This window comes from Oncorhynchus mykiss, chromosome 1, assembly GCF_013265735.2.
Source record: "Oncorhynchus mykiss isolate Arlee chromosome 1, USDA_OmykA_1.1, whole genome shotgun sequence".
NCBI lineage: Eukaryota > Metazoa > Chordata > Actinopteri > Salmoniformes > Salmonidae > Oncorhynchus > Oncorhynchus mykiss.
Window position 1 is genome coordinate 58,161,118 of NC_048565.1, and position 131,373 is coordinate 58,292,490.

Sequence of the window (131,373 nt, forward strand, 5' to 3'; positions counted from 1 at the left end):
CTTTTGCCACATTTCAGGCTTCAAACATAAAGATATAAAACTGTATTTTTTTGTGAAGAATCAACAACAAGTGGGACACAATCATGAAGTGGAACGACATTTATTGGATATTTCAAACTTTTTAACAAATCAAAAACTGAAAAATTGGGCGTGCAAAATTATTCAGCCCCTTTACTTTCAGTGCAGCAAACTCTCTCCAGAAGTTCAGTGAGGATCTCTGAATGATCCAATGTTGACCTAAATGACTAATGATGATAAATACAATCCACCTGTGTGTAATCAAGTCTCCGTATAAATGCACCTGCACTGTGATAGTCTCAGAGGTCCGTTAAAAGCGTAGAGAGCATCATGAAGAACAAGGAACACACCAGGCAGGTCCGAGATACTGTTGTGAAGAAGTTTAAAGCCGGATTTGGATACAAAAAGATTTCCCAAGCTTTAAACATCCCAAGGAGCACTGTGCAAGCGATAATATTGAAATGGAAGGAGTATCAGACCACTGCAAATCTACCAAGACCTGGCCGTCCCTCTAAACTTTCAGCTCATACAAGGAGAAGACTGATCAGAGCTGCAGCCAAGAGGCCCATGATCACTCTGGATGAACTGCAGAGATCTACAGCTGAGGTGGGAGACTCTGTCCATAGGACAACAATCAGTCGTATATTGCACAAATCTGGCCTTTATGGAAGAGTGGCAAGAAGAAAGCCATTTCTTAAAGATATCCATAAAAAAGTGTTGTTTAAAGTTTGCCACAAGCCACCTGGGAGACACACCAAACATGTGGAAGAAGGTGCTCTGGTCAGATGAAACCAAAATTGAACTTTTTGGCAACAATGCAAAACGTTATGTTTGGCGTAAAAGCAACACAGCTGAACACACCATCCCCACTGTCAAACATGGTGGTGGCAGCATCATGGTTTGGGCCTGCTTTTCTTCAGCAGGGACAGGGAAGATGGTTAAAATTGATGGGAAGATGGATGGAGCCAAATACAGGACCATTCTGGAAGAAAACCTGATGGAGTCTGCAAAAGACCTGAGACTGGGACGGAGATTTGTCTTCCAACAAGACAATGATCCAAAACATAAAGCAAAATCTACAATGGAATGGTTCAAAAATAAACATATCCAGGTGTTAGAATATCCAAGTCAAAGTCCAGACCTGAATCCAATCGAGAATCTGTGGAAAGAACTGAAAACTGCTGTTCACAAATGCTCTCCATCCAACCTCACTGAGCTCGAGCTGTTTTGAAGGAGGAATGGAAAAAAAATTCAGTCTCTCGATGTGCAAAACTGATAGAGACATACCCCAAGCGACTTACAGCTGTAATCGCAGCAAAAGGTGGCGCTACAAAGTATTAACTTAAGGGGGCTGAATAATTTTGCACGCCCAATTTTTCAGTTTTTGATTTGTTAAAAAAGTTTGAAATATCCAATAAATGTCGTTCCACTTCATGATTGTGTCCCACTTGTTGTTGATTCTTAACAAAAAAATACAGTTTTATATCTTTATGTTTGAAGCCTGAAATGTGGCAAAAGGTCGCAAAGTTCAAGGGGGCCGAATACTTTCGCAAGGCACTGTATATTGTCAGTTTGAACATGCTCTTCTGCAAGTTGACCGTGTCCATTGCCAATGTATATCCATAAGGACTTCCCATTACAAAATGGACATGCAGAATCAACATCAACGAGAAATTCTTACTTCTTCTGACTTCCTATGATCAAACATGACAAATAGACCTTCTAGGTTGATTCAGGGCTTATCATAGTGATATACATCATTTGGTCAGTATATATGCCATTTGGACATGGTTCACTGACATGTGGGTTCGGAAGCCGACTTCCTATGATCATATATGGCAAATGGACAAAACATAGGCCTTATGGACAAAATCAATAAAATAAGACAAATGTTCATATGGTTACTACATATGCATAATTGACAAAAAAAAAATTGAATTTTTTTTAAAGAACGGTCCAAAAAGCACTTTTTATGAGGTTTTAAAATGTGTACTTTTTTTTTTATTTTTTAGATTTTCTAAATTTCACCCTTGGGATCTGCCTTTGTGATCATTTCCCATATGAAAATCTACAGTGGGGCACACTCATCCCCTATTGGATTTTTGGTTTACTTGCAATGTTCCGGTTGCAATATGGTTTTGATGAACTGTCGTCCATTTGAGTGGTATTTGCGATTGTGTATATGGTTCACCCAATGCCAATAAATTGCCTTTAATTTTTGTACTTTTCATGGGGGTCTTCCCTTACCACCTGGGGGTGGCCCGTCAGAAGTCCAGGATCTAGTTGCTTGTAAGGATGCTCTCGAGCGGCTAGATGTTCTTTACCATTCGGCCATCAGATTTGCCACCAATGCTCCTTATAGGACACATCACTGCACTCTATACTCCTCTGTAAACTGGTCATCTCTGTATACCCGTCGCAAGACCCACTGGTTGATGCTTATTTATAAAACCCTCTTAGGCCTCACTCCCCCCCTATCTGAGATATCTACTGCAGCCCTCATCCTCCACATACAACACCTGTTCTGCCAGTCACATTCTGTTAAAGGTCCCCAAAGCAAACACATCCCTGGGTCACTCGTCTTTTCAGTTCGCTGCGGCTGTTGCCTGTAATCCATGGCTTCTGGTTGGGGTATGTACGTATGGTCACTGTGGGGATGACGTCATCGATGCACTTATTGATGAAGCCAGTGACTAATGTGGTGTACTCCTCAATGCCATCAGAAGAATCCCAGAACATATTCCAGTCTGTGCTAGCAAAACAGTCCTGTAGCTTAGCATTTTCTTCATCTGACAACTATCTTATTGAACAAGGTTTACAACATCTCTAAGTCCTATCATGCAATCATCCCTGGGGAGCAGTTTAATAAAACAATATATGAATACCTCAGCAAGATAATACATATATATCAATAACTTCACTGAATTAATGTTCGGTGAGAGTGATTAGCAGAAATTATTTTAGAAATACAAAACTATAACTTCGTAGTTTATATGATGAAAGGAATCTCAGGAGAATGAAGCAGAATATATTGGGCATGTCTGTATGTGCTGTATCAGTATTTGTGACCTAAATTAACAACTTTGTTAAATCTGTCACTCTTTTCTTGAAATGTTTTTTCCATTGCATTAGTGGTTGCTGCGAACTTGTCATAATCAGTGACTGTTTGCCTAAACTTGCCTCAGCATTGGAGGAAAACATAGCATATACAGTGTTGAGAACAAGTATTTGATAAACTGCCGATTTTGCAGGTTTTCCTACTTACAAAGCATGTAGAGGTCTGTAATTTTTATCACAGGTACACTTCAACTGTGAGAGACAAAAATCCAGAAAATCACATTGAATGATTTTTAAGTAATTAATTTGCATTTTATTGCATGACATAAGTATTTGATCACCAAACCAGTAAGAATTCCAGCTCTCACAGACCTTAGTTTTTCTTTAAGAAGCCCTCCTGTTCTCCACTCATTACCTGTATTAACTGCAACTGTTTGAACTCGTTACCTGTATAAAAGACACCTGTCCACACACTCAATCAAACAGACTCCAACCTCTCCACAATGGCCAAGACCAGAAGGCTGTGTAAGGACATCAGGGTTAAAATTGTAGACCTGCACAAGGCTGAGATGATCTACAGGACAATAGGCAAACAGCTTGGTGAGAAAGGTGACAACTGTTGGCGCAATTATTAGAAAATGGAAGACGTTCAAGATGACGGTCAATCACCCTCGGTCTGTGGCTCCATGCAAGATCACCTCGTGGGGCATCAATGATCATGAGGAAGGTGAGGGATCAGCCCAGAACTACACGGCAGGACCTGGTCAATGACCTGAAGAAAGCTGGGACCACATACTCAAAGAAAACCATTAGCGCATGTCCAGGCCCGTCTGAAGTTTGCCAATGACCATATGGATGATCCAGAGAAGGAATGGGAGAAGGTCTGGTCTGATGAGTCAAAAATAGAGCTTTTTGGTCTAAACTCCACTCGCCGTGTTTGGAGGAAGAAGGATGAGTACAACCCCAAGAACACCATTCCAACCGTGAAGCATGGAGGTGGAAACATCATTCTTTGGGGATGCTTTTCTGCAAAGGGGACAGGACGACTGCACCGTATTGAGGGGAGGATGGATGGGGCCATGTATCGCGAGATCTTGGCTAACAACCTCCTTCCCTCAGTAAGAGCATTGAAGATGGGTCGTGGCTGGGTCTTCCAGCATGACAACGACCCGAAACACATAGCCAGGGCAACTAAGGAGTGGCTCCGTTAGAAGCATCTCAAGGTCCTGGAGTGGCCTAGCCAGTCTCCAGACCTGAACCCAATAGAAAATCTTTGGAGGGAGCTGAAAGTCCGTATTGCCCAGCGACAGCCCCGAAACTTGAAGGATCTGGAGAAGGTCTGTATGGAGGAGTGGGCCAAAATCCCTGCTGCATTGTGTGCAAACCTGGTCAAGAACTACAGGAAACGTATGATCTCTGTAATTGCAAACAAACGTTTCTGTACCAAATATTAAGTTCTGCTTTTCTGGTGTATCAAATACTTATGTCATGCAATAAAATCCAAATTAATTACTTAAAAATCATAATGTGATTTTCTGGATTTTTGTTTTAGATTCCGTCTAAAACAAAAACAGGTCAACAGGTCAACGCCTGGTAATTGAGGGTGAGGAATCAAGATTTACTCAAAAAAATGGAACTGTAAATGTCTGCTCTTAACATCACCGGCCTTAAAACTTGACTGATTTGACTTATGGCTCTATTCAATCTCTAATGCTGAAGCATGACAGATTGTGCTATAGATAAAGGTAATTTCCGATTGAGCAGACATACGCAGCATTTACTGTGAATGCAGTCTCCGCTAACGTGGGAAAATTGTCTTTAAATTGAATAGAGCCCTTATTATTTTTAGCTCCTACTGGAGCAAAAGGCCTCAACAGTGCATCTCCAGCGAACCCTGTTCTGGTCAGTTTTCCTAACTTTATTCCAGGCCCTAAAACTAGACACATCATTCCCCCACCTTCCTATAGACTGACTGGCAAATACAACATGCATTTAAAGCTTTAACCCATGCATTCATCTGTTACAATTAATTTGGCTAAACTTTCATCAACTCTAATGTATTTTTTATGAAATGCCAGTGTCTTGCTGTATGTTGCTATTAACGTTATTGCTTTGCTTATATGAATAAAGCACCATTAACCTCTAACACAGCCTTTATCAATCACAGTTGATGATAAACACTGATTACCTACATGTTTACATAAATCAATATTTCACTCTGCTAAACTAATTCGGATCTGAACAAAATCCATCAAAGAATCAGCCAACACCAAAACAAAACGGACAATAGTCTGATATTCTAATATAGCCAGTCTCAGACCTCTCTCAAGGACATGAACATATTTTTGAGTGAATAGTCAACACAGACACTTGTTTTTCTATCTTTTATTTTTCAAATGTGACAAGAACACTTGCAAAAAAAACATCTTAAACTTGGTCCACTAGAAGAAAAAAACACAAATGATTTAATACTTTTGTTTTTCAGCTTTGAATCCTCTAGTGTTAATCTTTAAGCCTAAATGAAGTAACAGATTGCTAGTGGGTAGTTTTCAATCATATACAGTGCATTCGGAAAGTATTCAGACCTTCACTTTTTACACATTTTATTACGTTAGACCTATTTTTAAATGGATTAAATCGCCCCCCATCAATCTACACAGAATACCCCATAATTACAAAGCAAAAACAGGTTTTGAATTTTTTTTGCAAATGTATTAAAAATTTAAAACGGAAGTATCTCATTTACATAAGTATCCAGACCCTTTACTTGGTACTTTGTTGAAGCCCCTTTGGCAGCAATTACAGCCTTGAGTCTTTTTGGGTATGACGCCACAAGCTTGGCACATCTGTATTTGGGGAGTTTCTCCCATTCTTCTCTGCAGATCCTCTTAAGCTCTGTCAGGTTGGATGGGGAGCATCGGTGCACAGCTATTTTCAGGTCTCTCCAGAGACGTTCGATCGGGTTCAAGGCTGGGCTCTGGCTGGGCCACTAAAGGACATTCAGAGACTTGTCCCGAAGCCACTCCTGCATTGTCTTGGCTGTGTGCTTAGGGTCGTTGTCCTGTTAGAAAGAGAACCTTCGCCCCAGTCTGAGGTCCTGAGCATTCTGGAGCAGGTTGTCATCAATCAGGTTGTCATCTGTACTTTGCTCCGTTCATCTTTGCCTCGATCCTGAATAGTCTCCCAGTCCATGACGCTGAAAAAAATCCCCACTGCATGATGCTGCCACCACCATGCTTCACTGTAAGGAGGTGTCAGGTTTCCTCCAGACGTGAGGCTTGGCATTCAGGCCAAAGAGTTCAATCTTGGTTTCATTAGACCAGAGAATCTTGTTTCTCATGGTCTGAGTGTCCTTTAGGTGCTTCTTGGCAAACTCCAAGCGGGCTGTCATGTGTCTTTTACTGAGGAGTGGCTTCTGTCTGGCCACTCTACCATAAAGGCCTGATTGGTAGAGTGCTGCAGAGATGGTTGTCCTTCTGGAAGGTTCTCCCATCTCCTCAGGGACTCTAGAGCTCTTTCAGAGTGACCATCGGGTTCTTGGTCACCACCCTGACCAAGGCCCTTTTCTCCTGATTGCTCAGTTTGGCAGGGCGGCCAGTTCTAGGAAGAGTCTTGGTGGTTTCAAACCTCTTTCATTTAAGAATGATGGAGGCCACTGTGTTCTTGGGGACCTTCAATGCTGCAGAATGTTTTTATACCCTTCACCAGATCTGTGCTTGACACAATCCTGTCTCGGAGCTCTACGGACAATTGCATCAACCTCATGGCTTGGTTTGTGCTCTGACATGCACTGTTCACTGTGGGACCTTATATAGACAGGTGTGTGCCTTTACAAATCATGTCCAATCAATTAAATGCACCACAGGTGGACTCCAATCAAGTTGTAGAAACATCAAGGATGATCAATGGAAACAGGATGCACCTGAGCTCAATTTCGAGTCTCATTGCAAAGGGTTTGAATACTTATGTAAAAATATCTATTTTTTTTTTTTTTATACATTTGCAAAAATGTCCAAAAACCTGTTTTAACTTTGTCATTATCGGTAATGTGTGTAGATTGATGAGGATAATGATTTATTTAATACATTTTAGAATAAGGCTGTAACGTAACAAAATGTGAAAAAAGTGAAGGGGTCTGAAGACTTTCTGAATGTACTGTAAATATCCAGAAATCTCATTCCATTTGCAAACCTAAGAAAGAGTCAAATGACTGGATAGAAACTGCATCATCTACATAAGAAAGGGATTAGCAAACTATAAAATGTACAGTATTTAAATTGTAACTTAATATTCACATTTATATATAAAATGTACGAAACCAGGATCTTTTTAACACCCACTACCAAAAATAGCTTTATTTCTGTTACCTCTGAAAGATACTTTTAAATGACCATAATAAAAATAATGAATTATTTATTCTTTGTTATCAGCATCATTAATAGCATTAATTCTTTCTTACTATTTTTGTTCTTTTTTCAACTTTTTGATTTCATAAAAAAAGTAAATAAATTAACATGCTATCTCTTTCCCTGAAAGCCAATAATACTCCACTGTGTCATTGAGTGAGAGCGAGACAGGTGTTTGTGTGTGTGTGTGTGTGTGTGTGTGTGTGTGTGTGTGTGTGTGTGTGTGTGTGTGTGTGTGTGTACACGTGTGCATGCTTGTGTTTGTGTCTTTAAAAGAACACAAGAGAACAGAAACATAACCTGGGTGATGACACACCTGTCTCAAACCCAAAGAGGGAGGATGGGAGAGGGGGGAATTATTCTGGAGTCAATACAAAAAATAATTAACTGTAAATATATACTATTTATATATTTATACATATTTGAATATATTTACAATTTTACTCAGCACTATATTTATGCATTATTTTTTCGCCATAATAATAATATGTGTGTGGGATTATCAAGAGAAGGTAAAAAGAAACAAGACAATATTACAAAAATATAAACAAGAGGCCGTGTCTGTAAGCGCTCTTCTCCTATTTAACCGTTTTTGTTAGTTGATGCCTTCTTTCACTCCCCTTCCTATTTTGCTGTCCTCTTTTTGAGTTCCTTGTTTTTTCAGTTCATTAAGGTCCATATTTTCCCTCTGGGCACAAACTAAAGTCTTAGAATGGCAGTCAGCGGAATGGAATCATGGAAGGCACAAGTTGTAAATTCCAAACTCTTGTGGAAGACAACCGAACAAATAACAAAACGGCAAGAAAGGGGGTCCCTGTCCTCTCCTTAAGACCTTGAACATGGGTATGAACGTGGGTGAATGTGTTCAGTTCTAACGGCAGCGCTGCCACCGGCCCAGTCTCATCCAGTCCGTTAGTCCTTTGCACACTCTGTCTTTGCACACACTGTACATAGATTTTTTTCTACTGTGTTATTGACTGTACGTTTGTTTATGTGTAACTCTGTGTAGTTTGTTTTTTGTCGCACTGCTTTGCTTCATCTTGGCCAGGTCGCAGTTGTAAATGAGAACTTGTTCTCAACTGGCCTACCTGGTTGAATAAAGGTGAAATAAAAAATAAAAAAATAAAGTCCATTGGGAGCCAGAGGGGGGTTGGGGGGGCAGGAGGTTTGTGGTTTGAGGGGGTTAGTTGTGGGGGTATATCTCAGTTTCTCTCTATGGAAGATGTCTCTTTTGGGGGGGGGGGGGGGGGGGGGGGGGTTAGGGTGAGGGGCAGGTCAGGCTCGATGGAGGGATTGAGGAGGGGAGGCCTCATGTTTTGACGCCCCCATTGATGTGCTGGTACTTTGAGAGGCAGGGCTCTTCTGGTAAGGGGTCATGGGAGAACACAGAGTCGTCACCGGAGGAACAGGAACTGCGTGTGTCCTGGAAGCTGGGAGAATACTGCTCCGCTGGGGCACACAGGTCCAGATACTCCTACAGGACACATAGACAGGGTAAGAGGAAAGAAGGGGGTAAGACAACTATAACACTCACAGGTTTAGAGAGGAGAGATAGAGAGAAAGAGAAGAGAAAGTGAGAGAACTATAAACTATTATGTAAACTATAAACTATTCCTAAATCACGTTGGACAGATTCATAAAAAAATTTGCGGCACCAGGAGAGAAAATAATCTTAAATCGGATCCGTATAAGAATATTTGCACAAATAATACTTAATAAATGGTGCGTGCTGGAGCGAGGGGAACTTTCCAGCACGGTTCACATCGAACAATGCTGACCCGGTTGCTGCTAGTCTCAGTATAAAGTGGTTCAACGTGTCTGGGCGGGCAAGGCAGAGCACCCAGAGAGAGAGAGAAGGAACAAAAGAGTGAGAGAGAACAAGAGAGAGAGGGAGCGAGGGAAAGAGCAAGAGGGGAGACCAGTGAGAGAGAGAAACCAAAGAGAGGGAGAGAGAGAAAGAGACCAGAGAGAGAGTTCAAACTAAGAGAGGAGGGGCAAGAAATAGAGAGAGAGAGAGAGCGAGGGAGTGAGTGAAAGACAGACCAGAGAGAGAGAGAGAGAGAGACCGATCAAACTAAAAGAGAGGGCTACATTTATACCGCTCCGCTTAACGTCACTCCCCAGCACAATCCAAACAAACCTGACATCTGAAATTGGAATGTGGCTGAACGTAGTCTGGCAACCTTCAGCGCTCACCCAAAAAACGAGGAAAATATAAAAAACAAAAATATTTTTTCTGTATTCATTTTGGGGCTTTTTCGACTTAAACCAGTCATTTTGTCTTTAGCCCTGCACCCTCCTCTCTCCTTAGAAGTGTTCTTGGGGTTTGAGCTTTCTTCATAAAAAGAGTGCTGGCTTCCATTTTCTCAGCTCAACACAAGGCATCTCACATTACTAAAGAGCTCCACATATGCCAGTGGTTTGGGGAGGGGAAAAAGGGGCGCTTTATTACATTTCAAAAGTTCAAACTGAAACCTTGAAGTTGGGGCTTTTGGCATTATCTATGGAGTCCCGGTCTGAGGCCAGATGAGCCCTGACAGATTTCCATCCACAGCCCCTTTTCAGACCAGTGTACGGATATCACACACGACAGGAGGGGAACGGAGAGAAACACAAACCATTATTCCGAGGCGAGGAATAGCTCGGAGTAGCTCTCTATGATTGGGCAACATCAGTGGCCATGGCCTGGTTTGCATCAACCAGCCATTTTCTGGTCACTGTAAAGGTCATGTGTCAGCCAACGCAGGTTCCTTCTAATGCTTTTTGAACATTCTTGTTAAAAAAAAGTGTTGTTCAACTTTGCTTGCCCCCAATTGGAGTGTCTGTGCGCCTGTATCGTGTTCATCTTTTTCCAAGCTTTTGGAGAAGCCTGACATGCTTTTACGTCATACTTCTCAGTGCCCGAGCACTTCCAAGGATACGAGGTCAGCAGGGTTGGGGTCAATTCCATTTAAATTCTGTCAATTCAGGAAGTAAACTTAAATTCCAATTCCATTTTTTCCTCAATGCTTATATTTATTGGAATTTCTGTTTACTTCCTGAATTGAAAGGGAATTGACCCCAACCCTGTACGTACATTGCCTTCGGAAAGTATTCCAACTTTTTGTTATGTTACAGCCTTATCCTAAAATGGATTAAATTGTTTTTCCCTCTCATCAATCTACACACAATAGCCCATAATGACAAAGAAAAACAAACGGTAATATCACATTTACATAAGTCTTCAAGAGGTTGGGCCATCCTATAAATGTTTTAATATTTATAAGGCCTTTATTAAGCGGTGCTAATACCACCCTTTATAAAGCACAGGTTTATGTCATACAGTGCAATCGGGAAAGTATTCTGACCCGTGCACTTTTTCCACATTTTATTACGTTACAGCCTTATTCAAAAATGTATTACATTTGTTTTTCTCCTCATCAATCTACACATAATACCCCATAATGACAAAGCATAAAAAAGCATTAAAACAAATTTTGGGACATTTTTGCAAATGTAGAAAACTGAAATATCACATAAGTATTCAGACCCTTTACTTCTGTCTGGCCACTCTACCATAAAGGCCTGATTGGTGGAGTGCTGCAAAGATGGTTGTCCTTCTGGAAGGTTCTCCCATCTTCACAGAGGAACTCTAGAGCTCTGTCAGTGTGACCACCGTCACCTCCCTGACCAAGGCCCTTCCACCACGATTGCTTAGTTTGTTTTAGAGAAGATAGTTCTAGGAAGAGTCTTGGTGGTTCCAAACTTCCATTTAAGAATGATGAATGCCACTGTGTTCTTGGGGACATTCAATGCTGCAGACATTTTTTGATACGCTTCCCTAGATCTGTTCCTCAACACAATCCTGTCTCAGAGCTCTACGGGAAATTCCTTTGACCTCATGGCTTGGGTTTTGCTCTGACATGCACTGTAAACTGTGTAATATAGACCTTATATAGACAGGTGTGTGCCGTTCCAAATCATATCCAATCAATTGAATTTTCCACAGGTGCACTCCAATCAAGTTGTAGAAACATCTCAAGGATGATCAATGGAAACATGAGGCACCTTAGCTCAATTTCAAGGCTCATAGCAAAGGGTCCGAATACTTATGTAAATAAAGTATCCGTTTTTTTATACATTTGCAAAAATTTATAAAAACCTGTTTTCGCTTGATCATTATGTGGTAGATTATGTGTAGATTTTAAAAAAATGTTTGAATAAGGCTGTAACGTAACAAAATGTGGAAAAAGCCTGAATACTTTCTAAAGGCACTGCAAGTGAATTTCTCAGACTTCAGATTGTAGGTGACTGTGAACTCGGGCTGTTACGGTGACAGCATTACCGCCACACCGGCAGTCACTTGTCATGACAGCAGTCAAATTCCACTTGACAGTCACGGTAACTAGACTTCTCAAAAACTGCTCTCTGATGCCGCTGATGGTCATTAGTAGCCTATCAAATTTGCTAAGGGTCAGTCGCTTATGGTCAGTACTCAGCGCTCTATTGTTCCACTAATCATTCTAACATCAATGCAAATGCAATAGAAAATCAAATAAAACACTTCTGAGAGCTCTGGCATTCAGAATTAGAGCAAAATAGGAGAGCCAGCTTCTCATAGCTGGTTGATGCATGGAATGAAATAAGTGTTCCTATAAGCCCATGTTGCGCAACATTTCTATAGGCTATGCAACAGTTGTGATGGCCTCTATTAAAAAGACGAGGCTCCCATCAGGTTTCCATAGATTAGGCCTACTATATTTTTTTCTCAACTTTTCTAATATTAAGCACCTTGCGTTGCTTTAAAACTGGAGTAGCCTACCTGGCTGGTATGAAAATTAATTGCAGCAAAAGAGTCCTCCATCTGCTATTCAAGTGCATAGAATTTACCCTACCCCGAAAGCAGTACGATAGCCGGAGATGCTAAATGTGTTCATGTTCATTAACTTCTTATGGCTGCAGGGGAACTATTGAGTAGCTTGGATGAAAGGTGCCCAGAGATGCCCAGAGTAAACGGCCTGCTCCTCAGTCGCAGTTGCTAATATATGCATATTACTATTAGTATTGGATAGAAGTGTTTGAATGATGTCTGTGAGTATAACAGAACTCATATGGCAGGCAAAAACCTGAGAAGAAATCCAAACAGGAAGTGAGAAATCTGAGGTTGGTATATTTTCAACCCATTCCCTATTGATATCACATTGGGATATGAATGAAGATTCACTTCCTAGGGCTTCCACTAGATGTCAACCGTCTATAGAAATTTGAATGAGGCTTCTACTGTGTTGTGGGACTGAATAAGAGGGGAATGAGTCAGCTTACTGGCAGAGAGACATTTCCCGGTCACGCGCATACCACATGATATCTTCCTGCGTTCCGTTGCTCCTCAAGACACAGAGGAATTGTCCGGTTGGAACTTTATTGAAGATTTATGATAAAAACATCCTAATGATTGATTCTGTGCTTAGTTTGAAATGTTTCTTCGACCTGTAATATACATTTTAGAAGTTTTTGTCCGAAGAAATGGTCGACCAGCACTAGCGTTTGGATAGGTGTACCAAACGCGCGAACAAAAGTAGCTAATTGGACATAAATAACGGACATTATCGAACAAATTAAGCATTTCTTGTGGACCTGGGATTCCTGGGAGTGCATTCTGATGAAGATCATCAAATGTAAGGGAATATTTATCATGTAATTTCTGTTGACTCCAAAATGGCGGCTAATTGTATTATATTTCTGAGCGACATCACAGATTATTGCATGGTTTGCTTTTTTCGTAACGTTTTTTTAAAATCTGACACAGCGGTTGCATATCTATAATTCCATGTGTATAACTTGTATTATCATCTACATTTATGATGAGTATTTCTGTTGAATCAATGTGTCTATGCAAAATCACTGGATATTTTTGGAACTAGTGAACGTAACGCGCCAATGTAAACTCAGATTTTTTGATATAAATATGAATGTTATCAAACAGAACACACATGTATTGTGTAACATGAAGTCCTATGAGTGTCATCTGATGAAGATCATCAAAGGTTAGTGATTCATTTTCTCTCTATTTGTGCTTTTTGTGACTCCTCTCTTTGGCTGGAAAAATGGCTGTATTTATTGTGGCTTGGTGGTGACCTAACATAATCGTTTGTGGTGCTTTCGCTGAAGAACATATTTGAAATTCGACACTGTGGTGGGATTAACAACAAGATTACCTTTAAAATGGTATAAGATACATGTATGTTTGAGGAATTTTAATTATGAGATTTCTGTTGTTTTGAATTTGGCGCCCTGAACTTTCACTGGCTGTTGTCATATAATCCCGGGATTGCAGCCCAAAGAGGTTTAACAGTCAATTACCATGAGACCGGCTGACAAAATTTCATGACCGCCACAGCCCTAGTGTGAACAGGTGTGATGGTTAAGCGGAATGACTCTGGTTTGTGCCCTCACCTCATTGGTGACCAGGGTCAGGATACGGTCTAGATCCTCCACCAACTGCTTGAAGGTGGGCCGATGGGAGGAAATGGCATGCCAACAGTCTTTCATCATCATGTACCTGAGAGAGAGAGAGAGAGAGAGAGAGAGAGAGGTTAACAAAAGTCCTGTATTATATATTTCCAAAGTACATTCCTTGTCACCCATTAAACAGACTGCTGTTCTTCTCTAAAACACTGTCAAAGTGGGTGAGATGATTAAGACTGATTTCTCTGAGCCTAAGTGTCCAGGTATGAACCAGACAATCCAAACACAGAGCTATGCAGGTTCTATTTCTCTGTACTCTTTAACGTTCAAGACTGATGGACGCCAATGCCAATCCTATCCTATCCTAGGTCTGTCTGTCTGTCTCCACTGTGGACTTCACTGTTTCCAGTACAGTGTGAGAACATTAGGCCCTACAGTACCGGTGTAGGCCGCAACATTGTTTTCTGTGTGACTGGACAGGCCCCATTGTGAATGAGGACATTGATACAGACCCAGGCCAGATGTGTAGGGTCATTGATCTGATGGAGATGGGGTGAGGGTGGGGACTCCAATAAGTTTACGTGTGTTTGTGTGCGTGTGTGCCTGCCTGCGTGAATGCACACATTCGTGCTTGTGCTCCTGCCTGCGTGCATGCATATGTGTGTGTTTGAGATTTAAAAAAAGATAAAGATGGTAGCATACAGCTCGTTGGTGCAGTTGCCAGGCTTGTCCATGCGATGGCCCTCTTTCAGCAGCTTGAAGAGCTCTTCTACGGGGATGCCGGGGTACGGAGAACCCCCCAGGGTGAAGATCTCCCACATTAGCACCCCAAATGACCAGCTGGGAAGAAAAACACATACACACCAGAGTTCTCAATTTCAGCCCGAACCTGATGGGGCCCGACGGGTTCGGGCCGGGGCCTGTGTTTTCAATAATTTTTTCATGGCCTATATATATATATTTTTTAAAGTGCGTGCCTGTGTGAATGGCACACCCTCTCTCTCTCTCTCCTCCGTCAGCTGCAGGAGAAAGTACAAGATGTATTGTGCTATCCGTTGGGCTGAAGCTGCTATCTAATTAGTTATTCATTTGTTTCTTGCTTGTTTCTCTGACTGAAAAGTTATGTTACCGAAATCCCTCATTTGTTGAGACTGCAAAAACATTCCCTATTGGCTAAATGTGCCTTCCCTGCTATGCTGTTAGGCCAATAGCTAATAATATCCAGAACATTTATTTACAGTGCCTTGCGAAAGTATTCGGCCCCCTTGAACTTTGCGACCTTTTGCCACATTTCAGGCTTCAAACATAAATATATAAAACTGTATTTTTTTGTGAAGAATCAACAACAAGTGGGACACAATCATGAAGTGGAACGACATTTATTGGATATTTCAAACCTTTTTAACAAATCAAAAACTGAAAAATTGGGCGTGCAAAATTATTCAGCCCCTTTACTTTCAGTGCAGCAAACTCTCTCCAGAAGTTCAGTGAGGATCTCTGAATGATCCAATGTTGACCTAAATGACTAATGATGATAAATACAATCCACCTGTGTGTAATCAAGTCTCCGTATAAATGAACCTGCACTGTGATAGTCTCAGAGGTCCGTTAAAAGTGCAGAGAGCATCATGAAGAACAAGGAACACACCAGGCAGGTCCGAGATACTGTTGTGAAGAAGTTTAAAGCCGGATTTGGATACAAAAATATTTCCCAAGCTTTAAACATCCCAAGGAGCACTGTGCAAGCGATAATATTGAAATGGAAGGAGTATCAGACCACTGCAAATCAAAATTGAACTTTTTGGCAACAATGCAAAACGTTATGTTTGGCGTAAAAGCAACACAGCTGAACACACCATCCCCACTGTCAAACATGGTGGTGGCAGCATCATGGTTTGGGCCTGCTTTTCTTCAGCAGGGACAGGGAAGATGGTTAAAATTGATGGGAAGATGGATGGAGCCAAATACAGGACCATTCTGGAAGAAAACCTGATGGAGTCTGCAAAAGACCTGAGACTGGGACGGAGATTTGTCTTCCAACAAGACAATGATCCAAAACAAAGCAAAATCTACAATGGAATGGTTCAAAAATAAACATATCCAGGTGTTAGAATGGCCAAGTCAATGTCCAGACCTGAATCCAATCGAGAATCTGTGGAAAGAACTGAAAACTGCTGTTCACAAATGCTCTCCATCCAACCTCACTGAGCTCGAGCTGTTTTGCAAGGAGGAATGGGAAAAAATGTCAGTCTCTCGATGTGCAAAACTGATAGAGACATACCCCAAGCAACTTACAGCTGTAATCGCAGGAAAAGGTGGCGCTACAAAGTATTAACTTAAGGGGACTGAATAATTTTGCACTCCCAATTTTTCAGTTTTTGATTTGTTAAAAAAGTTTGAAATATCCAATAAATGTCGTTCCACTTCATGATTATGTCCCACTTGTTGTTGATTCTTCACAAAAAAATACAGTTTTATATCTTTATGTTTGAAGCCTGAAATGTGGCAAAAGGTCGCAAAGTTCAAAGGGGCCGAATACTTTCGCAAGGCACTGTATTTATTATTTCATTATTGTTGTCTTAATACACAGGCCATAGCCTAATTATCCAGAACATTTCATTTTAAAAATAAAAAACTTGAGTGTATTTAAAGGCATGACTGAATGACTCATACTTATATAGGCTACTATAGTACTTAATAATAATAACAATTATAATAATCTTAAGAAGAAGACGAAGAAGGAGAAAGTGGGTAAACCGAGCGCTGTGTGTGTGCCACTGCCAAACAGGTGTTAGATTCAAAAGTTTGTGTTTTCTGACTGTTTGGAACAGTGTAAACAGCACCTAACAAATTATAAGAAATCCCAGAGTCGGTTCTAATGAATAAAAGGTTTTATTAGACTACAAAGATTAAACACAGTCGCATTCCTACAATTGCTGACGTTGCAGTTTACCTGTTGAATTATTCTACGCTCCCTTTGTTATTTCATTTTAAAACTAAGCCTACTGATGATGATATTAGCATACGTATTATTATAATGATGATGATAATAAGAAGAAGAAAGCGATCAAGAAGACAGAGAGCGGTGAGCACTGCGTGACCCATGTGTGTAAAAGCCTATTATAAAAACAAAAAAATATGTTTGTTTGGAACAGCGTAAAACAATGCTGAATAATTTGTTGTTTTTAAATCACAGAATCTATTCTAATGAAAACAATCTAAAATTTAAAATACTAAAATCTTTACTACAACATGGCAACGTGTAAAAACAGTGGAATTCGTGAAATTGCTTTATTCAACATACATTTTATTCAAACATCTCATTCCAAAATCATGAGCATTAATATGGAGTTGGTCCCTCCTTTGCTTCTATAACAGCTTCCACTCTTCTGGGAAAGCTTTCCACTACACGTTGCTGTGGGGACTTGCTGTGTGGACTTGCTTCCATTCAACCACAAAAGCATTAGTCAGGTTGGGCGATTAGGCCTGGCTCACAGTCAGCGTTCCAATTCATCCCAAATTCATCCCATTGTCATGCTGAAACAGGAAAGGGCCTTCTCCAAACTGTTTCCACAAAGTTGGAAGCACAGAAACGTCTAGAATGTCATTGTATGTGGTAGTGTTTTGAATTCCCTTCATTGGAACTAAACGGCCTAGGCCCAAATCATGAAAAACAGCCACAGACCATTATTCCTCATCCACCAAACTTTACAGGTGGCACTACGCATTCGGGCAGGTAGCGTTCTCCTGGCATCCACCAAACTCAGATTCCTCCGCTGGACAGCCAGATGGTGAAGCGTGATTCACCACTTTAGAGAACGCATTTCCACTGCTCCAGAGTCCAATGGCAGGGAGCTTTACACCACTCCAGCCATCACTTGGCATTGCACATAGTGATCTAAGGCTTGTGTGCGGCTGCTCGGCCATGGAAATCCATTACATGACGCTCCCGACGAACGGTTCTTTGATGACGTTGCTTGTGCTGACGTGTCCACATGCGTTTGTATATATAGTGTAGCTTACATGTTGTGGTTGTCTGAGGCAGTTGGAGCTCACAGAATCAAACAAACACTTAACCAGGCAACAGAAGCAGCATCTGTCTAATTTCTGAAAATATATATGGATGTTTTATAAACTCTGAGTCTACATATAACAGTTGATTATACTCAATTTGGGTTTCCCCCTCTCCTAACTTTTCTTAGACAAGGCAAGGGATTTTCCCCCTCTCCTCACTCCGCTTGATGATGTCTCTGCCACTTTGTTGTCAACACCAGTGTAAGTGAATAACCTTCTGGTTAACTTTAGCAAAATAGCAACTTGGTCTATAAATCTGGCATTACATTTCTTGCCTGGGCTCGGGCTTCAGCTCATCGGGTCTGGGTCAGACCAGGCTTCAATTTTCAGGCCAGATGAGAACTCTAATACACACATTCAACATGGTTGATTTCATCACTATTATCTTGTTATACATCCATTGATACATATATACATATATACATACATACATACATACAAGTGATAAATTGATAGCGATGAAAGTATGAGACGTATAATATATTTTTTCCTCACAAGATTTCCACAAGTACTGCTAAGAGAACCAAAGGGTTGAAGGGTAACTGTTTAAAGAACCCACAGCTGCTGTCATTCCATTGATTCCATTAATTAAAATGCTAAACATCATCTATTAAAGTTCTCCCCTAGCATTAATTTGATTTAGGTACTCAGTTTGACAAACTGATGTTTTGTGTAGAGGTGGTGGGGAACAAATCAAATGTAATTGTATTGGACACATGCACCGAATACAACTTTACTGTGAAATGCTTGCTTACGAGCCCTTCACAATGATGCAGACTTAAAAATAAGAAAATAGGAAACATACAAATAGTATCACAAGAGGAACTATATACAGGGAGTAACAGTACCGTATCACTGTGCAGGGATTCAAGATATTTGAGGTAGATATGTAGATAAAGCCAGGGTTATGTGACTAGGCATCAGGATAGATAATAATAAGAGAAGAATAAAGAACAGAGTAGCAGCAGCATACGATGATTGTGAATGTATGTGTGTGTGTGACATTGGTATATATGCGTGTTATGTTTGTGCATATATGTGTGTTATGTTTGTGCGTATGTAGTGTATGTGAATGTGTTATGGGTTTGTGTGAGAGTGTCAATGTAATATGTGTGAGTGAGTGTATATAAAATGTATACAGTGCATTCGGAAAGTAGTCACTCCCTTGACTTTTTCCACATTTTGTTACGTTTCAGCCTTATTCTAAAATGTATTAAAGTGTTATTTTCCCCTCATCAATCTACACACAATACCCCATAAAGACAAAGCAAAAACATTTTGGGGGAAATTTCTGCTAATGTATATACAGTTCCAGTCAAACGTTTGGACACACCTACACATGCATGGGATTTTCTTTCTTTTTACTATTTTCTACATTGTATAATAATAGTGAAGTGACATCAAAACTATGGAATAACACATATGGAATCATGTAGTAACCAAAAAATTGTTAACTTCTTGACGCTACCCAGCCCGGTACAGGGATAATTGTCATCAGCAACCGCTGAATAGCATAGCGCAACAGTCAAATAATATTACTAAAAAATATTCATATTCATGAAATCACAAGTGCAATATTGCAAAACACAGCTTAGTCTTTTGTTAATCCACCTGTCGTCTCAGATTTTGAAATTATGCTTTACAGCGAAAGCAATCCAAGCGTTTGTGTAAGTTTATCGATAGCATAACATAACATTATGTACACTAAGCATTAAGTAGCTAGGTCACGAATATCAGAAAAGCAATCAAAAAAATAATTTACCTTTGATGATCTTCGGATGTTTTCACTCACGAGACTCCCAGTTACACAACAAATGTTCCTTTTGTTCCATAAAGATTATTTTTATACCCAAAATACAGACGTTTGTTTGTCGCGTTATGTTCAGAAATCCACAGGAAAGAGCGGTCACGACAACGCAGACGTATATTCCAAATAATATCCATAATGTCCACAGAAACATGTCAAACGTTTATAATCAATCCTCAAGTTGTTTTTTAAATATATATTAGATCATTTATCAACCGAGTGTGTAGCTTTTTCAATAACAGTGGGAGAAACAATGTCCGCTTTACGCAGTTGCGCAAAACTCACTCTGAGAGCCCCTACCTATCCACTTACGCAATGTGATCCTTCACGCTCATTTTTCAAACAAAAGCCTGAAACTATGTCTAAAGACTGACATCTTAGGGAAGCCATAGAAAAAGGAATCTGGTTGATATCCCTTTAAATGGAAGATAGGCATGCATAGGAACACAGAGGTTTCAAAAGGCTTTCGCCTGCAATATCAGTTCTGTTATACTCAAAGACAATATTTTTACAGTTTTGGAAACTTTAGAGTGTTTTCCATCCTAATCTGACAAGTATATGCATATTCTAGTTTCTGGGGCAGTTTCAAATACTGCCCCCTACACGCAAAAGGTTAAACAAATCAAAATATATGTTATCTTTGAGATTCTTCAAAGTAGCCACCCTTTGCCTTGATGACAGCTTTGCACACTCGTGGCATTCTCTCAAACAGCTTCAAATTCAAAAACATTACAATACATTCACAGATTTCACAACACACTGTGCGCCCTCAAGCCCCTACTCCACCACTACCACATATCTACAATACAACATTTGAATTTGTACTTGCGTATGTTATCGTGTTTGTGTGTATGGATGTGTCTGTGCCTACCTGTGTTGCTTCAAAGTCCCGCTCTTCCATAAGCTGTATTTTTATCAGTTTTTTTTTTAATCTAATTTTACTGCATGCATCAGTTACTTGATGTGGAATATAGTTCCACATAGACATGGCTCTATGTAGTACTGTGCTGCTCCCATAGTCTGTTCTGGACTTGGGGAATGTGAAGAGACCTCTTGTGGCATGTCTTCTGGGGTACGCATGGGTGTCCGAGCTGTGCGCCAGTAGTTCAAACAGATAGCTTGGTGAATTCAACATACCTCTCATAAATACAAGTAGTGATGAAGTAAATATCTCCTCTACTTTAAGCCAGAAGAGATTGACATGCATATTATTAATGTTAGCTCTCTGTGTGCATCCAAGGGCTAGCCGTGCTGGCCTGTTCTGAGCCAATTGCAATTTTCCTAAGTCCCTTTTTGTGGCAACTGACCACACGACTGAATAGTAGTTCGGGTGCGACAAATCTAGGGCCTGTAGGGGAAGATGAGGAGCGGCGCCATGTGAGGACGTACTTTTCTGAGCTCCTCATCAGAACATTTAAATATTTGAATAGTTTGTTCCAACACATATGGGCAGATTGTAATGTTGATCAAAATACCACTCTACAATCTGAGACTCAATTTTAAGGCTTACTGTCATGTTTTTGTCATTTTTGTCAACGATGCCAGGCACCAACCGCAAGAATCAGCCTAAGGCTAATGCTAACAGACCAGCTAGCCTAGCCAAGGACCATGAGACTACCCCAACGGCTGAACAATGCACAGTCGAGGCGACTGGACAAGAAGCTATTCTACAGGCAATAACTGAAATGAAGCAGAAATGAATTGACAAAATGGACGAAAAAGGCAGAGATGCAGTCGGCAGAGCTACGAAACCAGGTTAGCCAGCTGAGAGAGGAGCTGAAAACTGCCCTTAGAACTGGCTAGATCCAACCACGAGGCACTGGACATCCGCATGACCAGCCTGGAGACCGCGGCTAATGGCCACTCTGACTCAATCACCACACTGGAAAGAAATGTTCTCCAAATGAAAAAGGAAATCATGGAACTTAAAGAGAAAAACTAAAATTTGGAGGCTAGATCCCGTCATTCGAATTTACGTGTCACGGGTGTGAGAGTAAGACAAGAGGATGGCAAGTGCCCTTACAGAGTTCATGGCACAGATGCTATAACAGGCACTCGGCCTGGGCAAACCCACACTGCTTGACAGCGCACATCGCATTTTACGAGATAGACGAGAGGATGACCAGCCACCACGAGCATTCATGATAAGATGCCACTACTGCCAAGAGAAAGAAGCAATCCTCCGCAAAGCAGCCGAGGTCAAACAAGTGATATTCACACTTGGAGACCAGATCCGAATCTATCCTGACTACACTCAGGCGGTTACCAAGCAGAGGACTGCCTTCAGGGAGGTGAGGGCTATGCTCAGGGGCTGTGAGGGAATCCGTTATGGCCTGTGATATCCTGCGAATTTGAGGATAGCAACCCCAGACGGCTTTGGAAAAGCTTCTCAGAACCAGCGCTAGCTAAGGATTTCATTCTGAAGAATTTGACACGGAAGTGATGATCAAACACAACAGTAAATCAGTTCTCTCTTTCCAACTTTGGGTGAAATTCTAGCCTAACAAACCAAGCTAGGAAGCAACAGGCTATTTAGCTATATGGGGGCAAGTTATACTAGCCAGTATAAGGACTGAACCGGGCAATCCAGCTGCATGGGTCATTACTGTTAGTGATCTGTTAACGGACTGGTTACCTGTGCTGCAAGGGACTGTAACTCCACCTGGAGAAGATGGGTATAACATTATGTGAATTTCTCCAGTAATCAGCATTTTTTATTATGATGGCACATGTTAATGCCAGATTAGCTAGTTAGCTAACATTTACATTACAGATCGGACCTCTTTAGCTAACATTAGCTGACATCACTTGTTATCAATCTCAGCTAATTTGGACTAGAGCATTAATATTCATGATGCTTAGACCAATACTAAAGTATTATTTAAGTTATCTTGTTATTTTGCTTAGATGGCTACCTTGAAAAACATATATTGCAAGGATTTCACTAGTTTGTTTAGCTCTCATATTTTGAGGCAACCATCAGTTTACTTATAATGTTGGTTTAATGCTCCTCTTTTGCTTCTGTTTGAGCTAACCTTGTAGCTAACCCATGTCGCTAATCCATGCTACAAGCGCAACACACAGCCATAGCTGTTATCTTTCCCCTCCATAGTTTGGAATTTCCCATCTAAGCTATCATTATAGATTGTGGGTTCGTCTCTACTTTCATTGGTTTAGTTTGAGTTCGTAATTCCCCTCCGTTATTACATAGCTCAGTGTAGCCGGGATCCATGAAACATTAATTAAAATGTACAAATTACATGTCATACCAACTAAATCCACTAGAGGGCATACAAGTTAACGGTATGATTATTTACCTGCATAGCCCTGCTATTTTAGCAATAAGAGCGGGTTGAACTGGGTGATTTGAAAGGGAATATTGTGTGTTGCGGCACATTACAATACACAAAAAATCTGTTTGTTATTGTTATATTTTTAAGGGAGTTTTGCTTCCTCTCCTTTTGATAGCCTGCTGACTGAGTAATTTGAGGTCATCTTAAATTAACAAACATAATTGAAGTGTTACAGAACACAAAAGTAACAGGGTAACCACACTGATATATTTACTCTCAGACTCAGATACTATAAGTTACAAAAAAATGTACATTGAAAGTTTGCATGTGATGCCATATGGCAAGGAATTCCCGGAGTCACATATTTAATGAAGCTGCCAGTTGAGGACTTGTGTGGTGTCTGTTTCGCAAACTAGACCCTAATGTATGTGTCCTCTTGCTCAGTTGTGTACCGGGGCCTCCCACTCCTCTTTCTGTTCTGGTTAGGGCCAGTTTGAGCTGTTCTGTGAAGGGAGTAGTACACAGCGCTGTACGAGATCTTCAGTTTCTTGGCAATTTCTCGCATGGAATAGCCTTCATTTCTCCGAACAGGAATAGACTGACGAGTTTCAGAAAAAAGGTATTTGTTTCTGGCCATTTTGAGCCTGTAATCAAACTCAACAAATGCTGATGCTCCAGATACTCAACTAGTCCAAAGAAGGCCAGTTTTATTGCTTATTTAAATCAGAACAACAGTTTTCAGCTGTGCTAACGTAATTGCAAAAGGGTTTTCTAATGATCAATTAGCCTTTTAAAATTATACATTTGGATTAGCTAACACAACGTGCCATTGGAACACAGGAGTGATGGTTGCTAATAATGAGCCTCTGTACGCCTATGTAGATATTCCATAAAAAAATCTGCCGTTTCCAGCTACAATAGTCATTTACAACATTAACAATGTCTACACTGATCAATTTGATATTATTTTAATGGACATTTTTTTGTGCTTTTCTTTAAAAAACAAGAACATTTCTAAGTGACCCCAAACTTTTGAACGGCAGTGTACATTTTTCCCGCGGCAGACTATGATCGATAATGTCAAAAGCCGAACTGAAGTCTAACAAAACAGCCCCCAATCTTTTTATCATAAATTTCTCTCAGCCAATCACCAGTCATTTGTCTAAGTTCTATGCTTGTTGAATGTCCTTTCCTATAAGCGTGCTGAAAGTCTGTTGTCAATTTGTTAACTGTACAATAGCATTGTATCTTGTCAAACACCATTTTTTCCAAAAGTTTACTAAGGGTTGGTAACAGGCTGATTGGTTGGCTTTTTGAGCCAGTAAAGGGGGCTTTGCTATTCTTAGGTAGCATAATTACTTATGCTTCCCTCCAGGCCTGTAGGCACACACTTTCTAGTAGGCTTAAATGTAAAAAAATACAAATAGGAGTGGCAACATTATCCGCTATCATCCTCAGTAATTTTCCACCCAAGTTGTCAGACCATGTGGCTTGTCATTGTTGATAGACAACAATAATTATTTCACCTCTTCCACACTCACTTTACAGAATTCAAAATTACAATGCTTGTCTTTCATAATTTGGTCAGATATATTTGGATGTGTAGTGTCAGCATTTGTTGCTGGCACGTCATGCCTATGTTTGATAATCTTGGCAATGAAAAAATGATTAAAATAGTTGGCAATATCAGTGGGTTTGTGATAAATGAGCCATCTGATTCAATGAATGATGGAGCCGAGTTTGCCTTTTTTCCCAAAATGTAATTTAAGGTCCACCAAAGCCTTTTACGATCATTCTTTATGTCACTTAACTTTGTTTCATCGTGTAGTCTCTTCTTCTTTTTATTGAGTTTAGTCACATGATTTCTTAATTTGCAATACGTTTGCCAATCGGTTGTGCAGCTTGACTTATTTGCCATTCCTTTTGCCTCATCCTTCTCAACCATACAATTTTTACAATTCCTCATCACTCCACAGGGATTTAACAGTTTTTACAGTCATTTTCTTAATGGGTGCATGTTTATTAGTAACTGGAATAAGCAATTTCATAAATGTGTCAAGTGCGGCATCTGTTTGCTCCTCATTACACACCATGGACCAAATATTCTTTACATCAACAACATAGGAATAACTACAAACCTTCTTGTATGACCTCTTATACACTATATTAGGACCAGCCTTGGGAACTTTGGTTTTCCTAGATATGGCTATTATATTGTGATCACTACATCCGATGGATCTGGATACTGGTTTCAAGCTAATTTCTGCAACATTAGTAAAGATGTGATCAATACATGTTGATGATTTCATTCCTGTGCTGTTTGTAACTAACCTGACTGATAACATGAACCAGGTTGCAGGCACCGGTTACAGTTTGAAGCTTTTTCTTGAGTAGACAGCTTGATGAAAGCCAGTCAATATTTAAATCACCCAGAAAATATACCTCATTTACCTACATTTTCAAGCAATTCACACATATTATCCAGATACTGACTGTTAGCACATGGTGGTCTATAGCAGCTTCCCACAAGAATGGGTTTTAGGTGAGGCAGATGAACCTGTAGCCATATTACTTCAACAGTATTTAACATGAGATCCTCTCTAAGCTTTACAGGAATGTGGTTCTGAATATAAACAGCAACACATCCACCATTGGCATTTCTGCCTTTTCTGTAAATGTTATAACCTTGTATTGCTACCACTGTATCATCAACAGTATTATCTAAGTGACTTTCAGAGATATGAATGTCATCAGTTACTAGCAAATCATTGATTTCATGAACCTTGTTTCTTAAGATACATATGTTAATGTGGGCTCCCGAGTGGCGCAGTGGTCTAAGGCACTGCATCTCAGTGCTAGAGGCGTCACTACAGACCCTGGTTTGATTCCAGGCTGTATCAAAACTGGCCGTGATTGGGAGCCCCATAGGGCGCAATTTGGGTGGATCCTATCCTCCTTATAAAACGTGTTTGTTTCAAAAAGGTATCGAAATTGTCAACAAAAGTTACACAAATTGAGCTGCAATCACGTAGCCAGTTGTGAAGAGAAAGAAAAGTGATGAAGGTGCAGCAAAATCAGGATCCAAGACGGCAAAATTATTAGTTGTTTGTATCCGCTCCAGGCCTCTCGTTGGGAGTGTAGACTGCTTTGCGGTTGGCTACTGTCTTCAGCTTCAACGGCTCGTGACATGCGACCATCGTTGATTGCCATGCTCCTCTTGGTGTGCTCCTTCGACTCCGCTATCAGATGGGATCTCCGGGCAACAACGGCCAGTCGGATAACGACAAACGACAAGGCAGAGATTCATCCAACAAGCGCGAACGCCGTCCAGCCACCGGCGTAGAAGAGGTTAACATTCCACTCTGTGCTTTCTCCAGTTTCTTACGTAGGCTGGCGATCTGAGTAATCAAGGAAGCCACCTCAAGCCTATAATCCTCTGCAAGCAAACAATTGCCGCATTGGAACTCCGAGTGATCCGGTTTGTACCGAAACAAAGCGTAGTAGATACAGCTCCTACAGTGCTGGAACCGTTCATTTATTTCTCCAGACAAAAGGGCTCCATTGCAAAACTCATCTGGGACTAACTTTGTTAGCTTGATGGCTAGCAGCTCTGTCAAACAGGCTATTAAGTGGGATTCCGGGACAAGAAATAGCAGGACTAGCTGTTAAAAGCAAACAGCATCGTGGAATCCATGCAAAAACAAGTTCAGTATTTATATTGAACAAATATTGGTTAACAAATTGAGTGTTTCCAGCATGCAGTGTTCAGCTGCGCACATTGAATATTTCACTGTGTGATGACGTGGCCAAGCAAGCTGTCATGTGCCTTTTACTGAGGAGTGGCTTCCGTCTGGCCACTCTACCATAAAGGCCTGATTGGTGGAGTGCTGCAGAGATGGTTGTCCTTCTGAAAGATTCTCCCATCTCGACAGACAAACTCTGGAGCTCAGTCAGGATGACCATAGAGTTCTTGGTCACCTCCCTGACCAAGGCCCCTGTGTGCTTGGGGACCTTCAATGCTGCATAAATGTTTTGGTACCCCTTCACCAGATCTGTGCCTTGACACAATCCTGTCTCCGAGCTCTACTGACAATTCCTTTGACCTCATGGCTTGGTTTTTGCTCTAACATGCACTGTTATCTGTGGGACCTTATATAGACAGGTGTGTGCCTTTCCAAATCTTGTCCAATCAATTGAATTTACCAAAGGTGGACTCCAATCAAGCTGTAGCAACATCTCAAGAATGACCAATGGAAACAGGATGCACCTGAGCTCAAGTTCGAGTCTCATAGCAAAGGGTCTGAATAATGTTTTTACATTTTAATACATTTACAAACATTTCGAAAAAACTGTTTTTGTTTTGCCATTATGGGGTATTGTGTGTAGATTGATGAGGAAAATGTTTTATTGAATACATAAAAAATATGGAAAAAGGGAATGGGACTGAATACTTTCCGAATGCACTGTATATAGTCTTGTGAGTGTGCAGAGAGTCAGTGCAAGATATGGCCAATGCAGATAGTCCGGGTAACTATTTAATTAACTATTTATCAGTGTTATGGCTTGGCGGTAGAAGCTGTCTCGGAGCCTGTTGGTCCGAGAACTGATGCTCTTCTGGTACCGCTTGCCGGACGGTAGCAGAGTGAACAATCTATGGCTTGGTTGGCTGGTGAAATCTTTTGGGCCTTCCTCTGACATCGCCTGATATAGAGGTCCTGGGTGGCAGGGTGCTCGGCCACAGTGATGTACTGGGACGTCCGCACCACCCTCTGTAGAGCTTTGCGGTCGAGAGCGGTTCATTTGTCATACCAAGCTGTGATGCAGCCAGTCAAGATGCTCTCAATGGTGCAGCTGTAGAACTTTTTGAGAATCGGGAGGGCCCATACCAAACGTTTTCAGCCTCTTGAGGGGTAAGACGCGCTGTCGTGCCCTCTTCACGACTGTGCGGGTGTGTGTGGAGCATGTGATGTAGATGCCAAGGAACTTGAAGCTCTTGACCCGCTCCACTACAGCCCTGTCGATGTGGATGGGGACGTACTTTCCCCTCTTTTTCTTGTAGTTCACGATTAGCTCCTTGGTCTTACTGACGTTGAGGGACTGTTGTCCTGGCACCACACTGCCAAGTCTCTGATCTCTTCCCTGTACGCGGTCTCATCGCCGTCGTTGATCAGGCCCACTACTTTCGTGTCGTCAGCAAACTTGATGATGGTGTTGGAGTCGTGCATGGCCTCGCAGTCATGGTTGAACAGGGAGTACAGGGGAGGACTAAAGGTGTCAGCATGCTTGCATACTCCCTTAACCTCATGAAACTCTGGGGGCAGTATTTCATTTTTGGATGAAAAACGTTCCCGTTTTAAACAAGATATTTTGTCACGAAAAGATGCTCGACTATGCATATAATTGACAGCTTTGGAAAGAAAACACTCTGACGTTTCCAAAACTGCAAAGATATTGTCTGTGAGTGCCACAGAACTAATGATACAGGCGAAACCAAGATGAAATTTCATACAGGAAGTGAGACAGATTTTTTAGGCGCTGTGTACCAATGTCTCCTTATATGGCTGTGAATGCGCAAGGAGAGAGCCTACACTTTCTGTCGTTTCCCCAAGGTGTTTGCAGCATTGTGACGTATTTGTAGGCATATCATTGGAAAATTGACCATAAGAGACTACATTTACCAGGTGTCCGCTGGGTGTCCTCCGTCGAAACTATTGCGCAATCTCCAGGTGCGCGCATTTTTCCATTTTGAAGAGAGGAGAAACCAAACTGCCAGGAGTGGCTTATCATCGAATAGATATGTGAAAAACACCTTGAGGATTGATTCTAAACAACGTTTGCCATGTTTCTGTCGATATTATGGAGTTAATTTGGAAAAAAGTTTGCGTTGTTATGACTGAATTTTCTGTTTTTTTTCTCAGCCAAACGTGAAGAACAAAACGGACCGATTTCTCCTACACAAATAATATTTTTGGAAAAACTGAACATTTGCTATCTAACTGAGAGTCTCCTCATTGAAAACATCTGAAGTTCTTCAAAGGTAAATGATTTTATTTTAATGCTTTTCTTGTTTTTGTGAAAATGTTGCATGCTGAATGCCAGGCTTAATGGTATGCTAGCTATTAATACCCTTACACAAATGCTTGTTTAGCTATGGTTCAAAAGCATATTTTGAAAATCTGAGATGACAGTGTTGTTAACAAAAGGCTAAGCTTGAGAGCTAATATATTTATTTCATTTCATTTGCTATTTTCATGAATAGTTAACGTTGCGTTATGCTAATGAGCTTGCGGGGATAATTACACTCCTGGATACAGGTTTTTTTCGTAGCCAAACGTGACGAACAAAACGGAGCGATTTGTCCTACACAAATAATCTTTTTGGAAAAACTGAACATTTGCTATCTAACTGAGAGTCTCCTCATTGAAAACATCCGAAGTTCTTCAACGGTAAATGATTTTATTTGAATGCTTTTCTTGTTTTTGTGAAAATGTTGCACGCTGAATGCTACGCTAAATGCTACACTAGGTATCAAAACTCTTACACAAATGCTTGTTTTGCTATGGTTGAAAAGCATATTTTGAAAATCTGAGATGACAGTGTTGTTAACAAAAGGCTAAGCTTGAGAGCTAGCATATTTATTTCATTTCATTTGTGATTTTCATGAATAGTTAACGTTGCGTTATGGTAATGAGCTTGAGGCTATAAATAGGATCCCGGATCCGGGTTTGCTCGTCGCAACTGGTTAAAATACCTTTGGTCGAACAACAAGAAAAACGCGGCATTAGTACGGTTTGTCTATTTTGAGATGCCGTAGCCAATATTCACTTCCTCAAAATAGTCAGAATTAATCTAAGATCATTAATTTTGACATTTTTGAAGAGGAGATCTTAGTTGCACAATTTCACATTTAAATAAGATGTTTGGTGCAGTATTTCTCAATGAAAAAATGTGCATGAAAACAAGTTGTCTCTTGTTGAATGACAACAAAGACGTTATTGAAAAAGATCTACTGTTGACCAATTACCAACGAAGGGGCTTAGACTTTGGCTCCGAGCTTTGGCTTGCCACCGAAGACAAACAAAATGTTGTCATAATATATGCACAAACTCTTCTGAACTGCACACACCCTTGAAAGGCTCCCGTGTTGATGGTCACCGTGGCAGAGGTGTTGTTACCTACCCACACCAACTGGGGCAGCACATCAGGAAGTCCAGGATCCAGTTGCAGAGAGGTTTTGGTGATGAGCTTGGATGAGCTGTAGCAGGGTGTAGCTATCAATGCCCTCTTTCTGACCTCCCTCCGGTAGCCCGCACCACCCCGCGGCACCGACCCACTCCTACAGCTGGTGGGTAGTGCCATGCTGGCATCAAAGATGCCCTTTGTCCCAATACTGGACAGTCACAATGTCACACTGGCCCCCATTGTCCAGGCACTAGTCAGAGTGACACACCAAAACAAACAGTGAACTGGACCACCCACTCAGAGATAACAAGGCTAACAGTATAGATTACTATTTTTGTAATGGATGACTGTGTTAATAGCTAGCTCACTTCTACTGTACATTGTCACTGTACTGTACAGTGTCCGGTCATTATTACAACACTCATTTAAAGCATCAATAATACCCTGATATTGACATTCATCAATAGCATGCTGTATCTACATACAGTGATACACAAGATCAATGTTTCCCCTAAATTAATTTAACAGCGGGAAAGATCCTAGGGGAAATATTCAATGGAAGTGTTGTCTGTTTTCAGTGTATGGCATATCTCAACAAAACAATCATTCATCATGGCAGTGTGTGTGTTTGGAGCAACAAAGAGTGTATTATAGCACACGCAAGGAAATGTGGCACACACACACACACACATACATACATACATACACAGAGCTACAAGCCTACGTTAATGACCCAAAGAGGACATGACATGACACAGACACACCTTTCTTTTATTTAGTCCTGCGGGTATTTCTCCATCCATCTGTTAACATAACTGGCCCTGAATTTGTTCTCTCCTATCTCCCACCATATCTTTCTGTTTGTTTACATACTCCTCTGCTCCATTCAATGGCACTTCGTATCCATCGCTCACCTCTCATCATTCCATTGGCCCATGTAGGTATACACACAAGCTCTCTCTCTGTCTCTCTCACACACACACTAAGGTAGCATACAACAGGGGAATGGGGGGTGAGACTGGTCTGCTAACTAGCCTAAATAAATTAAGCTTATGCAGAATAGCATACTTCTGTGGCTCAAATCAGTCCACACTGTTAGCTGGTTGGGCATTTCACTCTAACATTTTCCTTGACAAACAACAACATGTATATGAATTGTAAAAAGCAGATCAAAACACATACATCAGACCATGGGGGTATGCGGGTATTACTTAATCCAAAAGAGACATCATATACTCATTTCATCTGATGTCATGCTATGGATCAGTTTTTGCCTAAAGTGTGATTCAGATGGGGGACTTGGCTACTCTTTTGTTCTTCGGTTTCCTTTTTTTAGAGCAAGTAGTCCTTGAAAGAGATGAGGAAAGGAGGAAAGACGGGTCTGCTGCCATTCACTTTCGAGATGAATGAAAATAAAAACAAATAGGGATTATTTTGTTCATGGAAAAGGCCGCCGAAAAAGATGAGCCACATGTTCAAAGAATGAAGACTCAAGACTGAGAGACGAGTGTGTGCAGAATGGGTAGAGAGAGGTGAGAGAGGAGGCCTAATTTGAAGGTTGGGGGAGAGGTGGCATTGTTGCATTCAGTTATGTGTGAAAGACTTGAAGGGGGTCTACGGGAGACTTCCGAGCAGGGCAGGGCAGGGCAGGGGGTGGGCTCTGGCCCCTTCCAGAGGCTTTGAAGACAGGCAGATTAGTAACACAGCATTGGCTGCAAGTCTAGCGTGAAACTTTCACTTTTGCCACAGACCGGCCGGTACACAACCCACCCCCCCAAAAAATACCACCCCCCACCCACTAACTCCACCACAATCAAAATACCTCACTGACCTCCTGTACCCGAGCCCCCACCACCATCCCACCCTCTTACCCCCTCGGTCTTGCTGCAAAACAATTTGCATCACAGAGCTACAGCCAGTGAGTGTATAGGCCAGGGTTGTGTTAATTAGGGCACACAATGACAAATGTTTTAAAGTGTTTTGCAACTGAAAACGAATATAAAAGTTTTTTTATTGTACAGGTCTAGCTAGTCCCTCCCTGTTTTAATTGTTTTTCTTGCCTTAATGAACACAGTCTAGGCTGAGTTCCTGCTTTTAATAAAATTATGTTAACCCAATGTGGAATAGACGTTGAATTGACATCTGTGCCCAGTGGACTGCATGGGTGTGAGAGAGAGTAAAAACAAGTTACAGTACTTACACATCGCTCTGGTGAGTGTACACACGGTCGAAGAGAGCCTCAGGAGCCATCCACTTCACCGGGAGACGACCCTGAGGACAAACCCACACAGGTGAGAGGTCAATAGGTCACAGGGTTGAAAAAGTTATCTATGCGCAAATAGACATCCTCTGGGGTATTTTATGACCAATATTTATTCACCAATCATGCAGTTCTTCCAGGTTCTTGGTATTCCCAGGAATATCATTAGATCTGGGAATTTTATTTTTTATTTAGGATCCCCATTAGCTGACGCTATAACGTCAGATGATCTTCCTGGGGTTCAACACTATAAAGACATTAGAAACAATTACCTTTTACCTTAAGACATTACAAACACTTAACAAGTAGACATTAAAGAGCATTAAAATACCTTAGAGGTAATACATCTAACATTCAGTGGGATTAGTATCTGTCCAGTCATGTGGTCGATCGCAGTAGATGTTCTTTAATTGTTTTCTTGAAGTTGGATTTACTTTTTGTCTGTGACTTTGTAAAGAATTCCATTCGGTGATGGCTCTGAATATTACTCTAGATTTGAGATTTGTCCTTGGTCTGGGGGGTATAAGGTTAACTTGCCCGTCTGGTTTGGTGGTGGTTATGTTCGTTACTTGTATACACTAGTTGGGCAGAAAAAAATGTTGGTTTCTTGAATATTACTACACCCCCCTTCCCCCAAAAAAACAGGAAGCCATGAGAGATTAAGATGCATTCGGTAGACATTCATACGGTTAGCGCAATGAAGAGCTAATTAGGCAGCACTGTTTTGAGCTAGTTTTTTTGCAGCAGATGACCATATGACTGGACAGTACTCTAGGTGTGATAGAACCAAAGCTAGAATTCCCTGATTAAGAGTGCTGGATGTTACATACTCAGAACATTTTCTTGTTATAGCAGTGCCCCTACCTATTTCGATTACAAGGTTAACTATATGTTCAAACCAGGATAAAGCTGCGTCCAATGTGACACCAAGTAGTTTGGTCTTATGACCTGGTTCCACAGGCTACCCATCCATCAACAAGTTTAATTGAGGGTCACCAGCAAGCATTTATCTTGTACCAAATAAAACACATTTTGTTTTAGAAATAGTCAACACCAATTTGTTAACGTTAACCCACTCAGACACTGTCCTTAGTTCTTTGTTCAGTACATTTGGGAACTCATTATACGCTGATGCAGCGCTATACATTGTAGAGTCATCAGGATACATAACCACTCTTGCTTTATTCATTACTGAGGGTACAGTAAATCATTAGTAAAGAAGTGGGTCTAGGCAGCTAACTTGAGGAACACCATAGCGTAAATCTTTACTGTTCGAAGCTACCACTAAATAATACTTTTTGCCTTCTCCTGGATAGATAGCTTACCATCCAGAATAGAGCAGCATCACATTTGAGTTTACCTAGCAACAGTTCATGATCCATTACATCAAAAGCAGCACTAAAGTCTAACAACACTGCACCCACAAACTTCCTGTCATCCATACTTTTTAGCAAATCTGTCAGAGCCCTCCCACTCACTGCAGCGCTAGATAGAACTTTGTAGAATAACACCCATCTACGAAAAATATAACAGAAAAAATACTCAATTCTATGTGATCAATTTGGGTCGCGAGTTCACAATTGGACCTTTTTTGAGATTTCTGCCAAGCCAGGAGGAAAGGAGCCGACCTAATCCGTTGGACATAATTTCACCTGCCAATCAACAGTGTCCATCTTCCCCCTCTGACTGTAGGCTACATCCCTTGTTGCATGTTGCCAGATGATTACGGCAAAATATATCTACTAAAATGAGAGGGACAGACTAGTGAGTGCGCAACATAACGTCCACTTCATAGGATGACACATATGGGCTGAAAGGATCCTGTTTAATGTAACAAATGTTTCATTAGATTGTAACTGCCACGTGTGCTCCCTCTCCGGCCTCTAGGTACCAGGCAGCTCGTTATGGCGTACACCTCTTGCCATCGTTACGCGCACCTGTGCATCAGCGGGGGTGACCGGTCCGCATCAGTGGGGGTGACCGGTCTGCTCCTGATCCCTGGGATCTTCCCTTGGGTTGGCGTCCTGCGGCTGGAGCCGACAGCGCTGGGGAGAGGGTACCGTCAGATATGCTCCTCTCCAGCGCTCTAGGTCGCCATGCTCCTGCGTCTCAGCCGGATTGGCTGCGCCTCTGCAGAGGTGACCGGTCCGCACCTGTTCCCTGGGATCGTCATTTTTGTCGGCGTCCTGCAGCTGGAGCCACGCGTCAGGGAAGGGGGTGCAGTCAAGTGTGCTCCCTCTCTGGCCTCTAGGTAACCAGGCTGCTCGTTATGGCGCACACCTGTTACCATCGTTACGCGCACCTGCGCGTCATCAGACTCACCTGGACTCACCTGCCCTATATATATATATGTCACTCCCTTTGGTTCCTTCCTTCTTGGCTCTCAGCGCACATCGCTACAATAACTTTCCTACAGTAGCCAGCTGCCAGTGAACATATCCTTGTAAATACATTTCTGCTGCTGATATCATCAGCCTAGGTACTGATGCTTGCATCTATCGAAATGGTAACTGTGGTAAATACTTCCCAAAGTTGTGTCAAGTTGGCTGGATGTCCTTTGGGAAGTGGACCATTCTCGATACCGGTCCATCTGGCACCTCCTAAAATGTACCATACCCGGCTCAAAGGAACTTAAATATTTTGTCTTGCCCATTCAATACATGTCTCACTTGTCTCTAGACAACAAAACAAATCCTTTCACCTCTCTCATCTCCTCCATCTACATTTTAGTTGATTTAACAAGTGAAATCAATAAAGGATCATAGCTTTCACCTGGATTCCCCTGGTCAGTCTGTTATGGAAAGAGCAGGTGTTCTTAATGTTTTGTACACTCAGTGTATAATCCATGTATTGAGATTTTTGCATCCTCAAATGAGTCTCTGAGGGGGGCTGAGATTACTAACCCAAAGGTGTATTTCTGTCACTCCTCATAGGCCCTTGGGAGAAGGGTGAACAATCAGTTTGTCATAGGCTATGTCCCCACATTCTCCCGCAGCATTCATAGCTGGCATGAGTTATTCTCTTCTTTGGTGGACTGCCTCAGAGAAATCCTCATTGATGAAGATGCTGGACCCTTTAAGGGTTTTCGCTCTTTCAAGAACCTCAAGCTTGTCCTTGAACCTGAAGGACTTCACTACAATCGTGCTTCATTCTATAGACAGAGGACTCCTGATATCTCCAGGAGTGATATGTATATATTTTTGTTTCTTTATCTGTTGTGGTCTAGTTTTTGCTAGCTAGTAGTATTTTTGCTAGCGAGGGCCATCTACTTTAAGTGCTGCCTGTCTTTCCAGTGGCCTACTTGGTGTGTGAACTGCTGACTGATCATCATTTTCAGATAGTTGTTGACACATCAGCCAGGATCAAGGGGCAGGAACTGTGTGACTTTCTTTGGTAATCAGTGGCTGTATAGGTGGGGGAGTGGTTTCACTTCTCCTAGACAATCAGTGTTAGCGCTTCAGTCGCCCCTGGTTTCTCAGTCGCAGCTGTAAGCGGCGGTCAGGTCAGTTTTGTCACAAAACAAAGACAGTCGGCAAAACAAAAACAGTTCTGCCGAGTTGTTCGAGGAAGGCGCCACACAACTCTCACTTGAGTATCTTACCTAGATTTTCTAATGTTGCTCTTTTGTAGCTTTGTCAACTATGTGTGTGTTTTCTATTCCTGTTTTGCACCTCTCTCGGCAGGCTTTACAGACACTCCCCACCCCCTGGCTGCAAACCCTTCTAATTTAGTGTACCCTGCATGCACAACCCATGTGCAATTCCGGGTCTCTGTTAGCATTTGGACAGCCAATTTGCAGTCAAGAACGCAGAGTTCATCTCAGGCTATACTTTTCTAGAGGCTGCTGGACCTACTAATCTCACTGCAACCCCCCCACCCCTTCCAGGACTCTGATCACTACTTAGTTTCCTGTTCTATCTCCCTTTCCACCAACCCTAACCACTCAGCTCCTACCCAGATGGTCATGTGCCGTCACAATCTTTGCTCTCTCTCTCCCACTACACTCTCCTCTTCTATCCTATCGCTCCCTTCTGCTACATCCTTCTCCCTCTTGTCTCCTGATTCTGCCTCTTTGACCCTACTCTCCTCCATTCCCGCATCCTATGACTCGCCCTGTCTCCTTTCCGCTCGGCCCTCACCTCCTACTCCGTGGCTGAGTGACTCATTGCAAGCTTACAGAACAGGGCTACGGGCAGCTGAGCGAAAATGAAACTTCCGGAGGACCTATCGTCCTTTCACTCCCTCCTTTCTACCTTCTCTTACTCTATCTGCTGCTAAAGCCACTTTCTACCACTCTAAATTTAAAAGCTTTACCTCTAACCCTAGGAAACTCTCCCCCTCGTCCCTCTGTGGACGACTTTGTCAACCACTGACAAAAAGGTTGATGACATCCGCTACTCATTCACTAAGCCTATTGAGTCCACTAGTCTCAAACACACAGAACTACCCTACGTCTTGACCTCTTTCTCCCCTCTCTCACCAGATGACATCCTGCAACTAGTGAGGTCTGGCCACCCAGCCCCATCCCCTCCTCCCTTCTCCAGACCATCTCTGGAGACCTTCTCCCATTCCTCCCTTCCCTCATCAACTCATCCCTGACCACCGGCTGCATCCCCTCTGGCCCGAGTTTCTCCCCTTTTCAAGAAACCAACACTCGACTCATCTCACATCTTTTCTGTCCAAAACACTTGAGTGTGCTGTCTCTGATCAACTTTCTCATTATCGCTCTCAGAATGATCTTCTTGACCCTAACCAGTCAGGCTTAAAGACTGGTCAATCAACCAAGACTGCTCTTCTCTGTGTCATGGAGGCTCTCCGCACGGCTAAAGCTGACTCTCTCCTCTGTTCTCATCCTCCTAGAGCTAACCGCTAGATCTAACAATCAGATCATTTTCTCCACCCTCTCAGTGGTGGAGAAGTCTATGCACCTACCAGGTGACGTGAGGAGGATCTGTGTTTGCACCATGTACTCTCACTACTGGTGTCCCCCAGGGCTCGGTTCTAGGGCCTCTCCTCTTCTGTCTATACAACAAGTCACTCGGCTCCATCATATCCTCACATGGTCTCTCCTATCTCTGCTATCACCCCCCTCCCTCTCCCCCAGATATCTCAACTTGGATTTTGGCCCACCACCTCAAGCTCAACAAGATGGAACTGCTCTTCCTTCTGGTGAAGGCCTGTCCGCTCAAAGACCTCTCCATCACGGCTGACAACTACAGTGTTGCCCTCCCAAAGTGCAAAGAACCTTAGCGTGACCCAGGACAAAACCCTGTCATTCTCTACAAACATCAAAGCAGTGACTCACACAGGACACGGAGCAGGTCCTAATACAGGCACTTGCCCCCTCCCGTCTGGACATCTGCAACTTGCTGTTGGCTGGGCTCCCTGCTTGTGCCATCAAACCCCTGCAACTTATTTTCAACCTTCCCAAGTCCTCTCATGTCACCCCGCTCCTCCGCACACTGCACTGGTTTCCAGTCGAAGCTCGCATCCACTACAAGGCCATGGCGCTTACCTACGGAACAGCAAGAGGAACTGCCCATCCCTACCTTCAGGCGATGCTCAAACTCAACTCAAGCACTCAGTTCTGCCACCTCAGGTCTCTTGGCCCTCCAAAGCTCTACTGTCCTGGCAGCCCAATGGTGGAACCAGCTTTCCCCTGAAGCTAGGACAGCAGAGTCCCTGCCCATCTTTCGAAAACTTCTGAAACGCTACCTCTTCAAACAGTATTTTAAATAATCCTCCTCTTCACCTCGCAAGTTATGAACTTTGTCTCTGATTCTGGCCATATTTCACTTTGACTTTCCTGGATACCATCTATTACAATATTATTTTGCCTTGATTGACCTGCAAGGTAATCAGCTTTCCCAGATAGGGTTAGGAGGCCCTCATAGATGGTGATGATATCCGTCCTCATAGAGGAACCGTCATGATGATTAACATTATATCTGCCCCTACCTTTTTAATACACCTTCTGAAATAAGTCTCTTTTCTCCTAGACTACATCCTCACCATCACCCACTGTCTATGGCCCATGCTGTTGTGGGTGGTTGTTTTCAACTAGGCTAGGTTCTCTGCATTATAGTATGTGTAATGAAAAAGCAGCGGGCTGTGCTATGCTCTACAGTGGGAATGGGATGAATGCTACTGGGGGTCTACTATGAAGATGACAAGCACTCTGCTCTCCATCTCTTTCAGTATCTGTCTCTCTCTCGGGCTGTTTGGACAAGTGGCTATGGAAGTGAAGGAACAAGAGAGGCACAGAGCCACTCTATAAGCACTGCATTTACTGATGGTCTGGGAACCTCCAATCTCTGCCAAGACTGAGAAGGGAGGGAGGGAAGTGTTAACTCGAAATGACACAACTGGGTTCCAGTTTAACAACGTTTACTTTGGTGTTGCACGGTACACCGACCCTTCTGTACTTATTAAATACTAGAACACGAATAACGGTTCGGAACTAGACGTTCTGTTACTTTCGGTACTTCAGTCAAATCTGTCTCACGTCATAGACTCGATCCATCAATCTGTATGTCTAGTAATTTGTCTGAATCTTAAGGGAGCCGTAGTAAGCCAGCCATGCTTGCACTTGCAGCTGACAGTGCAAGCCACTTTTGAGGAGCAAGCGAGAGGAGAGAGAATGCAGACAACATGGCTTCTTCTAAAGAAGATATCATACCTCCATGCCCGTAGCTTGTTGACAAAACTGTCTCCAGAAGCGAACTATGGGAATAATTTGCTTACAGAGCAGATGAGGGCCAGCCCACTGAAACAACTGAGCAAAAGGTGTTACAAAGCAGTGCAGTGCAAGGGAGGTGTATAATGTATAAAACATTTTTTTTTTTTACATGACATTCGCATTGTAACATTCTACTAGCAACTACATTTTAATTATTTGTAAGTGTCAATGACATGAATATATGAATACAAAAATATTTAACACCATGCATTTACAAAAATGTCTAAACCTGTTTTTGCTTTGTCATTATGGGGTATTGTGTGTAGATTGAGGGGGAAAAAACTATTTAATCCATTTTAGAATAAGGCTGTAACGTAACAAAATGTGGAAAAAGTCAAGGTCTGAATAGTTTCCAAATGCACTATATATAATAAATGCACTTAGTCCAATTTGTCATACCCCATCAGAACCCTAAAAATATGCTTGTTCTACTCAATTGTTTCTAAACAATGTAATTTTAAACAGATACCGTTTAACCTGTGAATATGGATAACATTTACATTTTGTATCCATAGCTCACCGATTTTTTCAATTGTAATTTTTTTTGTTTGTTTGTTTTTTTGAGTGGTTACATTTCTCCACATCCAATTCCTCAGCTTTTGAACAAAACAGTGGTTCCGTTCTAAATCTTCATCATGCTTCATATTTCGTAGGACTTGCGATGCAAAAGTCCCGGGTTTAACTCGTCATCATACCTCTGACTTTTTAATATTTAGCACGTAACTCTTACACTGTTTAAGCTAGAAATGCTGTTGCAACTTTAAGGTACAGTGGGGCAAAAAAGTATTTAGTCAGCCACCAATTGTGCAAGTTCTCCCACTTAAAAGATGAGAGATTCCTGTAATTTTCATCATAGGTATACGTCAACTATGACAGACAAAATGAGAAGAAAAAAATCCAGAAAATCACATTGTAGGATTCTTAATGAATTTATTTGCAAATTATGGTGGAAAATAACAAAAGTTTATCTCAATACTTTGTTGTATACCCTTTGTTGGCAATGACAGAGGTCAAACGTTTTCTGTAAGTCTTCACAAGGTTTTCACACACTGTTGCTGGTATTTTGGCCCATTCCTCCATGCAGATCTCCTCTAGAGCAGTGATGTTTTGGGGCTGTTGCTGGGCAACACGGACTTTCAACTCCCTCCAAAGATTTTCTATGGGGTTGAGATCTGGAGACTGGCTAGACCACTCCAGGACCTTGAAATGCTTCTTACGAAGCCACTCCTTCGTTGCCCGAGTGGTGTGTTTGGGATCATTGTCATGCTGAAAGACCCAGCCATGTTTCATCTTCAATGCCCTTGCTGATGGAAGGAGGTTTTCACTCAAAATCTCACGATACATGGCCCCATTCATTCTTTCCTTTACACGGACCAGTCGTCCTGGTCCCTTTGCAGAAAAACAGCCACAGTAGTAGGTATGGTGTTCTTTGGATGCAACTCAGCATTCTTTGTCCTCCAAACACAACGAGTTGAGTTTTTACCAAAAAGTTATATTTTGGTTTCATCTGACCATATGACATTCTCCCAATCTTTTTCAGGATCATCCAAATGCTCTCTAGCAAACTTCAGACGGGCCTGGACATGTACTGGCTTAAGCAGGGGGACACGTCTGGCACTGCAGGATTTGAGTCCCTGGCGGCGTAGTGTGTTACTGATGGTAGGCTTTGTTACTTTGGTCCCAGCTCTCTGCAGGCCATTCACTAGGTCCCCACGTGTGGTTCTGGGATTTTTTCTCACCGTTCTTGCGATCATTTTTGAACCCACGGGGAGAGATCTTGCGTGGAGCCCCAGATCGGGGGAGATTATCAGTGGTCTTGTATGTCTTCCATTTCCTAATAATTGCTCCCACAGTTGATTTCTTCAAACCAAGCTGCTTACCTATTGCAGATTCAGTCTTCCTAGCCTGGTGCTACAATTTTGTTTCTGGTGTCCTTTGACAGCTCTTTGGTCTTGGCCATAGTGGAGTTTGGAGTGTGACTGTTTGAGGTTGTGGACAGGTGTCTATTATACTGATAACAAGTTCAAACAGGTGCCATTAATACAGGTAACGAGTGGAGGACAGAGGAGCCTCTTAAAGAAGAAGTTACAGGTCTGTGAGAGCCAGAAATCTTGCTTGTTTGTAGGGGACCAAATACTTATTTTCCACCATAATTGGCAAATAAATTCATAAAAAAATCCTACAATGTGATTTTCTGGATTTTTTTCCCCTCATTTTGTCTGTCATAGTTGAAGTGTACCTATGATGAAAATTACAGGCTTCTCTCATCTTTTTAAGTGGGAGAACTTGCACAATTGGTGGCTGACTAAATACTTTTTTGCCCCACTGTGTGTAGACTAGCGATGACCAGTGTGATTACATAACTTTTTTATATAATGTATACATTTTAATTCATAAGTCTAAGCCAGGGTAGTTTAGCTTTTTGATTTTAAATTGTAAGACGCCTTGAAGTATAAAAATATATATTGTATGGAGAAAAGAAATTGGCCTTACTGCTATTAGCCCAAACAAACATATTGAATAACAAATTCACTGAGATTTAAGAAAGATCAGGAAACACATTTGTATGTATTTAACCCTTTTTTTTAAACAAATCTTATTTTGATAAAGTTACAGCTGTTTTAGCAACCACAACATTTTCTGTAACTTTCAATAAACAGCTGAAATTTTGAACACTTCCAACGTTTTGTCTAACTTGTTGGAGAGGGTGCGACACCTTCACCTCCTTCTCCGCTATTCAAATCTGTTCACGGAACAAAAATATCCCCTACGGATCTCATGAAACAGCAGTTTCAGTAACTGCATTAACACATTTTTCCCCCATCTGTTTCCAAACAACTGTCGTTTTGACCACTCCCCCCGAACAAGTCAGACAAAAACAGTGTATAAAATCTTTCTTTGCTTTTCAAAACTGAAAAAAATATTAGGAATAGCTTTGACCAATCAATAGATAATGCTGTTTTAGTAACACACCAACTGATCTCTCTCTAGATGCAGTAGGTCATGTCAGAAGCTAGCAGATTCATTATTTACCAACAACAGCTGCTAATTCCAATAAAATGACATCAGGTTTTGAAGTTCACTTTCCTTGCTTTGTCTAACAACACTATCATGAATCTAGCAAATACGTTTTGTTGGTCAGATTTTAAAAAGTATAATAAATCCATTTATTTTAGGCAGGTCTAAAGAAACATGATATGTATTTCAGAAGAACAGTATGCGTTGGCCTACTGTATGTTATCTGACTATGTGCCATGGCATAAGCTGTTGGCTTGTTCATTTAGCAGACAAGATATGCTTAAGTCCAATGCCATTATTTTACATGATATGATTTTATAGTAAGAAGAATATAATTGAACTTGAAGCTGAATAAAATAGAAAGGATATTTTTTACATTCTGGAGCGAGTGGGCATATGAAGTGGCTATGTTGAGTGTAAAAGTGATCATTTGAAACAGGTCCTATACGCTAGATTTAGAGTTATTTGGCAACTTTGGTTGCGAATGACACAAACCTTAATGTCTTTTAGAAATCAAAACATATATGGGCTGCATGATGCGACCATAGACTATCAATGATTTGAGAAAGTCGCAAAAAGTTGTGCGCTCTGTTCCTTGCCTCAGGTTGCACACGCTGTTCTCTCATCAAGTGTTATATATTTTCCCCAACAGACTTCTGTTTCGATTTAGAATGGCCCATTATCAAATGGGCAGGGGGTAAAGCCATGTCATCCGTGTGTACTCAAATAGCGACTAGAGCCCTCTTTTCAATCATGCGGGTAGGCTACTCTGGTTATTTCACTCCATGCATCAACCACTGTTTGAGGAGCATGCAGCCTCTCGCTGCGCGACAAGTGACGTTACGCCCAAACTCTGTATGCCATGGGCTCTCCAACCCTGTTCCTGCAACTACCCAGTCCCTAATTTGGGAAACCAAGTGAAATCTGTTTGGGATTTTTTTTTTAATGTATTTTTAATTTGAACCTTTATCTATCTAGGCAAGTCAATTAAGAAAATATTATTTACAATGACTGCCTACCACGGACAACGCTGGGCCAATTGTGCGCCGCCCTATGGGACTCCCAATCACGGCTGGATGTGATGCAGTGAAGTCAAATAAAATGTTTTCACAACAAAACATATTTAATTTAACTGTTGACAGCCCCATCACTGTGCACTCAGGAAAGGAATGGAGGAAAGAGAGGAGATGGAAATGTTGGTGAGATATTCTGTAGCTAAAGGTAATGTGTCAAATAAACATGTAGGCTAGCTCCGTAAACTGCCCTGCACACTCAATGAACCAACAGCATCACCTAGGCCTATATGTTCTCTCCCAGACTCATGGATATTAAGTTTGGAGCACAGCATAAGGAAACCAGTCCATCCAGTATGCATTATAATACACACTCAAATGCGATTACTATAATTAATAAAACCAATTATGACCCAAAGACTCCTTAAATCAGTTTTTTTTTCTGCTGTGTGTAACATGCGGTAGGCTATGTATTGTATAACAATCATTTTAATTCGGGGTATTTTTTGGGCTTGGGCTATAATATGTGTATGGGTGTTGAATGAATCACCTTAGAAAGCGCTGTCCATTTCGTTGTTCAGCTTTGAAACAACATCCACAAAGGCCAGGTTTCCACTCAGTTTCGACCTGTTGTTGAACTTCTTTCTTCAAATTGATAAATCACCATGAGGCGAGTCAACATAAAAAAAGCAAGATCGCTGCAACTCCCCAATGGGCTTGGGAGGCGAAGGTCGAGTCATGCGTCCTCCGAAACATGATCTGCCAAATCGTGCTTCTTAACACCCGCCTGCTTAACCCAGAAGCACCAATGTGTCGGAGTAAACACCGTTCACCTGACGATCGAGGTCAGCCTGCAGGCGCCCGGCCCGCAACAAGGAGTCGCTAGAGCGCGATTAGCCAAGTAAAGCCCCTCCGGCCAAACCCTCACCAAACTCGGACGATGCTGGGCCAGTTGTGCGCCAACCTATAGGACTCCCGATCATGGCCGGTTGTGATACATTGCATTAAAGTCAGAGTGGTTAGAGACAAGAGCCCTGTGTGACCTGATGGTCGTTAGCCATGTCCAGGGTGCGGTCACGTGGAATTTGACTGCGGTCATGACTGCCGGTGTGGCGGTAATAAGGTCACCGCAACAGCCCTAGTTAAAGTGCAGTACTTATTTAGTTTAAAAGCACAAATGTACTGTATATGTTAGCATGTCTTTTACACTGGCTTTAGCCATAGAGGGAGCAGGCCAGCCAAGGCAACTGTTGCGTAGCAACAACTACTGACCACAAACCCACAATTACTTACTACAACTACTGGCCAAAACCACACAACTACTGGTCACAACCACTGACCACAACAACTCCTGAGAAGAACTACTGAACACAACTCCTGACCACAACTACAGAACCACACAACTACTGACCACATCCACACAACTACTGACCACAATCAGGTGCGGCAGGTAGCCTAGTGGTTAAAGTGTTGGGCCAGTAACCGAAAGGCTGCTGGATCGAATCCCTGAGCTGACAAGGTAAAAATCTGTAGTTTCGCCCCTGAACAAGGCAGTTAACCTACTGTTCCCTGGTAGGCCGTCATTGTAAATAAGAATTTGTTCCTAACTGACTTGCCTAGTTAAATAAATAATAAAACAGACAACTACTGAACAACACAACTAATGACCAACCACACAAATACTAACCAGTTTAAGAAGACTAGGGATCTCCACGACAAAAAAAACATTGGTCGACCTAAAGCCGTTTGTTCTTTAGACATATCAATTGGTCCCATTATTTAAAAGTGTATTTTTTAAAATATAGATACACCCTAAGTGCATTGTGCTGTCATTGTAAATAAGAATGTGTTCTTAATTGACTTGCCTAGTTAAATAAAGGATAAATAAAAAATAAAACATTTGGGAGGAGCATGGCGATGTGGTACAGAGCTCGCTTTGGCCTCTGCATGCCTCTGGAGGCTCTGACCACATTTTCAGATCAAGCATAAATTGGCTTTTAGCCTAGGCCTCCGCAATGGATTTGTTTACTGAGATGGGCACAAATATATATATTTGTTCCTGCTCAACTAAAACATTCAAGGTCGACCAACAGCCTAACGACCAAACAATAGAACAGTTGACTAATTGGGGTCAGAATACATTAGCATACATTAGCATAACATCACCAAACCCACTTTCTCATGTTCAGGCTATCCTAAATAAAAAATATTTTAACATTTTAGGAACTGTAATAATACACATTTCCATTGAATAACTCCACAACATTAACTATTGAACCGTTCAAGCTAGAGGCACCAAACCAACTCTCACATGTTTAAGCTATTCTAACTTCAAATTCGTTAACTTTTATGAACTACAATTATATACATTTGCATAACAAATACAATTAAAACAATTTTAATCCCACTTCATAACACAACAAAATGTGGAAAAAGTCAAGGGTGTGAATATTTCCTGAAGTCACGTTAGCTAAATAAATTAGCTAGATTTTGTTTGTGTATTGCCATATGTTAATAACATAGCTATGTTTGTCACTGGTATGGGCTATTAAATATCCTAAAACAACCTAAAACTGGGGAGAAGGAAGAGAGAATTCCATTTCTGTTCCATCTGCTGCTTGCTTGCTAATGTTCACTCATATGTATTTCCACATGTAATTACATGTGTATTCTATAAAGATTGTTGTGGCTATTGTAGAAAAATCCTCACAGTTGTTGTTTATAGTAAACGGTGAAGTGCCATTTACAGCTTACTGTGTACAGTAGGCTACAGGCAATACATGTATGTTCCTCCACCATGTGAGTTTACAAAAATTACAATCTTGTGTTCGTTCAGGGCTTTCCGGCAGTCTTCGTGGATTTTATATGCAGGGAGCATAGATTGTACAATATATTAGTTCATATACAGCACCAACTACATACATATCTGTTACGGTCCATTATCGACTACCTGGACTTTTAACAGAATTTAAATGGAATTGACCCCAAACTCTGTCACATACACCCCCTCACAACACCACAGAACACTAACTTACACACAGAATAGCATGTGCCCCCCCCAAAAATACTCACGTTAGTTGTCTTTTTATAGTAATCAATGTTGTGGACGTCTCTGGCCAGGCCAAAGTCTGCAATCTTCATAAAGTTGCTTTCTGTGACCAGGACATTCCTCGCTGCTAGATCTCTATGTATACACTGGATGGAGAGAAGGAGATAAAATAGGAGAAGGGGAGAAAAGATAACAGTGGTAATTGTGAAAGGGCAGGGGTGGATGGAGAGGAGAGAAAAAGGTTAGAAAAGCAGAAGAGGGTAGAAGAAGAGAGGAAAACCAGTGGAAAGATTGGGAAAAGGAGAAGAGAACATGATACAGTTACTTCATTGTGCAAATAAATACATATGCAAATGCTAAAATACAAACAAGCGATGCTAATAAATGCTTTTATACTTTATACGTGTAGTAACCCAAAAACACACATTCAACTAACCACATACTACCTAATATACCATGACGACATTGCACATGCATGAGAAACAAGCCTGAATCTGAAAACTATTTTTGACATACATAAGTTGTTTTGTGTGCCTAGGTGTGCATGTGTGTCTCTGTGCATGACTGCGTGCCAGAGTGTGTGTGTGTGTGTGTGTGTATGTATGTATGTGTGTGTCTTAACATACTCTGTGATTGTATGCTCTAGCCTCTGACAGATTCCTCTAGTGAGAGGGAGCATGATGGAGTGTTGGGCTATGTGCCCATTCCCTGTTGTGAAAAATATATTCTTCAGTTGTCTGCACAGAAAGGCTTTGTGTGATAGCGAGAGACAATGCTGGGATTTGGACAGAGGGCTAGAGATGTGTTTTTAGGAGACAATATTCCCACAATGATAAACACACACTTTTTACACAACCACCTTTAGCTATAAAGCCCTATCACAAAGGTCCAGTGCAATGTCATGGAAGTCTGTCTACCAAGCAGAATGGTGAGAATGAACATGGTGTGTTTGTGTGTGGTGTGTGCACCTTCTGCGAGGCCAGATATTCCATGCCCCGTGCCACCTGGTAGGTACAGGAGACCAGGTCCTTGAAGGCGAGCTGTTCGTCTGAGCAGCGGTTAATATCGTAGGAGTACTCCATGCCAGGGGGCCTGCGGGCACGTAGGTACTCCCTCAGGTTCCCTTTAGAGGCATACTCCACTATCACATACAGAGGGCCTGACACACACACACACACACACACAGAGAGAGAGAGAGAGAAAGAGAGACACACTCATTTGGGACTCAACCACACTGACTGACCACTGCTTTCCAAAGTGGGGAGGAGAGAAGTAACCGAGTCAAGCAGGGATTTTGGGCATCAGGATTTAAATGTTGACTGAAACAATTTGTGGGGGACAGTGGCAAACATGGACTAATGACAAATATATGGGAGGGTAGAGTTCTGTTCAACACTATATTCATTGTAGGTGTGTGGGAGAGAACTTGGCAACTCTACTCTAGCAATACATTTCGGTGTGTGAGAATGCGCGTGCTTTCTTGTTTCTCATTTCACCACAATGGAACCAAAGGACGTATTTGGGTGTTTTGGGAGCATTGTTCATGTTTATTAATGGCCACCAAATGATTTGATATTGAGATAAAAAATGGCTGCATTGGACCATTAAAGGAGTAGTTCACTTCCTTATTGTAAGTGATGCAATTCCAAACTTTATCCACAGCGTTATATTTCATTTTGTTGGACTCAAGCGATACATTTTCTTGTAAGAGCATGTACGTGCTTTCTCGTTCTAATTGTGGTGATATGAGAAACCGGAGAACGAGGAATGAGGAAGTCTATTGCGGGTGGGGTCATTTTTTCAAAACCAAGTGAAATCGTCCCCCAAAAAGTCTGTAACCTTCTATAACATGCCCTTTACATCAAAAAAGTGAACCAGTCCTTTAACCTTTTTGGGATAAGGGGCAGCATTTTCACTTTTGGATGAATAGCATGCCCAGAGTGAACTGCCTCCTACTCTATCCCAGATGCTAATATTTGCATATTATTATTAGTATTGGATAGAAAACACTCTGAAATTTCTAAAACTGTTTGAATGATGTCTATGAGTACCAACTAGGAAGTGGGAAATCTGAGGTTTGTAGTTTTTCAACTCGGCCCCCATTGAAGATACAGGGTGAAATTAGATATGTTTCACTTCCCAAGGCTTCCACTAGATGTCAACAGTATTTAGAACCTGTTTTGAGGATTATACTCTAAAGGAGGGGCTCATAAGGGCTCTTTGAGTGAGTGGTCTGGCAGAGTGCCACAGCCTCGGTCTGGCGCGCTCACGTGAAAGGTAGCTACGTTCCACTTCATTTGTACAGACAAAGGAATTGTCCGGTTGGAACATTAATGACGTTTTATGTTAAAAACATCCTAAAGATTGATTCCATACTAAGGTTGGCATGTTTCTATGGGCTGTAACGGAACTTTTTGAACTTTTTGTCCGACGTTCGGCACGACCTGAACGCGCTTTTGGATTTGTTTACCAAACGCCCTAACAAAAGAGGATATTCGGACATAACTGATGGACATTATCAAACAAATCAAAACATTTATGGTGGAACTGGGATTCCTGGGAGTGCATTCAAAGATCATCAAAGGTAAGTGAATATTTAAAATGCTATTTCTGAGTAATGTTGACTACCCAATATGGCGGGTATCTTTTTGGCTGCTTTGTTGTCTAAAGGCTGTACTCAGATTATTGCATGGTTTGCTTTCTCCGTAAAGTTTTTTTGAAATGTGGTTGCATTAAGGAGAAGTGTATCTAAAGTTCCATGTATAATAGTCATATCATTATCAATGTTTATTATGAGTATTTCTGTAAATTGATATGGCTCTCTGCAATATCACCGCATGTTTTAGAACTACTGAACGTAACGCGCCAATGTAAACTCAGATTTTCTTATATTAACTTTATCAAACAAAACATACATGTATTGTGTAACATGAAGTCCTATGAGTGTCATCTGATGAAGATCATCAAAGGTTAGAATGAATCACTATCTCTATTTCTGATTTTTGTGACTCCTCTCTTTGGCCGGAAAAAATGGCTGTGTTTTTCTGTGGCTTGGTGGTGACCTAACATAATCGTTTGTGGTGCTTTCGCTGTACATCCTTTTTGAAATCAGACACTGTGGCTGAATTAACGAGAATTTTAGATTTAAAATGGTGTAAAATACTTGTATGCTTGAGGAATTTTAATTATGTGATTTTTGTTGTTTTGAATTTGGCACCCTGCACTTTCACTGGCTGTGGTTCCGACTAGACAGGTTAAAGGGATAATCCACCTCAGAAATACATTTAATTCATTGCCATTTACTCAGCTGGGCCAGGGGCGCTTTAATTAGGTCAGGTGGAAATGTCCGACAGATCTCAACTCCATAAAAGGAGGAAATTGCCATCGCCTGATCTCGCTGCTTTCTCTTCCTTAACTCCATCTGATCCACAAGTTCTGTGCGTCCATGAATCCACGTAAGTCCACCGACTATGTTACCTTTCATCTGAATTATCTGTGGCGATCGGGAGAGTGGGCCATTCAGTTACTGTTAATAGTTATTACCGCGGAGCGCGGCTTGGAGCGCAGCTTCAAACATATTGTAATGTGAATTGTCAATGATCACGGCCCTACGGATCCTCATAGGCCAATTATGCAATCGACATGGTTCATGTGTTTCGAAATTAATTATATGTACACATGAAGACAATTGAAAGAGTGAAATGAGAAACGTCATTGTTGCTAACTGATTGACTTTGATAATGGGGATTATAGACTGTATAACCATTCACTGTTTGTAATTCTTTCATAATTTATGATAAATAGTTACGAGCCTAAATGACTCGCGGATGATTACTATTGACTTCTTAATGAACTGGACTGTTGAATTCCCTAAATTATGTTAATAATGAATGATATGATTTGATCTTTGATTATGAATTTGATTGGATACATGTTATTTGTTTCCTTTGTGATGCAGCACAGACTACTCAGTAAATATGCCACTTTATGGTTAAAGGAATTCCTGCCTCAGTCTCATCCATTCCTCTGTCACCTGACACGTGACCACCTGTTCACCTTCACTGTCAGTCATCCTACCTGTCCAGCTACCCACACAGATTCCACTAATCATCATGAAACTTATAATTTGGTGAAAGCCTATGTTCTATCAGTGGTTAAAATAACAACTTCCCCCATGATTTAACTTCTAAGTGGTCTGTCTATGAAATCATGAAATCGTGTAGGAACGCGTCATAGCTACATGGTTCTTGTCAGTGGAGATAGGGATAACACACTATCACATTTCATAATACTTTTAAAACAGTCCAGTCCAGATTGCCAATAGACGGTAAGGGCATACTTGTCTTGAATACGTGCATCTGTTTATTATCATAACAAAGTATACATTTCACTTATATGTGCTCAATCTAAACAGTGTACCTAATTTTCCCAACTCAGTTTCTCCTTAAAGTTACATCTTGCAATGCACCCTGTGTGTTTGTGGGAAATGCGGGACAGGGCCATTGTTGACATAGCAACAAACTCTGCACTCGCTCTGGGGCAGAGACAAACTGCAAGTTGAACTCGTTGAGAGACTCCTACCCTTACAAAAATGTACCATGGTAGTACAATGAAAAAAATTCAAATGGCATGGTACTATAATGTTTTTTTGGTCACTACCATGGCAGGAAAATACCATGGTACTGTTACAATACAATGGTATTTTGCTGCCTGGTAGTGAACCAAAAAACATTATAGTATCATGCTATTTTATTCATTGTAATACCATGGCAGGAAAATATCATGGTATTTGTACCAATACCATTGTATTTTCCTGCCATGGTAGTGACCACAAAAACATTCTATATTTTTCAAAAAATACCAATGTTTTGTACTAGCAGCATGTAGTGAAACACGAAAGCATGGTAGTTGTTTACAATGCATTATGATGGTCTGTGTCCCAACGTTTTTCAGGTAAAGTGACCAAAAACATCGTAATTTATGGTACTCACAAAATGCAACATTTACTACTCACTCTGCAATGGCAAAGCGTAGGCCTAGTACCCTCTTAAACCCCTTTAGCTCAATGTGAAAAACCACAACATATTGTCTGGTAGTGTAGTGTACCCTCTTAAACCTTGGGACCTGAATAAGGTATGGTGAGAAGAATGAAGGGAGTCTGAAACCTTAGATTTTTTCGATAGTTAATCTGGTGCTTCTCTCTTCAATACAGTTTTCAGTTGACTCTTCATCAATCAACTGACTTGACTACTCTTATACAGTTCTAAATAGCCAATATACTAAAAAAATATGTGTAAAAAGGTATTATCACCTTATCACATAGATACATTTTCAAAATCTAAATCTCAACATATCCCTAAAAACAGTAAGTTACAATGTTTCCCTTTGATTACACGTTCGTTGGTCCTGTTGACATGACTACGACAGGCTAGCTTGACTGGCGCTAACTTTACCATCTATGCTAATGGGTTTTAGAAATTAATTAAACCATGAAAACATCATCCAAAAATAACAACTTATCATTTCACTCGCTTAATTACACAGGATTTGAAACGTCAAGTTAATCACATGCTTTATAACTCGCTAACTATAATGATAACGTTTAAAATATTTAGTTTATATTTAGTTTATATGGTGCTTCTCTCTTCAGTTGGCTCTCTCGTTCAACTGACTTACTAACTAGGCATATACAGAAAGTACTACCCCTTTTTCACACTAACTATTTCCCTTTTTCTTTTGATGTTACAGACAAACTAGGACCAACAATAGTAGCCTGACTTTATCAGAAACTTGTCCACACTGGTATATAAATTAATCAATATAATACCAAACAACCTCTTTTTACCTTGGGAGGTTTATTTATTTAATGCATTATACTGCCACAATTAATAAAGATGGTACCTTATGATAATTATTGTTACCATTTATCATAATTGTGCGTTATGGTATAATGTATAATGCAGGGTAAAACCATGGTATTTCAATGATCCACATTTACCATGGTATAAATTATGCAATACCATGGTATTACTTAGGTGCATGGCAGTACCATAATACTTCAAATCTAAAACCGTGGTACATTTCCATGATTCAGATTTATACCATGGTACTATTTAGGTACAATGGCAATACCATAGTAGTACCATCATACTTCAAAGCCAAAACCATGGTACATTTCCATGATTCAGACTATGGGATGGTATAAGTGAAAGTATCATAGTAGTACCAGGATATGAATGAAAGTATCCATAGTAGTATCATAGAAAAATATACCAAGGGTAAATTGATCGTCCAGTTTGTTGATGCCATTTTACAGCTAGCTAGCTCCACATGCTGATATTGACTTTGGTATTATTGTGTGTAGCTATGTTTGCTAGCTAGCTAGCTAGCCAGCCGGCCCAGAGAGAGCATTGCACTGTGGGTTTTGTAGTCGACTTGAGCTGGAACAGATTAACACAATGATTTTCACATTTTGCTAACAACGTTGTTATAACGGCAAAAGGAAAGATTAGTTCACAAAAAATATTTGTTTTCGCACTGTTAATCATACGAATTTGTGGTTTTGGGTTGATTGTCCCTTTAAGGTAAAGCCCCTCATACTCACCATCTTGTGTACAGGCCCCTAGTAGGTTGATGATGTTCTTGTGTTTCCCAATCATCTTCATCATCTCCATCTCTGACACAAGGTCAGACAGGTCTTTCTCTGTAGCATCGTCTGGAGGGGGAAACAAGGCATCAATATACTGTATAGGACAAAACAGACACACATAAAAAAAAAAAATCACACACACAAATGTATTCATGCATAGAGACAAGTGCACGCACACACACTACCCACATCTCTCCCCATAACCCATAACCCAGGACGCCCCAGCCCGTCTGTCCTACAGTCCAAGCAGACAAGCTTAATCTGTGCCGTTATTAAGCATGCTTCACTGACAGCGGTGGTCTAGATTACATTATAGCAGTTTGACAACTAAACACAGGCCTCTATTCTTTCAGCAGCCAGGGAATTAAAAGACATTCAGTCAATCTGAAGTTATTGTCTCCAGCAGCACATGAGTCTCTGTTTCATGGGTCTGATCGAGGCGACCAGTCAGTCAGACACAATGGCATTGGATTTATTCCGCTGTCAGCACCATTACCTGGGCCCCCAAGCCCCACCTCGACAACCCCTACATACAGGTACACACACACGTATGCACATATATCCAGTGTATGTAGTGTACATAAGACGTAAATAAGTAAACACACCCATGTACACACCCCAGCCACAACATACACCCCAACCCACACACTCACACGTACCTTTCAGCATCTTCACGGCCACTGTGATGGCCTCCTTCGGCTTGTCCTTATCGATGCCTAACGCTTCAGCCATCACCACCTGGCCAAAGCAGCCCTCGCCCAACGGCTTGCCCAGAGTCAACCTGTAGAGGAGAAAAGGGGAAACGTTAGAGAAACAGTTCATGTTCAAACACCTGAGTCATATTCGAGAGAGAAAAGAGAGTGAAGGAGAGAGAACAAGAGAGCGAGATTGAGAAAGCAATTGCAAGACGGAGATAAGGAGAACGAGAAAGAGAGGTAAACAGAGAGCGAACAGGCACTAGGCCAGCGTTTTCCACGCTCCTCTCTCTCTCGCTCTCTCTGCCACTTCCTCTCCATTTCAATCAGGTTGTGTGAGTGCTTAATTGGCTCGATGTGGTGGCAGTGGACTGTGCCAGGGTGGTAGGGACATAATGCCCTGATACAGGATTGATCTGATAACATCAGATTCATTAATAAGTGCATCGATGACCACATCTTCATAGTGACCGTACGTATCCCAAGCAGAAGCCATGGATTACTCGCAACATCCATACTGAGCTAAAGGCTAGAGCTGCCGCTTTCAAGGAGGGACATTAATCCGGACGTCTATGTGAACCCCACTATGACCTCTGACGAAACATCAAACAGGCAAAGCATCAATACTAGACTAAGAACGAATCCTACTATGCCGGTTCTGACACTCAACGGATGTGGCAGGGCTTGCAAACTATCACGGATTACAAAGGGAAACCCAGCGGCGAGATGCCCAGTGACACGAGCCTACCAGACTTCTATTGAGTTTATTTACATTTTTTTTAGAGGGACAGTGCATATTTTTCAATGTTTCAGCCAGGTTTTAGCCAGCCAGCAGATTTTCAACCCCAGTCCCTGGGCAGGTTATTAAAAACAATTACAATAACAATCCAGACAATCAGCAGTGAGCACATTCAGAGCAACATAGGACAAGCGACACGTAGCATCCAGACAGAGCAATAGCACAAAATGCAACAAAACAAAATACATAAAAGCAACAGTGTTTCCACACCTAACAAGCTGTGCTCGCTTTGAGGTAAGCAATACTGAACCATGTATGAGAGCACCAGCTGCTCCGGATGACAGTGTGATCTCGCTTTCCGATGTAATACCTTTAAACAGGTTAACAATCACAAGGTTAACAACCTCTCTCTGACCCAGTCGGTAATACCAACTTGTTTCATGCATACCACCATAGTCCACGTGCCCAAGAACGCCAAGGTAACCTGCCTAAATGACTAGCACTAACATCTATAGCCAAGGAATTTGCTGAAAGACTGGTCATGGCTCACATCAGCACCATCCTCCCAGACACCCACTACAATTCGAAAACCGCCCCAACAGATCCACAGATGACGCAATCTCTATTTCACTCCACACTGCCCTCTCCCACCTGGACAAAAGGAATACCTATGTGAGAATGCTGTTCATTGACTACAGCTCATTCAACACCATAGTCCCCTCCAAACTCATCACCAAGCTCAGGTTCCTGGGACCAAACACCTCCCTCTACAACTGAATCCTGGACTTCCTGACAGGCCTCCCCAGGTGGTGAGGGTAGGCAACAGCCTATCCGACATGCTGACCATCAACATGGAGGCCCCTCAGGGATGGGTGTTTAGCCCCGTCCTCTACTCCCTGTTCACCCATGACTGCGTTGCCACGCACGACTCCAACACCATCAAGTTTTCTGACGACTTGACGGTGGTAGGACTGATCACCAATGACAATGAGGCAGCCTATAGGTAGGAGGTCAGAGACCTGACAGTGTGCCAGGACAACAATCTCTCCCTCAATGTGAGCAAGACAAAGGAGCTAATCGTGGACTACAGGAAAAGAGGTGCGACAATGCCTCCATCCACATCGATGGGGCTGTAGTGGAGCGGATCAAGAGCCTCAAGTTCCGCCGTGTCCACATCACTAAGGAATTAACATGTTTCACACTAGGGCTGTGACAATCATGGAATTACAGGTGTCAGTGACTGGCGTGGCATATGTACACAGTCATTGACCTAACTGACAGCCAACAGGGGGCACACAACATTAGTGCATATAGACAATGGAAAAACATTAGCGCATATAGGCCTAACTGTCTTGCTCATAGACTCAGGTTTTGGGAAGCAAGTTTTCACCATAAAAAATATAAAGCATTCCATGCATCATCACATTTGCAGGCTTATGTAAGATCACACTAGAAATAGTCAGCTGAGTAAATTGGATAGTCATAACTTAGGCTAATAACTCAATCGCGAAAAATTCAATCACCAATCAATACTGTTCGCTCAATTAAGTTGAGAATTTAGATAACGAAAAGACTAGTGTTTTAATTGTCTTCTCCTTACATCAATAGCCAATTGCTATCCAAACTAAGTTTTCCCGCGATTGTATTTTGAAATATTGCGATATGCCTGGCTGTGCCTGTCATTCACTGACATTTGCAACTTAACAATCATCTATTTGATTTAAAACAATCCACAGCTTTTTTTAAGAAGCTAAGGATCCTCTGATCCTCCAAATAATGGTTTCTTGTGTAGTACCCTATTTTAATGTGATTTTATATACAGTTGAAGTTGGAAGTTTACATACACTTAGGTTGGAGTCATTAAAACTCGTTTTTCAACCACTCAACAAACTATAGTTTTTGGAAAGTCGGTTAGGACATCTACTTCGTGCATGACACAAGTCATTTTTCCAACAATTGTTTACAAACAGATTATTTCACTTATAATTCACTGTGTCACAATGCCAGGTGGTCAGAAGGTTACATACACTAAGTTGACTGTGCCTTTAAACAGCTTGGAAAATTCCAGAAAATGATGCCATGGATTTAGAAGCTTCTGATAGGCTAATTGACATCATTTGAGTCAATTGGAGGTGTACCTGTGGATGTATTTCAAGGCCTACCTTCAAACTCACTGCCTGTCATGCACAAAGTAGATGTCCTAACCAACTTGCCAAAACTATAGCTTGTTAACAAGAAATTTGTGGAGTGGTTGAAAAACGAGTTTTAATTTCTCCAACCTAAGTGTATGTAAACTTCCGACTTCAACTGTAAATCTAAGTAAGTCACTCACTCAGTTTGCATAAAATTCTGGAAAACTTTGTAAGAGAAAGGTCTGAATAGCTACACATAGAATTTCTAATAGCTCTCCTTTATACACACTCACACCGGCACACACACACACACACACACACACAAACACACACACCCCTAGACCAAGCCCCACACACTCCACACCACTATTACTCATGGTCACAACACCTCCCTGACCTATGACTCTTTGGTCATAGATTGACCCTCTGATCTTAGTTTGATTGAAAGGTGGTGGCCCCGCCCCTGCAGCCTAGTCTTGCGGCTGTCTAAACATTCACACTGGCTCAGGGGCCTGAGGCCAGCACCCCATCACAGAAACACAATCCCTATTCTGTCCACATACATGCTTCCCAACTACCCCACCCCTAGCTCAATGGCACCCATTCTGCACTGGCCCACCACACATAATCAATGTTATTTTTCCTTTCACGCCACCACAAATGTTAGCATTCCTGAATGTTGTGCACTTGGGAATGACAGAGGAGGAGCGGAGGGGGACAGAGATGAATGAAAGAGAGAGAGAGAGAGAGAGAGAGAGAGAGACAGAGAGACAGAGAGAGAAAGGGCTCAACTGAGCATGCTAAGGAGAACATTTTACATTTTCGCAAAACGTTTGCATTCCATCCATAACTCACACAGCACAAACAGTTCCTTTCATTGGCATATCAATTACATTTGCTAGAACTGACTTGGTCACTTTTATTGCCATGCAACTTCAATTCTACTAGCGCGCAAACAGACAATCCCGAGTACAGAAAAGAACACATGAGAAATGCTTTTCAGAGATAAGGGAATTCTTCTGGGAATGCTTTTGATCCTCTACTGTTAAATATTCACACTAACATGGCTTGGCCTTACACCACATGCGAAGGCATGTTAATAACCAAAGAGCCAGAGTGTGCTTTACGGCCTGGGTTTTCATTATTGCTTAACAACAAAAGACCTCACCACAGCTAAATCACTACAGTGCATTCGGAAGTATTCAGACCCCTTTTTCCACATTTTTTTACGTTACAGCCTTAGTCTAAAATGGATTCACACATTTTGTTTTATCAATCTACACACAATACCCCATAATGACAAAGTGAAAACAGGTTTGTTGAAGTTTTTGCAAATATATAAAGAAATACCTTATTTACATATGTATTCAGGCCCTTTGCTATGAGACACAAAATTGAGCTCAGGTGCATCCTGTTTCCATTGATCATCCTTGAGATGTTTCTACAACTTGATTGGGTCCACCTGTGATAAATTCAATTGATTGGACATGATTTGGAAAGGCATAGACACATGTCTATATAAGGTCCCACAGTTGACAGTGCATGTCAGAACAAAAACCAAGCCATGAGGTCGAAAGAATTGTGGAAAAAGTGTGGAGACAAGATTGTGTCGAGGCACAGACCTGGGGAAAAGTACCAAAACATTTATGCAGCATTTAAGGTCCCCAAGAACACAGCGGCCTCCATCATTCTTAAGTGGAAGAAGTTTGGAACCATCAAGGCTCTTCCAGAGCTGGCCGCCTGGCCAAACTGAGCAATCGGGGGAGGGCCTTGATGAGGGAGGTGACCAAGAACCCAATGGTCACCCTGACAGAGCTCCAGAGTTCCTCTGTGGAGATGGGAGGACCTTCCAGAAGGATAACCATCTCTACAGCTCTCCACCAATCAGGCCTTTATGGTAAAGTGACCAGATGGAAGCCACTCCTCAGTAAAAGGCACATGACAGCCCACTTGAAATTTGCCAAAAGACACCTAAAGGACTCTGAGACCATGAGAAACAAGATTCTCTGGTCTGATGACACCAAGATTGAACTCCTTGGCCTGAATGCCAAGTGTCACGTTTGGAGGAAACCAGGCACCATCCCTACGGTGAAGCATGGTGGTGGCAGCAAAATGTGTGAATCCATTTATGAATAAGGCTGTAACGTAACAAAATGTTGAAACGGTCAAGGGGTCTGAATACTTTTCCGAATGCACTGCATGTATAAGTGTTGTGTCCCTAAGCCTGACACTTTCCACTGAAGCTGACTGAGGCCATTAGTTCAACTCGTAGGGACTAACTGTTCTGGTATGAGGCAAAGCAAACAGTCACAGCACAAACACAGACAGACTATAGCCATGACACACACACACTAGGGATGTGATACATGGAAACATTTTGTTAATGTTTAAACAGTAATGTTTTATCGGTTTTCCGTTAAAACAATGAGACAAATGCATAAAACTCCATGTGAATTTACAAACCAGACGATCTACATCGCGTTTCCCGAGGAGAGAAAGAGAAAATGTTATCATTTATGGTGTTGCTGCTCTTGCTTTTCAGCTAGCGTCTCTCGGTTTAATGCAGTCAAGACAGGTACTATGTATTCAGATGAGATGATAAATACCAAGCAATTAGTAAGTCTACCAGCGCGAGTCCACTTGGTTGCTAGCTCTCTCCCCTTTCCTGCTCCCCTCGTCACTCACAGATGCACACCGCCCCTCCCTCGCTCCCTACTTGAGCTTCTCTTTCCTTCCTGCATTACATCTCTGGTTAATAAACTAGCTAAAATAATAAAATGGATCCTCCTAATATTACAGCATTGTTGTTTGGGGTATTTGTTTGTTTTTGTATTTTCCCCTTTATGATGAGGACCTGTTAGTGGTAGTTTTGTGATAACTGCAACAACTAACATTGTTTTTATAGGCAAAAAAAAATGTACAATCCCAATTTTGTTTAAACTTTTTCAACACGGGGTCCTGATCATTAGGCTCAACATTTGAAAACATTTTGCAATGGAAAACAAAAATTAGGGTTGCATATTGGACAAGTCCAGGTTGTCCCTTCCTCTTTCAGTCCCTCATTCTTCTGTTTTGTGCCTAATGAACACTACCCTGGTACAGTGTAGTACTCAGAAATGACTCATTGTTCTTTATCACAGTCATAGCCATTACTCACTGGTTAATCATTACAGATAATAAACCATGTTCAATGGTGCTTAATGGTATATTACACCAGACAACAGTGCCTCATGTAACAGCCTGCCGATACAATCAGTTAGCTAAATGTTTGCATAAGTTGCCATCATTATACCGTGATGGGGGGGGTAATCTGCTACTATAATGCATATAGTTAGGAGACAATTAAGTAAGGAGCAACTTTCACTTTAAATTGCAAAAACACTGCCTCATGCTCTTCCAAATGGGTCCCTGCACTGAATTCATTTCTGGGGGTGTTTGAAGTTAGGTAGAAATACTGTCCATTCCAACTGAGCAAAAACCTCACTGACTGCAGCTTACAACAGCATGCAGCCAGCCTTGGGCCTCACCGATTCTCAGAGAAATACCTGAGGGTAAAGCCACTGTAGGCCACATTCCAGGGGGTCTGTGAAGCAGTTAAGCAACACAAATTAACCAATGATTGAAAGACAAAATGTCCTATATTGCAGTCTCGCATTGAGTCAGGCAGTGATGTAGTTACTGACGTGGCAAGCACGTATCTAGGCGTTGCGGGAGTTTGCCGAGCGCCTGCTATGTAGGAAACCTGAAATGCAGCCATACCGATGAGGTGCCACACCCTATTACCCCCCCCCCATTCCTACTTCGGTTCCTGTCTCTGTCCCTCACCTGTCTCTGGAGAACTCCCAGCGTGGGTCCTCAGGGAGGTCATACTCTGGGATGGGGTCGTCGTGGCCAGCCGAGCTGCGTCGTGTGGTGATGCGGACCAAAGGAGTGCTGGAGTTCATCGAGGAGCTGGAGTCATTTGACACCTGTAGGAGACAGATTGGCTGATCACCGGTCTCGATACACGGGTCATATTAAAAAAAGGAGTGTAGGTGTGTGTATGCACGTGTCTCCATAACTAAAGATCAAATAATACCGATATGGATTGTTATTGTGCAAATCAACATATTTTCCTTTCCATTTAAAAAAGAGTGAATTGCATGTCAGTAATCATTAGAGTTGAGCAACAACTCAGTGCTAGAGAGTAACGTTCAATCTGATGAATGTATCCATTTATCATGCTGTTGTCATTGTCCTCAGGGCTCCTATCTCCTTTCGTCCTAACCTTACCTTGACACAGGAACCACCCGTCTCTCGCAGGAATGTAATCCAACACTTTTTGTACCTCTTGGAGTTTGTGTTTTTCCCCTTGAGGGAAAAGCATCACTCACAGAGAAGTAGAAGAGCTAGAGCAGGAGCTAGAGGTGATGGATAACAGTGCTAACATGCTCAGGCGCCATGCACTGTAGCTAGTTGTCTTTCAGTAGAGTTAACTGGGGCTTAGCACCTCAAGCAGTGCGATGTATTAGTTACAGTATTGTTATGAAAATCCACTTCCCATGAACAGCTACATTTCGTGGGCTCTCAAATTAGAGTACCAATAACCCAATTGGTAAGGTAAGTAAGATCTATGTCAGGAGTACAAATTTGGTGGAACTTTTTTTGTGTTTTCCGCTCTTGGTGGGTAAACTTTGGACTATTTTCTGTAATTTGCATAGAAATCTGAGTATATAGGGCTTTTCACACTGCTATATCCGAAACCGAGCCGAGCCAAACCAAGCTGTGCTGAGCCGGCCTGGTTACACATCCACCATAGTAGCTGAAACCATGAAATTATAATATCCTAGTCAGTACAGTTTAGTCCGGGTCAGAACGACAGTGTGAAAACATAATTATGTATGAATGCATGTGTGTGTGGAGTTTGTGTTTCTACAGGTGTTAAAGGCCTTGGTAACCCCTTATCTACTTTCTGTTACCTGGCGGCGCAGAGGTATCTGCTTGCTGAGTTTGTGGACCGCTGGCTGGTTCCCAAAGTCAGGCTTCTTAGCCGTATTCCTCATCCGGCACACCACCACGATGACCACCATACAGGCGATCAAGAACACCCCGATGCAGTAGATGGCTATCTCCACGTAGTCAGGTGACATCAGACCCGTCACCGTCTCGTCGTTACTGGCTGATTGGGGAGGGGAGAGGGTCAGGGAGGAATTTTTTAAAAAGTGGAACGTAGAGGCACATGCTGACTCTTGACATATGTACACACACACTGAGAGACACACGGACACGTAAACAAACAGACACGGACACACTACATCTGATAGACGCCCATGTATAAACAGAACACACGACATGGAAACAACATACACACACACTCACACGTCATCGCTAGATAGACAAACAAAATGTAAATAATGACAAAGACGCACACGCAACATTTTTTTTCTCTCCCTCCTCCTCCTCCTCCTCTTCATCAAACAACCATATACTTACTGCCCATCTAGGACAGACAGGAAATGGAATTGATCTGAGAAGAGGGGGTAAACCAGATCAAAGTGGGAAAACACAGTCTGTTGGAGAGTACATCTTGACTGAGCTCAAACAGTAGGCTGTACGTACTATGCGCCTACATTTAGGTCTACTTGACAACCACACATGCAGGGTGCAGACACACATTCTCTTTCTCTCAAATACACACGCATGCACTCACACACACGCATGCACTCACACACACGCACGCACTCACACACACACACGCTACGCTTACTCTCGCTCTCTCCCTTTCACACACACACAGACACTCACTTCAGATGGCAAACAAGTGAGTGATGCCCTTTGTGGTTGTATATGGCCTGAGCTTCCTGTCTGAAAGAAACGGGTCTGCGTCTGTCTCTGAGTGGCTATAGGACCACAGCCTGTTCCATAATGCATGCCATCCACCCACAGCTACAAACAAGGCCCTTGTGATGTGCAGTCAGGGGAAATAATAACATGTTGGAACTTTTCTCCTGTCAGCATTGTATCCCCTGGTCCAAAAATCACAGCAAACAGCCGCAACACAGACAGCAGGCAGCGCCATACAGGCGCCACCAGAGCAGATACGTGGAACTAGGGCAATAAATCAAAGATATTATTCCCCAAGGAATTATTATTCGGCTGCCTGTGATAATTTGATTTTGTTTAGAGACAAAACAAAGCTATTTTCTGCGAGTACATAAAGGCAGTGTTTTCAAGAAGCACCGTCGGCTGTCAGCTAAACAGCCAATAACAGACATTGTCACTCGGCTACTTTTTCCACTTCATAAATTAACTAGGCTTCTTTTCATTTAAAAGTTTAAAGTCACTAGTCAGTAAAGTCCGTATATCTATCTCCAGCTAGAATGAACGATATGCATATTCTAGTGATCTACCGTCAGTCACAAAGCGAGGGATGACAGGGAAACACTGCTGGTTTGTCAGTCTGCTGTCTGTCCCGCGTCTTGGTATCCATGTTACTTTTGTGTGATGTGGTTGGCTGCAGTCTAATTTCTTTACACAGAGGGAGAGCATGATGCTTCTTCATCATCTCCTGCGAGTGAATTTACAACCTCCGATAGTTCATTCAGGAAGTATTCAGAACCTTTTACTTTTTCCACATTTTGTTACAGTACGTTACAGCTTTATTCTAAAATTAATTTAATAGTGTTTTACCTAATCAATCTAAACAATACCCCATAACAACCAATCAAAAACTTTTTAGAAATTGTTGCAAAATTACTACAAATAAAAAACTGATATCACATCTACATAAGTATATAGACCCTTTATTCAGTACTTTTTTGAAGCACCTTTGGCAGTGATTACAGCCTTCCAAGTCTTCTTGGGTATGACACTACAAGCTTGGCACACCTGTATCTGTGGAGTTTCTCCCATTCTTCTCTGCAGATCCTCTCAAGCTCTGTCAGGTTGGATGGGGAGTGTCTCTGCACAGCTATCTTCAGGTCTCTCCAGAGATCGGGTTCAAGTCTGGGCTCTGGCTGGGCCACTCAAGGACATTCAGAGACTTGTCCTGAAGCCACTCCTGCATTGTCTTGGCTGTGTGCTTAGGGTCACTGTCCTGTTGGAAGGTGAACCTATGCCCCAGTTTGAGGTATTTATCTTTCCCTCAATTCTTACTAATCTCCCAGGCCCTGCCACAACCATGCTTCACCGCTTCACTTGGTTTCCTCCAGACGTGACGCTTGGCATTCAGGCTAAAGAGTTCAATCTTGGTTTCATCAGGGCAGAGAATCTGTTTCTCATGGTCTGAGTGTCATTTAGGTACCTTTTGGCAAACTCCAAGCAGGCTTTTACTAAGGAGTGGCTTCCGTCTGGCCACTCTACCATAAAGGCCTGATTGGTGGAGTTCTGCAAGGATGGTTGTCCTTCTGGAAGGTTCTCCCATCTCCACAGAGGAACTCTTGGTCATCTCCCTGACCAAGGCTCTTCTCCCCAGATTGCTCAGTTTGGCCGGGCGGACAGCTTTAGGAAGAGGCTTGGTGGTTCCAAACTTCTTCCACTTAAGAATGATGGAGGCCACTGTGTTCTTGGGGACCTTCTCCAGATCTGCGCCTCTAAACAATCCTGTCTCGGAGCTCTACGGACAATTCCTTTGACATCATGGCTTGGTTTTTGCTCTGACAGGCACTGTCAACTGTGGGACCTTATAGACAGGTCGGTGCCTTTCCAAATCATGTCCAATCAATTGAATGTACCACAAGTGGACTCCAATCAAGATGTAGAAACATCAAGGATGATCAATCGAAACAGGATGCACCTGAGCTCAATTTCGAGTCTCATAGCAAAGGGCCTAAATACTTATGTAAATAAGGTCATTATTCTTTTATTTTTTTAAATAAATGTGCAAACATTTCTAAAAACCTGTTATCGCTTTGTATTTATGGGTTATTATGTGTAGATTCATGAGCAAAATTATGTATTTAATCCATTTTAGAATAAGGCTGTAAAAAAATGTGTAAGAAGTCAAGGGGTCTGAATACATTCAGAATGCACTGTAAAAAATTATGTTTTAACCATATATATATATATATATATAGACACAGAGAGAGAGAGAGAGAGAGAGAGAGAGAGAGAGAGAGAGAGAGAGAGAGAGAGAGAGAGAGAGAGAGAGAGAGAGAGAGAGAGAGAGAGAGAGAGAGAGAGAGAGAGAGAGAGAGAGAGAGAGAGAGAGAGAGAGAGAGAGAGAGAGAGAGAGAGAGAGAGAGAGAGAGAGAGAGAGAGAGAGAGAGAGAGAGAGAGAGAGATTTCCTGACCTTTCTTTTATCTCTGATATAGGAGAGGCAAATATTGAAAATACTATTTTGGTATTTAGAGTCCTGTTTAGTGCAGAATTAGATACGTTCTCTTTTGGTGCAGTTTCCTCTCTCTAAAGCTTCTAAACACTATTATGATGTTTTGAATCCTGTCTAGGATTCAAAACTTATTCTGAAGGGTCTTGATGTTTTACTTTATTTTCTGTATTTAATCGTTTGCCATTTTATACCGTTTTGGAAGGCAATGTAAAGCACCGTGTTCAAACGAACAGCACTAACTGGAGGTTAAACTGCAAGAATTGAGGATTCTGCACATGCCTTTTCAATTGACAATCACAAATGTGTGAATGGGTGCTGTCCTCTTTGAATGACGGTTTTGATATCCGTTCATGATCCATTACACCTCATGGCACAACGAGTTTAATACTAACATAGAAATATGCGTTTCCTTCTTCAAACATGCATACAACATTGTGTGAAAATCATAAAATCAAAACTTTTTGAATTATCCACAATCCTCTAAAAGCAGAGTCACATGGCAAGATAAGAAATGCAAGGTTATTAAAACCAGACTTCCAATGAGTTAAACCACTCAATTGTCTCTCTCGTTGGTTATCCTGATGAAAAAGCATTCCACATGAGGCTGAATGGGAGAATGCCAAGTGTGCAAAGCTGTCATCAAGGCCTTTGAAGAATGGCTACTTTGAAGAATCTCAAATATAAAATATATTTTGATTTGTTTAACACTTTTTGGTTACTACATGATTCCATGTGTTATTTCATAGTTGTGATGTCTTCACTATTATTACACAATGTAGAAAATAGTGAAAATAAAGAAAAACCCTTGAATGAGTAGGTGTTCTAAAACTTTTGACCGGTAGTGAAAGAGACACAGACACACACGAACTCGCGCCGACACAAAGAGACACAGACATTTAAACACACACACCCACTCGCGGAGACACAGGGAGACACGCATACATTTAAACACACACACGCAGCCACACACACTATATCAAATACATTGAATACATTGAAGGGAAAAAAATGATATTCAAGAAAGTCAAGCCGTAAGTATTGAGGCTGGGACTTTTTTTTTCTTTTGTATTATCTCAAGGAGAAATAATAAAAAAGGAAATAAATTATTAGACCCAGGAAAGAAGCCATGAGGGAATTGGCATCCAATCTCAGGGCACCCATTAACACCGACAGACAATATCATCAAGACAGACAGACACCCTGCTTTTATAAAACCATGCAGTCCGAGCCAAAATTTCCCAACTTTCCCCGAGAACCAGAAGAGAGAAAAGGATTTGATGTGAAAAAGAGAAAGAAACGAGGGGGGAAGGGGAGGAGAGAGAGACAAAACCCCTCGAGTAAGGAGATACAGTGCATTCATAAAGTATTCAGACCCCTTGAATTGTCCCACACTTTTTCCACAATTCTTTCGACCTCATGGCTTAGTTTTTGTTCTGACGTCAACTGTGGGACCTTATATTGCCAGGTGTGTGCCTTTTCAAATCATGTCCAATCAATTGAATTTACCACAGCTGGACTCCAATTAAGTTTAAAATACATCTCAAGGATGATCAATGGAAACAGAATGTACCGGAGCTCAATTTCGAGTCTCATAGCAAAGGGTCTGAATACTTCTGTTTTAAATTTTTAATATATTTGCTAAAACTTGTAAAAACCTGTTTTCTCTTTGTCATTATCGGGCATTGTGTGCAGATTGATGAGGGAAAAAAATATGTGATACATTTTAGAATTGCTGTCACGTAACAAAATGTGAAAAAAGTCAAGGGGTGTGAATACTTTCCGAATGCACTGTATATATAAATTATATATATTTTTTAAATATACTTTCCTTTATTATTTTCCCCTAACCCTACCATCCCTCCACTAATTGGAATAAACTAATGAACAACAACCCTTAGGCTTCTACTTCCAACTTATACATACTATATACATTTTACAGTAGTTATCTTTTGTTTGATTTTGTCCCATCCTTCAGCTCCGCTCAACACCTCCCATCTATCTCTGAACACCATCCAGTTTTGATTTATATTTTCCATATATTTTTAACTCTGTTGTGATGTTTCACAAAAGTTCTGAACCTTTCGATTCTCATAGATTCTACTGATTGTAAATTAAAGACAAAATTGTTTGCTAAGAGTATTATTATTATTGCTCGACTGACTATAGCTGTGTTTGAATACCCATACTAACATTCTGTATACTACATACTTAATGAGTATATATGTCACACTATGTACTATTAGTTCATTTTAGTATACTGTAAACAAACGGTATCCTTTCAGTTGAGCGTTCATGGTGCTTGTCTACCGGAATTTGATGCTGTTGCTATTCAACCTCTTACTATCTTGTTAGCATAACATATTACTAGCTAGACATTTTATGACTTCGGGTGTGTTGGTAAATTCAATCTGGAGTGCCAGAGTGCAATCAGAGTGCGCTCTGGGCGTTAGTAAGTTCAGAGCATTTTACTCTCGGATCTTTCAGAGCATGCACTGGATGCCAGTCAAGCACCCAAGCTAATTGGCAAACATTGGCTAGCTACTTCCAGACACAAATGAGAGAACACCTCACTCTTACCATTTTACTCGCCCTAGCAGAGCTTGTTAAGCTCTTTTCGTGTTATCCAGAGAGTTGGTGACTGTAACTGTGCAGCTGGCAACAACTGAATTATGCTTTTTTTGCCAACTTTGACTGACACCGGCCATATTCAACAGATGACGAGCGTTAGTAAATGATTCAGTTATTCTGCGCTCTGGCACACTCAGACGAGTGCTCTGGAATCGGAGTAGATAGCCAGAAGGAATTTACGAACGCACCCGAATTAACAATGTCCATTGAGAACGCACACAACTAGGAATGAGTTGAATAATCAAGCCAATAAACATTGGGTAGTTAGTTAGATAGCATCTAATTAATATACTGGCAAGTTCAATGTATTAGTAACCGACTAACGTTACGTAGCTAGCTAACATACCAGTACATACTGCTGAAATGATATGCTATGCAGTTCGTAAGGATAGCGTAGCCAACATAATGTGTAAAGTAACTTATTTGAAAAGTCATCACTTTATTACATTGCTCAACATTTTCTTAACATTTGTCATAATCAGTTAAAAGTTCTTCAGGATCGGTGGATCCCCTGTTGAGCTAACATAGGCTAATGCGATTAGCATGAGGTTGTACGTAACAAGAACATTTCCCAGGACATAGACATTTCTGATATTGGCAGAAAGCTTAAATTCTTGTTAATCTAACTGCACTGTCCAATTTACAGTAGCTATTACAGTGAAGTAATACCACGCTATTGTTTGAGGAGAGTGCACAATTTTGAACATGAATAGTTATTAATAAACTAATTAGGCACATTTGGGCAGTCTTCATACAAAATTTTGAACAGAAATGCAATGGTTCATTCGATCAGTGTAAAACTTACACTGCGGCCATCAAAATCTAAATTGCACCTGGGCTGGAATAATACATTATGGCCTTTCTCTTGTAATCTGAATAAAGGGAAAAAGGGCATTCTTGAACATGGGGTGAGACATTCTTACTAATCTGCGAGAGAACCAGTTCAGATTTAAGTATAACTTTTGTATGACTGAAGCCTTTAGTGAGAGGTCTAATGATTTTATATTAAATTAGTTCTGCCCCCCGAATTAATATTCATATAAATAGGCAAGTTTAATTTTGTTTGGCTTGCCGTTCCAAATAAAATGGAATATTTTTGCTCATATAATTTTACAAATAATTCGCTAGGTGTAGGCAATGCCATACGCAAATTAGTAAACTGAGATATGACTAAAGAGTTCAATCAGGGTGATTTTTACACAAATAGACATATCATATCTATTTTTGACAACTTTCTATTAAAATGTATTGTAGCGAGATCATTTATTTAGTTCGGGATGTGAACACAGAGTATTTTGCACTTCACCGTCAGACCATTTTATTGGTAACCTACACAGTAATGTAAAAGTAATGTTTTTTTGTGATCCAATACGTAATATAGTAGTACACTTATCATAATTTGGTTGTAATCCAGTGAGTTTAGAAAAGTATCTGGAAAAAGTCAAGGGGTCTGAATACTTTCTCGAATGCACTGTACTTGAGCCATTCGGGGAAGTCGACTTCCGCTCTGGAGTTATAATAAGCCTTGAGCAAATGTCCCTCTATTAGGCCCCTAGCTTTCAAAACGTTGCCAATCAAGATAACAGAATATATGGAATACATATTCCTGCTCTAGTATAGAGTACACGACACACTGACGTCACGTATAGATGTGTGCGACTCTTGGCAGCGGTAAGAAAGCAATCACCATCTGCGGCCATTAAACATAACCTCGACTTGCGATGATGACAAACATTATATTACGCAGGACATTCATACGAGCCTTAAAATCCAATTGTAATCAAAAAGTAGTGTGAAATGTACTCATAAGCAACATGTAAATAAGAACTCCCCCTTGTTCTGCCGACAACTTGCGCGCATCGCCCTCTGTGCAGCCATGTTAAACACGGAAAGGGGTCTATTACACGGAGTTAGATGTTGAGTTGTTGACTGTGTAAGCTCATCATAGTAATCTGATATTTACATTTTTATTTTACCCGTTTTTCTCTCCAATTTCGTGGTATCCAATTGGTAGTTAGAGTCTTGTCCCATCGCCGCAACTCCCGTACGGACTCAGGAGAGACGAAAGTCGAGAGCCGTGCGTCCCCTGAAACACAACCCAGCCAAGCCGCACTGCATCTTGACACAATGCCCGCTTAACCCGGAAGCTAGCCTTACAATATGTTGGAGGAAACACCGTACACCTGGCGACCGTGTCAGCGTGCATGTGCCCGGCACGCCACAGGAGTCACTAGAGCGCAGGATCTTTAGTGGTACAGCTAGCACTGTGATCCAGTGCCTTAGACCGCAGCGCCACTCGGGAGCCCTATGATATTTTGTTATTTCGTTGAGTTAGGTTGTTTTCACTCCAGGGGGACTTTTCACTTCTCTGTTCGTCCTCCCATAGAAATGATCGAAATAACTTTATTGACTGAACATTAAACCATTAGTGGACAACATTGATAGTGAAAGGGGGAAAGGGAGCGCAGTATAGTTGAGTGTATATACCTGGAAGCACCGTCAACCAAGCAGTGTGATAGGAGATCCCAATAGAATTGCCCGCCAAGCACGTATACTCCCCAGCATCCTCGTAAGTGACATTGGGGAGGTAGAGGACTTCAATCTCCTTGTCCGTGGTGTTAACACCTGCGGTCTGGGAGAGGGAGAGGAGGAAGGGTGGAGGACGATGAAAAGGAGGAAAGGAAGAGAAAGGAAGGGGGGTGGAGAATGGGACAGGAGGGGTGGAAGAAGGAGGAAGACAAAGGGAGGGAGGATGCAGGAAAAGAAGGGAAGATGAAGGATTAGAGTAGAGGATGGATGGATATTTGAGGATAGAGGGGGTTGAAGTGGAAGAAAGTAAGATAAAGGGAAAGGAGTCGGAGTAAGAATAGAGGGGAGGGAAGAAGAGAGCAGGAGGAAGCAGATGTAACAATTAAATCCACAACACCAGGAGAGAGGAGAAGCTGGATGGCGTCCATCACTGGGAGGAGAACTGGTGACCCATATATAGAGATAGAGTAGATGGGAGGAGCTTTCAAAACAAACAAGAAGAGCACCTCGTACCACAGGGAAAAATAGGAAACACAATACACAAAAACACTGTAAAAAAAATCCCTTCACCCACAACACCAGAGCCCAATAGTAAGTCCACACCAGGCCTGTGTATGCATAGTGCACACAACCACAGGAGAAGATATGGAGATCACCCCACTGCAGCACCCAACACTAGCCTATACAATGACACATCACACCTTTCAACTGAGAGAGCGAGAGCGAGCGAGATTAGGCACGTGATGGACATGGCAGGTTAGTGCATGGGCGTGCAGGTCCAGTGGGCATTTCCATGGCTGTACAGTCACAGTCAGACACAGCACAGTAGAGCAGCTGGGAGTAAAACAGTAGAACACTGGGAGAGAGTAGGTCAGTCCACAACCCAGCAGGAACCAAGACCAGCACACCACCAAACCACACTGAACCGGGTCAGTAACAGGCCCAAAGAGACCATAAGGGAGGGGGTCAACAGAGGTCAAGGGTCAGGCGTCAGTGGTTACCTGGGATGACGGTCAGCCAGCCCGACTGGTTGACCGCCCCTATATAATTGGAGACTTTACAGGTATACTCTCCGGCATCCTCCTCCGTCACGTTGGTGAGCGTGAGCACCTCCACGTCCGAGCTATTGATGCCCGAGCGCTGGAGTGTGTGAGCCACACACATACAAAAACACGCATGTGCACACACACACACGGCAGCAAGGGGATAAAACACAGAAAAGCCTGTTAACTGTCACATCTGCAATCTAAGTGCAGGGAGAGGAGAGTAAAGGAGCCACCACCCAGACAGGAACACAGCTAGAGTGCTCCAGTAGTATAGTATAGAAGGAAAATGTGTATTTATTACTCTTCGTAAAGGGGGAAAATGTAGTTTTCTTTCAGTTTCACTCTCTTATAGGAATACAAATTGGACACTAACAAAAAGCTTTTACAAATGGCAAAAAGGTAACCTGAAAACATAATCATTATTAGCCTACACTTTGAAAAAATAATATTTAAAGGAATATGTCACAGGAAGGAGGAGCCAGCAATTTTCAACGCTCAGGTCAGAACAGCCAATGAGGGGCCATGGAGGGCTGGAAAGTACCTTTAGGACGCGGACGTAGGAGTGTCCGTCTGGGCCAGTGCGACTACCATTCTTCTGGATGTGCTGCAGCCACTGAATGTGGGGCTGAGCGTCGCTGTACACCTTACACACGAAGCGTGCGTCTTCCCCCACTTGCACACTGGTGTTGGCTGGCAGCCCTGCTTGGAGAATGGGCCGATGGGGGGACCGTTCTAAGATGGACAGAGAAAAGGGGAAGATGTGATATGATGAGTTATGTTAGTTTGTGCATTGAGACTTCTCCATGGCCATTTCAAACTCCAACCTTGCTCTGTACACCCTTAAGGAATAGACAGGTTCGTATTACTAATGTCAATGACAGTCAATTAATCAACTAAGCTCGATCACCACTGGGTACCTTGAGACTAAGCATTAAGACACAGACACTTTATGTGTAAGGAACTGAAAACGAGCACAGAATACTAGCCAAAAGCCTGATGCAAAGGCTTGGGACAGTATGGTAAAAAATAACTTTTCTTACTATATGCTTGTGTTTTTTAAGTTTTGAGGCTGTGAAGGGGGCCTGGTCTAGATGTTTAGGAGAACAGTGGACATGTGTGAATATCCCACAACCGGGAGACAAGCAGAGTCAAGACAAGAGAACTGCCTGTCTCTTTTCACCACACCACTTAGATCATTCACACAAAACAAAGAGGAGTTATCTCTACTGATAAGGACTAAACACACCTGTAGTAGGAGTTGAATCTAAAAACTCACTTCAGTCACTTTCTGAGCCGATGCTATTTCAAAATGCCTTTTATTGCAAAATGTTGGCAACTTTGGCAACTATTTGAAGTACTGTAAGTAAACATTAGCAGACACTGTGGCCTGGTAAGGGTTAAATTATACAGCCACGCTCCGACTCAAATATGCACCAGTCTTGGAGAAACACCTTCATTTTCCTTCACTAAAAACTATCTGCATTCTTTTGCAAGCAAACATTTGGCCTGGAAATCCAAACAGAGCAAGACCTGCCGAACAATGCCCCCTTTCACACCCTACCACTGCCTCCCCTTCACTACCCTGCACAACCCCCCCCCCCCCCCCCCAGGGCACTGGATGGGTTAAATAAGGAGGGTTTTTAGGTGGGGAGAGGTGACAGAGAAAGGAGAGGAGGGGGAAGGGGTGGAAAAATAATAAGAGAGAATAAATGGAGCTTAACAGATGGAGATTGAAAAGAGAAAGCGAGAGGGGTGAAGAGAATGAATAAGAAAAGGAAGGTAGAGAGAATACCCACTGGGCACACACTGGTTGAATCAACGTTGTTTCCACATCATTTCAATGAAATTGAACCAACGTGGAATAGATATTGAATTGACGTCTGTATCCAGTGGCTACTTCCATGTCTGTCTGTGTCTGTCTGTCTGTCTGTCTGTCTGTCTGTCTGTCTGTCTGTCTGTCTGTCTGTCTGTCTGTCTGTCTGTCTGCCTGTCTGTCTGTCTGCCTGTCTGTCTGTCTGTCTGTCTGTCTGTCTGTCTGTCTGTCTCTGTCAGGGTTTTGCCAATAGTCCTCTGCTCTCTGTCTGTCAGTCAGTAGGCCAAAGTGCTACTCTCGCTCTCTCTGTCAGATCAGATGATTCCCACCCCTCCCTTGTCTCTATCTCTTTTTCCCTCCTCCCTACGCATTCCTTTGGCTCAGCGTGCTTATTGTCCCCGCCCCTCCTCCTTCCATCCCTCTCGTTCACATGCACACCTCTCTCTGTCTCTCATACACACACACAAACACACACACGCATATTAACATGGAGAGAATGAGGTACCCTACACCACAAACAGATGCAAACACCTTACTCCCTCTCTGTGCCCACTTCTCCCTTTACACACAAACAACTCAGAAGCATGATAGCTAGCAAGCTGTCCAATACAATATATTTCTTTACAGCTAGTCAAGACAACACAAAATGATATTTATTTGATTTTCCTGCAGTCAAATGACCAAATCGCCCTCTAGGGGCCTCATGGGTGGAACATTATTAAAATGTTTCATAATTTCATAAACATTCTTATTTTTAAACCACTGAAAATCCAGTGTTTTTATGTCAAACGGTTTTGTTATACTTCCGTCTTCTGTGATGTATATAAAGTGTAATATTAGGATGCAAACTCAAAATTGAATACATTTCAACTCTATATCTGACATGGAACAGGTGTCTTTTTCTTAAGACTATAGCCATGTGTGAGGTGTATACTTTTGTTTCAAAATAGATTTGTTTAAGACTACCAAGAAACACTCTACGTGGACCTGATTCAGCCCACTGCAGTAAAAGGTTAACAACCGTATGTTCGTGACTTGAGTGTTTCTGTGAAATATATGCTTGTTTGCATGTATGGTATGTGTCGGGAGTAGGTCTCTCCATAAATGCATGGATAGCATGGTGACTATGACACACACACACACACACACACACACACTCTTGCTTGCTCCAAAGGTCAGCGCAAAGGGGTTGAGTGAGTTGGGTTTGAACTTGCTGTGCCCCCTTGTAATACTGATAACCGATTGGTTATGTTTGCCCCCAGAGAGAAGCACAGCAGCATGCCACTCCCACTGTCCCTCTCCAGCTCCTCTGACGGTCACATCCCTGGTCCTTATGTCCACTTGACAGTTGCCTGATTAACACTGTAGGGCCAACCCCAAACCGTACTCTCTTGGCTTGGATATTTCCTTTCCGGCAAAGTTCCAGTAAATGTGGTTGATACGTAACCAGGAAATCCCAGTTTAGTTTGACTTGGTTTGGTGTGAATCAGGCTATTGTGACCAAGGAGCAATGACCAGGGCCCTGCCTACATACAGTACATGCATCAATACTGCCCTTAGAAACAGACCTGGCACACCTAGGCAGCATTCCCTCTCTGCACCTGCATAGAGTATAGTAGCGTGCACCTGGGGGATCAAAACAGCCAGTATTAACCCCCCCCCCCATCAGAACCCCTAATGCTGGCCCAAACAGATAACGTTTAGGTAGGGGTGGCAGGTAGTCTTGAGGTTAGCTCATTTGGCCAGTAACCAAAAGGTTCGAATCCCAGAGCCAACAGGATGAAAAATATGTCCGTGTGCCCCAAATGCTCCAACCTCCATCCCAGGGCAAGCCCAGTACAGTACTCACCCACTACATCCAGGGTGTAGGTGTGATTGATGGCGCCGTATGCGTTCTCCACCAGGCAAGTGTAGTTGCCCTTGTCTGACGGCACCACACTCTCCATAATCAGGGTCCAGTGCTGGTGACGCACCTGAGAGGGAAAACAATGCATGGGATGGAAGGATGCAGACCAAAATAGACAATTGTAGAGTACTATATAAGATTGAGAGTGAGTGAGGAGGCACGGTGAGTGACGGGCGGTCAGGTCTGTTCTCACTAGTACATCATGGTGAAAAACAATATTACGGGTGGTGACAGACTGGTCCAAAGGTGAGCTTCTACACCTTACCAAGGAAGTTCACTGTTTTGCTGGGACTGTGGAATGGAAAGCTCCTAAAGCTACCACTTACCCTTCTACTTCTTAGAACAGTGGTTCCCAAATGTTTTACTCTAGCCCCCCTCCCATCATTTTCACTCGCGGCCCCGTACCTGCCTCGTCTATTTCTATGGGCACAAGCACTGTCGATGACACAAACTGTTCACACCCCTCTTGTTGGCGGAGAGGACATTGAGCAGATCTAAAAGCTCATTTCCTACAATTCTATACATTTTGCCATGTCTTATGTGTGTTCATGTGATATCTGAGTGACAAACAATACAACAAAATCAATGGGCTAAAAAACGGGCTAGTTGATATGGACAATTCCATATCCAAAAAGTTATTATTAAGGTATGCAATGACTGACGAGAGGAAAACTAATGATACACTACCCAATTTCGAAATTCTACTATCACAATTTTCAAAAGAAAGTTGAAGGCCCGACTGAGTCCCCCCCCCATTAAAAAAAATTATAACATTGGTAAAGGTTTTATAATAAGTTTGGGAACCACTGCCTTAGAAAACACCAGAGATTCCAAATATTTGACTTTTTACTACTTATAGAAAATCAAACAGTCGTTACACTGCACTGTACATTCTGTTTTGTATCTTAAGGCACTTGTTTTCTCCGTTAACAATCAACTGGTACTGTATAATCCCACATGTGGTCATTTGGTCATTGTGGCTGTGGCCTGCACTGGTGACTACACACAGACAAGCAAGGATCTCAGCCCCGTTCACTGACCATGGTCCTCTATTGTAGCAGGGGCCAGTCAAGTGTGATGTGTATGTGTGTTTACTGAAGTGTCACTGTTGTTTTACCCAGTTTATCAATAGAGATTTACCATTCAAATAAGTGATTACCATTATGTTGTTTTGTAGCTGATAAAAACAAAGTCAAATTGATTGTATAATTGATTAATGAATGCATACATGGCTGGATCAAGTGCCATTCTTTGGCTAATACACATTCTTTTTTTGTTGTGGTATCGTTTTGATATGAAGTATCGTGATGGTATCAAGAATTGTGATACTAAACCTGGTATCGGTATTAAAGTCATTCTGGTATCGTGACACCACTATTTACTAGAATTAAAGACAAGGGGAAACATATTAGCTAGCTTGTGGCTACATCAACATATTCTCCGGAAATTCCCATGAAGAGATGGCTGTGTTTTCCCGTAAACGATCACCCATTAACTACTTTGTTCCTTCCCTATCACATCCAAGCACACTGGATAACTTGCAAATGAATCTATCACTGTAATGTGTGATGTGAGTTTTGATTCGATTTTGATCAAATGCAGTTCATTAGGGCAATTAGAATTGGATGATTCCCCAATCTAATTCAGCTTAAGTATCTACATATATTTGAGGCTATTGTGAAGCTTGTAAAAAGTGACAGAGGGTTCTCTCTGACCCAAACACAAATGTTGAACTCCAACCCAAATAGACTATGACAGATGGGAGGACTTCAGGTTTTTCAGACGAAATGTAGCTCTTAACATCCATTTAATGCTGAGAGGAAATAAAACATTACTGGCCAGGGCCCGGTTTCTCAAAAGCATCTTAAGGCAAAGTTCATCGTTGGAACCTTCGTAGGAGCATCATTAAATCTCTGAGCTGTTTCCAAAACCGTTGTTATTAACGCTGCACTTGAAAATGCTCGTCATCTATGCCAGCCTCAGGCCACTCTCGTGTCACTTTATACACAGAATATCTCTACTAAACATAGAATCTCATGGTTTACCCGTCTCTCTGTGACCGCTGACAACTTCAGAATAAAGTTGATTACAAATACAAAGTTGCCAATGTCTTTGCAATTGATACAAACAAGCAACGTGTAAAAATATGCTTAAAATTACTGAATTAAAATATGACTGAATTAAAATATAAATACAGTAGGCTATAGGCCTATTTTAATCATATTGAAATACATTTAATGTTCAATAAATGCAGTTATATTTTGATACTGTCTGTAATTTGTCTCAATATATTTAATGGTGTAGCTTAACATGCACAATTTTTGGGGGGTAAGAATTAGAATAAGCTGGTAATATCTCTCTAGGAGCTGATTCGTCATCAGAAGTGTGAAATATGTATAATGTTAAGGTAAGATATGAATTGAGAAAGCTGATACAAGAACAGCACTAACTTTCTTCCGATCCTATCCGTATCGACACATGCTCCAACAACGCACTTAGCATGGTGTTTTGGGAAATGCATGTTACATATTTGGCCGTTGTAGGAAAGATGCATTGTTAAAACACTCGTAAGCCAAAATTCCATTGCTGTCAGTAAACCGGGCCCAGTTTGACTTTCCCTGTTTCCCATTACATGTGGCCTCAGGTATTTTCAGGACAAATAAATCAACTCACTAACTGTAATCTTATAAGTACCACAGAGGCTGTAGTGAAATGATTATGAAACTTTCTCTCCAGACTTCCTCTGTTGGAACAAAAAATGTCAATTTGGAATATATATTTAAAAAAACGTGAAGTGCAATTGTATCAAGTCTCCTGGCCTTTTTTTTAAAGACATTTTTAAAATATATTTAAAATATTGAATAGAAATAGAATACATAGATATCGAATTGAAAAATATTGAAATCAAAAGTCTTGAGAAAAAACCTTCAGGACTACATTTGCATTTACAGTTGAATCCTAGGTCACCTCTTGGGTGTGTTTAATGCTTGGGCGGTTTTCAGATTATCATGCCTTCATACCGACCTTCTGCCATCCTGGGATATTCGGTAAGGCTCATGTCTCTCGTCGTTGTGTGCTTGTAAACAAACTGTGACTGGGAACTACCGGTAAGCTTCATAATGTAAAATAATGTGACAGGTGCAGATATTTACTTAAAAAGTAGATACAGGGCAATAAATACATCGCAGTGCTTGAGGCGTCACTACAGATCAAGGTTCGATCCCAGGCTGTCACAAACGGCCATGACAGGGAGTCCCATAGGGCGGCGCACAATTGGCCCAGTCTGGGTTAGGGGAGGGTTTGGCCGAGGGGGCTTTACTTGGCTCATCGCACTCTAGCGACTCCTTGTGGCGGGCCGGCGCTTTATTTAAACAAGTAAAATATAAAGTTTCAACAATATTGGCGGTATTGAAAAACCATCCCGTGGCTATTTCTGCAGATCTAAAATGCTTCTTATTATAATTTATGTTCGGCATCAGACACATTTTTTGCTTCAGTTGCATTTCTCCAATTGGACGAGAACTCATGAATGGGCATTCTATCAGCAGACAGCACTCTGACTGATGTGTAGCTACTTTTCTCCGGTACTTTTCTCAGTGTAGCCAACTTTTCTCCGGTAAAATGCTAGATTAACTTCAAACAAAACATTAGGAACTTTCTTCTACATTCTTTCTATGATAAATATGAAGGCCACGAGTTACACTTCTGTTGTCATCTGATGAAAATGAAGCTATTTTCTACCAAATGTGTTGCACTATAGTTGCATGCCCCTGCTCACTCTATTGAAGAAGAAAACACTTGACTTTATATAAAACACGGGAAATGGTTTAAAACTGAGATTTCTTGAAGATCTGCATTCTGAAAATGCACATTTTGGAACTCTAACGTGAACCCTGATTGTACCAATTGTTGTTCTCTTAATTTGTGTCACTTTCTACTTGCTTACTGTCTATGTGACCTAAAGTTTTACTGTATGTTTGGGTTTTCTAATTGGGGGAGTTGAGAGACATTTAAAGCTGGGGGAGAGAGAGTGAGTAAAATGTCCCATCGAGAGCACACACACGGATGTCTGAGTCCAATTTCACACCAGCAACCCTGCCCTCCTCTCCTCTGTCTCCAGTGATGGTGTAGAGGGGTTGGGTGACAGAGAAATGTGATTAGCGGATTTTAAGAGCCAAACGGGAAGGGCAACAGTCTGCATCAAGATCAAGAATCAGAAAATAGCATTGGAAGAGTAAATCCTTTCTAAACAACAGTTCACAAGCATTTCGCTACACCCGCAATAACATCTGCTGAACACGTGTAAGTGACAAATCAAATTTGATTGATTGAAATGTAAACTCGAATTGAAACATTTAACAACATAGACTCATTCCAAGACACTAGTCGTGAGAAACTCCGTGCATGCTGCAGCGCAGGGTTCTCACGTACCTTATACCCGCCCATGCGGTCCTCCTGTCGGAATGGTCGGCTGTTCTTCAGCCAGCGCATCTTAGGACGTGGGTTGCCCCCGGCAGCACAGCGGAACTTGACTGTGTTGGCAGCAGGCACCGCGTGCAGCCTCTTCTCCATCTTCTCCAACATCGTCCAATAGGGCGCCCCTAAAGAAAAGACACGACCAATCAAGTCATATTCTGTCCATTCTAAACCCAATAACCGAATTATAGCAAAACAGGAACATGTAACATATTATATTTGGTAAGTACCAGAAAGTATCCATTGTTACCACATAGTGAATTAGTTATTACCATGTAAATAGCAGCTTAAAACCGGATTGTAAAATAAAACTTTACTGATATTTGTCCCCAAGAACACAGTGGCCTCCATCATTCTTAAATGGAAGAAGTTTGGAACCACCAAGACTCTTCCTAGAGCTGACCGCCCGGCCAAACTGAGCAAACGGAGGAGAAGGGCTTTGGTCAGAGAGGTGACCAAGAACCCAGTCGTCACTCTAACAGAGCTCTAGAGTTCCTCTGTGGAGAAAGGAAGAACCTTCCAGAAGGACAACAATCTCTGCAGCACTCCACCAATCAGACCTTGATTGTAGTGGCCAGACGGAAGCCACTCCTCAGTAAAAGGCACATGACAGCCCGCTTGGAGTTTGCCAAAAGGCACCCAAAGACACTCAAAGACTCACACCATGAAAAACAACATTCTCTGGTCTGATGAAACTAAGATTGAGCTCTTTGGCCTGAATTCCGAGCGTTACGCCTGGAGGAAACCTGGCAACATCCCTACAGTGAAGCATGGTGGTGGCAGCATCATGCTGTGGGGATGTTTTTCAGCGGCTGGGCCTGGGAGACGAGTCAGGTTTGAGGGAAAGATGAACAGAGCAAAGTACAGAGAGTTTATTGATGAAAACCTGCTCCAGAGTGCTCAGGACCTCAGACTGGGGTGAAGGTTCATCTTCCAAAAGAACAACGACCCTAAGCACACAGCCAAGACAACGCAGGAGCGGCTTCGGGACAAATCTCTGAATATCCTAGAGTGGTCCAGCCATAGCTTGAGAGGATCTGCAGAGAAGAATGGGAGAAACTCCCCAAATACAGGTGTGCCAAGCTTCTAGCTTCAAACCCAAGAAGACTCGAGGCTGTAATCGCTGCCAAAGGTGCTTCAACAAAGAATTGCATAAAAGGTCTGAATACTTATGTAAATGTGATATTTGAGTTTTATATTTTACACCCAAACTATGTTAGAAATATTTATTTATTGCACAGAATAGAAAAGGTCAACTTTTGTACCATGGGAGATAGTAGATTGACATAGGATAATGCTTTTTCTGTTCGTTAGGTCTACTCATCTTGTTGGCTGATGAAAAGTAAATGTGTACAGTTCTTCCAATATCTTCAATATCAGAATTGGATAACAACTTGCGCAGTTGTCCCCGATTTTCCGTGTTCACTTATAGCCTGTGAGAAAGACCCGATCACGTGACAGAGAGCCATTGAAAGGCAGAGGTGCTTTGGAGCGCCCAGCTGGGAGAAGGGAATAATAATTATTATATTTGGCCCTAGGGCACAACAGAAAAAGGCTGTAACTACCAATTGAGGAGAAAAAAATTAGTAAAAAAAAATGGGATATTAAAATCTAAATCTAAACATATAGCCCAGAGTTTGTATCTCAACTAAAGTTACATAAATAACTCTAAATTAAGCATATAGGAGTACCAGTTTCTTTGTTAGCCTATCAACACAGAATAACTGTATGTGCGAACCCCCCCCCCCCCCCCCCCCCCAAATTGTTTGGAGAAAATATCCTTTCTATTTTATTCAGCTATGTTCAATTGCATTCTTCATAATATAAAATCATGCCATTTAATTCTAATCAAATCTTGTCTGCTAAATGAACTAGTGTATCCCACAGCCATAAAGCACAGCCAGATCAGGGCCTAACATAACGACAACTCAGAGCATGCTATTCTGTTCTTCTGAAAATGACTACATGCTGTATTACATGGATTTATTAGACGTTTTAAAATGTAGATGTTCCAACGGTCTGCATCAGTGGCTTGTAGGCTACGCATGGAAGCCAGGAGAAGCTAAATGTGTTTGTTAATTAACGGGTAATTACCATGAGATTGGCAGTTATTTGCATATCTGAACAATCCAAAACATTGCCACCTGCTGAACGCACCCCAGGTTGTTAGCTATGGCGAGTTAATAAGATCGCATGACTGAACAAGGTGTAGCCTAAACAAATGGTTAATGGTCCAGTCCGAAAGTAGCCTAGTTTAGAACGGCCCGCGATATGCTTTGTGAACGTAAAATGCGGCCCGCCAATGCACGATAGACAGAAAAAAACATAGCGCTAGTATTATGGGTCATGTCTTTTGAACGGTAGCCTAAGGGCTAGAATCAAGCTGTTTTCTCTGAGGAAAAGTGGGAGGGTTGGGCAAGACTACAAATTAAAAAACATACTTTCCTATAGACTACTCATTGGAGAGAAATAGCTTGACTGTTGTTTTACTATTAATCTCAATGCTGCTATTGTTTTTATTTCATAAAGCAGCTTGTGTTTCTTAACCAGGCAAAGGGTAGCTGACTAGAAAGCTGATGGTTAGCTAAGGTGAAGCAAGAAAGTAGCCTGCGCGATGTGTATAATCGGAAGCGGAGCCGGAGCGGAGCTTGTCTGCCCACACTCATCACTTGTCTCCAGCAGCTCAACAGCTGATAAAATCAAATCCAATTTGATTGGTCACATACACGTGTTTAGCAGATGTTATTGCAGGTGTAGCGAAATGCTTGTGTTTCTAGCTCCGACAGTGCAGTAATATCTAACCATTTCACAACATATACCCAATACACACAAATCTAAGTAAAGGAATGGAATTAAGAATATATAAATATATGGACGAGCAATGTCAGAGCGGCATAGACTAATATACAGTAGAATATAATACAGTATATACATATGAGATGAGTAATGCAAAATATGTCAACATTATTAAAGTGACTAGTGTTCGATTTATTAAAGTGGCCAGTGATTTCAAGTCTATGTATATAGGCAGCAGTCTCTAATGTGCTAATGATGGCTATTTAATGTAGGCTGTGCCAGGTGTGAGGCGTCCTTCCCACTTCTGAACAGAACTGTGCTGCTAATATTGTGCTTATCACCGAAAGCTCTTCATCTCCCCAAAAACTCATGTCCAGTCCACTTAGTAGTCATATTTTAGTCACAGAGATAATTTTGTCTCGTCTCGTTAAAGTCAACTGAAATATTTTTTGTTTCATTATATTTTTTTCTGGTCTATTTAGTCAGTTATAGTCTCATCAATTGCCACTGAAAAATAGGTGTGTGACTAAAATTTTAGTCACTAAACCCCTCCTGTCTCAGCCTCCAGTATTTATGCTGCAGTAGTTTATGTGTCGGGGGGCTAGGGTCAGTTTGTTATATCTGGAGTACTTCTCCTGTCCTATTCGGTGTCCTGTATGAATCTAAGTGTGCGTTCTCTAATTCTCTCCTTCTCTCTTTCTTTCTCTCTCTCGGAGGACCTGAGCCCTAGGACCATGCCCCAGGACTACCTGACATGATGACTCCTTGCTGTCCCCAGTCCACCTGGCCGTGCTGCTGCTCCAGTTTCAACTGACCTGAGCCCTAGGACCATGCCCCAGGACTACCTGACATGATGACTCCTTGCTGTCCCCAGTCCACCTGACCGTGCTGCTGCTCCAGTTTCAACTGTTCTGCCTTATTATTATTTGACCATGCTGGTCATTTATGAACATTTGAACATCTTGGCCATGTTCTGTTATAATCTCCACCCGGCACAGCCAGAAGAGGACTGGCCACCCCACATAGCCTGGTTCCTCTCTAGGTTTCTTCCTAGGTTTTGGCCTTTCTAGGGAGTTTTTCCTAGCCACCATGCTTCTACACCTGCATTGCTTGCTGTTTGGGGTTTTAGGCTGGGTTTCTGTACAGCACTTTGAGATATCAGCTGATATACGAAGGGCTATATAAATAAATTTGATTTGATTTGATTTAAAAGCTAAACAAATTAAATGGTTGATGGAAATATAATTGGCTATTCTAAGCACTGAGGTTAATAGAGTATATGAACATTGTTTCCAGAGAAAAGTGATATATTATTTGGTATCTGGAAGTGTGAACTGTCAGATTCAATAAAACTAATGTTCTAAGACTGAGTGGAATTTATTTTAATTGCATTGAATAACATTTTTCTTCCTGTCCCTCAAACTCAAATTCTACATCATGTCGGCCAATTCAATTCTAATTTTAACTCTTGAATTGAATGGTAGTCAATTCAACATTTCTGAAATGAGCCCAACCCTGCTCAAATTACAATTTTCATCCTCCTATCATCGGAGAAGATATGTATGTTGGGGAGAAGGAATACTTATCACCCGTAAATAATCATTATGTTCAGGAAGGGGAAAAAAATGTCATGTTTGTTGTCAGTGAGCAATGTTTGGTTTGTAGAGGGTAAGTTACCCACACACTGATCACGGTCCATCATTCAAACACACCCCCATTGGGACATATGTGACTCGTTTCAGGAAACTAGGCTTTTGTCACGCGTCACAACTTCACAGGAGAGCAATTTGAACATAAAATGTGTTTCACATGTTCCAGGAGGGAACATGTGAACATTTATGTGCCTTAATAACAAACTTGTAAGCCATCTGTAACTTATACAACTTATACAATTGCTAAATTATGAGCCTAGTTGATTAAGCCATGGAAAAAGTCATCTACCTTCCCGCCAACCATGATTGGCTGAGACAATGAGTGGGCCGGACATGCCGAGATATAAGTTTGGATTGGTCTGCCATGTAACACACTTCTGTCTATAACATGAGTGGGTCAGTATATGTAGGTAATCCTTTCTAATGCAGCTTTTTTTTTATAGATATCACGTAGTAGAACTGCATAAGTGTTACTCTCCACTTTCTGAAGGACCGAGTTTTGAAATCAGTGGAATTAGAGTATGATAGCTAAGGAGATAAAGAAAATTCCATCCGTTTGATTGCAAATATGCAGACAGTCGAAAAGAGAACACACAGAAGGTTGTTGTATAAAACACCTGTCTCCGGAGTACATCTTCAAACTAAGGGCAACCATGGCATCTGTGACAGAGAGAGAGAGAGATGTGTCCATCCATGTATACAGTTAAGAGAGTCTAGCTAGCTACATTTTCAGATATTACACGTTTCTAATTTTGTCAGAAAGTCATTTTCATTTCAAGTGTTCTGTTAGCTAGCAAGCTAACATTATCTGGCTGGCTCGCTAGCTAACGTTACATGTATGATCTGTGTAGTAATATTATTTGTATCTCAGAGCCATTTGCATTGCTAGTTATTGCCTAATGTTAGCTAGCTAACATTGAACCTGCTTGGTTAGCTACCTGCAGATACAACAAGCACAGTAGTAAAGTTATGAGTTGGGATTATGGTTCATTGTTTAGCTAGCTAGCTACATGTCTAAACAAAAGACAGCACTATACAAGTAACCATTTCAGTAGAATGTTCATGATGTCACTGCAAAAACTGTTGTTAGACGTAGCTGGTAAATTCGCTTTCAGAGCACTCTCGTTTGAGTGTGCCAGAGCGCAGAATAACTGACAAATTTACGAACACTCAACACCCGTTGAATAAGGCCGGTGTCAGTAAGCATTGGCAAAAAAGCTTTATTAAATTGTTGCCAGCAGCACAGTTGCAGTCACCAACACTCTGGATAACATAAAAACAGCCTAACCACCTCTGCTGGGGCAAGTAAAATTGTCAGAGTGAGCTGCTCTCTCAATTGTGTCTGGAAGTAGCTAGCAAGCTAGCCAACATTAGCCAGTTAGCCTGGGTGCTTGACTGCTGATGTTAGGTCAGAACGCTCTAATCAACCCTACTCCTCGGCCAGAGCGTCCAGTGTGCACTCCAAACGCGCCAAGAGCGAAACACTCTGAATTTACGAATGGAACTCCAGATTAAATTTACGAACACACCGTAGTAAACCAGCCTTTAGTCTTTAAACCTTTGGTTGTTTACTACATAACCTCACGTGAGTCCTTAAAGAGATGGGTGGGACTAAAGCTTAAGAGGGTGTGAACGAGGCTGAATGGGTGTAGACAAAGAAGAGCAGTATCTGTACAAAAACATTGGAGGGTCATTTTCTCAAAGGTGATTTTACAAGTCAAGTCAACTTTGAAAGCATAATTACTTTCCCATTGTTCCTCAACTGTAGTGTATGATATACCAGTTTGTAGCTGTGTCTATGCTTTTATCCAATTTAAAAAAATACTATTTCCAATTTTGCTATGTAAGACCGAATCGAGCCGGTCGATCACATATAGAAAATTAAGAACACCACTCTTCTGTTTGGCCTACATAACTGCAGCTCATTAACCCCATATCTCTCCACCCCTCCCTCCCCCCCCCCCCCCCCCCCCCCCCCGCCCCCGCCCCTCGGTCTCTCAGTCAGCTGTAGTTCACTGAAGACCCTTCTCTTTATCTCCCTCTCACGCTCTCTGCACCTGGGAGAGTGATTGCATAAGCAGATGAACTCACTGAGGAAGAGAAACTTGGAGCAAAACAACAAGACAACCAATGGCCACCCCACCATCACTTCCTATATCTCTTCGACAGGAGCAGGGAGAACATGGGGAACACTCCAGGGTTACACTGGCTTTGAGACACTCCTGACCTTGCTTCAATCAGATTGACCACTGAGGGAATGGACAGGAGTTTAGCCTTCTTGTTCTTGGGCCTCTGTGCTTCCCTTTCCACCCCTCTCTCTCTTCCCACTCCTCTCTCCCTTTCCCGCCCACCAGTGCAATCAGAATACTATCGGAGTCAGTCACCTCCCATAATTTTCTCTGGCATGCAAACTGAGCAGTACACATACTTTGATACAGAAGTAAACCATGCTCTTCCTTCCGGGATGAACTAACACACTATAATTAGGCTAGTTAGCTTCTCTTCAGCCCCTTTCCTTCACTCTCACTATCTCACTACCCCCTCTTTCCATTTCTCCCCATATTCTCTATCTTTCAACTCGTATTTTCTGTACAGACATTCAGTATTCTCTCACTTTCATCATCTTTCCCTCTCTATCTTCTTCTCTTTTTCAACACTCCGCCATACAGACAGATTAAGGTGGTGTATGCCCCCGTCGGGAGCTTGTCTCTCTCGGGTGAACTATGACCCTTAAGACCTCTGGATCCGGACAGCTCATCTCACTGTTTACTCTGTGGCATTCGGGGGTAAGCCCATGTTATTCTAGAAGAAGAACGTACTGTATATTCAAAATGAGAAGTGAGGCACAACCATAAGTGGCAAATCATAATCATCAATTGCTTAAAGTTGTAACACGAGGGCATGAAATCCACAAATTTGCCCAATACTGTAGACATTAATTTAGTAGTACAATACTAGAGCTACATATATACAGTACATAGGTCAAACATAACAAAACAGCAAATTATATTAGATTTTATAAAATTGAGGCATCAAATCCAGTAATTCTACATCAACTGTCCGGTCTACGAACCCTACAGATGTGTCAAACGAAAATAAATGGGAGCAATTAAGGTTGATCTCCTTAACAGACCAGAGAACAACAGAACCAACGGGACTGGAACCCCACATCCACTCTGACCTTGTACTGACGTCAATGCTCCCCCGAAAAACAAAGCCTTCAACATGATCCTTCCGCTGGGCCTTGTTTGTTTCCTCCAATCACACCCAACCTCCTGATGCTGGGCAGTGGGTACAACTTAGCTCGTAACTTTTTCTCCTTGTATTTTGGGGGGGCCGGGTTGTGATTGTGTTGTGTTGTTGTTCAATGTCTTTTTTAGAAAGTGGAATAAAAGTGTTCAGAGTAGAAGCTGAGGCAGACACTAAAACCTAATCCCCACCCCCCTATGTCCTTCCTTTTTCCCCCTCCCATACCTCCACATCCCCCTGCCAGAAGTGGGCCAGGGAACAGAGCTCCACAGCGTACACAGAGAAGTGCTGGTGCTGATCCAAACCAGAACGCTGTAGTTAAAGGCCCCAACCTTCCCCTTTTTTTCCCTTTTCATTTTCCCCCACTCTTCCCTCTTTCTTTCTTTTTTATATTCCGGGTTTTGAAATCATAGAAAAAACAACAGGAGAAAATTGGACAGAGCTGCCAAAACAGCTGTTACTTTGTTTTCAAACAGCTTATTACCACCAGAATTATAGATTTTTCCTCTCCATTTTCCTCTCCTTGCAGAGTTCCTATCCACCGTATTAAATGGATTTCAGGTAATTACAGTCGGCCCTAAATGGGGTTCAGCCGCCCAGGCAGGATGCCTGTGGAAAATTTTAAGAAGATGTGGAAGATCTCATCTTCACTTCAGCCCTGTGACACACACACACATTCATTGCACTCGAAAAGTATTCAGAAACCTTCCCTTTTTCCACATTTTGTTACGTTACAGCCAAATTAATAAAATTGATTTTTCCCCTCATCAATCTACAAACAATACCCCATAATGACAAAGCAAATATTACAAAAAAATAATCAAAAATGCAAATATATATATATTTTTTAAACGGAAATATCACATTTACATAAGTATTCAGACCGTTTACTCAGTACTGTTTTGACGCACCCTTGGCAGCGACATCAGCCTCTAGTCTTCTTGGGTATGATGCTACAATCTTGGCACAGCTGTATTTGGCGGCAGGGTAGCCTAGTGGTTAGAGCGTTGGACCGAACCGAAAGGTTGCAAGTTCGAATCCCCGAGCTGACAAGGTACAAATCTGTCGTTCTGCCCCTGAACAACCCACTGTTCCTAGGCCGTCATTGAAAATAAGAATCTTGCCTAGTAAAATAAAATAAAATTTGGAGAATTTCTCCCATTCTTCTCTGCAGATCCTCTCAAGCTCTGGCAGGTTGGATGGGGAGCATTGCTGCACAGCTATTTTCAGGTCTCTCCAGAGGCCACTCCTGCGTTGTCTTGGCTGTGTGCTTAGGGTCATTGTTCTGTTGGAAGATGAACCTTAACCCCAGTCTGAGGTCCTGAGCGCTCTGGAGCAGGTTTTCATCAAGGATCTCTATGTACTTTGCTCTGTCTCTCTGTACTTTGCTCCGTTTATTCCCTCGATTCTAACTAGTCTCGAAGGCCCCTCCGCTGAAAAACATCCCCACAGCATGATGCTGCCACAACCATGCTTCACCGCTTCACTTGGTTTCCTCCAGATGTGACGCTTGGCATTCAGGCCAAAGAGTTCCATCTTGGTTTCATCAGACCAGAGAATCTTATTTCCCATGGTCTGAGAAACCTTTAGGTGCCTGTTGGCAAACTCCTTTTACTGAGGAGTGGCTTCCGTCTGGCCACTCTACCATAAAGACCTGATTGGTGGAGTGCCGCAGAGATTGTTGTCCTTCTGGAAGGTTCTCCCAACTCCACAGAGGAACTCTGGAGCTCTGTCAGAGTGACCAAATGGTTCTTGGTCACCTTAGTGACCAAGAAGGCCCTTCTCCCCCGATTGCTCAGTTTGGCTGGACGGCCAGCTCTAGGAAGAGTCTTGTGGTTACAAACTTCTTTAATTTAAGAATGATGGAGGCCGCTGTGTTCTTGGGGACCTTCAATAATGCAGACATTTTTTGTACCCTTCCCCAGATCTGTGCCTCGACACAATCCTGTATCGGAGCTGTACGGACAATTCCTTCAACTGCATGGCTTGGTTTTTGCTCTGATAGGCACTGTCAGCTGCGGGACCTTATTTAGACAGGTGTGTGCCTTTCCAAATCATGTCGAATCAATTAAATTTACCACAGGTGGACTCCAATCAAGTTGTAGAAACATCTCAAGGTTGATCAACATAACAACAAAATGTGGAAAAAGTGAAGGGGTCAGAATACTTTCTGACTGCACTATACACTCTCACACACACACTACACAAAGCCCATCCCCCATCAGGTCCCAAACCCAGTCCAGATGAGAGTTTACATAATGGATGAGTCCAGCTGACTGGCTCCTTCGGGCCTGACAACCTGAGAGATTCCGGCTACAGCAGGAATGCTAGAAATTCTTCTTCCCTAGAGTGCCTAGAAGGTCTGATAGAGATATGGCCTGACTACCCCAGGTGCTCCCGACATTAAAAAAATACAATAGTATACGATGGTATAAATACAATAGTAATAACTGCAGTGTTTTGCTGACTGTAGTTTTTACTGTAGTATAATGTAGCTCCTGAGTGGCGCAGCAACCTAAGGCACTGCAACTCAGTGCTAGAGGCGTCACTACAGTGACTGGGAGTCCCATTGTGCTGCACACAATTAGCCCAGCGTCATCCGTGTTTGTCCGGTGTAGGCCATCATTGTAAATAAGAATTTGTTCTTAACTGACTTGCCTAGTAAAATAAAATAATGAAGAAAAAAAAGTATACTGTAGTATTTACAGTTAACTATAGTTTAAATACTGTAGTAAAAGAAAACTCTAGTATATACTATAGTAATTCAGGTAGTGTTTTTTCAGATTGTAGTATACTTTAGTACTTACTGGTGTTTTTGCAGACTGTACTATACTGTAGTATTTACTGTAGTGTTTTTGCGGACATTAATGTAGTACTTACTATACGGTCTTTCTTATATTATCTTTAAAATAGATGTGGAGACTTTTTCCTTTAGGAAACCTACTGGAGAAATACGGAAAAGAACACACATTTTCCATTACCTGTAGGTACAGTGCCATCAGAAAGCATTCATACCCCTTGACTTATTCCACATTTTGCGGAATGGGTTAAGTAAAAAAAAAAAATCTCGCCCATCTACACACAATACAAAGTGAAAACATGTTTTTAGAAATGTTTGCGAATTTATTGAAAAATTAAATACACTAACATTTAATTTACATAAGTATTCACACCCCTTAGTCAATACGTTGTAGAAGCACCTTGGCAGTGATTACAGTGTTGAGTCTTTCCGGGTAAGTCTCTAAGAGCTTTCCAAACCTGGATTATGCAACAATTGCCCATTATACTTCCAAAATGTTTGAACTCTGTCAAATTTGTTGTTGATCATGGCTAGACAACCATTTTCAGGTCTTGTCATAGCTTTTCAAGTAGAATTTGCAAATAAATTCAGAAAAAATCCTACAATGTGATTTTCTGGATTTTTTTTGTATGTCATAGTTTAAGTGTACCTATGATGAAAATTACAGGCCTCTCTCATCTTTTTAAGTGGGAGAACTTGCACAATTGGTGGCTGTCTAAATACTTTTTTGCCCCACTGTATTTAAAGTCACCATTGGCCTCATGGTGAAATCCCTGAGTGTTGGTGTAACCTTAATTGGGGAGGATGGGCTAGTGGTAACGGCTAGAGCAGAATTTCTGGAATGGTGTCAAATACCCCAAACACATGGTTTGATGCCATTCCATTGGCACCTTTCCAGCCATTAGTATGAGCAGTCCTCCCCTCAGGATCCTCCATTGGTGTCTGAAGATACATTGATACACCATCCAAAGTGTAATGAATAATTTCACCATACTCAAAGGGATATTCAACATCTGCTTTTTTTTTATTTTTACCCATCTACTAATAGGTGCCCTTCGCGAGGTATTGGAAAACCTTTCTGGTCTTTGTGGTTGAATCGGTGTTTGAAATTCACTGCTTGATTAAGGGATCTTACAGATTGTATAGTGTGCGGTACAGAGATGAGGTAGTAATGTTAAACACTATTATTGCACAAAGAGTGAATCCATGCAACTTGTTTTGTGGCTTGTTAAGCAAATTTCTGCTCCTGAACTTATTTAGGCTTGCCATAACAAAGGGGTCAATTTGTAAAAATTTGAAAAACATAATTCCAATTTGACATTATAGGATATTGTGTGTAGGCCTGTGAAAAAAATCTAAGTATATACAGTCGTATTTACTATATAAAACTGTATTTTTTGCGGACTGTAGTGTTTTTGCGGACAGTACTGTAGTATTTACTACAGTGTTTTATTTCAGGATAATACAATAATATGTACTATATTACAACATTATATAGTAAGTACTACACATGATCGAGAGATACTACAGTATGTAGTATAGTATTCCACAGTATACTACATTTTATTATAGAATTCTAAACTGTACTCTTTTTGAATGTGGGTCACAAACACCCTCAGAACAAACATACATTCACAGCACAAACAGACTTCCAGACTCAGTACATACAGAGGAACACAACGGTATAGCTGATACCTCGCAAGAGATTTTAAATAATATAAAATAACCAGAGTAGGTAATATACATACAACACAACTGTCTTCTCTGTTTCCCGTAGAATTTTAAAAAGTAACTTTAGTCATGATGACATTTGATCTCATGGTCGATAGTCCAAGCGTTTGCCCTCAGTTCCACAACAGTGTTATCATATAACAAGGAGGGTAAAAACAACCAAAAAAACATAACTTTTTGCTGAGTTCACATATTGCCCACAGGCCCCCACTACAGAAGACAATATTCATGGCCTCTGATGCCCACACTGTCCCCACAATACAATGCCCATACTCACTTATCTGCTCTCCGTCCGCCCCCACGTCCTCCGATCGCTCTGTGTCGTCCTCATCGTCCCCAGACGAGATGGCATCTGTAGAGATGACCACGGTTACTTACTGCCATCTCTGGCACCCTCAGGACAGCTGCAGCCAAACATATACACTCACACTGCTAGGCAGGCACACACACACGCACGCATGCACACTACTACAGTACACACACGCTCACTGCAGCACATGCTCATACGTGCACTGATTGGTTGAGGATCAGGTGATGTAATATTGACATTTACATGAGTCACTAACCTATGTAAGAAAAGCTAAATAACTATAATTGAACTACATGAACCAAAAAAATAAACACCCAGTCCACAGCCCTTCCATGGCCATTCCCCAACTACACCATTGCAAAGGCAGCACCACCTCCCAAGAACAGGGATGTAGGTGCAACTCGAACCCTCACAGGTAAAGTAGCTGAAGCCACATTGCAGTCCAGCGACTATCCACTCTGCCTACACTGACTGTCCTTTTCATGACACGGCGTATGTGTATGCCAGAGCAATATAAAAGCATAGTGTAAGACCTACACCATGCCCTTGTCCTGCCCTGACAAGCTGGCCGGCTGACTGGCTGGTTACTCTCTGTCCTGCCTCCTTCATGGCACCCTGACTCACCTGTGACGTTCACTATGAAGCAGAGCGTGTCGCTGCCCTGAGGGCCCACAGTGCTGCACGCGTACAGCCCAGAGTCCTTGGGCGTGGCGTCGCGGATCTGCAGAACCTCCTGTTCTATCAGGGTGCGGTTGTTGGCCCCCAGAGTGGAACCATCCTTAGTCCAGGTGATGGCCCCGGGCTCCCCGGCCAGAAGGCAGCTGAGCTTCAGCAGTTCCCCCGGGTGCACCGAGCACACGGTGGGCTTAGAGATTTGGTATTTGGTCGGAGGCTCTGCAGAGCGAAGGAAGGGGAGGAGGAAAGTGAGGAGGGTTGTGCACAGAAAGGAGGAAGGAAACTCAGGGGAAAAGGTGGGAGAATAAGAAATAAGCAATAGTGTAAAAAAAAAACACATAACCCCATGGATGCACTTAAATCAACATCATGCCAAGAGGAGCGATACAGTGAGAGAGAAGAGGCCCAAACACTTTAATCTTAAAACCATAAATTAAGACATCAACCCCATAACCCCTTGTGGATCCATCAGTCAGCCACACTCTAAACATTATCTTGTGTTGGGTTGTACTTTCATGAGTAGAGCATGCAGTTATGGCCCAAAGCAGAAGGTGGAGAGTGGAAAGTGGTGTGGAGGTGGAGCCTGTAAGAATAACAACCAATAATTGTGCCCAGACAGATAGACAGATAGACCTCCCTTTCAGAAGAAATACCAGGCAGCCAGTGTGAAACAGCAGGGAAAGCCAGATACCTCCAAAATGAAAATATATACAGTACCAGTCAAAAGTTTGGACACACCTACTCATTCAAGGGGTTTTCTTTATTTTTACTATTTTCTACAATGTAGAATAATAGTGAAGACATCAAAACTATTAAATAACACATATGGAATCATGTAGTAACCAAAAAAGTGTTAAACAAATCAAAATATATTTATTTTTTTGCCTTGGTGAAAGCTTTCCCCACTCTTGGCATTCTCTCAACCAGCTTCACCTGGAATGATTTTCCAAAAGTCTTGAAGGAGTTCCCATATATGCTGAGCACTTGTTGGCTGATTTTCCTTCGCTCTGTGGTCCAACCATCTCAATGGGGTTGAGGTCAGGTGATTGTGGAGGCCAGGTCATCTAATGCAGCACTCCATCACTCTCCTTTTTGGTCATATAGCCCTTACACAGCCTGGAGGTGTGTTTTGGGTCATTGTGACATGAGTGACACTAAGCGCAAACCAGATGGGATGGCGTATCGCTGCAGAGTGCTATGGTAGCCATGCCGGGTAAGTGTGCCTTGAATTCTAAATAAATCACTGACAGTGTCACCAGCAAAGCACCCTCGCACCATCACACCTCCTCCTCCATTCTTCACGGTGGAACCACACATGCGGAGATCATCCGTTCACCTACTCTGCGTCTCACATAGCGGTTGGAACCCAAAATCTCAAATTTGGACTCATCAGACCAAAGAGCAGATTTCCATTGGTCTAATGTCCATTGCTCATGTTTCTTGGCCCAAGCAAGTTTCTTCTTATTATTTCGGTCCTTTAGTAGTGGTTTCTTTACAGCAATTCAACCATGAAGGCCTGATTCACACAGTCTGCTCTGAACAGTTGATGTTGAGATGTGTCTGTTACTTGAACTCTGTGAAGCATTGATTTGGGCTGCAATTTCTGAGGCTGGTAAATCTAATGAACTTATCCTCTGCAGCAGAGGTAACTCTGCGTCTTCCTTTACTGTGGCGGTCCTCATGAAAGCCAGTTTCATCATAGCGCTTGATGGTTTGTGCGTCTGCACTGTCAAAGTACTTGACATTTTCCGGATTGACTGGCCTTCTTGTCTTAAAGTAATGATGGACTGTCATTTAACTTTGCTTATTTGAGCTGTTCTTGCCATAATATGGACTTGGTATTTTACAAATAGTGCTATCTTCTGTATACCACCCCTACCTTGTCACAAGACAACTGATTGGCTCAGACGCATTAAGAAGGAAAGAAATTCCACAAATTAACTTCTAACAAGGCACACATGTTAATTGATATGTATTCCAGGTGACTGCCTCATGAAGCGGGTTGAGAGAATGCCAAGAGTGTGCAAAGCTGTCATCAAGGCAAAAGGTGGCTACTTTGAAGAATGTCAAATATAAAATACATTTTGATTTGTTTAACACTGTTTTGGTTACTACATGATTCCATAGGTGTTATTTCGTAGTTTTGATGTCTTCACTATTATTCTACAATGTAGAAAACAGTAAACATAAAGAAAAACCCTTGAATGAGTAGGTGTCCAAACTATTGACTGGTACTGCAGTGCATTACTTTTGACTAGAGCCATATGGGACCAGAGCCTTACTTTGGAACTATGTGCCCTGGTCAAAATTGGTGCACAATTTTATAGGAAATAGTGTGCCTTTTGAGATGCTACCTATACGTTGACACTGGAGTGAAAATTAATTCCTGTCCCGTCTTGTCAAATTTTTCCGGGTACTGTGCTGATCCTGCAACAGTTATAAAACCCCGGGTACTTCCCTATCCTATCCCGATCAAAATTCACTCCCATCCTGTCCCGTGCTAATTTTTCCACACATAAAAAAGGAATAACTTCCTGCTTCAGCTACTCGTCTGTCTGTCCCCTGCTCTGCATGTGTGTAGCCATAGCAACTGCTCCGTTTGGCTGCTGCATAGCGCTCATAAGACACTTGCCTGCACACACAGCTGATAACAACCACATTACGTGATTTTGGCAATGAAGGCAGCCCTTCTACTTACCCAGAGTCGGATGAACTCATGGATATGGAACGTTGGGTCACGATTTCGAAACATTTGGCCTCAACAAGATTAAATGCCGCACATATCTGCCACCCTACTCTTTACCTCAGATGGCATGGGTTTAGTTAAATACGCAAACAATTGGGCTTGACCGGTAACGTTGTTGGTACTACAGCAGCTATGCCGCTTCAGGCCGCTTGTCCCACTCTCCGGTTGGTATTTGATTAAACCGCTGCATTTTTTTACAAGCCGTGTAATCCGTTTCTTCATTGTCAAAGACATCTATCAACTTTAGCAAAAACATCACTCTTTCCTTTTAATGTCTCTAATGTTAGTGATGGGTCCTAGGCTGCAATGAGATGTTGCAATTCCTCTCTTGAAGGCTTCATCATTCCCTGACGTACGTTGGCATCTGAGATAAAGTAGTGACTGGCAGTGGCTACAACTATATTTGTTTTTTATTTATGAAATGCATGACATATTGTTAACCCCCTACCCCCTGTACTGCCCATTCCTGTGGACTGTCGATCCTGACCCAAACTAACCTTTAGAACTTCACTCCCATTCCTGTTCCCATGTCTCTCTGTGATGCCACAGCTGCATGGATACAATCCACCTTTCTGAAAGCATTACGAGTGAGCATGGAAAACCATTAGGCTAATAGTTTAGACACTGATATGATGCCAATGTAAATTGCATATTGCAATGTATATTGAATCCAGGCCCAGTCACCCCCAGGCTCTCCCACACATTCTGACATAACACCTACACACAAGTGTTTCCCTTAGGAAAAAGTTAGCTGGGGGGAGTGGGTAAATGCAGGGTCTTCCTGCGGGTGGCAGAAGATGGGGTCTTTCTGGGGCATACATCTTTCCACCCACCCCCGCAAAACAATGTTTTGTTTGCAGTGGCAGCCACGATTTAGCACCGGCGTGACCCCACACACAGAGAGAGAGAGAGAGAGAGAGAGAGAGAGAGAGAGAGAGAGAGAGAGAGAGGATTCTCTGGATCAACTCAGTCTACAGATCTCAACACTCAGTAAAACCCATTTATTATAAAAAAAAATTAAAAACTTGGCAGAGGTGCAAGATTTTGGGATGTTTAATGATGAGCAAAACACTGTGTTTGTGTGCGTGCATGTCTGTGCATGTGTGTTCTTTCTCAGGAAAGGGGCTGAGCTGGGAAAGATAAAAAGGATTTAAGGGGAAAATAAACTCCCAACAACAAGGAAAACATTTATTAAAATCTCCAGTTCTGTATGTGTCTAAAGTGTCTTTTGGCTGACTGTCTACATTTGGCTAATTGTACACTAATATTTACAGGCATAGTTGATGAAGATTACTTTATTGGTCAGTCGCATACAAACTGACATTTTTGTTCCCACGTTTAAACCCAACCCCTCCGCAAGACACACATACATACAGTATACAGCTTTTGGGAGATGTACAGGGGCTGACACACTGGACGCCCGAGGAGCTGTTGTTGTGGGAGGTTAAGTGCCTTGCTCAAGGGCACAATGGCAGGAAATGGCATATAGGACTTGATACCCTTCGGTTGCCAGCTAATTTCCCACCAGATTTTTCCAGCCAGACCCAGGATTCAATGCAGAAACCCTCCGGTTGCTGGCTTTCCACTCTAACCGCTAGGCTACCTGCAACCCCAGGTATAGAAGCATTCCCAACCATTCCTGTGCCTCAGCACAACTTTTTCTCTTTCCTTTACTCCTGAAATAATGAACCTTTCCCTCTCTACCCAACACCACCACCCAGTGTGTTTGGTCTGGAGAGGAGTGTGTGTTATTTGATGGGGGCTATATTCAGCACCTTTGTTTTCCCTAGTAGCGGGGGCCACTCTGTAATTTAATTTAATAGTTATTGAATCTGCATTTCCCTCCATTGTGTAATCAAAGACTTTGGAAAGAGCTGTTGTGTTAGCTTGTTGCCTGATTCAGGCCTTGGCCTCAGTTAGGGAGCTAGGCCTCTCTCTCTCTGTCTGTTAACACAGAAGAGAGAAGAGAGAGAACGGGTGTACAGAAAGCCGATATGCACAGAACTGAGAGGGGATGGTCATATACTATGACAGGGACCATGCATTGCACACACCCAGAATGGGGGGGGGTGGGGCAAGTCATGGTAAAAAAAAGACATGTTGGGAAAATGAAAGCAGAGATGGAGGGTAAACTAAGAAGAAGAACTGGGAGGGGCTCCCTCACTCCAAATGGTGGCACTTCGAAAGGCATGCTTAAGTGTTACTTTTAGGTGTTCTATATCAATTCAATTTCAATTTAAGGGCTTTAGTGGCCCTTAAATTGATATTAGTTGATAATAAACAAAAGTGAAATAACCAACACAAATTAACAGTAAACATTACACTCACAGAAGTTCCAAAGACATTTCAAATGTCATATTATGTCTATATACAGTGTTGTAACGATGTGCAAATAGTTAACGTACAAAACCGCTTTGTGTGCATTTGTCCCTCTCCATGAAGGCCTCCCCTCCCTCATTCCGCTCTTTCACGTCCTCTTCCCCTCCTCCTGTCCTTTTCCTCCCCCCATGACACTGTTGACCTGACCCTGATCCCATCGCTAAACATGTTGACACCTTCAGGATTCCCAACTATTCATGTGAACCATGGGGACCACCACAATCACACCTTGAAACACACACACACCCACCAGGGTTTCTGCCAGGAAAATTTGGCGCCGTCCAAATGACTGAGAAGATTTTCATTTATCGGACATTTGAGAAATGTACCGTACGTCCATATGCATTGGGTGCGTAACCCAAGCAGCCAGCGCCATCAATAACCAAGGGATATTTGCTAGATGAGCCACATTTACAGTATGTGTTCTTAAAAAAGCCTATAACTTAATAACAAAAACACTATTCCTTGTGTTTCAATGTCTAGCAAATGCAAAACTTTAAAGCCAATTGTTTTATTGGTTTTTACTTACCTAAAACAATAATTGTCCACCTAATGGTTCAGCTGTCGGAGATTTGAGCCATAAATGCATCAGGGTATTGCATGCATAGGCCTATGGGCGTAGGCGTCCACTGTATGATTTTAATATTGAAAAATATGTTTAAAGGAAAAGAAGCCTAGGTCTAGCCCCAGAGAGAGAGAGAGAGATGCTGGCTACATGCTATGACACCGACATGCATTTCTTTATCCTTGTCAGATACAGTGATTCTTCCTTTAAAAGTTACGAGCTTATGTCGCGACCGTTAGTGGTAGATGGTGGCATTCTGTCATTGCACCACACTATCACAAGGGGCAGTTAGAGCGCTGATCTATCGATAGTCTAAACTGTGGCAATTAATGGAGGCGTTTTTAGTCTAATAGTCTCTCCTCTGGCACTAGAGTCCTGCATCAGGCAACAACAACAAACTGTTGGTGGTCCTGGAGTTAAAAGAGAACTTAGGGGGATTTTCACTTGACATGTGGAATGAGGAATTTCGAAAAATACGCACAGTGGGCTTTTGGTTTCTCTCCCTCTAAAAACAGAAACAAATAATTCTAAATAACAAACTGGCTTTATTTACATATAAGTAAGAAAGTCTCACCCCATTTTCAAGAATGGCCGTTTCCCCATTATTTACATTACAATCGCTCACTTTTGGTTATTTGAAACAAAATAATTTCCAAAATATCGTTATTTTTAATAACAAGCCACAGAAAGTTGGTTGCAATTTCAGTAAAAAAAACATTAAAAGTAAGGAACTTGTCTGTCGGCCCTGGATTAAAGACCAAAATTGTGATAAATAAAAATATGTACCAGTTTCATTTAAGGACCACGGGTAACAAGTCTAATAAATAAGTTTTGAGGTATTGCTCGCCTGAGGTAGAGTACCTTACGATAAGCTGTAGACCACTCTATATACCAAGAAAGTTCTTATCTATATTATTCGTAGCCGTCTATTTACCACCACAGACCGATGCTGGCACTAAGACAGCACTCAGGCCATAAGCAAACAAGAAAATGCTCATCCAGCAGCGGCGCTCCTAGTTAACTTTAATACAGGAAAACTTAAATCAGTTTTACCAAATTTTTACCAGCATGTCACATGTACAACTAGAGGGAAAGCAAACTCTAGACCACCTTTACTCTACACAGATGCATACAAAGCTCTCCCCCACCCTCCATTTGGCAAATCTGACCATAATTCTATCCCCCTGATTCCTGCTTACAAGCTAAAACTAAAGCAGGAAGTACCAGTGACTCGCTCAATACGGAAGTGGTCAAATGATGTGGATGCTACGCTACAGGACTGTTTTGTCGGTACAGACTGGAATATGTTCCATGATTCATCCAATGACATTGAGGTGTATACCACCTCAGTCATCGGCTTCATCAATAAGTGCATCGAAGACGTCCCCCCCACAGTGACAGTACGTACATACCCCAACCAGAAGCCATGGATTACAGGCCACATCCGAATCGGGCTAAAGGCTAGAGCTGCCGCTTTCAAGGAGCGGGACACTAATCCGGACGCCTATAAGAAATCCCGCTATGCCCTCAGATGAACCATCAAACAAGCAAAGCGTTAATTCAGGATTAAGATTGAATCATACTACACCGGCTCTGACGCTCATCGAACGTGGCAGAGCTTGAAAACTATTACGGACTACAAAGGGAAACCCAGACACAAGCTGCCCAGTGACGCAAGCCTACCAGACGAGCTAAATGCCTTTTATGCTTGCTTCGAGGCAAGCAACACTGAAGCATGCACGAGAGCACCAGCTGTTCTGGATGACTGTGTGATAATTCTCTTCGTAGCCGATGTGAGCAAGACCTTTTAACAGGTCAACATTCACAAAGCTGCGGGGCCAGACGGATTACCAGGATGTGTACTCAAAGCATCTAGGGACCAACTGGCAAGTGTCTTCACTGACATTTTCAACCTCTCCCTGACCGTGCCTGTAATACCGACATGTTTCAAGCAGACCATCATAGTCCCTGTGCTCAAGGAAGTGAAGGTAACCTGCCGAAACGTCGGTAGCCATGAAGTGCTTTGAAAGGCTGGTCATGGCTCACATCAACAGCATCCTCCCGGATACCCTAGATCCAATTCGCATATCGCCGCAACAGATCCACAGACTACGTAATCGCACTCCACACTGCCCTTTCCCACCTGGACAAAGGAACACCTATGTGAGAATGCTGTTCACTGACTACAGAGCAGTGTTCAAGACCATAGTGCCTACGAAGCTCATCACTAAGCTAAGGAACCCTGGGACTAAACACCTCCCTCTGCAACTGGTTCCTGGACTTCCTGACGGGCGGACCCCAGTTGGTAAGGGTAGGCAACAACACGTCTGCCACGCTGATCCTCAACACTGGGGCCCCTCAGGGGTGTGTACTTACTCCCTTCCTGTACTCCCTGCTCATCCACGACTGCGTGGCCAAACAAGACTCCATTACCATCATTAAGTTTGCTGACACAACAGTGGTAGGGCCGATCACCAACAATAATGAGAGAGGTCAGAGAACTGGCAGTGTGGTGCCAGGACAACAACCACTCCCTCAATGTGAGTAAGACAAAGTAGCTGATGGTGGACTACTGGAAAAGGCGGGCCAAACAGGCCCCCATTAACTTCGATGGGGATGTAGTGGCGCGGGATGAGAGTTTCAAGTTCCTTGGTGTCCATATCATGGTCCAAACACACTAAGATGGTCGTGAAGGGGGCACAACAAAACCTTTTCCCCCCCTGAAGACTGAAAAGATTTTGCATGGGTCCCCAGGTCCTCAAACAGTTCTACAGCTGCACCATCGAGAGCATCCTGACCGGTTGCATCACCGCCTGCTACGGCTACTGCTCGGCATCTGACCATAAGGCGCTACTGAGGGTAGTGCGTACGGCCCAGTACATCACTGGGGCCAAGCTTCCTGCCATCCAGGACCTATATAATAGGCGGTGTCAGAGGTAAATCCATAAAATTGTCAGAGACTCCCGTCATCGAAGTCATAGACTGTTCTCTCTGCTATCGCATGGCAAACGGTACCGGAGCACCAAGTCTCAGACCAAAAGGCTCCTTGACAGCTTCTACCCCCAACCCATAAGACTGCTGAACAATTAATCAACTGGCCACCAGACTATTTACATTGACACCCCCCCCCCCACCCCTGCTGCTACTCGCTGTTTATTATCTATGCATAGTCACTTCACCCCTACCATGTACAAATTACCTCAACTAACCTGTACCCCTGCACACTGACTCGGTACCAGCACTCCCTGTATATAGCCTCGTTATTGTTATTTTATTGTGTTACTTTTTATTATTTTTTACTTTAATTTATTTGGTAAATATTTTCTTAACTCTTCTTGAACTGCACTGTTGGTTAAGGGCTTGTAGTAAGCATTTCACAGTAAGGTCTACACTTGTTTTATTTGGCGCATGTGACAGTCTGATTTGATTTGATTTACAATGGTGTTTGTGGTCCATTTGTTGCTGTTCTCTTGGGGCAACAGGTCACAATTCTTGTTGCTGTAGTAGCACACTGTTATTTCACCTGATATGGGAGTTTATCAAAATTGGATTTGTTTTCAAATTCTTTGTGGGTCTGTGTAATCTGAGGGAAATATGTGTCTCTAATATGGTCACAAATTTGCCAGGAGTTTAGGAAGTGCATCCCAGATTCCACCTCATTTTGTGGGCAGTGGGCACATAGCCTGTCTTCTCTTTCTCTCTCTCACGCTCCCCCCCCCCCCCTTGGTGACAGTTATTATTAGCATGTCTATCAAGTGTGACAGACTGGCGCTGTCGCACTCCTCTCCTCTCTTCATTCACACCATCCTGACAAGAAGTAATCATGCTCCCTGAGAGACTACGGCAAAAGTGCTGCAACCAATTCGCACACCAGAATACACTCGTCTATCTGTCTTTCTCACTCCATTTGTCCAACTGTCTGTCATATCTGTGAGCAGACTAAGCACCAACAGTACAAGTATCAAAGGAGCATGAGATACATACATAGAGAGCAGTTTGATTTTCTAAAAGGTGTGTGATCATAAAACAAGACACTGCTGTAAACCAGCTAGCTCTTCCCGCCCATCTCTCTCGCCTTTAGTTTAGTGGATAATGGGATGGTAGGACTGAAAGTCATTACAAAGTGTACACACACACACATGCATAAGCATGCACACGTGTAGCAGTTGTTAAAGTACTTTGTGAATTTCACCAGGTTGATATATTAATCGCATGTTGACTTGTTATTATGCATTCCTGCATCCTGGGAATAGGGGAGTGTGTACTTACGTTTTGCCCTGCGTGCTTGTGCTCAAATCATTTTGATGCACTATGAGAGGGAGGCAAGCTTTTTCTGTTCAGAAAAGTTTGCTTATTTTAAGCACAAAGCAAAAACAGTGTTTTGTTCATAAATAATGTTGTATATTTAGAGGTTACTCATAAGTGGATGGTATTGTTAAGATGCACTTGTGATTGTACTTTTTAGGATTACATTCTGATTTCAACATGTGGTTAATAGCTAGCTAAGGTATTAGCAGGCTATTGTATGTGTGAACGATGGATAGCTCATCGAATGATCACAGTCCCTTGTATTGTGCATCTGTTGTAGAAAGAGGCGACGATTCGCAGAACATATGTGGCTCTACAAATGTTTTATTTTTGGGGGGATGCAGGTATGTGGTTTTATCTATGTAAAATATATGTTATGTGTTGATGCATAATAAGGAGAGGCCGTACTCATTTTGATGCACTATGAGAGAAAGGGGCGACAATTCGTAGAACATATGTGCTCTACAAATGTTTTATTTTCTTTTGGATGCAGGATGCAGAGAGTGAATTCTGATGAATTAAAACAACCTGATCTCCAGTCGACGTCTATAGTCTCAATCAACCACACACACAACACAGAATTACAGCGGTGCAGCACAGCACCGGTTACACATGCACACACACGCCTCAAACTATGCTATAGGCTGCCTATCTCCCCTTTTTCAGTGTTCTCTCTCTGTCCTTTGACTTAAATCTCAGGACTATTATTTTTTTCCTTCTCTTCACTCTAATTAGGGGCTGTTAATGGGTATATAAAAGTAATACCTCTCAGATTGCAGTTCCTAGGGCTTCCACTAGATGTCAAAAGTCTTTAGAAAGAGTTTAAGGCTTGTTTTTGGAAAAATTAGCTAGAATTTGTAGTTTTTCTAAGTGGCTCCCATTTTGTCTGTAGTGTTTGTAGCGCGTTCCGGTGAGGGCGCACACTTTGTTATTTATCTCCGGTAATGACAATACTATAGTCCATCTTAAATTGTATCGTTTATTTACATATTAGGGTACCTGAGGATTGATTATAAATGTTGTTTGACTTGTTTGGAAGAAGTTTATTGGTAACTTACGGGATTCATTTGTATGCATTTTGAACGACGGAAACCGGTTAAGCGCGCCAACTAAACTGACTTTTTTGGGGATATAAAGGAGGACTTTATCAAACAACAGGACCATTTGTTATGTAGCTGGGACCCTTGTGATTGCAACCAGATGAAGATCTTCAAAGATAAGTGATTTATTTTATTGCTATTTCTGACTTTCGTGACGCCTCTGCTTTGTAAGAAATGTATGTAATGCTTTTGTGTGTGGGGCGCTGTCCTCAGATAATCTCATGGTGTGCTTTCTCCGTAAAGCCTTTTTGAAATCTGACAAAGTGGCTGGATTAACAAGAATAAGCTTATTTTTTTCCCCCGCTAGCAGGATCCGAGCCGTAATAATCGATAAGAAAAAAATCATAAAACTCCTTCAATTTACAATTCAGAATAATGGTCCTATTACATAGGGCCGGGGAATGAAGCTACCGCAACCATTTACAGACAGAGAACGCAGCTACAGTAACATGTCAATAGTGTCAGGATTATTTGATTTACAGTTCTGGTTGCCTAGTAATGGACTTTAGTCCCTTCAGAAGAGGCATTAATTTTTACAGACAAGTAAAATGTCCGTTCATATCACCAGAGAAGGTTTTGTGTCGGCAATTTTTTTTAAACGTAGTGTACCCTAACAGAAAAACAAACAGGCCGCAGCCGAGGCACTTTCGAGGGGCCACATTTCATTATGTCTGTAATTTAATATGAGGTAAAAAACTAAGAGTAGGCAACCCTGTGGTTGCAAGACTGGCCCGAAGACATCGGTGCCATGAATAAGCTAGGATATTCTGCACGCAACAGACCGAAGACTGAACACACACTTGCATCATTAGACAGAGCAGGCAAGCGTTGCTCATATGTTTTGGTAATCTGTATTTCAGGTCTTGTCTTGCATGCCTTGCAAATTCACCAAGTATCCTAAAGTTTGCTTCTTCCTCTCTGGTGTTATTTTAATTACACAAATTCCCCAGGCCTTCATAGCCTATAACACGGAAAATAATATATATGATTTGTGATAACTTTATAGCTTTAAGGGGAAAAATTAAATAAAAAATGTTTAACGTTAAGGATCACAACATTTTAACGTTTAACTGTTCACACCCCTTGTATGTACTATGCAGGCACTGGAGCTGAGCCATAAGGGAGACTAGCCATCTACCACCCCACTACCACTATCAGATTAGCCTATGTTTTTTGTCCCCCCACACTTTGGTTTTGACATCACCATCACCCACTAATTAACCTGCCATTTTTCGTGACTAAGTGTGTGAGCTAGTAATGTATCAATATTTATCATTTATATATTAGCTATGAAATAGCCAATGAATATATTTGCTGTCCTTGTTATACAGGGCAAAGTTGATCATTTCATATCAAAAAATGACACTGCTTGTTTTAAAGAAAACCTACCAAAACTATTCCTGATGGAGAACCTGAAAAATCGAAATAATATATTTTGTAAGCCCATTCAGCAGGTATAGCCAGATGAGAATTGTGCCTCCAGCAGCTTATTTGTATTCCGGTAAAACACAATTTTCAACCAAGCAGATAACAATAATCTAGCAAATGATATACATTTGAAGTTGGAAGTTTACATACACTTAGGTTGGAGTCTTTAAAACTTGTTTTTCAACCACTCCACAAATTTCTTGTTAAAAAAACAATAGTTTTGGAAAGTCATTTAGGACATCTAGTTTGTGCATGTCACAAATAATTTTTCCAACAATTGTTTACAGACAGATTTCACTTATCTGTATTCACTGTATCACAATTCCAGAAGTTCACTAAATTGACTGTGCCTTTTAAACAGCTTGTAAAATTCCAGAAAATGATGTCATGGCTTTAGAAGCTTTTGATAGGCTTATTGATATAATTTGAGTCAATTGGAGGTGTACCTGTGGATGTATTTCAAGGTCTACCTTCAAACGCAGTGCCTCTTTGCTTGACATCATGGGAAAATGAAAATAAATCAGCCCAAAAAATTGTAGACCTCCACAAGTCTGGTTCATCCCTGGGAGCAATTATCAAAGGTACCACACGTACATCTGTACAAACAATAGTACACAAGTATAAACAACATGGGACCACACAGCCGTCATACCGCTCAGGAAGGAGACGCGTTCTGTCAACTAGAGACAAATGTACTTTGGTGCAAAAAGTGCAAATCAATCTCAGAACAACAGCAAAGGACCTTATGAAGATGCTGGAGGAAACGGGTACAAAAGTATCTATACCCACAGTAAAACGAGTCCTATATCGACATAACCTGAAAGGTCGCTAAGCAAGGAAGAAGCCACTGCTCCAAAACCACCATAAAAAAGCCAGACTATGGTTTGCAACTGCACATGGGGACAAAGATCATACTTTTTGGAGAGATGCCCTCTGGTCTGATGAAACAAAAATAGAACTGTTTGGCCATAATGACCATCATCATGTTTGGAGGAAAAAGGGGGAGGCTTGCAAGCCGAAGAACACCATCCCAACCGTGAAGCACGGGGTGGCATCATCGTGTTGTTGGGGTGCTTTGCTGCAGGAGAGACTGGTGCACTTCACAAAATAGATGGCATCATGAGGATGGAAAATTAGGTGGATATATTGAAGCAACATCTCAAGACATCAGTCAGGAAGTTAAAGCTTGGATGCAAATTAACTTCCAAATGGATAATGACCCCAGGCATACTTCCAAAGTTGTGGCAAAATGGCTTAAGGACAACGAAGTCAAGATATTGGAGGCCATCACAAAGCCCTGACCTCAATGCCATAGAAAATGTGTGGGTAGAACTGAAAAAGCGTGTGCAAGCAAGGAGGCCTACAAACCTGACTCAGTTACACCAAGCTCTGTCAGGAGGAATGGGACAAAATTCATTCAACTTATTGTGGGAAGCTTGTGGAAGGCTACCCAAAACATTTGACCCAAGTTAAACAATGTAAAGGCAATGCTACCAAGTACTAATTGAGTGTATGTAAACTTCTGACCCACTGGGAATGTGATGAAAGAAATGAAAGCTGAAATAAATCATTCTCTCTACTTTTATTCTGACATTTCACATTTTGAAATAAAGTGGTGATCCTAACTGACCTAAGACAGGGAATTTTAACTAGGATTAAATGTCAGGAATTGTGAAAAACTGAGTTTAAATGTATTTGGCTAAGGTGTTTGTAAACTTCTGACTTCAACTGTAGATGGTCACTCAACTATTAAAGCCTAATATCAGGCATGCCATTTTAGTATTTGAATGCTGAAGATTCCTTGCAGATGAGCAAGAACAGGGACAGGTCGCCTACCTCCCGTTGGTCAGCATGGTACTTTCGGAAGGTAAACACAAAAAAACATTTAACCGGTGATTCATAACATTTGAATACATTTTCTGACCGGTGAATGCGTTTTGGGGTCAGTGGACCAATGCACTTGTATCTTAAACATTTGAATCAGAGACTGATGCATATCGGTGAATTGTTACAGCCCTACAATAGTCCCTAAAGAGTTTGAGAAAATAATATTGATGCACTCGAACATTGCCACACTATACCAGTAGATGCATATTAGCACATGCTAATATGATAAAATATGATAAAACTACTTCTCATGAACCATAGAACCAAATGACACCAAATGTTTAATGTAGGCCTATGGTACATGTCTTAACTTACTTTGGGAATAGGTAAGTGTAGGGCTGCACGATTTGGGAAAAACATTTTACAAAATATTGTGATTGCAATTTTACTTGCGATTATAGATCAAAACATTTTGGTAAACTGCTGGAATAATAGAAAAAGAATGATCATTAAAACATTTTTGTTGGAATACAGAGGGCACTTGGAATGTAGTTTTGTTTGGCATGACAATGAAAGAAAATGTAAGGGAGGCGATTGTTGTGACAGAGTAGCAACCAAAGTGTTGATCAGTGTTTCCCATATGACCCTAATTAGATTTAAATAGATAGATACATTCAGACAAAGATTTTAAGAACAAGCTGTTGCACAAACAATGCTGATATACTCCACCACTGGTACCGGCATGTATAAGAGCAAAAGTTTACTAGCAAGATTTGCCTTATCTCAGTGGATTTAGCTTGCCAGCTAGCTAGCGATTAGCATTAGGGGCTAACACAAAAACTTTTGACAGGTGCATGCTGTTTCCACTGACATTGCATGTTAGAGCAAAAACCAAGCCATGAGGTCGAAGGAATTGTCCGTAGCGCTCCGAGACAGGATTGTGTCGAGGCACAGATCTGGGGAAGGGTACAACAGCATTTATGCAGCATTAAAGGGTACCAAGAACACAGTGGCCTCCATCATTCTTAAATGGAAGAAGTTTGGAACCACCAAGACTCTTCCTAGAGCTAGCGGCTCGGCCAAACTGAGCAATCGGGGGAGAAGGGTCTTAGTCTGGGAGGTGACCAAGAACCCGATAGTCACCCTGACAGAACTCCAGAGTTCCTCTGTGGAAATGGGAGAATCTTCCAGAAAGACAACCATCTCTGCAGCACTCCACCAATCAGGCCTTTATGGTAGAGTGGCCAGACGGAAGCCACTCCTCAGTAAATGGCACATGACAGCCCGCTTGGAGTTTGCCAAAAGGCACCTAAACGACTGACCATGAAAAACAAGATTCTCTGGTCTGATGAATCCAAGATTGAACTCTTTGGCCTGAATGCCAACCGTTACGCCTGGAGGAAACCTGGCACCAAAGTGTGAATACTTTCCGAAATGCACTGTATATGTCCTTAGAAGCTGTGTGAATATAAAGTCACTGTATCTCTCTCATCGTCACTCAATTCCTAGGTTTACCTCCACTGTATTCACATCCTACCATACATTTGTCTGTACATTATGACTTGAATCTATTCTATAATCCAGGCCCTGCCGTGCCTAGCTCCACTCCCATTCCCCAGGCGCTCTCATTTGTTGACTTCTGTAACCGTAAAAGCCTTAGTTTCATGCATGTTAACATTAGAAGCCTCCTCTCCAAGTTTGTTTTATTCACTGCCACCAAAACCCCTGAAATTTCCATCGCTAACTATAACATTTTCCAACAAGATAGAACTGCCAAAGGGGGCGGAGTTACAATCTACTGCAGAGAGAGCCTGCAGAATTCTGTCTTACTATCCAGGTCTGTGCCCAAACAATTCAAGCTTCTACTTTTAAAAATCCACCTTTCCAGAAACAAGTCTCTCACCGTTGCCGCTTGCTATAGACCACCTTTTGCCCCCAGCTGTGCCCTGGACACCATATGTGAATTGATTGCCGCCCATCTTTCTTCAGAGCTCGTGCTGTTAGGTGACCTAAACTGGGACATGCCACCCAGGCGATCCTGCAATCTAAACTTGATGCCCTCAATCTCACACAAATGATCAATTAACCACCAGGTACAACCCCAAATCCGTAAACACGGGAACCCTCATAGATATCATCCTAACCAACCTGCCCTCCAAATACACCTCTGCTGTCTTCAACCAGGATCTCAGCGATCACTGCCTCGTTGTCTGCATCCATAATGGGTCTGCGGTCAAACGACCACCCCCCCATTCACTGCCAAACGCTCCCTAAAACACTTCACCGAGCACGCTTTTCTAATCGACCTGGCCCGGGTATCCTGGAAGGATATTAACCTCCTTCCATCAGTAGAGGATGCCTGGTTATTCTTTAAAACTGCTTACCTCACCATCTTAACCTTTTTGGGATAGGGGGCAGAATTTTCACTTTTGGATGAATAGCGTGCCCAGAGTGAACTGCCTCCTACTCTGTCCCAGATGCTAATATATGCATATTATTATTAGTATTGGATACAAAACACTGACATTTCTAAAACTCATATGGCAGTTGAAAACCTGAGAAAATTCCAACCAGAGAGTGGGACATCTGAGGTTTGTAGTTTTTCAAAGCTTGTCCTACCGAATACACATTGAGATATGGATAAAGTGGCACTTCCTACGGCTTCCACTAGATGTCAACCGTCTTTAAAAAACGAATGAGGATTCTACTATAAAGGAGGGGCTCATGAGACCTCTTTGAGTCAGTGGTCTGGCAGAGAGCCTTGGTCTCATGACGCGCTCCAGACAGAGTTACCTCTCGTTCCAGTGCTTTTCTGAAGACAAAGGAATTCTCCGGTAGGAACATTATTGATGTGTTAAAAACATCCTAAAGATTGACTCCATACATCGTTTCACCTTTTTCTAAAGGACTGTAACCAAACTTTTCGAGTTTTTGTCTGGATGAAGTGCCTGCGCCTCATGAAGATGGATTACTGGGCTGAACAAGCTAACAACAAGTGGCTATTTGGACATAAATGATGGAACTTTATGGAACAAATCAGTCATTTATTGTCGAACTGGGATTCCTGTGAGGGCATTCTGATGAAGATCATAAAAGGTAAGTGAATATTTATGGTGTTGTTTCTAACTTTGCTGATTGCAAAATGGCAGATATTCCTCTGGCTGTTTTGGGTTCTGAGCTCCGTTCTCAGATTATGCTTTTTCCGTAAAGTTTTTTTGAAATCTGACACAGCGGTTGCATTAAGGAGAATTCTATCTTTAATTCTGTGAATAACATTTGTATCTTTTATCAATGTTTATTATGAGTATTTCTGCAAAATCACCGGATGTTTTGGAATCAAAACATTACTGCACGTAAGGCACCAATATAAACTGAGATTTTTGGATATAAATATGCACATTATCGAACAAAACATACATGTATTGTGTAACATGATGTCCTATGAGTGTCATGTGATGAAGATCATCAAAGGTTAGTGATTTAATTTTATCTATATTTCTGCTTTTTGTGACTCCTATCTTTGGCTGGAAAAATGGATGTGTGTTTTTTCGACTTGGCTATGACCTAACATAATCAATCATATGTTGTGCTTTAGCTGTAAAGCCTTTTTGAAATTGGACATGATGGGTAGATTAATCAGATGTTTATCTTTCATTTGCTGGATTGGACTTGTTAATGTGTTACATATTTAAAAAAATATTTTTGAATTTCGCGTGCTGCCTTTTCAGAGGAATGTTGTCGAGGGGTTTCTACGGCTGGTCATGCTTTCCACCTGGCTACCCCTACCCCGGTCAACAGCCAGGCACCCCCCACAGCAACTTGCCCAAGACTCTCAATTTCTCCTTCACCCAAATCCAGCTAGCTGATGTTCTGAAAGAGCTGCAAAATCTGGACCCCTACAAATCAGCCGGGCTAGAAAATCTGGACCCTCTCTTTCTAAAATGATCCCCCGCAAATGTTGCAACCCCTATTACTAGCCTGTTCAACCTCTCTTTCGTATCGTCTGAGATCCCCAAAGATTGGAAATCTGCCGCGGTCCCCCCCTCTTCAAAGGGGGAGACACTCTAGACCCAAACTGGTACAGACCTATATCTTTCCACCCTGCCTTTCTAAGGTCTTCGAAAGTCAAGTTAACAAACAGATCACCGACCATTTCGAATCCCAACGTACCTTCTCACTGGGCAATCTGGTTTCCGAGCTAGTCATGGGTGCACCTAAGCCACGCTCAAGGTCCTAAACGATATCATAACTGCCATCGATAAGAGACAATACTGTGCAGCAGTATTCATCGACCTGGCCAAGGCTTCGACTCTGTCAATCACCACATTCTTATCGGCAGACTCAACAGCCTTGGTTTCTCAAATGACTGCCTTGCCTGGTTCACAAACTACTTCTGAGACAGAGTTCAGTGTGTCAAATCGAATGGCCTGTTGCCCGGACCGCTGGCAGTCTCTATGGGGGTGCCACAGGGTTCAATTCTCTGGCCGACTCTTTTCTCTGTATACATCAATGATGTCGCTCTTGCTGCTGGTGATTCTCTGATCCACATCTACGCAGATGACACCATTCTGTTACAGTCCTTTAGAAAAAGGCTTCAATGCCATACAACTCTCCTTCCGTGGCCTCCAACTGCTCTTAAATGCAAGTAAAACTAAATGCATGCTCTTCAACCGATCGCTGCCCGCACCTGCACGCCCATCCAGCATCACTACTCTGGACGGTTCTGACTTGGAATATGTGGACAACTAAAAATATCTAGGTGTCTGGTTAGACTGTAAAATCTCCTTCCAGACTCACATTAAGCATCTCTAATACAAAATTAAATCTAGAATTGGCTTCCTATTTTGCAACAAAGCATCCTTCACTCATGCTGCCTAACATACCCTCGTAGAACTGACTATCCAGCCGATTCTTGAGACTTCGGCGGTCATTTACAAAATAGCCTCCAACACTCTACTCAGCAAATTGGATGTAGTCTGTCACAGTGCCATCCGTTTTGTCACCACAGCCCCATATACCACCCACCACTGCGACCTGTATGCTCTCGTTGGCTGGCCCTTGCTTCATATTCGTCACCATACCCACTGGTTCCAGGTCATCTACAAATCTTTGCTAGGTAAAGCCCAGCATTATCTCAGCTCACTGGTCACCATAGCAGCACCCACCCGTAGCACACAGTCCAGCAGGTATATTTCACTGGTCACCCCCAAAGCCAATTCCTCCTTCGGCTGCCTTTCCTTCCAGTTCTCTGCTGCCAATGACTGGAACGAACTGCAAAAATCACTGAAGCTGGAGACTCATATCTCCCTCACTAACTTTAAGCACCATCTGTCAGAGCAGCTCACAGATCACTGCACCGGTACATAGCCAATCTGTAAATAGCCCATCCAACTACCTCATCCCCATTCTGTAATTTATTTATTTTGCACCACAGTATCTCTACTTGCACATTCATCTTCTGAACATCTATCACTCCAGTGTTTAATTGCTAAATTGTAATTATTTCGCCACTATGGCCTATTTATTGCCTTACCTCCTTTATCTTACCTAATTTGCACACACTGTATATATACTTTTTCTATTGTGTTATTGACTGTATATTTGTTTATTCCATGTGTAACTCTGTGTTGTTTGTGTCGCACTGCTTTGCTTTATCTTGGCCAGGTCGCAGTTGTAAATGAAAACTTGTTCTCAACTAGCCTACTTGGTTAAATAAAGGTGAAATAAATAAAAACATTAAATATATAATTAGCATCGCTAACGGCTACACAAAGTGGTATACATATAGGCCCTATAGAACCGCACACAGCAGGTCACGACATTCAGGTAAATTTGCCAGGAAAGCAAATTATGTATAATTTCAATAGCAGGATTCATAGAGACATTGGCAAGTCAAATTCAAGGACTTTCAATTATTTTTCAAGGATTAAATTGCAATTTTCAAGGACCTACATTTTATATTTAATTGTTGTAATAGCCAATAGAAAAACAAACTCCCAAAATGTATGCCAAAAAAGTATGCATTACCACATTACCATACATTACCATAATGCATTTTTCAATAGGCCTACCTACCCAATGGAATTATACATTTACATTCTAAAATATGTCTGAATAATGTGAGCATTTCCTGACTAAATAGACAGCATGCTCCCGACACAAACACATTAATGAAGTCTGTCCATGTGGTAGCTAGTCATTCTCGCCATTTGAGATGTTGAAGAGTTATTGAGGGGTTACTGTATCTTGTTTTACAACGAGAAAGTGACAAGTTGAATAATAATATTGGAGCAAATCAATTCAAAGTTTATTGGTTGCGTACACAGATTTGCAGATATTATCGTAGGTGTAACGAAATGCTTGCAGAACTTCTAAATTGGCTACCATAACTTCAATGACTTTTCAAGGACCAAAGAGCCTCGAGGAAATTATTTTCAAGGTAGGCTATTCCATGATGACGGAGTTGTGCATCGCAAATATTCAACCAAGACTTTGAACTTTTTAAATACCTGGTTTGCGTACCCATTCTTGCCTTAGCATTTACAGGTAGAATTCATAACTTGGAACTGCTACCGCTGTCGGTCATCAGTGCAAGCAAAAACTAGCTGTTTGAGAGCTGTGTGCTCTCTCTGCCCAACAGATCATCTATAGGCTATATGTGTGTAGCGAGCAGGTGATAAATAATCGAAACAGCAAACGACCAGCTTCAGGAATCCATCTGTTTTTTTAAATAAATGACATAGCCTAGATTAAAAATTGCATTATTGAAATATTCACTAAAGACAGGGATGAACGACTGGCCCGGGGGTTTCCCAAAACCCCCCCTCTAAGTTGAGCCCTGACACACAGACGGGCATTCCCGCGCCGTTGTTGCCTGTTCAGGAAGTTGGTTTATTTTTGGTCATTTGCACAGTACTGATGAATAAATCATAATGAAAACATGTTTACAAATTGCGAAGCAAAAACTAACGTGACCAGGTAAAAGAAATGCACTGGTACCCACCCTTGCGACCAATTCAAAATGTGTGTTGCACTGCCAAGTCAAACCCTCGCAAATGCGACTGTTTTGGTCACCGCATCGAACCCTGCCCCCGCTCTTTCATGGGGGCTCAGGATGCAATTTCCAGTCACTATCAACCCACCCTGCTCTGGAGTTCATTCCTACCCAAGTCATGCCTAGACTGGGCCCAGATATGTTTTGAGCTGATCATTGCCCATGGCAAACACACAAGGAAGGCAGACTGTGTTGTGGTCAACTTGTAGCATCCCTTGGTCACAGCCTGGAACAGGCACTCTCAGTTCTACCACCCTCTTATCAGACAGGTGTGAGGTAGTGGTGGAGTGACAACAAGGCGTTTTCTGCTGCATCGGCCAAGGCAAACAACAGTCCATATAACACCGATACACCTCCACACTAACTAGGCCTAACGGCAGGCAAGTAGGGGCCTATAAAAGTCCATTGTATAGAAGAGGCTATCAGGGTAACTGCCTGGCCACATTGACAGCAGGACTCAGGATAGTTTGTTTAGTTAGAGAGTTCAGCTCCACTGCCACTGGGGCATACACACACACAATAAGCACGCTCACCCACACAAGTACACACACACACAGTAAGCATGCTCACGCACACACACATCATTAACAGGCCAGGTGCAGGCAGACAGGATGACACTTTTACACTTTTACAACCTGGATCCTACTGTTGTTTAGATATCACTGTGTTTGAGGTAAGTCATATGGCCACAATCTTTTCTCCACCACCCACTTTTATGAAAATGAACATGCAATAAAATTGGGTTCTTCTTATTCAAATTGAACTGGCTATACCTATGCATGTATCATGTTATGAAAACCTGAACAGAGATTTTAAAGTAACATAATTAAAGAAATAAAGACAATAAATATAATTACTAGATTGTAGGGCTGAGACGAACAATACCAGCATCGCAATATGTTTCCCATGGCAAAAATGAAAACACGAAGCAGACCAAACTCGTTGGTCCTTTAAAAACCTGCTGTATATAAAATAGTGTGTGCTATAACTTTGAAAATAAATAAATGTGATTCTGGATGAAAACATAATGTTTGTTTCTAACATTAGGAAGCTAAATCTGCTTCGTGTTTTGTTTCTTGGCCATGATACTAACGAGTACCGCGATACTGGTATCGTCCCAGCCCTACTAAATTGTGTTTTAATGTCAGTAGCAGCCTCTTCCTGCTCCACACAAGATGAGGGACAGAAGTGTAACACAGTACGTTTCAGCATGTTCCTCCCAGCTATACTAGCCTTGCAGGTAGGAGTCCTACAGTATATCACTAGCTGACAAGTTGTTTTGCTCACATAATGATTGTTTTGCTCACATAATGAGTAGCAATCAATCAAAATGAATCACAATTTACGTGTTTTCCATGACAATGGGTTGTCACGCCCATGCATATTTACATTGATTTCGCCTGACTATCATTCAGTCCACTTAACTACTACCACAAGTATAGTAAGAGTGAGGACCATAGAAATTGAATGAATAGATTGTATTTTTATGGTGAAGATAGCTAGGTTTACCTTCTAGAACACCTGTACTTTGTCAGTTCCATCGGCACGCAAGTTTCAACGTACAGACTACACACACACAGTGCCACATTCGTTCATTCAACACAAGTATCTAAACAGGCCCCGGAGCCAAGCAGCATAAATGCCATTGTAAAGGGACACATACCAGCGTTTGTAACCCGTTTCCATATTATTGTTACTCTGCTCCACTATCCCAGTTCATTTCACGTTGCAAATCCAGCCTAGCTTCTGGACAAGGCAAAGAGTTCCATAAATACAGAACGTTCGGGGTGACTGACGACAACAGCAATACCAGTAATGTATAGCCTTTTCACAACCATGCTCGCTCTACTTCTTCAGTTTATGGGTCTGCACACAAAAAGATGTTGCATAAAGAGTGAGATTGAGAAAATGCACCAACAGCCCATGCTTAAGTGAAACTAAGTCAAGGGATGGCGTGCACATACATTAGGAAAAAAGACTAGCAACAGAGCTCTCATGGGTTCCTTCCTTGTTCAAAGCAAGCAGTAACACTGATATGTACTCTATGACAATATCCCTCCCTTTCCAGAGAGGTATATAGAGACAGTGGTGCATGCACTTGTGGCCCCGGGCGCTCTAGTGTTCAGAGGGGGTGGGACCAAAGGCCATTACTGTCAAGTCAACCTCTGGGGGGTAATTAAGAGAGGGACAGACAGTCTAGTCTGTCTCTTTTCACGTTCCTCTGTTTCTGTCAGTACAGATGGGACACCACAACCACAACCAATCAGAGTGAGAGAGGTGAAAGATTCATTCTCATATGAGCCAAATGGAAATAAATTGTAAAACTGTTTGGTGCATCTTTGGTGGTTTAAAATGTAGTGTATACACTTGTGTGTGTGGCTGGTATGGATTGTGTTTTTAAATAACCAAATAAATCCAATGAAAACGCTGGTTCACACACAAAACACACACAAACTTCACTGCCGTGGAATACTATGTGCTTGACCAGGGTCAGCTAACAAAAACTGATCTGAAATCAGATAACGGGGCTTTTTAAATAAGCCTCAGAAACCTGCCCTGTTGATCCGTCATCATGTGAGCCCCAGGTTCAGCCCACTTAATCCCCGTCACATGACTTCCCAACTTTTCCTCCTTCTCCGTAATCTCCCCTATTTGAAGGAAAAGTCAGGAAAAGTCAACTATGCACAAATACTCTTAAAACATTTTGCTATTTGCAAATATTGGATTACAAGGGGAAAATTGCAGGCTCTTACAACAAAGGCATGTCCAATAAATCTGTTTTTCAAATGGAGCTGATTGGAGCTAAGAGGACTCTCTTTCTGTAAACAACAAAAACAAGAGTGAAAACATGAGGTAGTGAGGTAACCCTTGTCTGGGCAAGTGTGGGCAACTCCCGACCCCTAGGCCAAAGGGCAAGAGAGCAGGGGCTGAGTGTGTGTGTAAACTGTGAAGGGGGATTCAAAAATCATGCCGTGTTGGCCCAACTTATCAAAACTTACTGCCTGACTAGCCAACCAACAGCTCTAATTAGGGTATGCCTACTTCTCTGAATCTCCAGGCTCCTTGGAGGCTAGCGACAAAATACATAGTACCCACAAACACTGCCTGTATTACAAAGCATCTTTCAAAATGTATTTCAAGAAGTGACCGTTTCTAAAATAAAACGCGACCATCTCAGGGTTCAGCAGACCAAAAAGATGTTAAAAAAATGGCCATGGAAGGTAATTTAGCTGGAGACAAGCTGGAGCGACTTTAGGCATGGGGTTGTTTTTAAAAGACAAACCACATACCCTGGTCTAAGGAACCAAAAAAACTGTGTAAAGTTAAGGAAAGTATATCATTTCGCATTCACACTGTTAACCAAAAACAAACAAAAGGCTGCTTGGTGGAAAATAGGCTACACATAGACTAACAGGCTAAAGTGTCTGGTCCTCACTCCTCCCCTCAGAAGAAGCAGAGAGAGAGACTGGCAGAGAAGAAAAAAAGAGCAAAAAACACTGTCCCACTCACCTTCCCACTCATCCTATCATTCCAGGTCCCGGACCAGTATTTCACACATGCTAGGCTTTGTCCATGGCAATTTAAAGCACCACCGCCTGATAAGCTTTTCTTGACAGTTTTTAACTTTAGATGACACAAATAGTGTCCTGAGATTGAAAATTCACAACAACAGGCAAAGAAAAAGTGACTATGGGAAAGAAGTAAGAACCAAAGCTATGTGCCATGGTAGTAAGTATCTCATGGTGTGGCAAACATCACACATGCCAAGGTTAGTTAGTTTCCACATTTTATAGTTTTCCTTTTTATGTGCCCCAATTTCTCAATTCCACATGTTTTATTTCTAATGAATCCATAATGCTGTGGAGATTTGTTAATATGAGGGTGAGGGCATATTTTAGGGAAAAGAAATAGGAGTACAACTCAAAAGTGCCAGCTCTCCTCCTCCCCAACTCAAACCACAATAACCACCCTTACAGTGTACAATGAGGGGTGCAAGACAATAACTAAGGAGCCAAGTTGAGTCTTACAACAACATTACCTCCTTCTCTCTATCCCACCATTGCCCTTAGGCACAGGTGCCTATTGCCCTTAGGCACAGACCTAGGATCAGCTTATCTTTCCCAAAATCCTAACCTTAAACACTGAAGGGGGAAACCTTTAAACTGACCTTAGATAAGTATCTAGGGGCAACAATGTATATAATACCGTCAATGAGGAGCCAGTATCTTACCTTCAGGTTCTAGCGTAGCCTCCTCTTCCTCGGCGGCAGTGTACGGCGGCCTTGCCAAAGTAGCCGTTGCTAGGGACAGCAGGATGGTGGCGAGCAGCCAGGCCCACGAGGCCATCCCGTTAGTGGAGGGTGAGTCCGTCCCCCATCCCCCCCTCCTCAGGCTCTGCCTCCCCCTGGACACTGATCCCATCTGAGGGGCTCCACCCAACCATCAACTGCAGGCTGCCCAGCCTGTCACTCACTGTGAATTCCCCCAATCACCTGGGCTGAGGAAAGGCTGTTGGGAGGAGCAATAAAGTTGGAAAAATGGTGGTAAATAGGTGAAGATGGAGAGAAAAAGGTAGGTAGGGATGAACATTTTAAATAATGTGGGGAGAAAGGATGAGAGAGGGAGAAATAGGGAGAAAACCAAAAGAGAAAAATACTATAGTTATATTCTCACCTATTCTAATTTGTTTACTGACTTTTTACATTCATTTCAGTTACAATAACACCAATAGAAAGAGTAGAGAGAGTAAGAGCGAGAGAGTGACACAAATTGCTGTCAAACAAGACATACCGAAACTCTGATGCACCTCAGCTCAGCACACAACCACACTACAGCTACCTTTACACCAGACCCATTGTCACAAATCCTCATGTTCCCTATTACTATACTACCGTCTGAGCACGTAGCATTTCATTTAAGTGGACTTGGCGCTTGCATTTCTAGGCTAAAATCACCTTTATAAAAGACATACATTTATAAAAAATAAAAAATTGAAACTGCATAGAATAGGCATTGTTAGTTGTGAAAAACATAACTTTATTACAAGGCTATCTATACCTATGTATTGTATTATACCGTTTCACTAATGAAATTATTAGCCTATTGTTATTATTACTGAAATTGTGGAATATCAAATTCCATCAAACATCACCCTCTTCTGATCAGAGAGTAGGTTACAATTAATATGTAAATCATCCAATACTGAATAGCCTATTTGAGTTTTATCCTAGATGCTCCAAACCTGTTGCTTTCCATTTGAGGTTAGTATTAGTTTAGTGAATATGCATACTTTTCTGTTGCAAAATAAATTCACTTAATTCATTGTAGCCCTAGGATTATGCGACTTGTAATTTAAATGGAATACACTAGGACACATCAATCTATTTGGCCATTGCCAAACATCTGCGGTGCAATCCGTTTTAGAAATCTATGGGGGTTTGGAGCGGCTGCAAAGAGCCCATAGTCACGCTTCCTCAAGCGCCTTCTGCTCCAGCTGCGATTTATTGATTGGTTTACCCAGGAAGATGCATGTCATTTGACATGTAGGCGTAAACAGCAACTTTGAAATGTGTTGAGAGATTCTGGTTCATATATATTGACTGGAGAGGGGAGAGCACGCGCGGATTGCAAGCAAACGTTTATGTCCACCGCGCGCACTACATCATGGGATGCTGCCTGGATGCATCCCGCACGTACAACGTAACTAGAGTGGGCAGACTACCTTGGTTTAGGACTATGGTTTATTTAAAAAAAAACAAATTCGTCTATCAATGTGACATAGAAAATTGAGCAACGTAATAAATAACCAGAATAGTTTTGTTAATGAACATGCATGGGTGCTGCATCCACTGCTTAGATATGTTTTCCTAATTGAGGGGAAAACATAGTAATAGGCTGTTGTTGTTTAATGAAAAACAGTATTTCCCCAAAATAAGAAAACAAGAGATCTTGCTTCGTAGTATAAAAGGGGTAGGCTACATTATATGGCAATTTATTATAATTTGACTGTCAGATCAACGTAGCATTTTAATTAGCCTATGGATAAGATGAGTCCTTTCAAAACTCATTAGAATAACAAATATGGCTAAAACAACAGTTCTTACCAGCATTAAAAATTAGCTATTCTATTTCAGATGCGTATAGTCGGGAACACTTTTGCTAAGCAAAATGGACACTTCAGACCGGCACTGCAAGGTAACCGACAATCCATGGACAATTCTTTAGGCTCGACAATTCACCTAAGTCTAGCCATCTTTTGGGGATTTTGCTGTGGTAAATCTAACTACCACATGTATAGCCTACAGCTTTGAAAACCCATTTATGAGTTGCTGCTGTCAACAACATGACATCCAATAAGTTCAGACACCAGGGCTTTTCCACATATGCATGTCCACAGGTTTCCCTGGCCCCCATTTAAACCAAATCTTCCGAATGAAATTTCTTAGCGCTGATTTTAATCCTATTGATATTCAAATCAGTTGGCTTTTGGACTCAGTGCTCAGTGAGTCCATGCAGTAAAAACACAAAGTGCGGTCACGGGCACCATTAATGCGATGTAGAAAATTAAGCAAAGTAATAAATAACCAGAACAGTGTTGTTAATGAACATGCATGGGTGCTGCATCCACTGCTTAGATATGTTTTCCTAATTGAGGGGAAAACATAGTAAACATCGCCTTATAGGCTGTTGTTGTTGAATGAAAAACAGTATTTCCCCCAAATAAGAAAACAAGAGCTCTTGCTTCGTAGTATAAAAGGGGTAGGCTACATTATATGGCAATTTATTATAATTTGACTGTCAGATCAACGTATTATTTTAATTAGCCTATGGATAAGATTAGTCCTTTCAAAACTGCTTAGAATAACAAATATGGCTAAAACAACAGGTCTTACAAACTTCACTGCCGTGGAATACTACCCCTATGTGCTTGACCAGGCTTTTCTATTTCAGATGCGGAAAGCCCACATCAGGAATTGATTCTATTCAATTATATTCTCGTTGGTCCGAGGACGAATAGAACAATAACCATTTGAGATCTATGCACACAATTTGCCAAAATACGGCCAAAATACTTACAACGAATAACTACCTAAAGTCTGGAAGAACTCCGATTCGCATGCATGGACAAGGCAGGAGGCGAGTGCCTGTGCCGAATCGAGAGGAATGTGTAGCCTAGTCCCGATGGAGCAAATTCACCCCACTGCACCAAAAATGCCAAGCAGCGATTTTTTTTACTTTCCCCAAATTGGACGAGCAACAAAAGAAAATCACTGAAAATGTATTATTAAATCACGAAGTCATTGTTGTTCCATGGCACTTTAAAAAAATCAGAATTTAAATCCATATCCTTGAAAAATAACTAGAAAAACATAGCTACGTCCCTGAAACTTCTTCACCAAGTTGCTAGTCAACTCAAATGTCAGTGTACCAGAGCGAGCGCACTCTTCATCCAAACGAAAGGTCTGCAATTTATGATGAACTAATGGGTAAAAAAAGAACTTAAACTCTCCAAAAACATAGAATCCATCAATATATGATCCCTCGCGGCAGAGCGTCTTCTTCCCAGACAATCCTAGTACTGTTCTCAGACGCTTTGTCAGGTTTACTAGATTTTTTCTCCTCCTTACGTCCCCCGAAATTCGAGCCGTTTCCTGGCCACAGTGTTTTTGGCTCTGCCTTCCTCAGCCAATCAAATCTCAGTGGCCCCCTCTCTTTCTATGCTTTTGCCTCGAAAGAAACGACGAGCCTTTCTTGCTCCGTGCGCAAGGAGAGAGTGCTCAATTTACGGAGCTCACTACAAACTTGGTCCCGTACAGGGGTCCTCCGCCCTTCGTTGGCTAGGCTCAACTCGCAATAACTACGCCCCCGTGCGGACAAAACACCCGATGCGCACGAATCATATACATTGTATTTGGAAAGTAATTCAGACCCGTTTACTTTTTCCACATTGTTATGTTACAGACTTATTATAAAATTGATTAAATACAAATATTTCCTCACTCAGGGCTCCCGAGTGGGGCAGCGGTCTAAGGCACTGCATCTCAGTACAAGAGGCGTCGCTACAGTCCCTGGTTCAAACCCAGGCTGTATCACATCTGGCCTTGATTGGGAGTCCCATAGGGCGTACACAATTGGCCCAGCGTTGTCCAGGGTAGGCTGTCATTGTAAATAAGAATATGTTCTTAACTGACTTGCCTAGTTAAATAATGATATACATTTTTAAATCTACCCAATACCCCATCATGACAAATCAAAAACAGGTTTTTAAAATATACAAAAAACAGAAATACCTTATTTACATAAGTATTCAGACCCATTGCTTTGCGACTTACAATTTAGCTCAGGTGCATCCTGTTTCCATTGATCATCCTTGAGATGTTTCTACAACTTGATTGGAGTCCACCTGTGGTAAATTCAATTTATTGGACATGATTTGGAAAGGCACACACCTGTCTCACAGTTGACAGTGCATGCTAGAGCAAAAACCAAGCCATGAGGTAGAAGGATGTGTCCGGAGAGCTCAGAAACAGGATTGTGTCGAGACAAAGAGTAAAGGGTCTGAATACTTATGTAAATGTAATATTTCAGTAGATTTCTTTTAATGGATTTGCATATATTTCTAAATAGCTGTTTTTGTCATTATGGTTGTGTGTAGATTGATGAGGAAAAAATACAATTTAATCCATTTTAGAATAAGACTAATGTAACAAAATGTGGAAAAAGTCAAGTGGTCTGAATACTTTCCGAATGCACAGTACATAATAGCAATAGGGCATTTACATTGAAAAGGACCCATGAGCACCAACAAATAAAGTTCATAGGAGTATATCAAATTGAGTGTCAAATGAGAGCTAAGAGTCTATATTTTGGGGAAATTAAGGCATAGATAAATGTTTAAACCATTTTCCATCTAAGAAATTTGGCATAAGTAAAGGATTTGATTTCTGTATAAACAAATGGAAAAGGGGTCTTTGAAAACATCTACCAGAAAAAGTTGTATAAGGTATAAAAAATACATCAAAACACAATAATGTTGATAAAAAGACCCCTGCCAACTAATATCCACACTGATATTTAGTTTTACCTTGTAATTCCGTTTCCAAAAACCCACGTCTTTTCTAATGTCTCTCCCTGATGAGGAGGAAGGATAATAAAAGTTCACTGAAGTAACAAGTAATGGTAGACATACCAATTAGTTATATAAATTGTGTTTATGAATTATTAAGTGATTAAAACTCGTAATCCCTTTACCAAAAAAATCTGTAACAGATTTACTGCAATTAAATTTGCTACAATGGGAAATCATAATAGTCACAAACCACAGTTGGGTCACCTGCTACTGTCTTTCCTTTCCTTTCAAATCAAATCAATCAACGTTTATTTGTCACGTGCGCCGAATACAACAGGTGTAGGTAGACCTTACAGTGAAATGCTTACTTACAGGTGCTAACCAATAGTGCAAAAAAGGTATTAGGTGAACAATAGGTAGGTAAAGAAATAAAACAACAGTAAAAAGACAGGTTCAGTAGCGAGGCGACATACAGACACCGGTTAGTCAGTCTGATTGAAGGAGTATGTACATGTAGATATGGTTCAAGTGACTATGCATACATGATGAACAGAGAGTATCAGTAGCATAAAAGAGGGGGTTTGCGGGTGGGACACAATGCAGATAGCCCGCTTAGCCAATGTGCGGGAGCACTGGTTGGTCGGCCCAATTGAGGTAGTATGTACATGAATGTATAGTTAAAGTGACTATGCATATATGATAAACAGAGAGTAGCAGCAGCGTAAAAAGAGAGGTGGGGGGAGGCACACAATGCAAATAGTCGAGGTAGCCATTTGATTACCTGTTCAGGAGTTTTATGGCTTGGGGGTAAAAACTGTTGAGAAGCCTTTTTGTCTTAGACTTGGCACTCCGGTGCATCTTGCCATGCGGTAGTAGAGAGAACAGTCTATGACTGGGGTGGCTGGGGTGGCTGACAATTTTTAGGGCCTTCCTCTGACACCACCTGGTGTAGAGGTCCTGGATGGAAGGCAGCTTAGCCCCATACTGGGCCGTATGCACTACCCTCTGTAGTGCCTTGAGGTCGAAGGCCGAGCAATTGCCGTACTAGGCTGTGATGTAACTAGTCAGGATGCTCTCAATGTTGCGCCAAACCTTTTGAGGATCTCAGGACCTATGCCAAATCATTTTACGTTTCCTGAGGGGGAATAGGTTTTGTCGTGCCCTCTTCACGACGGTCTCGGTGTGTTTGGACCATTATAGTTTGTTGTTGATGTGGACACCAAGGAACTTGAAGCTTTCAACCTGCTCCACTACAGCCCCGTCGATGAGAATGGGGGCGTGCTCGGTCCTCCTTTTCCTGTAGTCCACAATCATCTCCTTAGTCTTGGTTACGTTGAGGGATAGGTTGTCATTCTGAAACCACCCGGCCAGGTCTCTGACCTCCTCCCTATAGGCTGCATCGTCGGTGTCGGTGATCAGGCCTACCAATGTTGTGTCGTCTGCAGGAGTACAGGAGGGGACAGAGCACGCACCCCTGGGGAGCTCCAGTGTTGAGGAGTTGCAGGCAAGAGTTGCTGCTACCGTCTCTTATGACCTAAAATAACTTCTGGGCATCAGAACTGCGATTACTCACCATGGACTAGCAGAATCCTTTTTTTCCTTTAAAGAGCCGATGAGCCTGACGTGAATGATATACTGCTCTCCCGGGAACAGGCCCGTTATTTGCGTGAAGATAATGCAGTGAAAAAGGCGGGCTGCCTCCTAAAAATTTGTGGGCAATCGAATAAACCCTCACCTCCTTCCATTCTGCTGGTAAACGTGCAATCTTTGGAAAATAAAATCATCAACCTATGCGGAAGATTAAACTACCAACGGGACATTCAAAACTGCAATATCTTATGCTTCACGGAGTCGTGGCTGAACGACAACATTATCAATATACAGTTGGATGGCTATACGCTGTAGCGACAGGACAGAACAGCGGCGTCTGGTAAGACAAGGGGCGGCGGACTATGTATTTCTGTAAATAACAGCTGGTGCACGATATTTTAAGGAAGTCTCAAGGTTTTGCTCGCCTAAGGTAGAGTATCTCATGATAAGCTGTAGACCACACTACCTACCTAGAGAGTTTTCATCACAAATTTTCGTAACTGTCTATAAACCACCACAGACTGATGCTGGCACTAAGACCGCACTGAATGAGCTGTATTCCGCAAACAGGAAAACGCTCACCCAGAGGTGTCGCTCCTAGTAGCCGGGGACTTCAATTTAGGGAAACTTAAATCCGTCTTAACCAAATTTCTGTCAGCATGTTAAATGTACAACCAGAGGGGAAAAAACTCTGGACCACATTTACTCCACACACAGAGATGCATACAAAGCTCTCCCTCACCCTCCATTTGGCAAATCTGACCATAATTCTATCCTCCTGATTCCTGCTTACAAGAACAATTTAAAGCAAGAAGCACCAGTGACTCGATGAATAAAAAAATGGTCAGATGAAGCAAATACTAAGCTACAGGACTGTTTTGCTAGCACAGACTGGAAAATGTTCCGGGATTCCTCTGATGGCATTGAGGAATACACCACATCAGTCATTGGCTTCATCAATAAGTGCATTGATGACGTCGCCCCCACAGTGATCGTACTTACTGTACATACCCCAAACAGAAGCCATGGATTACAGGTGTAACAGTATACAGTGCCTTGCGAAAGTATTCGGCCCCCTTGAACTTTGCGACCTTTTGCCACATTTCAGGCTTCAAACATAAAGATATAAAACTGTATTTTTTTGTGAAGAATCAACAACAAGTGGGACACAATCATGAAGTGTAACGACATTTATTGGATATTTCAAGCTTTTTTAACAAATCAAAAACTGAAAAATAGGGCGTGGACAGGAGGAGCGGGACTCTAACTCCGAAGCTTATAAGAAATCCCACTATGCCCTCCGACGAACAATCAAACAGGCAAAGCATCAATACAAGACTAAGATCGAGTCGTACTACACCGGCTCTGATGCTCTTTCGACGTGGCAGGGCTTGCAAACCATTACAGACTACAAAGGGAAGCAAAGCCGAGAGTTACCCATTGACACGAGCCTACCAGACGAGCTAAACTACTTCTATGCTCGCTTCGAGGCAAATAACACTGAAACATGCATGAGAGCACCAGCTGTTCCGAAGACTGTGTGATCACACTCCCCGCAGCCGATGTGAGTAAGACCTTTAGAAAGGTCAACATTCACAAGGCCGCAGGGCCTGACAGATTACCAGGATGTGAACTATGAGCATGTGCTGACCAAATGGCAAATGTCTTCACTGACATTTTCAACCGCTCCCTGTCCGAGTCTGTAATACCAACATATTTTAAGCAGACCACCATAGTGCCTGTGCCCAAGAACACTAAGGCAACCTGCCTAAATAACTACCGACCCGAAGCACTCACTTCTGTAGCCATGAAGTGCTATGAAAGGCTAGTCATGGCTCGCATCAACACCATTATCCTAGAAACTCTAGACCCACTCCAATTTGCATACCATCCTAACAGATCCACAGATGATGCAATCTCTATTGCACTCCACACTGCCCTTTCCCACCTGGACAAAAGGAACACCTATTTGAGAATGCTATTCATTGGCTACCGCTCAGCGTTCTATATCATAGTGCGCTTAAATCTCATCAGTAAGCTAAGGACCCTGGGAGTAAACACCCCCCTCTGCAACTGGATCCTGGACTTCCTGACGGGCAGCCCCCAGGTGATAAGAGTAGGCAACAACACATCCGCCACGCTGATCCTCAACACAGGGGTCCCTCAGGGGTGCGTGCGTCCCCTCCTGTACTCCTTGTTCATTCATGACTGCACGGCCAGGCACGACTCCAACGCCATCATTAAGTTTGCCGATGACACAACAGTGGTAGGCGTGATCAACGACGAGACAGCCAATAAGGATGTCAGAGACCTGGCCGTGTGGTGCCAGGACAACAACCTCTCCCTCAACGTGATCAACATAAAGGAGATGACTGTGGACTACAGATCCTCAAAAGGTTCTACAGCTGCACCATCAAGAGCATCCTGACTGGTTGCATCACTGCCGGGTATGGAAACTGCTCGGCCATACAGACCGAGGGTAAAGCGTACAGCCCAGTACATCACTGGGGCCAAGCTTCCTGCCATCCAGGACCTCTATACCAGGTGGTGTCATAGGAAGGCCCTAAAATTGTCAAGGACTCCAGCCACCCTAGTCATAGCCTGTTCTCTCTGCTACAGCACGGCAAGCTGTAACCGGACCGCCAGGTCTAGGTCCAAGAGGCTTCTAAACAGCTTCCTGAACATCTAAACAAATGGCCACCCAGAATATTTGCATTTCCCCCCCCTTTTACGCCACTGCTACTCTCTGTTGTTATCATCCATGCATAGTCACTTTAATAACTGTACCTACATGTACATATTACCTCAACTAACCGGTGCACCGCACATTGACTCTGTACCAGTACCCTCCTGCATATAGTCTCGCTATTGTTATTTTATTGATTCTCTTAAATTACTTGTTACTTTTATTTCTTATTCTTTTTATTTTTAAACTGCGTTGTGGGTTAGGGGCTCGTAAGTAAGCATTTCACTGTAAGGTCTACACCTGTTGTATACAGCGCATGTGACTAATACAATAACATTTTATTTGAGTGTGCAAGGCGGTATTGAATATGTCACTGTCTGTCCATGTGTCACCTCACATTCTTCTCTCGACCTGTGTGCACCTACAGTATGTTGTAAACTTTCATTCATAGGCAAGGTTGTAGCAACCTCATGATGGGTATTGGGAAAATTAGAGTATCATAGTAGCCTAAACCTATCAATGTTACATTGAACTGGGTGAATGGAATATGAATGACAGTCATCCAATATGCTGTTACAGAAATAAGGCCATGCCAATGAAGAAAAAAAAATCATCCTCCCTCGTTTTAAATGGGACAGACCGCCACTGACGTGATTGTATACAAATGTATGCAAGGTTTGAAATGATTATGTTTTAGAAAAATGTATATATTTGAGTTTCTTGTGGTCAATTTGCAGTCTACTATATTTTTGCAATTAGGTTCCGGCCCCCTGATCATCCACTCAATAAAAAATTGGCCCGCAGCGGAATCTATTTTATGATACCTGTTATATGGGACCAACACTTTACATGTTGCGTTTATATTTTTGTTCAGTGTATATCTTCCCAGAAGCCCCTCACACACATCCTAGGCTCACCTCATCAACTACCTCTGAGACACAGGATAGGCCCACCCTGTAGCTCCCCTCTCACTCTGCCTCAAGCAGTCTCCCTCATTAGTTCAGGCCTTTACAATGGCTCTGAAAGAGAGAGTGGAGTGGAACAGAGGGAGGAAAGGAGGGAGGCAGAGGACTAGCTCTGTTTATAGAGGGAAAAACCTCGCATTCAGGATGAATAGAGCAGCTAATAAGGCTGTTACCAAAAGCGAGGGTCTGTACTGTGAATGGAGGGTTCTCTCTCTCTCCCCCATCTCTCACTCTTGCAATAAAGCCATGAGAGAGGTGAAAATGACAGCTTCGTTTGAAACAAAGATTGGGTGAGGGGAGAGGGAGAGTTCTGCTGCAGTTTTCTCCTAATACAAGAGCGTCAAGGCAGTCATTCAAGCAAACTCCCCGTTCCTTCACCTTACGCTATTTACCGCTTTCCATTTTCTCCACCTTTTGAACATCATTTATTTTGGAAAGAAACCTCATCAAGTTATGTTTCTTTAAGCTATTGACTTGGATGGACCCAATTCCCAAGAGCTGTGCTCGCTCTAAACATTACACTCACAAAAGTTCCAAAAGAACAAAGACATGTCAAATGTCATATTATGTCTATATACATTGTTGTACAATGTACAAAAGGAAAATATCATCCCTCCCCTCTCCCATTTCCTCCCCCATTTCTTCTGCCCCAACACCCGTAGCAATGGAAGAGAATAAACAAATGGGAGATAGACAGACACACACACACTGTATAAAAATAAAATAAAAATAATTTATTTCTCTAAAAAAAAAAAATATTCAGTCACAGTATTTAGATATTAGCAGCACTATTTAGCAGCTTTGGTTGATTTTGTGTTCTCAAACAAGTGAGCCTGCCAACATTCTACATCAAGAACATGAGCAAAATGGAATTACTTACAATGAGAAAGGTGGGAATGTTACTGTCAATATAGCATTAAAAATAGTTTTCCAGATTGGATTTCGACAACAACAAAAAAGAGATGTGAGTATTGAGTTGCGTCAAAGACAACCAGGCTAAATTTGAGTCCTGAGGCAAAACCAGTTGAGAACCATTGCTCTAAGTGATGTTCATCAGCAACCTTGTACTTTGAAACAGCAATGCAATCTTTACAACTTCGGAAATACTATAACTTCAAAAAGCCCTTGTTTAACCCCTGACCAACCAGAACATGAGCTAGTTCAGGCCTGGGCAAAGGTCGGCCCAGGGCCCATATGCGACCCGCGACCTGATACGGTCCGCAGAATCATGCTCAGATCAAATAATTTGCAATAGTAAAGTTTTGAAAAACGTATTTGTTATTAGTTTTTCAAAGAAAAGGAAAGTAGACAATGAATGTAGGGTGTTCCAGCAAGAGTGGACATCGAAATATTTCTTTATTGAGGTATCAGAGAGCATCGCTGTTTTGAAAGACTACAACTTGTCCCGACAATTCCAGACGAAGCGAGCAGAGAAATATAGGAATATGTCTCATGAGCAGACGGCAAGTGCATTGAAAGAGTTGCCTTCTCGGGTGGAAAACAGCAAGGACTTTTCACAAAACTGCGTTCAGCAAACAACAGAATTGCGAGAGCTAGCTATGTTCTGTACCACAAAATAGCTAAATATAGCAAGCCATTCACTGTGGGCGAATTCATTAAATAATGTTTAATTGACTGCACCAATACTGCCCCGAAAAAAAAGAGCTGTTTGAAAATGTTTCCCTGTCAAGACGAACAGTGACACGGCGTGTTTTGGACATTGCAGAGAATATGGAACAACAGTTGAAAGACAAGGTAAATGATTTCTCCTTGGCCCTGGATGAGAGTAGTGATGAACATCACACGGCACAATTGTAGATATTCTTACGAGGCATAACCCCAGACTTTGAAATGACAGAGGACCTTGCTTCAGTGCAGTCAGTGAAGAGCACAACCACAGGGAAATATTTATTGGAGGAGGTTAATAAGTATGTGGCAAAGCTGGGACTGAATTTTGAAAAGTTATCCAGTGTGACCACTGATGGGTGCCCAAACTTGACAGGAAAAAACGTTGCCTTTTGAAAAGGATACAAGATCTAGTAGCTGAGCTAAATCCAGATCATAAAATGGTTTTCCTGCATTGCATTATTCATCAGGAGGTGTTCTGTAAATGTGTTCTGAAAATGAGCCATGTTGTGGATACAGTCACTAAAGTGGTAAACTTCATAAGAGCAAAATCTTTAAACCACAGGCAGTTTGTCTCACTGTTGGAAGAGACAGAGTTGTGTCGTGCAGATCTCCCCTACCACACAAACGTGAGACGGCTGAGTTTGGGGAAGGTGCTTAAAAAGGGTGTGGGACCTGAAGTCGGAGATTGCTGAGTTTTTGCAAATGGAAGGAAAATATGTGGATTTCCGTCAACTGCAAGATAAAGAATGGTTGGCTGATTTTGCCTTTAACGTGGACATCATGGCCCTCATGAATGAACTGAATTCCAAACTACAAGGCTTTTTGCACATCAGATGTACAGCCTTGTCAAAGCCTTCAAGGGAAAATGACTCCTCCTGACCCGCCAAGTAGAAGTCATTAATCTCACCCACCTTCTGACACTACTAGTCTGTTCCCTATCAGATGACCAGCGGGAGAAGTATACAACGCTGCTGCATGCTTTGAACAGTGAGTTTTCTCATCGTTTTGAGGATTTCAAAGTGTTGGAAAATGACATGCTATTGGTTTCCTCTCCTGTCACCTTCAATGTGGATAACGCTTCCACTGACCTGCAACTTGAGTTTATCGATCTTCAGTCTGATGCAGTAATTTGAGAACTATTCAAAACAATGTCACTGACGAGGTTCTATGCATCTCTCGATTAACAAACCTTCCAAAGATTAGGAGTCATGCTCAGAAGATGTTTGTACTTTTGTACAACCTATATATGTGAACAGACATTTTCAGTGATGAAATATAACAAGTCAAGGCACAGATCATCTCTTACTGACTCTCACCTCTCAGCAATCCTGCTCATAGTAACTTCAGAAACTACACCTGACTTCACTGCTCTAGTCCATGCCCATCAGTGACTTCACTCCTCACACTGATTGAGTAGTTTAAATGTAATGTTGAGCTCTCTCTCTTTCTTTTGTTTTTGTGCATACCCGTTAACAAGAGTTCTGTCCGTGGTGCTGAATGCAGTGTACTTTTCCCTCCGTGTAGTTCATTGC

At 41.9% G+C, this 131,373-nt stretch overlaps 1 protein-coding gene across 7 annotated transcripts; it reads right to left on the reverse strand.

Moving 5' to 3' along the window:
• Nucleotides 1-8,372: 8,372 nt before the first annotated feature.
• Nucleotides 8,373-121,688, reverse strand: LOC110525582 (fibroblast growth factor receptor 2). Of its 7 annotated transcripts, none has more exons than XM_021605847.2 (18): nt 120,979-121,688; nt 118,134-118,410; nt 92,445-92,714; nt 91,788-91,862; nt 79,238-79,407; nt 74,750-74,873; nt 71,629-71,819; nt 71,043-71,181; nt 61,534-61,733; nt 60,401-60,543; nt 53,669-53,790; nt 52,965-53,075; nt 47,329-47,519; nt 46,384-46,506; nt 32,482-32,552; nt 14,628-14,765; nt 13,914-14,019; nt 8,373-8,955 (listed from the first exon to the last, which is right to left on the reverse strand). In XM_021605847.2, the coding sequence occupies exons 2-18, from the start codon at nt 118,321-118,323 to the stop codon at nt 8,791-8,793; spliced, it is 2,529 nt and encodes an 842-aa protein (XP_021461522.1). In that variant the 5' UTR covers nt 118,324-118,410; nt 120,979-121,688; the 3' UTR covers nt 8,373-8,790. The 7 variants fall into 7 exon arrangements, with proteins under 7 accessions (XP_021461522.1, XP_021461506.1, XP_021461515.1 ...); XM_021605831.2 differs by having other exon boundaries at nt 61,528-61,733; XM_021605840.2 differs by lacking the exon at nt 71,043-71,181 and adding an exon at nt 70,000-70,144 and having other exon boundaries at nt 120,979-121,687.
• Nucleotides 121,689-131,373: the final 9,685 nt, after the last annotated feature.

Coding starts and splice junctions, on each gene's coding strand:
- LOC110525582 (XM_021605820.2), bottom strand. CDS start 118,323: ATGGGATCAGTGTCCAGGGGGAGGCAGAGCCTGAGGAGGGGGGGATGG. Junction 74,874..79,237: donor ACCGCATGGGCGGGTATAAG/GTACGTGAGAAC, acceptor TTTCCCTCTCAG/GTGCGTCACCAGCACTGGAC. Junction 46,507..47,328: donor AATATCTGGCCTCGCAGAAG/GTGCACACACCA, acceptor CTCTCCATCCAG/TGTATACATAGAGATCTAGC.